This window comes from Meles meles, chromosome 12 (genome assembly GCF_922984935.1).
Source record: "Meles meles chromosome 12, mMelMel3.1 paternal haplotype, whole genome shotgun sequence".
NCBI lineage: Eukaryota > Metazoa > Chordata > Mammalia > Carnivora > Mustelidae > Meles > Meles meles.
This window is the reverse complement of record NC_060077.1, coordinates 4,180,715-4,302,318: the sequence shown is the minus strand read 5'-3', so window position 1 is coordinate 4,302,318 and position 121,604 is coordinate 4,180,715. Positions and strand designations below refer to the sequence as shown.

General features: G+C 52.5%; 3 protein-coding genes and 1 non-coding gene across 6 annotated transcripts; 1 reads left to right on the top strand and 3 right to left on the bottom strand.

Moving 5' to 3' along the window:
* Positions 1-874: 874 nt before the first annotated feature.
* On the bottom strand, positions 875-60,627 carry GCN1 (GCN1 activator of EIF2AK4). The gene is made up of 58 exons (XM_046024615.1): positions 60,598-60,627; positions 55,105-55,207; positions 51,755-51,818; positions 51,090-51,221; positions 50,453-50,561; positions 46,900-46,998; positions 46,670-46,804; positions 45,733-45,801; positions 45,514-45,622; positions 44,754-44,828; positions 44,372-44,500; positions 43,553-43,603; positions 43,132-43,230; positions 42,752-42,925; positions 40,231-40,383; positions 38,906-38,998; positions 37,297-37,372; positions 36,983-37,142; positions 35,992-36,181; positions 35,770-35,894; positions 34,854-35,032; positions 34,452-34,545; positions 33,748-33,861; positions 33,457-33,655; positions 32,430-32,585; positions 31,762-31,943; positions 30,631-30,711; positions 30,144-30,287; positions 28,835-28,962; positions 28,456-28,645; positions 28,175-28,245; positions 27,354-27,519; positions 26,815-27,009; positions 25,453-25,699; positions 24,665-24,786; positions 24,219-24,333; positions 23,256-23,435; positions 20,507-20,727; positions 18,993-19,061; positions 18,649-18,787; positions 18,363-18,559; positions 18,025-18,167; positions 16,639-16,756; positions 16,312-16,527; positions 13,884-14,048; positions 12,465-12,626; positions 12,087-12,179; positions 11,709-11,852; positions 11,344-11,613; positions 10,986-11,099; positions 10,335-10,565; positions 7,720-7,913; positions 7,465-7,579; positions 5,358-5,454; positions 4,845-4,993; positions 4,234-4,341; positions 2,180-2,398; positions 875-1,557 (listed from the first exon to the last, which is right to left on the bottom strand). Exons 1-58 carry the CDS (start codon positions 60,613-60,615, stop codon positions 1,432-1,434), a joined length of 8,016 nt encoding a protein of 2,671 aa, XP_045880571.1. The 5' UTR covers positions 60,616-60,627; the 3' UTR covers positions 875-1,431.
* Positions 21,302-21,441, top strand: LOC123954740. The gene has a single exon (XR_006821123.1). It is a non-coding gene; the product is annotated as a U4 spliceosomal RNA (small nuclear RNA).
* A 1,210-nt stretch (positions 60,628-61,837) lies between the features above and the next one.
* RPLP0 (ribosomal protein lateral stalk subunit P0) lies at positions 61,838-65,788 on the bottom strand. The gene is made up of 8 exons (XM_046026115.1): positions 65,769-65,788; positions 65,391-65,492; positions 64,262-64,437; positions 64,062-64,149; positions 63,792-63,938; positions 63,496-63,681; positions 62,431-62,571; positions 61,838-62,068 (listed from the first exon to the last, which is right to left on the bottom strand). Exons 2-8 carry the CDS (start codon positions 65,442-65,444, stop codon positions 61,907-61,909), a joined length of 954 nt encoding a protein of 317 aa, XP_045882071.1. The 5' UTR covers positions 65,445-65,492; positions 65,769-65,788; the 3' UTR covers positions 61,838-61,906.
* Positions 65,789-69,213: 3,425 nt separating this feature from the next.
* Positions 69,214-116,822, bottom strand: PXN (paxillin). 3 transcript variants are annotated; one of them, XM_046024432.1, is made up of 15 exons: positions 116,650-116,822; positions 81,448-81,674; positions 81,058-81,173; positions 80,555-80,691; positions 80,256-80,457; positions 79,368-79,503; positions 76,776-77,648; positions 75,308-75,583; positions 74,751-75,062; positions 74,034-74,132; positions 73,582-73,752; positions 73,279-73,452; positions 72,418-72,499; positions 72,105-72,253; positions 69,214-71,356 (listed from the first exon to the last, which is right to left on the bottom strand). In XM_046024432.1, exons 1-15 carry the CDS (start codon positions 116,660-116,662, stop codon positions 71,090-71,092), a joined length of 3,234 nt encoding a protein of 1,077 aa, XP_045880388.1. In that variant the 5' UTR covers positions 116,663-116,822; the 3' UTR covers positions 69,214-71,089. The 3 variants fall into 3 exon arrangements, with proteins under 3 accessions (XP_045880388.1, XP_045880386.1, XP_045880387.1); XM_046024430.1 differs by lacking the exons at positions 74,751-75,062; positions 75,308-75,583; positions 76,776-77,648 and having other exon boundaries at positions 116,650-116,819; XM_046024431.1 differs by lacking the exons at positions 74,034-74,132; positions 74,751-75,062; positions 75,308-75,583; positions 76,776-77,648 and having other exon boundaries at positions 116,650-116,818.
* Positions 116,823-121,604: the final 4,782 nt, after the last annotated feature.

Below are 121,604 nucleotides of genomic sequence, written 5' to 3'. Positions count from 1 at the left end.
CTCTGGGGACTGATCAGCCGACCTCTCCAGCTCCCCTGCAGCCCTGGGAGTCTACGGTTACACTGAGCAAGCTGAGCCCGTGGCTGCTGCAAGAAAATAGGAAGTCCTGTGACATAGAAGGTTCGGGCATAGAAAGCAAGGATTTCATCAGAAGTATCTCAGAGGTCACCTTGTCTTACTCATCAGAAGTGCTGAGTCACGGGGCTACTTTCTACCCCTGCTGCATTAATAAGCCATGCCCTGATTCTGTTTTGGTACATTTTAGACCCTCTACAAGATGAGTTCGCTACCACACTTAATTTTCCTTCCTTTTACAGCTCTGGCCAGTCATTTCGGTAGAGCTTTAGTCCGTATTGTGACCACGGACACAGCCCAGAAAAACTTGCGTCACTGGGCCCAGAGGGGTGTGCTCCCTCAGACAGGACATGTGGATCACGAGCCTTCTAAGAACCAGGAGGAAGGAAGTCATTCGTAAAGGAGGCAGATGCTGAGCTGCAGCTTTGCTTTCCTCCCGCAAGTCCTCTGACTCCAGGAATGTGGTTCGTCCTTCCGCCACAGAGGGGATGGGCTTCTCTTTAAAACCAGCCTGCCAGAAGCTGCCCACCTTTCTGAGTTAGGACAGAGCCGGCAAGTGGCTAATTTGACCCCTGCATTTTCCATACTCGGGGAGATCACGGGCCTGGCTGCACACAAGACCTGACCTCTGGACTGAGAAGTGTATAGACTTCTGCAGGACCTGCCAGAGTGGGAGAGACGCCGAGAAGCCAGAGCGCTGCCGATGCTCGTGAGAATGGCTGCAAGCCTTGCCTTACTCCTGATGCACGAAGCTTTCTGTTGAACAGCTGCTTGGAGATTTTTTAAAAATCTGCTTCTATCAAGATTAAATCAAAGCCTTTATTAAACATTCCTCCTTCAAACAACCCGCATTTGAGCCAGTACCCCTCCCCAACTTGTGAACCGCGAGGGCACTGTGTCCCGTTCCCCCGACAGGTTGCACAACACTGCAAAGCCACGCCAAGACACAGAACCCCGGGCCGACCTCCACAGGCAGGTGTCCCACTCAGGATCTAGGCAGAGGCTGGCAGCACGGGCTCCCAAAGCAGAGCTCAAGCGCAGGGTGGGAGGAACCGGAGGTCTGGCCCCACCTGTTCCAGACCCAGCCGTGCTCAGCTGGATGGTCCACTCGTGGCTGCCACCTGGTGAGGCTCACACGTGTGCTTTTTCGTCTCTTCTCCAAAGAAAAAGGTGAGAGATGGAGGAGGCAATTTTCAGTTGTGTGTGGGTTTGATTTAAGGCTTTGGCTGTGGTCTTTTGAAATATTAAAATACTTTCTGGGAACGCCATCTCCTAAGCTCCCCATTGGAACAAACGTATTTTCAAAAATGAAAACATTGAACAAAGAGGTGGAGCCCGGCCCAGGGCGTGGGCCGATCAGGTCAGGATGGTGTCGTCCACCTGCTCCGTGGAGTCGGCCTGGCTGGCCAGCTTCTTCAGGGACCGGCGGTTGCACTCATTCAGCACCTCCAAACTGGCCACGTCGAGGATCTTGGAGAGGGCCTGTGGGGAGGATGGAAGGAGGAAACGTTGTCAGAAAACTGGACTACAGTTTTCTCCAAGCCAACAAAAAAAGAGTGTTAACCTCAGAACCAGATGTGGCAGAATCTGACAAAATAAAGGGAGTCCGACGGATCCCCGGAAGTCATGTGCTGAGAAGGGGTCGGGCGGGGGCAGGAAGGGTTTCTGGTGTTGGGGGCCTTGTGACACTCTATGTCACAGGGAGCCGTGCTTGTTCAGTGGAGCATGCGACTCTTGATCTTGGGGTAAGTTCAAGCCCCATGTCAGGTGTAGAGATTACTTAAAAAATTAAAAACTTAAAAAAAAAAAGGTGCCTAGGGGTGGAGGAAGGTGTGAGGGGGGCTCTGGGCTTCACTAGGCAGCCCTCCTGGGATTGGCTTCATAGGTGTGGGTGCCATGTGACACTCTACTTGGAGAAAGAGCTCTGCTGCCAAAAGAAACCCGAACACCACAGGAACGGAGGATGCTCCGAGGCACCAGACCGATCATCTGACCACAACCTGCCCCTCACACTCGGCATACGGGGTGGCAGAGCAGAGCCTGATCCTCAGAGATGCCGCCCAGAAGCAGAGTCGCCCGCTGAGCAGCAGCCGCAGGTGCCCACCTGGAACAGCTCCTCGCCCTGCCGCATCTTCAGGAGGTTGACGATCGCCTGGTCGCTGTAGGCCCTCACGACGGTGTTTTTATCCTTGGTGTTGTCCAGAAGAGCCTTCAGGATGGGTTTGATGGCCTGGGGGTCCAGGGGAGGCAGCGGGTCCTTGTTTGCCCACCAGATCATCTTCTCGGCCACCAGCCTGATGTCACTGGATGGGTTCTGCAGACACTGTGAAGAGGACCAAGCACTTTTAGTCAGGCACATCCAGTCTGTTTCTTAAGGAAGCCCATACTTCTACCCCGACACTCCCTCTTCATCTGGAAACTGACCCCAGTCTCTCTTCCCCCTCGTGGGTGGGTGACAGACAGGCTGTGACATCTCTGCCCCTCACGTCGTCTCGTGCCACTCTCCCTTTTTGGTCACCACTCCTGGCCCACGTGGGCTTTCACTTCCTCAGACACACCCGCTCCTTCCTACCCTGGGGCCTCCACACTGGCTGGTCCCACTGCCTGGGGTCTGGCCCAGGAGCCGCATGGTTGGCTCCTTCTCCTCCTTCAGGCCTCAGCTCAGGTGTCCGCCCTCAAAGGTCTCTGCTGACAACCCTCCCTAAATTAGGGCCCTCCCCATCCCCACAGGCTTTCTGTGCATCTCAACTCCGCAGATCTTGTCTGCCCCATGCAATTCCACGCCTGGAGGGTCTGGCCCAGCTGGGCGCACAGATGATCCTAAGTCAACACCAAGGAACAGCCGTGTGCAAGGTGAGGCCATCACACAGGCTCAATCTAATGGGGGTCCTGAGAACTTTCAGTGGGGCTCCCGGCTCTGCAGGAACCTCATCACTCAATCAAGGGCCACACACCAGCAGCATCGACATCACCCGGGAGCTGGTTACAAAGGCAAGAGCCTCACACTTGGCCCCACCTCTTCGAATGTAAATTCTAGTTCTGACTTGGGTGTACATTCACGTTTGAGAAGCACGCTTTAGGACATGGGTGGCAAGGGCCCACTGTCCAGCTCTTGGGTTTTCCTAGTTGGAGCCCCACGGCCACCACGATAACCATGCTAAGAGCCATGCCAGAGAAAAGGAAGCAGGGAAGAAAAGATCTACTAACATTTGAACCCAGGTCCATCCCAAAGTTTACTAAATCCAGATGCCTAGAGGCGCCTGGGTGGCTCAGTCATTAAGTGTCCGCCTTTGGCTGGGGTCCTAGTCCCAGGGTCCTGGGATCGAGCCCTACATCTGGCTCTTTGCTCAGTGGGAAGCCTGCTTCTCCCTCTGTCTGCTGCTCCCCCTACTGTGTTCTCACTCTGTCAAATAAATAAATAAATAAGATCTTAAAAAAAAAATTAAAAAAACTAAATCCAGATGCCTAGGAAAAAACGCCTAAGGGAGTGGTTCTTAAAGGTCTTATGTGCAGAATACATACCTCTCAACACTTCAATATCAGAAAAAAATATATAATTTTAAGAACGGCAAAAGATATCAATAAACACTCCACCAAGTGAATGTGGGGCTGGCTAATAAGCACATAAAAATTTTCTATAGGAGCGCCTGGGTGGCTCAGTCGGTTAAGCCTCCCACTCTTATTTTCAGCTCAGGTGATGATCTCAGGGTCATGAGATCGAGCCCCACATCAGTCTCTGCACTCAGTGTGGAGTCGGCTTGAGATTCTCTCCTTCCCCCTCTGCCCCTCCCCTCACATGCACCCTCTCTCTAAAAATAAATCTGAAAAAAAAAAAACTTTGTTCTACATCATCACCCACAGACAAATGCAAATTAAATCACGATGTGACGCCACAGCACGTGTCTGAGAAAGGACAAAATTAAAACAAAGAAATGTTTTTAAAAATATATAAAAATAGTGGTTCTTCACTTGATTTGGGGTCACACGTCTACCTGAGAATCGGACAGGAAGTCAGGCACTCTTCCAGAGAGAAAAGCCTACAGAACCCCTCTGTGTTCCGTTCCCACGTGTTCAGAGATCTCGCAGACACAGCCAGCCTGACAGCATACTTCCAGGGTCCTCTGGCCATGGGTCGTTCTCACAGGCTGCCCCACTCACCTTAATGAATAGGCTGGACAGTTTGGCGGGCAACTGTCCTCCTCCTGTCTCGATGTGATGCTTCATCAGGAAGCCCATGCCCCGAACCCCACTCACCGCAATGGGGATCTGTGGGGAGAGGAGAGAGGCGGCTGGGGTGGCATCCTGCCCTGTCCTCAGAACAGCAGGGACAGGCTCTGTCCCATCCCCAGGAATCTCCAGGACCCCGGCCCCTCACACAAGCAACCGCCCCCCCCCCACAACTTCACATCCAAGACTCTTTGACAGCTCTCTTGCAGACAGGCCGCTCTGGCTAGGAGGCAGACAAAGCCTGTGTCACAGCTTTCCAGGAGTGGGGCTCAGAGACCTTCTGCCCTAGACGGAACCTCTAGATGCTCCCACCCAAACTCCTCACTGTTTACAGGTGATGAACTGAGGCCCAAGGAGATCAAGTGGTGGCCCAAGGGTCCAGAAAGTTACTGACAAGGCAAAATTCAAACCCAGGCCTCTCACCGTCCAGTCTGGGGTCGAGCCATCCCCGTAACCCCACGCCCCCTGCTACGTCAACAAGGCTACAGCAGTGGAATTTGGGCTAGAGGAGGACGGTGGGTCTGGTTGCCCCTAAGCCTTACCCTGTCCGCCATGGCATTGCTGAGGATCATGTCCTGAACTTCACCGCTGTACCTGCCTGCACAGAGTCTGCCGGGAGCCACATTCACAGCCACGGACAGCGCCAGGCTCCGCCCATGCCGAACCATCCAGTCAATGCCGGACACGTCCGCTGAGTGGAAGGACACAACTGGATCGACCTGCACTTTACAGTGTGCCCTGGCCACCCGTGAAGCCCCCAGGCCTCCCCGATCCCCGCAGAAATCCCAGTCCACACTGCACCAGGGCCTCCCTGCCCAACGTGGCAAGTTAAGGAGAGGTCTCTCTCAAGCTGCTTCAGACTCGCGGCTGTGTTCTCTGAGCAGAGACACAAGGCGCTACAGGACCACTGGAAACTCCATTTTGCTTCAAGAGCTCAATTCCCCAGGAGAGGCTAGCTGCCAGAAGGCCCTACAGGGCCGGGGGGGGGGGGGTGGAGGGGGGCAGGTGTGTGGAGACAGGCTCTGCAGGAGGTCCCCAGTGTAGAGGAGACCTACCCAGCAAGCACTGCTGAAGAACAGCGTTGAGCTCCTCTTCAGTCAGAAAGGCACACAGCTCACCCAGGCAGCCGGCCGAGGAGATGCGCGTATTGTCCTGACGGGGCACAGAAGACAGTGAAAGGCAGCGTCAGCCGCACCACCAGCTCCCAGGTCAGCGGGGCCAGCCACTCTGCCCAGGATGGAGGGCAGGGGCGGTGGCAGAACAAGGGCACTCAGGAGCTCTAAATCCCATCCTCACTCCAGGCACTCGTGCTCCTGCCGCCAGGGCGGGACTGCCATTCACGGCAGCCGCGACTGGGTGTGGAGTGAACCGCTGCACGCCCAGCACTCTGCTCAATTTTAGAAAACTTCAGTGTGTGTGCATATGGTAACCACCAGCATAACAGCAATAACAACCGTGTTTACGTAGCACCTTTCTTCTTAGAAAGTCGGAACGTTTTCCGTGTGTTCTCTCAAGTAGTCTCAACAGCCCTGGGAGGCACAGAGGGGGCGGCAGGCCCGGAGACCCTCTCTGAGCTCCTTTCCCCGCAGCGCTCCTCCCCTGCCAACGCTGTATGTCATCTTGTGTCCAGACGACACCCTGCGACCTCTCTACTATGCCAGTGCCCTTGAGCCACCTCTGTTATTTGGGTTTGTCCTAGGAAGTCAGAATGAAGCCACTAATCAACGCAAGGAAGATAAGTGAAAGCCGAGCACTTTCTGTCAAAATCAGAGCCAGCTTAAAAAAAAAAAAAAAAAAAAAAAAAAATCAGAGCCAGCTGCGGCCTGCTCCTTGCTGCTCGTCCCTAGCCAGCAACCTATGGGAGAGTGAGGGAGCAGATTTTAAGTCATGTGCTATGTTATTAATAAGCGCCAACCTGATGTGCCTCCCCCAAAACCAACCAACCAACCAGTCAATCAGGGCTAAGGGCCTGCTGAGAGGCTAATGCCAGGTTGGCACCCTGGGTGGCCCCCGCTGATCCAGGGGAAGCTCTGAGAAGGGGGAGAATGGTCTGACCACAGTTTGGGCCTCTGAGCTCCAAGCAGAAGCCCAGGTGCCAAGCAAGACTAACACTGGCTCTCTCTGACGCCCACTCTCTCCAACAGGATCTATTTTAAGCTCCACTGTGGTGAAATGCAAATTGGCCTAAATACTAACTTTTGCTTACACTGGGCATGGCCCTGTAAAAATCCCGACAGACTGTGACCAAAGGAAGGCACAGCCTCCCATCTGCACCCCGAGAGAAGGCGGGGGCTCTAATCAGAGAGCAGCAGCTGGGGATAGGGCCAGACTTCCAGAGCAGTGGTACGCCAGCGATGATAAGGGCTGGCCCCACGTGGGCACACAATGAAACCTGGGAACCGAAGGCCTCACTCCAGAGATTAGCCTCACAAATGTAAATGAGGCTGCACAGCAGAGGGCCTACCACTGCCCGGTCAAAGAAGAAGAAGAAAATTCTTACCCACAGACCCAACCCGATATTGGACCTGCCTCAGCACTGGGCAGCAAATGAGTACTTAACACACGCTTCCAGACTGGGGAAGGGAGGGCTGCGTGGATGGAACGAGACAGCACAGAAGTCAGAAGGCTTGGATTCTGGCTCTGGCCCCACCCCTCACTAGGGTGCAGCTCCAGGTGAGTCTCGCCCTCTCCAACAGGGCTAACACCTCCCAGCCTGTCCCAGACCCTACAAGCCAAATTCCTTAAGGGCCGTGACCATACCTGCTTCACCTCTGCATGAAGACCCTTTGTCTCAGCCAATATTTCCTGAACCAATAAATGAACCTCTTCATTTGACACATGGGGAAATGAGGGGCAAAGATGGAAAATAGCTTGTTGAAGATTAGAGAGCAAGTTAATGAGAGGTCCTGCATTTCCTTACCGTGAAAACCTTACCTTCCTTATCTGTGAATCAGAGCCAATACCAACACCACCGGCCCCATCTCCTTCACAACCGAATGCTTGGGAAACCATAGAGTGATGGGCACGTGGGGAATGATTATTACTACTGAGCAATTGGCAGCTATACCTAGTTCTTCTAACACAAACCAGAGATGCCAACCAAAGCAAAGAGAAGGGGAACCAGCTGAGCCCACCAGCCCCGCCGCCCACCCGCAGCCGTACCTCGTCGTGTCCCAGCATGCTCAGCAGGAGCGAGACAATGTTCTTCCGAATGGCCACATCCACTTTGGCCCCTGCTCCCTGGATCACAAACCTCAGAGCCTGCAGCATGGTGTCCCTACAGAACCAATGCACCCAACTTAAACCCTGGCTCTCCTTGACCACTGCTCCCGCCCACACACGCCCAGTCCAGCCCCAGGAGGCTTTGACAACTACCCGGCCTCCTCAGGGCCAAGCACTGCCCCAGCGGCCCCTCACCTGACACCCGGGTCTTCCATGACACGGATTCCATTCAACAGCTCGGTGAAGAGGGGGTCCACCTTGATGTGGATGGAGATGAGCTTCCCCAGCGCGTCGGCAGCCTTCAGGCGCACCCCCCGGTTGGAGTCCTGCAGGGCTTTGGTAAACGTGGTCTGCAGCTGGGGCAGGAAGGGCTTCAGGGCAATCCCAACCTGTTTGAGAGACCCACATAAGAAGCACAGCTGCTCTGGAGGCCAAGGCTACCACGTGCTACAGGCACAAAGCAATCATATACCACCATGGATGGAACCAGCTCCCGCACAAAGGCCGGGAATAGACGTTCCATAAGACAGGACAGCCAGCACGAACAGGTTCTGCTCAGTCCCATTTTCAGCATCTTTCACTGAACTGGGAGGAGCAGGAAGAGGACCACGAGCACTGCCACCACCTCCTCCGAGGGAGCCATTGGTTGGCTCAAGGGGAGACTAGTCCACATGGACAAGTGACCTGAAACCTTCATCTCCGAATGCATGAGAGAGTGGGGCCAGGGCGCCCGGGCAGCTCAGTCGGTTAAGTGACCGACTCTTGGTTTCAGCTCAGGTTCTGACCTCATGGGTCATGAGACTGAGCCCTGCATCAGGCTCTGCACCTGGCACGGAGTCTGCTTCGGACTCTCTCCCTCTGCCCCTCCCCACATCTCTCTTTAAAATAAATAAATCTTAAAAAATAAAAGAGGGGCACCCGAGTGGCTCAGTCCATTAAGTGTCTGCCTTTGGTTCAGGTCATGATCTCGGGGTCCTGGGATTGAGCCCTGTATCAGGCTCCCTGCTCAGGGAGGAATCTGCTTGTCCCTCTACCTTTGCCCCTCCCCCTGCTCATGCTCTCTCTCAAATAAATAAATAATCTTAAAAAAAAAAAAAAAGGAAAGAAAGAGCGAGCAGGACAGGATGATGGCTGTCAGCCCTACCGAAATCCTATTCCAGTGCTAAGACGGGGCAATGAACCAGGTATAGAAGGGCAGGTGCCGTCTTCTGAGCAGTCGATACACGGGCCAAGCACTGACATAGAACCCCCAGGACAATCTTATGAAACAAATGATCTCAGAAAGTCACTCCTCCCAAGACTGAAGATTTACTTATCGTTAAACGGGAAAATCAAAGCAGCTGTTTGGAGGTGTGGAAATAACTGGGGTTGGGGGCTGTGGGCTGCTGGGAGGCACACTACGGAGTGAAGCCAGTAAATCAGAGGTAGGAACCATCTGGCCATGGATGACACCGACTCATGGCCTGAGGGACAAAGTCTGTGAGGAAAGGGCTCCATTTGTACACAGAGTTATAAAATACCACAGAAGAGAACAGCACAGAGGCGCCTGGGTGGCTTAGTTGGTTAAGCATCCGATGGCGATTTCGGCTCAGGTCATGGGATCAAGCCCTGCATCAAGGCTCCGTGCTGACCATGGAGCCCGCTTGAGATTCCCTCTGCCCCTCCCCCTGCTTATGAGTGTGCTCTCTCTCTCAAATAAATAAAATCTTAAAAAAAAAAAAAAAAGGCACAGAACACAGATGAAAATGATACTTAATTTAAAAAAAAAGACCCATCTTCTATAGAGTAAGGCTGATGCTCACAATGTCATGTTTTATCTGGAAAGTTGCTCCCCACACCTTCCCCTCAAAAGGGGTGAGGGGAGAGAAAACCACAAATTTTAAGCTTGCTTTTGTTTCCAAACCTCAAGTAAGAATTAAAAAAAAAAAATCCGGGCCACCTGGGTGGCTCAGTGGGTTAAGTCTCTGCCTTCGGCTCAGGTCATGGTCTCAGGGTCCTGAGTTCGAGCCCTGCATCAGGCTCTCTGTTCAGAGGGGAGCCTGCTTCCTCCTCTCTCTGCCTGCCTCTCTGCCTACTCATGATCTCCCTCTCTGTCAAATAAATAAATAAAATCTTTAAAAATAAATAAATAAAAATTAAAATTAAAACAAATCCATTTTTATAACAACAAATCTTGGCTCTGTTTCTAATTTTTTTTTACATCTAAAGGGCTTAATAATTGCCCCATGAACTATCAGAAACGGTTAATATGCTGGATCTTTGCTTCTTATACTTTTGCCAGAGACAAGTTATTCCAGCTGTGCCAAACTTCCCTCTCGTTCCTCATCAGACCCTCTGCATCCCTCTTTATGAAGCAGCAACAGAGAACGGAAGTATATTTAAAGGATGTGTAATCGTATTTACGCAGCCCTGGGTTTTTTCCTTTGAACCAACAGTTCTTCAAAAAACAGCAAGGAGCACTAGTGCATAGCACTCAAAAGCTGTCAGGCAGCGAGCCCCATGGCTCGTCCTCTAGGCCTCACACTGCGTGGCGCTGCGCAGGCAGTGCAGCACTCCCAAGTCACAGGTAAGGAGACAGGTGAGGAGACTCCTGGATTCTCCCAGGGTCATTCCGGCCACACAACTGCTAAGTGGTGGACCTGGAATTGACCAGTGTGTAGAGTGAGTCTAGTGCCCAGCGTCTCAACGCCCTCTGCCACGCTGTTTGTCCGTCATGAGCTGTCACCTTGCTGCCACAAGACACCAAGTAGCAGACGGATCTGTTCTCTAAGACCCAAATGGACTGAGAGATAAACGAATCAGTGGCTCACCTTGGCCAGCAAGAGGCTGAGTGTCTCGAGCAGGGCTGCCTTCACGTTCCAGCTGAACCGGTCCCCCAGGATGCGGATCAGAGGCCCAGTGATGCTGACCACGGAGGGCCTCAGGGCATCAGCTGAGGTCAGGCGGATCACCAAACCTAAAGCTTTAGCTGCTTCCTCTTTCTGTTCCGGGCTGCCAGTCAGGACGCCCTCCCGCAACACTGGAAGGATGGAGGTTACCCCCTGACAAGAGAAGCGCATGTGAGAGTCAAATCTCAAAGTCACTGGGCTCAGGTGTCTCCTGTGCAAAGCACAGCCCTCCTGTCAGCCAACCTCTCTGCGACTCCATGAGAGAGACTGGTTCAGGTGCCACGGTCCCAGCATGAGAGGGGATGGGGAATGGCCCTGACCAGGCAGTGATGCGAAGAGCAGAGTTCTGGCACGCCCATCACACACAGGTACACGTGCGGTCACCTCTGTGACTCACGTCTCTGGCTGAGGTGGCCTCCCCAGTTTAAACTGAAAGCGGCATAGACCCCGTCCTCTTAGCCACCATGGGGAAGAAACACGCTTCTGTGAAGGGGTCGAACAGCACCCGGCATCGAGGGTGCAGGCAGAGGAAGGCCATGTGCCTGCAGGCCCCCACACAGGGCCCTGGCTCACCTTCTTCGGGAGGCAGAAGCCTGGCACATGCTCGCCTTTGCTCTCGTTCCCTATGAGGCGGATTTCTTTGTGCAGTTCTTCAATTAGTGCCAGCTGGTTGCCAGCATCGAGTTTCTGTGGGAAGCCAGGAAAGAGTAGAGAGGATGTCAGGGCTCTAAGTACAGCCCTCCCAAGACAGCTTCAGAATAATACCGCAGGGCGAGGGGCATGGGTGGGAGTTTAAGAAAGTCTGGCCATGCATGGCCAACACTGTGGCTGCCTAACAGGTACGTCGTGGGCTATTTTAAGGGTCTAGTGTTCCGATCGTCTGGACTGGGTTATGCTCAAAAGCCGGCTCGGCAATCTGCAGCCCCCTCACCTTGGTGATGGCATTCAGAGCATCCCAGCTCTCCTCCAGAACCACCGGACTGGAGTCGTTGAAGAGGCGGATCAGGCCAGAGACCAGGCTCCGCAGGTGGCTGGTGTAGTCAGCCTTCGAGCGCGAACAGTAAATGTTGAGGATGATGGCGGCGGCCTGCCTCATGCCCACCTCGGGGCTTCGGGTGGCTTCCAGCAGATCCTCAATGATGATCCGGTGCCCAGTGTCATCCTCTACAGAGAGGATCACGGCCTGACAGTTGGCCATCTCCTGAAACCACAGGGGACGCCCAGGCTGAGCACAGCTCCTCTGGGGCAGGCCAGGATGGCTGGAAGAAGGCTGCCAGGGGTCAACGTGCCGCTCACCAGCTGCTCGTCCGGAGTCCCGAGCTTCTCCTTCAGAGCCAGCATGACCGCCGGGAGGATCACTCCAAGGTGGCGGGTCAAGGCATCGCCGGCCACAGACGAAAGGAAAGCCAGCACGCGGGTGTTGACAGGTGGAGTCGTCAGCTGTGGAACGATGAACGTCAGTTCAGTGACCGCTGCCCCGTGCTCGCGGCTGCACCGGGCTCCGGGAGATCCTATCGCTGCTGTTCCAACACAGTGTCTGCTCTGGGGCCCCCCTGCACCCACACCAGCCTCCCCCAGCTTCCGAGCTCAGAAAAGGTCTCCAGAGCAGGCTGAGGAATGATCACATGGCTGAGGTTCCTGGGCCAGAGGGGGCCGGTCACAGGAGGGATTTACCTTGGGCACGAGGTAAGGGAGCACCACACGACTCTTGATGGCCATAACCTGCTTCAGACCATCCAGGGCAAATTCTGACACTTCCTCATCATCCTGCAGAAGGGCGTCGGGGGCAACGCTGAGCAGCCGGCTCCCGGCCCCACCTCAGCTGTCTAGACCAACCACCGCCAACTTGCTTCACCACTTTCCTCCCTCCCTTCCCACTGCGCCCACACTTACTGACTGTCGGAGGAGAAGCACAGAGCCAAATCTGAGCCTGCCGCACCCACTCCCTCGGGGGCCCATACTGCGGCTGCTTTGGCAGAATGAGCCCCCCGCGTTTTGCTTCCACAAAGACAGTAGAAGCCAAACTGGTCGGTGTGTGGCAGATCCACTCACCAGCTGCTTCAGTAAAAACGGGAGAATGTCTTCCAGAGCCTGGTGGCCGATGGTGGAGTGCAGCTGCTCGAAGGTCTTGGCCGCGGCCTCTCTGACCTCCTCCAGCGGGTCACACAGAGCCTTCCTCGCCGTGGGTACGAGGGACTCAGAGAAGTACAACACCTGCAACAGCACCCGCGCCGTGTATCTGAGGCAGCAGAAGCAGCGAAGGGGCGGAAGCCAGCAAAGTGGGGGGGTGGATGAGGACCCCCGGCCCAGCCAGGCCACCACCAACCCCCTCGGCCTGACTTCTAACTTAGCGATTCTGTGAAAATGAGCAAGTATCAAACAGCAGAGAGGATATGCAGCCTACAACTGAGGAGCCTGATTTTTTAGGTGAGCTCTCCGGATACTCTCCATCTCCCACAGGAGCTCCATCCCATGGCAAGGCTCTGCACGGCGTGACCTCTCTCCCCCAATTCCCTCCACTCATCCTCTTGGAAAACTCCAACTCCTTTGAGACTCAAAACACTCGTTCCTCGGTGACATCTTAGGGGTTACCTCGGGGCTAATGATAGCTCTGCTCCCTTTGGAACTATCGTCCTCCCCACCCCCCCACCCACCGGAGGCAAAGCCCACTACAAATCAGAGGACCCATTATGTATCAGCCTTACTGGCAGCAAGGTCTCAGCCTTTGAGGGGACTCAGTAACTATTCAGTGAATTACAGCTCTAGTTGGGGACTTTTGTATTTTTTGCCAAAAGCAAATGTAAACTCCCAAATGTAATACTTATACTGATACACGCTGATACGGGGGAAGGCGCCAGGAACTCAGAGGAGGATGCTCACTCAGGCTAAGCAACTGGCCACGTGCTTGCAATTCTGACCAGTCAGCTACTTCCCGGCTTTTATGCCAACTGAGAGCCCTACGCCTGCTCCATCATTTCCCAGGCGTGTTCCAAGGATCACCGGCCCCCTGAATGTGGCTGCTGTGGGACAGTATCACTGCTGGAAATGACACACTTCCACCCACCGGGTACTTACACTCATCTGCTCCACTCCTCGTAAGAGTGCAGGCAGCCCTCCCGCTCCTGCACCCCAGCACACGCATGCGTGCAAGCCTCCCTTCCCTGACAAGGACACTATACATTTTAACTGAACTTTAGCAGTGACACAAAAGGAGATTAGTCCGGAGCGGCAGCAGGAGCAGTGAGAAAAAGATCATCTCCAATTTCCACAGGCCACACAAGGCCTCCACATTGCTTTATTCTCAGCCTGGGAAACCAACAAGGAAACTCCAGTCTACCCTGCTGCCGACAACACCCTCCCGAGTGAGGCCCGCAGCATGTCCCTAAGGATGAAGTGTCCCTAGCTTCTCCCCTAACCTGCCCCCGAGCCCTGCCCGTCAGGTTACCTCTGGGGCCCTCAGAAAACACTCACAGCGTCCCGGCTGGTGGACTTCATGATCTCGCTCAGCCCAATGCACACGCCCTGCCTCTCGTCGCTCTTCTGAGACCTCAGGCCTTCCTCCAGGATGGGGATGATCTCAGGCAGGATTTTCTCCCCTAACTTCCGGACGAGATCGCCCAATGTCCTTGCTGCAATCTGTCAGCAGAGATCAAGCCGGGACATCAATGCCCTGCAAACCCCAGGGTACCCGGAAGGCAGCTCCAGAGTGAGGGTCCTGGAACCTCCTCCACTTGATCCGAGTCACTGACTGAACTTCCCCCAATGCTCTTAGCCCTTAAGAACCGCCCCCGGGGCTTATAAAACACACAAAAATACAGTTACTTCTTCGTGTCACATGCACCTAGGCAATCTAAAGCAAGAGCTAGCACCTTATACATGAACAGGAAACTCATCACAGGATCATGAACAGGAAACTCATCACAGGATCATGAACAGGAAACTCATCATAGGATGCCTAGACAGGAGCCAGTTTCCCTGAATTGATCACCAGAGCCTAGAAGTCACTTAACCCAGCACTGTTGCCCAAGGGGAGCTAAACTGGGCACAAATGCTTTTAAAGAAAAAAACCCCACCTTCCCTGAGGCCTCACGCAAACACTTCTTTAGAGCCAAATATGCAGTTTGCTTGCCAGGGATGGGGGCTGGGAGTGAGCCAAAGGGGGCTGGCAGAAGCAATCATGAGTCCATGCTGGGCCCGTCATCCCAACCATGGAACCGCCTGGCCTTCCAGACCCAGCAGCCCCCGCCCAGCCTCTACTGCTGGCTTCTGCACATCCTGCCCTTGCATCTAAAGCCCTCTTTCCCTAGTGTGGAGTAGGCTTTCATCACTACCTCGCCCAGTTAGTGCTGACCCATCTTCTGACCTCAAGCATCATTTCTTCTGAGCAGCTTCCCCCGCCCCTCCCAGCTGGTCAAAGGCCCGTTACCTGCATCTGCGGGGTCCATGCAGCATTTACTATAGCTGCATTTACATCTGCTTGTGTGATGATCTGATAAACACCCATCTCCTCTAACAGAGTGTAGCTCACGAGGATGAGGGTAAGGATGCCTTTCTTCCCCATTATATCCCCATATATAGGTTTTAGGCCCTACTTAGCACATAGTAGATGCTTAATAAATCTTTGTTGTGGGAAAATTAATAAAAGAAAACCTCCTTTAGGGGCGCCTGGGTGGCTCAGTGGATTAAGCCGCTGCCTTCGGCTCAGGTCATGATCTCAGGGTCCTGGGATCAAGCCCTGCATCGGGCTCTCTGCTCTGCAGGGAGCCTGCTTCCTCCTCTCTCTCTGCCTGCCTCTCTGCCTACTTGTGATCTCTCTCTCTGTCAAATAAAATAAATAAAATCTTTAAAAAAAAAGAAAATCTCCTTTAGAATGGAGTCAGGAGGGGTGCCAGGGTGGTGCAGTCTATTAGGCGTCTGATTCTTGGTTTCAGCTCAGGTGCTGATCTCAGGGTCTGTGAGATGGAGGCCCCAGCTGGCTCCATACTGAGTGCAAAGTCTGCTAAAGTTTCTCTCTCCCTCTCCCTCTGCTCCTCCCCCCATGCACTTGTGCGTGTGCACTCTCTCTCAAATAAATAAATAAAACTTAACCAAAAAGAAAAAAAAATATATATATATATATACATACATACATAAATAGGGAATCAGGAGGCCAGAACAGGGCACTCCCACACCCTACCACTCTTCATCAATTGCAGACTCAACAAGAAAAGATGGACCTTGCAGACGGAACAGGAAGAAACATATTTTACTGGCCCAGCAGGATGAAGGAAGATTTTCTCCTGCCCCAGCAACAGCCCAGCCAATGAGAAACCATCACAACTCAGTCACTGAACAGCCACTATACTTCAAACTCCCAGTTACCGGGACTCCTGGGTGGCTCAGTTGGCTAAGCAGCTGCCTTCGGCTCAGGTCATGATCCCAGCGTCCTGGGATCGAGTCCCACATTGGGCTCCTTGCTCGGCAGGGAGCCTGCTTCTCCCTCTGCCTCTGCCTGCCACTCTGTCTGCTTGTGCTCACTCTCGCTCCTCTCTCTGACAAATAAATAAAATCTTAAAAAAAAAAAACAAAAACAAAAAAAACAAACAAAAAAAAACCTCCCAGTTACCTCCAACAGACTTTGTTTACAACAGTCCTCCTGAAGGCCCCCTTTCCTCTATAAAAGAATGTTCCACTCCTTTGTTCCCCGCAGTTGCCTAGAGTTTTGTCATGGCTTACATGTCCCAGCTTGCAATTCTCTGCTTTTCCTGAATACATCCACCTTGCAGGCAAAATATCTGTTTTCTTTCTAAGGATAACCACTGAATGACTATGTAAATAAATAAATATTCTGCCCTTAGACAGGGGGCCCTACGCATCCTAGCCTCGGATGCCGGGTCAGAAGCAAGGTCCAGAAACTTACGGTTCTCTTATCTGCACACGTGCTGGCCAAGAAACCCAGCAGCAGCCCAAAGAGAGTAGGCAGGATCTCACGCAAGGTGCGGGGGGTATTAGAGACCACAATCTTCCAGACATGCAAAGATGCCTGCCGCACAACCAGCTGGGTGTCTGAGCGGCCCATGTACAGCCCTGCCAACACTCGGTTCCGCCGGTCTACGCCCAGGGCAGTAATGATAGCCTGCAGCAAGGGAAAGAAGGGAGAACATGGGGTGATGAAGCGTCCACAGCACGAGCACCGGGGCACATGCCTCCCAGCACCAAGGGCGGAAAACCAACTCAAGGCACGCACCTTATTGGACTGCGCAGTTCCAAAGTTATCATCTTCGGAGGCAGTTTCTGTGGTCATCTTCCCAGTGACCCCAGAGATGTGGAACAGGAGATCCCCAAGCAGCTGAACAGAGCTGAACCTAAGGAGGATGCCAAAACCAGAGTCGCACAGCCATTAGAGGCGGTCTCAGGGACCAAGCAAGCACTGGGCACGAAAGACGCTGGAAGGAAGTGTACCAGAGATACTGACGGTGGTTATCGTGGCATGAGTGAAGGTACAGGCGATCTTCATTTCCTCACACTGCCCCCCATGACCATGTTCTCCAGTTTCTTACTAATGAACACGTATTACTTCAGTAATGGGAAAAATTAACATTTTTAAAAAACCATATATGAACACTTCTGTAAGTAAGGAAGAAGAGGGAGAGTATGGAAAGAAGTATTAGCAGGGAACCAAGACTGCTGACCATCAGAACTGGACACATAAGGAGAGGCCTAGAAGGACAAAGTTTATTTCTCTTCAAATTACTTCAGGTTTCTTCTTCTTCTTATTATTTTTTAAAGATTTTATTTATTTATTTGACAGAGAGAGATCATAAGTAGGCAGAGAGGCAGGCAGAGAGAGAGAGAGGGAAGCAGGCTCGCCGCTGAGCAGAGAGCCCGATGCGGGACTCGATCCCAGGACCCTGAGATCATGACCTGAGCCGAAGGCAGTGGCTTAACCCACTGAGCCACCCAGGCACCCCAGGTTTCTTATTTTTAACGACCGCAAAAATCAAAGTTCTATTCAAAGCAAAGATTCAAAAAAACACAGAAAAACACAAAGAAAGTGAGTGTAAACGATCACTCCAACTCCCAAGACCAAGGCAGCCTCCCTGACACTCTGGTGACACTCCGCACACAGCCATCAACAGGCACACACGCACTCCCACCCGATGTGGGAAGCGGGCCTGCATCGTTCCATCAGCACCGGGTGAGGCACTTTCCATGTCAGCTAATGTAGTCCTCTCGTGCCCTTTTCTGTAATGGCTGAATAAAACCTCACGATGAGGACGGGCTGGCTTTTTAAAAAATCAACTTCCAATTTTTTTTTTTTCAACTTCCAATTTTTTGAATGATGACATACACTGCAACAAATATCCTCGACATGTCTTTTTAAGCGCTTGACCAAATTTGTCCTTGGAATCAATGCCCAGAATCGAATTTCCAGATTAAAAAGCATTCATGTTTAAAATCCTAATATAAACTGCAGGACTACATAGAGCGAACTTTTCAAGAGAAGCAGGACAGACACTGTTACGCAAAGGTTAAGAGCATGGAGAGACTTCTTGGCCGCATTCTACTTCTCGTTTCTCAATCAGAGTTCCCCAAACGCAAAGCCACTGGGTCTTTCCACCCGAGTCCTCACCTTATTCGCCAGAGATCATCAAAGAGGCCTTGCTCCAGCTGGGGCAGCAGCAGGGCGATGGCCGTCTCGGCGTACATGGAGATGACCCGCTGGCCCGCACGCAGGGCAGTGTCACGCACAAACTCGTTCTCATCAGCGAGAGCCTGCACACAGAAGCTCGGTCACCCAGGGCTGCTGGCCCCAAGGCACCAGACCCAAAGGAAATGGGACCCCCTGAACAGCAAGATGAGGATTCTTGCCACCCAGTCCCCGCTGGCAGAGAGCCCTGCCTCCAAGGACAGCATGTGCATCCTGCCCCACTCCCTAATGCTACCCTCAGCCTGGTCTCTGGTGCTTACTTTGAGGACACAGGGGATGATAGGCCCCACGTAAGGAGTGAACTTGTCCCCGAAGGTGATGGGCAGGTAGTTGAACATCATAATATAGCCGTCTCGGACGTGGGGTGCAATGTCCACTTTGCTGGCTGTAGCCACGATTTCTGGCATCAGCTTCTCCAACTTCTCCACCCCCAAGCCAGCCATGACCTCGGCCAACCCTGCAACAAAAGGACAGAATGAACCCCCTGGATCGGAGGGCCCCTAGACAGCATTCCTGGTCTGGCTCCTGGGCCTGCCGTGTCCTCACCTTGTGCAGCACCCGAGCGATCCACAGAGCTCTGCTCATAGGTCAGAGTCTCCATCAGCCATGGCAGCAAGTCCTCAAAGCACGACTCCCCCATGCCCTTCACCATGGCCCCCAGAGCCTTTGCAGACACTGTCCGCACCTGTCAGGGAACCGAGAGCCAGGATGGGAGGTGTGACGGCATCTCAAAACTAGGTGCTCATGCGGGAGCAGGAAGAGGACCCTAGGGTCTCCTTCCCTCTCCTGGACAGACGCAAAAGCACCTTATAAGGAATTCTCAGGAACCAATCTTCTGAGGCATGTACTAAAATAATGAGTTCCTGCCCCCTTTCTCCTCCCAGGCTCACCTCAGGTACAGGGTCCAGAAGAGAGGCTTTCAGGCCAGGCGTCACGCTTGGCAGGTAAGGAGCCAAGTCCTGCAACAACACAAAAGGTGACTTGGGTGGAGGCCCAGCGCTCCTGCTTCCTCCAGACCGGTTCTGCCATGGACCCTGACCTCACCATTCTGCTGACAAGGAGAGCTCAGCAGGGCTGCTCACAGAGCCATTAGGGAAGGGCACCTGGCCAGGAACCCCCATGACTGGCTCCCTGGAGACCCCAGGTGACTGCTGGGAAACCTACAAGGGCCTGGAGGCCCACCCTCAACAGGTCGAAAGAACCCCAAGCTAGAGTTCAATGCTTTTCCTCCTCTTGCCCTTGTCCCAGGACCAAGGCCTGTCCAGCCTCTGGAATCTAGGAAATTATTTCTGGTTATTTCCTTTCAGAACAATGTTATCATCTTCCCATTCTTCACTCTAAAAGGTTTATTATATCTCTTGGGATAGCATTCGGCTTTAAGACACAGTTTTAAATATAGAAAAAGCCTTATGTTCACTGCAGCATCATTTAAAATAGCAGAAAACCTTGGACAGTATAGGACCGATAACAGGATTATATAAGTTATGGTATATAAACTTGTTGGAATATGAAAGAACTATTAAACACCAGTTTTGTGAACAGCTCACTATAACTTAAAAATAAGCTGATATGGGGCGCCTGGGTGGCTCAGTGGTTTAAGCCGCTGCCTTCGGCTCAGGTCATGATCTCAGGGTCCTGGGATCGAGTCCCGCATCAGGCTCTCTGCTCCACGGAGAGCCTGCTTCCCTCTCATTCTCTGCCTGCCTCTCTGCCTACTTGTGATCTCTCTCTGTCAAATAAATAAATAAAATCTTAAAAAAAAAAAAAAAGCTGATATTCAGGAGCGTAATTTCATAAATACAATAAAAAACATTAGCAGTAATTAACTGTTTTAGTGTTGGAGGATGGTGGGTAAGACTAGCTGTTTCACCAATTGTCCCATTTCCTAAATTCTCGAGGATCGACATGATTTGCCTGCTCTATCTCTTATGCCCAGAGCTTCAGCAAGCAAAGCATGGCTGTGGGAGACCATGAGCTCACACATGCAAGCCCAAGCCCCGCGGAGTACATAAACAAACAAAGTAAATCTCCCAAACGAGGCTAATTTCCTCTAATTTGTAGGCTTGCAGAAGCAAATGCTTGTGACAAGGGAACTACAAGCAGTCAAAACAGTAGTCACATTGCCAAGACAGAGCAAGGCGGGGCCTTTCCTCCCCTCAGTCTGTGAGAGGGCGCAGGCAGGGCCTCATCAGGGGGCTGAGCTAATGGGAACTTGAACCACGGTGCTCTGCAAGATGCCCGGAGAGCCTAGATCTCTACGCTCCACCGCAAACCGGTCTTCTTCCCCTAAACATAAGCAGGGATCAAAGGCCCACAGCTATCCTGTGTCTACTGTGCGCAGGACTCTATGCCCTAAACCAGGATCTACTGGTCTGTCCTACACCAGCCCCAGTTGGGCTGCTACCTTCTGGTCTGTCAGGGAGTACATGTTGCCAATAATCTGGGCTGCCATCTTCCGCGTGTCCGTGGAACGGTCCTGGAAGGCTCTCTGAACAATGGGCATGATGAGGGCCAGGGATGGAGCATCAATGAAGTGGACAAACTTGGTATCCAGCAGGGTCTGCAAGCACTTCTGGGTCTTCCTGGAGGGGTCCGTCAGGGCATCCAGCAGGACTGGGGCAATGGCTGCATGTCCAAACAAGAAAAAGGCTAGTTCACACGAGTCTCAGGCGTGGCAAAGCCTCTGGGTCCCCTTAGAACTACAAAGGGACACAAGAAAAGGGGGTTCCAGGGAGACCTCTCCTTGGAGCCCACAAGTCACTTGGCTATGGAAACCAGCCTGCTTGTGAAGAGCAATTGTTGCTTCACGAGGAAGAAGGTGGCAGCCATCACCCCTCTGCACGGCACAGCCTGACCTGGCAGGACAACAGGGGGTGACCTTCCGTGGGCACTGAGGGGCAGCCGCAGGGCTGGGCCTCCATGGGAGCACTGCTTGGGCCCTGTCTGCCTCCTTATTGAAGCATTAGCCAGGGTGGTTTTGCAAAACAACTGCTTTAAGACACCAAAGGCCACTGAGCCGGTGGTGAAACACACCATGCTCAGAGCAGTTCAGCCCCGATAGAGCAAGCTCTCCGGGTCAGCTCCTTCGGCCCAGCAAAAGGACTGCCAAGAGAAACACCTGGCTTCTCTCTTCCACAAGCCCAGGGAGTTCAGTCACTCAAAAGATACATGCTGCTCAAGAATTTAAAATCGAAACAAAAGCTTTGCGCAGTGGCAGTATCGTAGCCAATGAGGTTTATCCGAGGCGTGATTATTGCTAATTAAAATCGAAACAAGGGGCGCCTGGGTGGCTCAGTGGGTTAAGCCGCTGCCTTCGGCTCAGGTCATGATCTCAGGGTCCTGGGATCGAGTCCCACATCGGGCTCTCTGCTCTCTGCTCGGCAGGGAGCCTGCTTCCCTCTCTCTTTCTCTCTGCCTGCCTCTCTGCTTACTTGTGATCTCGCTCTCTCACTGTCAAATAAATAAATAAAATCTTTAAAAAAAAAAAAAAAAAAATCGAAACAAAAAGCAAACCAAAAAAAAACCAAAAAAACAAAAAAACCTAATAACCCAAGTAAAAAAATGGACAGAAGATTCTGACAGTTCTCCAAAGAGGATGTGCAAATGGCCAATAAGCCCATGAAAAGACGTTCAACATCGTTAGTCATTAGGGAAATGCAAACCAAACGACAACGAGATGCCACTTCACACCCACGGGGTGGGGGCGGGGGTGCTGTAACCAGACAGACAGACAGTGACAGTGTCAGCAGCGGGACTCTCACACGCTGCTGCTGGGAATGCCAAATGATCCAGCCGCTTTGGCAAACAGTCTAGCAATGCCTCAGAAAGATGGTTCCCATAACATGACCCAGCAATTTCCTTTCCCAGGGATCTAACCAGGAAACCTGAACACGCCTACAAAGTAAACCACCTTGCCCGTAAGTGTTCATAGTAGCATTATTCTGAACAGCCAGTATGCAGAAACAGCCCAAACGTTCATCAACAGATGATCTGGCAAACAAAATGTGGTCTATCCATACGATGGATTACTGGGCCATAAAAAGAAACAGAGCACTGACCCATGCTACGGTATGATCCTTGAGAGCATGAAGCTAGCCATAAATGATCCCACCACATGAAGCACGCCCAACAGGCAAGCCCAGAGAAACAGAAGCAGAGTAGTGGCTGTCAGGGCCCAGAGGTAGGGAAAGGAATGAAGAGTGAATGCTAAAAGGTAGGGGGTGAGGAAAATGTCCTGGAACTAGACAGTGGTGATGTTTATGTAATTTTGTGAATATACAAAAAAAACCCCAAAAAAACAAAAAACACTGAATTCTATAAATTTTTAAGTGATTTTAACATTATGTAAATCATATCTCAATTAAAAAAAAAAAGACCAACCCACACTGGATTCCCCAAAACAAAAGCACTTCCCTTCATCTGATAAGAGACTGAGACTGCCCCCCGCCCTAGGAATCCCCAGGGCTGCTAGACACTGAAAAACAATAAAACCCAAGGATAACTGCTCTCCCCTTGAAAAACAAAAACAAAAACACACAAATAAGAAACATTGTTTTCTGAATGAAAAAAAAGTCTAGTAACACCCTGGCTGAACTACACTGAACAAGTACCTATGTTCCACAATGAAGCTTAACATTTAACAAGTGACATGTTGGGTGGCGTGGCTGCTGGGTTTTGTTTCTAGAAATCAACCTCTTGCCATCACTCCATCAAGAACCACACTAAAGAGCACAATCAAGGGGGATAACCCTTCCCTAAGCTCTCCCTCTATCACATGTCTTCTGGAATGAGACAGAATAGGAGGTTCCCAAAGAATGTATGACGCTGATGTGGGCCAGAGCGTGTCATTCAATTCTGTTGACCTTGGGGCTCAGCTTAGTGCACAGGGCTCTCTCAGAGTCAGGCTGCTTCTGACTCAGTTTCCCTCTCTGTGCAGTCAATGAAGACTGCTCTAGATCAGTGGCAAAACTGATTGCTTCCAAACTACTTCCCGCTAATTATCCTAGAAAAAGGGCTTTCCAAAATTTTGAGATTATTTCAACGTGAATATATCTGTCCTCGGAGGGCAAAAGTCTTTGCTCAATGCACGTTCCCCGCAGTGTCCAGGGATGGGAGGAGGAGCCAGGGCCAGGGCCCTCATGGGAGAAGTGTACCCAGGATCTCTGGATTCCTGATGACGGAGCCGATCTGCCTCAGCGCCTGCTGTCCAGCCTTCTGCACTTTGACGTGGGAGTCGGTGAGCACCTCTGTAAGCTTGGGCACGATGTTGGGCAGGCAGGATGACAGCTGCTTGGGAGCACAGTATGCCATTGCCCCGAGCAGCTCCACCGACCCTGCAGACAGCAAACACAGGCCCAGCATGGAGTCACTGAGCACAGGCCAGGGAGCCACTTGTGCCGGCTGCCCGGGCAAGGGACAACGAGCCTGCCCCTCTGCAGACTGTGCTAAAGCAGTCCCCAGGAAGAGGATGGGGTCGGGGGGCTCTAGCAGAGTGAGCACAGTGCTCCTGAGGCCTGCTGAGCCATGGCATTCTGGGGGTGATGCAAGGTGGTGTGGGGAAAACAGGCAAGATCAAGATGGGGGAAGACCTGGTTGAGCCCTGGCAGTGACCCAAGGCCAATTCACTGAATTTCTCTGCCCTAGTTTCTTTATCCATACATGAAGAAACTCGTATCTGTGATTTCTCAAACCGCAGGGTGGAACCTGAAGGACCGAGGGGGAGGGAGGCCCTTCGAGGGCCCCACGTCTTGACCCTGCTCAAACCAGAACAGCTCTGCTTGGATCTGTTTTGCATATTAGGATGCCAGAGAATATTTTATTTTTAAAAAAGGGCTTAATGGGGGCGGGGGCTATAGAAGTTGCCACAAACTAACTTTAAAGCTCTGGGGCTTCCTCACTTAGGGTTATGGCTCCCGCCAGAGGCCTGTTCTTTGCACGAAAACACACAAATGACTGAAGGACTGAGCTGCCTGATGGCTCCGAGGGGCTTGGCCTTGTCCGTGGGCTGGGGAACACACACACATGGGATAAGACCCCTGGATGGCTCCCTGGATCCCTGCAAGGGCCGTCTTCAGAAAAGGAGGCTGGGACAGAGACACCGAAGGAAGCAGTCTTACCAGCTTTGGTCCTCCAGGATTCCTCCTCCAGAGCAGCCAGCAAGGAGGGGAGCACCAACTTCACCCCGTGAGCACTCAGATTGCTCATCACAGCCTTGGCACAATCATCTGCAGCCTCAAGGGAGGAGAAAAGGCGTTCAGGGGCCTCCTTGTCCAGGCAAGGATCAAGGCCTGATGCTAGTCTGAACGTTCCTTCTGCCGACCAACACTTACTGGGGGTCTCCTGTGTCAGACCCTGTGCCAGGGCCTATAGACACAGCTGAGGACAGCTTCTCTCAGAGAGTTGCAAATACTTTACTGGGAATCAGAGGAGTCCGTCCCAGTAACCAGTGCCAAGGTACAGGCAGGGGGGTTCCAGCAGGGGGCCCTTCCACCCCCGGAGCCAAGATGCACGGCCAGCGACAGCCTCAGCTGGCAGTGAGCCCACATGCAGCCTCAGGACTTACCTCACGCACATACTGGTTCCCATCCCCGAAGCAGAGCAGCAGATGGGGCAGCACGTGAACCACATACGGCTCGAAGAGCTTCCCCAGCATGGTGCAGAGCATCTCGAAGGCAAAGAGGGCTCCTGCGGGAGAAGGCGGGACAGCTGGAAAGACTGTGCCCTGGAGGGGCACCTGGGTGGCTCAGTGGGTTAAAGCCTCTGCCTTCGGCTCAGGTCATGATCCCAGGGTCCTGGGATCGAACCCTGCATCGGGCTCTCTGCTCAGCAGGGAGGCTGCTTCCCTTCCTCTCTCTCTGGCTGCCTCTCTGCCTACCTGGGATCTCTGTCTGTCAAATAAATAAAATCTAAAAAAAAAAAAAAAAAAGACTGTGCCCTGGAGGCAGCCACAGGATCACCTCCCTGCCATCGCCTCACCCTCTGGAAACACTCAAGGCAGTTGTGGGACTACAGTGGCTGCCCCATGAGGGAGCAGCACCCTCTACCTCCCTGATAGCATAGATATGGTTGAGCAGAAAGGAGGAGAGAACAGGGCAGCGTCTGTCACTTCCAGACACTAACAGCTAGTGAGGCCAATTCTCTCTCAGCTGACTGTCTCTACGCTGAGTGAGAAATGAGAAGGTACAGGCCACACCAGCAAGGACAGGATGGAATGCGTTACCCAATCTGCTCCCTCCACAGCACACACACAAACACCGGGCCTCCAGTGGGGAAGGAAAGGCCCGATTCCTTCCTCTGGCAGCTGTGGGGACCAACTTCCCACCCCAGGCAACCCCAGGCTCAGACACTCACCCTCTCGCCGGCGGAAGTTCTTCTTGTCCTGGATGGCGTCGGTCAGAGCAGCCATCATCTCTTGCTGCTTTAGCGAGAGGATGCCCAGGCCCTTCACCAGGCCTGCCAGCCCGTAGGCAGCCCCTTTGCGCTCTGCGTACTTGTCTGACTCCAGAAGCTGCTGCATGAGCCTCTGGATCATCCCTCCCGCGTCCTCTTTGATGGCTGGTACAAGAGGCGGCAAGCAGCTGGCCACGGATTCCTGGACCTGCGGGAGAGGCCTGCCTTGTCAGTGCCGCGGCTCACCCACTGCCGGTTCCCAGGGGGTTGCCACAGCCGTACGCAGCGCCTCACCACCAGATGTCCCCCAGCCCCATCCCAGCCTGTCAGATCACACAGGGCATCAGACAAGCGAACAGTGATACATGGCTGTGGAGACAGGGGCTCTGTCAGGGTGCACACTACATCTGTGAGGACTGGTCAGGTGAGAGAAAACTCCAGGAAGACCCACTCATATGAAAAGAGCTAGAGAGAAGTACATTACTGCACCTTCTTAAAAATGGCCCAAGTAGCAGCGCCTGGGTGGCTCAGTGGGTTAAGCCTCTGCCTTCTGCCCAGGTCATGATCTCACGGTCCTGGGATTGAGCCCTGCATTGGGCGCTCCGCTCAGCGGGGAGCCTGCCTCCCCCTCTCTCTCTGCCTGCCTCTCTGCCTACTTATGATCTCTCTGTCAAATAAATAAATAAAATGTTTAAAAAGAAAAAAAAAATGGCCCAAGTATCTCAGTTTTCTAACTTGTCAGAGGCACAGGGAATTCAGCCTTGCCTTACAGGGCCAGGACGAAACCGAGAAGCTCTGCCTTCTGGCCACAGCTCATGAAGTCTAATGAGAAAGTACAGCAACAGAGCTTTCAAAATTTGATCAGTTTTGTAAACCTGCAAGTCACTTTGGGAGGAGAGAGGGGTGAAGTATATATATTTTTCCAAAAAGAAAACAACAATCCTTGCACCATGGCTTGGAGACTGCAGTAAAAGGCCCCTGGAGTGTGTAAGGAATGCAGAGGATCAGGGAAAGCTCAGCAGAGGGAGTCATCTTTTTTTTTTTTTTTTAAATCTTGATATCCCCAGTGCTGAGCTTATACTAAGTCAAAAAAAGACTATTAGTAAATGAGTAGAAAAAATGAAAATATCTAGAAAATCTATTGAAACAAAGTAACTCCCTCTCAGGGTACTCTTTACTACAAACCAGGCTGGCCCGAGAGCATGACTCCTTGCAGAGAAGTAGGGCCCTGATTCCCAGCTTGGCCCCAGCACCCCGCTGCACACCTGCAGTGGGTCCCAATCCCTCAGCTGGCTTGTGGGCCCTTGGTCAGGAGGCGGGTACCTGCTGGGAGGGGGTCGAGAGGGCGGCGATGAGCTTGGCAACAATGGGCTTCACTTTGGGGTCGCTCTTATCCAGGTGCTTGGCCAGAGAGCCCATGAGGACCACCACACTCTGCCGCACAGCATCATAGCTGGCATCGTTGGGCGCGTTCTTCAGGAACTCCTCGAACACTGGCAGCAGCGAGTTGACATTCTCCTGGAAAGCCAAGCCCACCCAGAGCTTCACATCAACCCTGCCGTCTGCATCTGGACATGACCATCTCTGCCCTGAGGACTGAGCCCGAGTCTGGCTTCGGGACCGCATCCTGACAAGGCAGCCAGCAATGCCAGCGGGTTTCCCAGTTTCCTGGCAGGAATGCAGCACACTCAAAAGAATTTAACAGCCTTTGGGGGTCCGTTTGGCTCAAAAGAAAGAGAAATGAAATTTTCCATGGGTGCCAGAACCCCACCAGATCTCATGGTGCTCAGCCTCCCTGGGTCACACTGCTCAGCTCTGGCCCAGCCCACTCCCTGCCCCCTCCATTGGCTGAGATGGCTCACCTTCCCGTGGGCATTGAGCGTCGCAAGGGCTGCATCTAACATACACTTCCGGACATCTGGGTTTCGGTCGTTGAGAGCATCAGGGACAAAAAACTGGAAGAGGGGCTTCACCTGAGAGCTGTCCAAACACTGGGAGAGCTTGTTCAGAGCCAAAGCCAAGCCACACCTGGGAAGAACGGGGAGCGTGTCAGGGGGCAAGGGCTGGTTAGGGGCCTCCTCTGCGGCTGGACTCTATCCCGGCATGCCACAAGGGAAGGGAGCTTGCAGCAGCTCCCTCTGGGGTGCAGAGCACAGCGTGGAGCCCACTGCCTGGTGCTTACCCAGCAGTCTACACGATAGGCTCAACAACCCATTTCTCAAACGGAGACCTGCCATCTGCCCAGAGTTTACCTCCTACGTAGTGACCCTGGCCAGGGACCAGCTCTGCCTCTGTTTCCCCACATGAGGGCAATGCCTACCCTTCTACCTCCAGAGCAGGCTACAGGAGGGGAGAGGTAAAAGAATCAAATGTGAAGGTGTTTGGAAGTAAATCTGCGCTACAAAGGTGCTTCTATCCTTTTCAGCTACAGAACAGTAAAAAGGTCCCCAGGGGCCTCTGAGGAAACAGAGGCTGGGAGAAAAGAAGACACGTGCCACAAAGTCACTCAGCTAGCCCAGGAGGAGCCAAGACTTGAACTCAGGTCTTTCCGACTCAGAGGGAGGTCTTTCCCTTTCCCTCCACTGTATCATGACTCCACGCTACCTCCTCTTGGCACCCGGCCCAGCCAACCTGCGGTATCTCGAAAGCTCTGAGTGGAACAACACCGGGATGGCTGTTATACCTGGCCTCCCACTGATCTGGAGGAGATTCGGAGATGACTCGTCCCAAGGCATCCAGCACTGGGGGTGGCCGCTGCAACAGAGAGGCTGATAAACGTGCTGCAGTGACAAAGGACCCCAAGCAGGGCGAGCCAGCCAGCCAGCTGGGAGGTGGGGTATCAGCCACAGCCACCCTGGGCCACAGTGAGCTCCAAGACTCCTGTCCGGAGCAAGTCTGAGGCCGAGCGGAGTCCAACCCAGCCTCCCCTGGCCCAGCCCACAGCAGGGTGCACAGGCCACTCACATAGAGCTTCTCCTGGTAGATCTCCATGAGTCTGCCCATAACCTCTGCCGCCTGCCGCTGGTACCGAGCTACAGCTTGGGAGAGGGCTTCAGCCCCAGCCTGCCTCACAGCTGCCTCGTGATAGATGACATCGTCGATTAGCAAGGAGCAGAGGTCTGGCTGCAGATCTAGCCCCATCATCGACCACAGCCTGTAGCAGACCAAAGGCAGGGACTAGTCGGACAAGGGTCTACAGCACCTGCCCCGCCAAACCCGAGGACCCAGCCCTTCTCTTGCTGTAGGCTGAGCACTCTGGGTCCAGCTTTTCATAAGGGGAGAGGCAACAGAGTAGGGAAAAAAAAAAAAAAGAAACAAAAAACAATCTTCTAGGGGTTCTCACCTTTCAGCCAGCTTCCGGATCTCCTCCTCCTTGTCAAACTTGACCACCCAGAGCCTCCGCAGGAGGTTCAGGCCATTCTTCTCGTCGGTGTCAGGCGCTGGCAATACCATGTGGAGTTCCATCAGCCCCTGAGAGGGGGTGGGATGGGACCGAGTGAGGCTTGACTTTTCGCAAGAGCTTCTGATCTGCCTCTGCACCTCCCTCTAAGGCTGTACCATCCAAGACCTAGCTAGCCAGCAGCTGCATGCGGGGCTTCAGAGTTAAAATCAATTAAAATGAACTCTAGGTTCCTCAGTCACACCAGTCACATTTTAAGCGCTGGACAGCCACACACGTTGGCTCGGGGCTCCCACACTGGACAGCACAGATATAAAATCAGCCCATCACTGCACAAAGCACCACTGGACAGCACCACCAGTGCTAGGGAGAGCCTCACGTCAGCTCAACTTGTTAGCTGCTCTGGCTCTTTGCACAGCTTTTCCTTTGGGAGATGATGGGCAAATGGGAGTGGAATCCTTTTTAACATAAAATCTAAAAACTTAACTCTCAATGTGCAGGACAAAACTTTAGAAAAGGGACATTCCCTTTGTCTGTCCTGGAGAATTTGCCACACTGCCATTGCTTCCCATATTTTGCCAAGAGCCACTGAAAACTGTCACAAATTGATAACAAGAGGCTATAGACCGGCATTCAGGAAGCCCCGTCTTAGACTCCAAGGGGATCCTTTAGTTTTTGGTCCAAAAGCACTAAGAAAAGCCAAGTACAAGGTGATGGGTTAAAAAAACAAACCAATCTTCTGAATTTTATCTATCTATACAGGTACCAAGAGATCCACCTGGGTGGCTCAGCCAGTTAGCAGCTGACTTAGTTTCAGCCCAGGTCATGATCTCAGGGTTGTGAGACTGAGCCCCGCATCTGGCTCTATGCTGAGCATGGAACCTGCTTACGATTCTCTCCCCCTCTCCCTCTGCCCCTCCCCACTCTCTCACTCTGTTTCTCTAAAATACATACATACATACATATAAGCACATATATATGTATATATATGTATATTTATGTATCTACAGATCAAGTAAAGACAAAAAGCCAGTGACACACTGTGACAACTGATTTGCTGTTCCCCTTCCTAGAATGATCCTGACCCGCCCCGTGACTTCTTCCCTTTGTCTCCAGGACGCACAGGGGCTGATGAGGCATCTCCCATCATCATTTGATGGGATCATTTAAAAGAATGTCCCTCATGCAGTTCAAACACTTGCACTGAGGGACAAGGAATACCACAGTGGCCCCGCAGGGAGTGAGCACCTACCCGGAGTGCAGTGTCCCGCACGCTGGCACAAGGGGACTGCAAGGCACAGAGCAGCACGTCCACCTCCTCCTGCTCCGCAAAGGCACAGCCATCCTCGCCACTGCTGCTGGCACACAGGGTGGTCAGGGTGTCTGACGCCAGAACCTAAGGAGGACGTTGATGCGCTGGGCTCAGTTCAGCAGACTATTTACTTCTGTGGGGTCAGACAGTGGGCCGGGCCATGGGCTGAGGGTCCCAGAGAGGGATTTGAACAATGCCCATCCTGAAGCCCTAGTGGGGCCAAGTCCCCCCCCCAGACCAGTGGCAGGCCCCAGGCAGAACCTCTCACTAGCTGAGGATGTTCAGGCTGGCTCTCTTAAAAGCAGACCTTTAGCCCAAATCCAAATGAAGGCTGAGAAAGAGACCTAGGACTTGACCGCAAGCGCTGGGACCTTAACTCAGGGTCACCAACGGAGGTCTAGCAATAGCCAGCTGAAAACCAGATCACCTGTAGACGGGGAGAGCCTGTCCCGATCACCCAAGTCAGAAGGCTCAGCATGGCCACTCGAGGCAGCAGCTCCGGGCCATTCTAAGAGAGAACAGCAGGTAAGTCAAGGTGAGGCTCTGGGCCTGGCAGCACGAGCAGTAGCACCCTCTCACCCTCAGGGAAACCCTGTCAGGTTTACCACTAACTCCATGGGAGCCAACCCCCGTCAGCCAACATCCTCTGAGACTCCAAACAGATCATTCTGAAACATACTTGAGATTCACAGAACGTGAAATGCAGACGACCCCCAAAACAGAGGGATACTTAACTTCACAAAAGTAGGAGAGAAACAGACAAAAAAAATAGGATACCAGTGTTTTACCCATCATTGGCAAAGTTAATGACAATCTGAGGCTGTGTTGGGTGTGGGGGGATGGGAACTCCTGGTGAGGCTATAGGTCAGGATGTGCTGCGTGACCTAGTAACTCCACGCCCGAGAACATGTCTCATGCAGGTGCACAGGGGGCCAGGGCACACCACAGTGCTGCTCACACAGGGAGAACTTGGAAACAACCTTAAAATATCTATCAACAGGTAAAGACTTAGGTGAAACATGGTGTCCCCACAGCAGAGAACCCTACGCAGCCCGTGAAGCCACTGGCATGAGAGACCAGAGTACGTGAGCATATGAAAGAAGCAGGGCGATCTGTTTTGGCCTTACTGTGTGGGGCGATTTTTGTTTGTTTGTTTGTCTCTGTGTTCTTAGAATTTTTAAACATATGCACGCATTAATCTGTCACACTTTCCGAACATAATCTGTTAAGAAGGAAACCCTTCAGTGAATAAGGTCCAATCTCATAATCACAAGCAAGTCAAAGGCAGAGTGATCAGCGTTATTTTCTGACTTAGGGAAAAAACTTCACACAATAAATTGCTACAAAATCCTTCAATTTCTCCAGGTCAGAAACTCTCAGAAGCCCTGTAAGCTTCTTTGAGGCCGTGAGTGCTGCACTACAGAGCACACTTGGCTGCTGCTACACATTCATGCCCACACTCTGTGACCCCACCGGCACTGCTGATGGGCCAGCACGGAGAGCCCCTGCCGCCCTGACCCCCCTCAAGCCGTGGGTAGAGCTGAGCAACCCTGCCAACCTCGTCCACACGTCCAGGGGGGTTGCTGGGTGAGGCCCTCAGCTGGGCATGGACGGTGAGGATCTGAAGAATCTGGGCCATGCGCTCCTCCTCCTCTTCACTGTGGTGGGGCATCTCAGTCAGCACCATCTTCAGAAACGGGAAGACTAAGGAGAAGGCTGGTGCAGACAGGGGTGCAGCATCTGTGAGAGCAAAAAGTGGACATAATCTTGCAGACATCTATAGAGCTGCTGCCTTGGTTTCCATCCTCAAAGTGTGTGGGGCAGGAGGTGAAGGACGATGGAGGCCCTTTCTGACGCCCAGAAGCACAGAATAGGAAGACAGGGAAGACAGCTGGTAGCGCAATTCTGAATCCTGCTCCAACCCCGAACACTGCCCAGTTCCAGGAAGAGAGCGTTAAAACACACAAGTAGCTTACAGTAACGAGAAGCAAACTCCCAGTGGAGGTCACAGAGACTCACAGAATATCAGGACTCAGAAATTCTCCATCTGGTCCAACCCCCCACTTTTCAGAGAAGGAAACAAAGGCCAGGAACAGAAATGACTTGCCCTAGGCCACAGCCTCGGGAAGCCCTGGGTGGGGGCCACTGAGGCTCATGCACTGCCACACCTGCTGCACCAGCACACACGGCCCGGTGCCCACTGCCCTTCCCTGCCCTGTTCCTTACCTGGCTCACCCTTGCCCACCCTGCTGGTGATGGTGTGGCTGTGCAGCAGGGTCACCGCCCTCTTCACTGCCACGGACAGCTCTTCCTGGCACCATGACTTATCCAGGGCACACTCTGGCTTCAGCAGGCGTAGAGTCACGTGGCTCACCAAAGTGCCTGTGTCCAAGAGAATGAACCCAAAGAGGATGACCAATACAGAGACACGGTCCCAGGCACAAACCAGGGACCCCAGGCACAGATGCCTCATGCTCTTACTTAAAAGTAATCAATACTGCTATGCCAAAAATGTCCTCAACCTAATTTCTCATTTCATCTTCGTGATAGCACTGGTGGGGGAAAGAACGCAGGTAGGCAGGCAGGAGCTGCCCTTCTGACACTAAGAAGTTACATGTGAGCCACCCAGGGTTGTTCAGCCAAGGGTACAGCTCTGAAGCTCCCACCTTCCAGGTAATAAGCCCAGCCAGCCAGCAAGTTTCAGCAGGCTCCAAAGGTGCCAATTTTCCACTCAGAACTGTTCCCAGATTCTAGCCTCACCCACAGGAACATCCCCTGTAAGCTAGGAAGTCTGCTTAACCCCCAACAGTGAAGTCACCATAATGTCCAGCCACCCTACCTGGTCTTCGTGCTCCACAGCTAACAAAAAGCTAAGGGGCACAGAGACCCCTCATCAGGGACATGCTGCTCAGGAGCTCTGGGCTGCACGTCCTGACCATGTGGCACCAAACCAACCCCATTACCACTGAATTTCTGACTTCTTAGTTTTAAAACTGTTACAGAAAGATCACATTGATCAGTGGCTAAAACTTCGTACTCAAGAGTGAAGACATAGCAGACATAACAGGAGAGAGGAGGCAGCTCTATGTTGACACTAAGGGTATACAGCTTGGGCTTCCAAGGCTGCTTCCGTATGGAAACAGAAGTCAGAGTCCCAGACCACCACACGCCTCCCCATAAGCGCCTGGGAGCACCCCCGCCCCCCTCCCAACCTGCTCTGGGCCATGCCCGCAGCCAGCAAACAAGAACTAACCCAACGCCTTGAGCCTCGGGGGCATGACGCAGGCAGCCAAGGACAGGAAAGGGTTCTTGATCCTGGGAGCGGCCAGGGGAGATTTCAGCAAGGGCAGGAAAGAGTCGACCAAAACAGGGATATACTGGGTCAGGCCAGAGGGGTTCTTGGCCAGGATGGTGTCCAGCAGGCCCAGCGCCGCCTCCAGTTCACCGTCCAGCTGCAAGCAGAGTTGGCCCAGGAGGCAGGTCAGCAGGGCCTGCTCCAGACAGCGAGAAGCGGGTTTGGCCTGTGGGGGCAGCGGCCACTCACCTCCTGCAGCCGTCTCCGGATCTGCGCCTCCTTGTCCAGCTGGGCCTGCAGCATCTCCTTCTGCTTACTGGTCAGCTGCACCTCCTCTTTTATGCCTTTCTTCTTCTTTATCTCCTAAAATCAATGGGCAAACCGATTCCATCTCCAGGAAATGCACCTCCCTCCCCGCCACAGAGCAGGGAGAGACCAGTCCCACAGTCAGCACCATGCCAGCTCTAGTCTGTGACCTGGGCCCCCAAACCCACCATGTGGCCTCCCCAGCCTCCCACAGAGTCCAGAGTCCACAGCCACCTGGTTTCCAGAGGATGGAGACAGCAGTGGAGAAGTAATTTCTTACTGGATTCTCTATTGACAAAGGCAAGAAGAGCCTTTTATATGTTAGAAAAACAAAAGTCCCTCAGTGTGCTGGAAAGGGTATTCTAATCATGCGGCTTCAGAATCTAAACTTTTGCCTCCCTCCTACAGATGCTCTCCCCCAGTATAAACTGCAGCCTGGAAAAGGCCAAGAAATCATTCATTCATTCAACAAGCATCTATTGAGCACCTCCATTGGTAGGGGAACCCGGGACTGGTGGAGGGGTCAGAGGAGTGTGCACAGGCCTCAGGATGACCCCAGGGAACAGTATACACAAAGTCGGGAAAGTCACCAGGCTGAGGCCACTAGGCTCAGCAGCCACCCCACACGTGATTCTTCTAGCACTCACCTCTTTGAGCTCCAGCTCGATGATCTGCTCTTTGAAGGAATAAGCTTTGTTCTCTCGCTTCATGTTAGCCTTCTTTATGCTGTCCTGCTGCGCACTGAAACATCAAAGCGGGTGTTCAGCCAGCTTCAAAACAGCCAATAGGTCCTCCAGCCTCCCGCCAGTCGTGAAACTCCAGCTAGCCTTGAAGCTGCATGCCCCAGCAGTGTGCGGCTACGTGACACACTCCCGTATCCCAGGCCTAAGCACGTGCCTGGAACAGAGCAGTACTTATCCGACGGATAGATAAGCCATTTCATTTATTCCTTGAAACATTCACTCCTAAACCCTATAAAAGAGGCCTCTCCCTCTTACAGGTAACAAAATCAAGGCTTGGAGCAACTAAGCCCACAAGAGGGGACTCACCTCTGGATAATAGATTTGTCATACAGCTCCCCAGCAGGGGTCTGCATGATGGCAAACTCCTCCCGAGTCACCTGGCGCAGCGCAGGGTTCTGCACGGAGGCAGTGATGGTGCTGATGAGCTGTGGGAGGACCCGGTCCGGGGACAGGATGGACAGGGAGCCCATGGCATTCATGGAAGACTGTCAGACAAATACAGGCACGGTCAAGGTGTGCCAAGGCTGGCACTAGAGAGGGGTCCTGCCATGCCTAAATGCCCCCGGCTCCTCCTCTTCTCTCTGAGCACTGCCCACTAGAGTAGACAGCCGCAGTGTGAGCCTGCCTTCTCAAGCATTTCCCACTTGGTCTGGTACCAGTACCCTGACTGGGTGTCACATTCCCCCTCTACTCTTAGTGTCCATGGCACAGGTCGAGCTACCCCTACCTCTTCCAGAGGTGGGCATGTGACCTAGCTCAAAAAGACAGGGCCAGGACACCCAGGGGCAGTGAGACCCCATGCCAGCTGAAATGACTGGAAAACGCAAACTTTTTCCACTGGAGCTGATGGGGGATGAGCCATACATCTGGAAGTGTATCAACCGCCCCTCTAAGAGAGAAGGGGAGACTGCTGGAGAGTGTACCTCACGGACAGCAGAGATGAGACTCAGACAGGAGAGACAGAGAGATGGAGAGCAAGAGAGCTGCCACCTAGTGTCCTCAAGGTAACAACTAAGTCCCCGTACCGAGCGTCACGGTGACCAGCCATACCGTGACTCAGGAGTCGGAAGCAGCAGGATCCCTCTCATGCTTAAACCACTTTGCATTTTCTGTCACTTGCAACCCGAGGGGTCCAAGGCCACACTTCACCACACCTGCATCTATTTCACTGAAGCATCTGACGCTCTGACCTGGGGCCAGAATTAGTCCACATGCCAATCACCTGGTTCAGGGGACTCTGCGTGGTGATCCTAGGGATGATCTGATCCAGGTGCCTGGTGATGAAGGCTTCCAGGTCAATCTTCATCCTGGCAAGAAGCGCTGGCCAGAGTCCAGCCTGCACTGCCACTGAAGGAAAGGGGAACAATTTGAGGCCTTCTGCCGGCCTGCCCTTATCCTGCCCAAAGGCGTCCCTGCCCCTCCTGTAACCGCCCCCGGTACAGACCTAAGGATGGGTGGTGCGAGATGATCAGCATCTCCTGGGCCAGCTGTTCGGTGTTGGTGATGTCGCCCTCCAGTCCTGGCACCCCAGAGATCACACAAAGAGCCTCCTGCAGGACCCTCGGGGGTACGTACGCCTTGCCAGCCTCAGTCACCTCACCAGAGTCCGTCACCAGAGCCTCCAAGGGTAGCACCTACAAAGAAACAACTCATGAGCCCCCACTGCTCTGAGCTCTGGGCCAGTCTGGCACACAAGAGACAAAAGCAGCAGGGACACAGCAGCCTTTCACACATGTCGCTCTCTGGAGCTCCTGCTAGAGTGAAGACTGATGACCAGTTCCCGCACAGGACCTGCAGGCTGGGAGATGCCTGGAAGGAGGAAGCACACATGACTTTGGAACTAAGATGCCCATGGGGGTAAAGGCAGCCACAGAAACTGGGCCAGGAGACCTAGGCAGAGACCACAAGTCTGTCACTGGCCCATATCCCTCAAGGGGGATTAGGGAGGAAGGGAGGGAAGGAAAGAGGGCACAAAGAGCACTGAGAAGGGACCAGGTCTTTGGGGTCGCTTCTGCCAACCACTGGCTGGGAGACCCATGGCAAGTCAGTTCAGCTCCAGAGCCCTGGACAACACATATAAAGTAAGGGTATTTAGCCTGTCTACCTTTTAATAGCAGTATGAAAAAAAGCAAAAGAGAGAATGCGTAGCAAATGCTCTAAAAATTATAAAGTGCTTTAAAAACAAAGTGTTTCTCCATTACTCAAGAATAAAAAGGCTGAACTACACATGAGAGGAAAGAAAAGCGTCTCTGAAAAGAATTAAGAATTATAAGAAACAAGGTGTTATCAGAGCTCAAGAACAGGGCAGAAGATTCTGGCCATACACGGTGTCTGAGTGAGAAAAGCCCAGGAAGAGACCAGCCAAACTCCCTCGGCATAACCAGGGTGGGCCGAGCGCGGCAGCAAGCCCCGGTTCTGACCCCAGATGCCCTCACCTTGTGGGAACTGAGGACAGCCTTCAGCTCCTCCAGGAGCCCGAACGCCAGCTTAAAGCCCCCAAGAGAGGACAGCAGCTTCCGGACCGTGTGCTGGGCCTGCCGGCGCACGCGCCAAGTGCGGCTCAGGAGCACTGCCACCAGCGCCCGGTAGTACTGCCTGCAAGCACAGGGACACGGCATCCTGGAGAGGGTGGGCAAGGGACTCTCCGCGGCCAGCCCCCCGGCAGTGCACGCACCACTGATTCTCAGGTTCCCGCCACGGTTTGCCCCTGCCTTGACCCAATGGGGAGAGGTAAACAAGCTTCACGTACTGAACTTTGTTGCCTGTGAGTCTGTGCGGGTGGTCAAGGAAAAGCCTCTCTGTCAGATGCAACACGGTACACAGGGCTGGGAGGGGAGACAAACAGAAGTGTTTTTAAAATACAGAACACATCCACAGTGTCTGGGTGGCTCAGTCCGTTAAGTATCTGGCTCTTGGTTTTGGCTCAAGTCATGATCTCAGGGTCGTGGGATCGAGCCCCGTGCTGGGCTCTGCACTTAGTAGTAAGTCTGCCTGAGATTCTCTCTCTCTCTCCCTTTGCTCCTCCCCACCATACACACGTGTGCGTGCTCTCTCAGATAATAAATAAAATCTTTAAAAATATACATAGAACACATCCAGAAAGAACTGGAAAGCCTGGAAAATGAACACGAAAACGTAAATGTGACTACCATTTATCAATATGAAATTATAGCTCATCTGAAGTTCTGTTTTTGCTGACAATGCACACATGTATTTTAGACTGATGAAAAATATATGCTTTATTCTATTTCATTAAAAATTACTGTGCAGTTCTAAAAAAAAAAAAAACACAGAGGAAGACATAGGCATACTGGAGTAGAATGACTGCCAAGTCTACACAGCACAATGCGTATAGCAGACATGCTACCCTTCGTGTAAAAAAGGTAAAGAACCAGGGCCCTAGGTGGCTCAGTGGGTTAAAGCCTCTGCCTTCGGCTCAGGTCATGATCCCAAGGTCCTAGGATCGAGGCCCGCATCAGGCTCTCTGCTCAGCGGGGAGCCTACTTCCTCCTCTTTCTCTCTTTGACTGCCTCTCTGCCTACTTGTGATCTATCTGTCAAATAAATAAATAAAATCTTTAAAAAAAAAAATCCTTTAAAAAAGGTAAAGAACCAATCCAGAAAGGTATCTCCTGGTATAAACATAAAATACCAAGGATACAGAGAAGCTAATACAACTGGTTGTATTTGATCTCTGGCCAGAGATCAAAGCAGGGGTGTGACTGTTAACACAGGCCCTCTTGGATCTTTTATTTTTGAATTATGTGATTGTATTTCCTATACAAGGACTTTTTTTTTTTTTTTTACATCAGGAAGTGACTAACAGTTTTAGCTCATTAATAGGATGTTGTGATTTGTGAGTCAAAAGACTTTTCAAATCACCGATTAGCAGCAGACACCCCTAAGGCAACCCAGAATTTTAAACATACACTTAAAGATCAACTGTTCCTTCTCTCCCGGGAGAGAAACCAGCAGTTTTGTGTCTCCTGGTGGGCGAGTACAGCCAGCCATACTCCACCAGAGCTTCTCAGCTGTCTTATAATACAAGAAAACCTCCAAGACAGCACCAATTACCCAATCAGCTATAATTACACCTAATATCACAGCCCCGCAACCATTAGTGCTCTGTCTCCACAAATCAACCCACTCCCCCATTCCCCAGCCTTCCATGGCCCACAGAGGTGCATTCATTCCCACAGCAGCCAACAGCACTGCGGCTGACCCCAGCGCTCTGACTGAGGTTTTTGCTGAGCTGACTGGTCAAGACAATAGGCTGTGAGGGAAGAGTCCTCTCTGAAGACCCACCAGAGACACTCAGGCCCAACCTCAAGTTCAAGTAAGTTCAACTAAGTAACTCACCATCTTCTGAAGCCATGAGCAGGAATTTCTCAGAAGTGAATATCTGCTTCTTTTCATCTATAATCAGCTGCCAGAAACCACTCAGTTTGGCCTCTGCAAGAAATCAAAGGTCACTCCACGACATAGCTCACTCTGTCTGCCATGGCTGGTCTCCTCCTGTCTGAAGCTGCTGGGGCTGTTCTGCACTGACCCTCTTCTACAGCAGGGCTCCCCCAGCATAGCTGGGTCACTCCTAGGCTCACTGTCTCTCCCTCCATGTTCTGAGAACCAACCAGTCCTTTTGGTATCACCGCCTCTGTGAAAACCTTCAGTGGTTCTCTGCTGCCTACAGGAGTGCAGGCAAGCATTTTCCACCTGGAATTCCCACGTACTCCAGGTGCCAGGCTGAAATACTTGACATTCACACATGGTGCCTTCCCTGACTCAGGCTGGTCTGAACTCACACTAGGATGTTGAAATCCTTCCAGTTGGTGAAATCCTTCCTAGCCTTTAGGGCCCTAGTCCAAATGCTCCCTCCTTCAAGGAGCCTTTCCTGATAGCCAACACCTCCACTAAATGCAATCCCTCCTTCAAAACTGCCCGAATGCCACATTTTGTCTTCAACTACAGATGTCTTTTTGCATCTCCTCTCTCCCACTATGGTGAAGCCGCTGAATACGTGTGGAAGCATGGTCATGTTTATCTCTGCCTCCCTGCCAAGGCACCCAATGAAATATGAGAAGAGCTGAACTCCACTTCCAACCACAAGAATAACTGCAGGCAGAGTGGGACTAAAGCAAGCATGGAAGACAGGCAGCCACAGAAAGAAAGAGAAAGCATTTTAGGCTGCCCCGATCCGGAATCTTTTCCAAGGGCTGTTCAGTATGTACTATGGCATTGACACAGTATGTTCCCTAGCAAGTTTGGTCAATTACACACTGACTATTTCTGGACGTGGTAAACTGTCCAGGGAAGGAAACTTAGTGGCTGGAAGACTGGCTAAGGGGAAGCTTTTCAAGTTATACTCTAGAAATGCATAACCAATTACAAAATTCCCCACTATTCTAAAACCCAGGTCAGTCTGGGCATTATATACAAACCCCCGTCCCAGAACACTAGAACAAGAGGGCAAAGGAGAGTGACAGGAGTCCCCTGGCTGTACTCCCACATGCCACTGTGACCCTAAGACTCATCCCTGCAGATGACAAGGAGCCCTGTGGCTGACCCACTGTGGTAGTGACCAAGCTGGTCCTGTGAAATCCTCAACATCAAGTCACTCCTCCCGGGGACCCGGGACAAGGATGAGGCCTCATCTGCTACCATGGGGAGTTAGTCTAGACCCTTACCAGCCTGCGAGTCAGCCACAGAAAGCTTCGAGAGCAGCAAGGCCGCAGCAACCCCTTCGGTGACTGTGGGGACCTGAGTGCTTTGGGAGGCCGCCTTCTCCACCGTCTGGATGAGCAAAGGCAGCAAGTCCAGGGCCTGCAATAGTGTATCACCTGTGGAGAGAGGACCAGCACCTTAGAAAACACTCCATCAAGCATGACAAGATTACTCAAGAAGGGCACTATCCACTTAGGTCCGAAATGGCTGACTAAAATGCTACAGTCACCTTGTCAGATGCTATGAGGAAGGGGAACTAGAACCAAACTCTACAATCATTATGTTACAGACAGCAGAATCCTTATAAATCCAATAGTCTAGCTATTCATTTGCTCGGTAAGGAAACAGACCAAGAGAGGTTAATTAAGATGCCCCCGGACACTGAGCTGATTCAGGGAGAGCCAGGGCCACTGCAAACCCACCAATTTCTTTCTGGGGCTCTTCCCCGATATCAGACAAGCTCCCAACCCAATTCCAAAACCAGAACCAATACGCTGACCTATGAACTAAATGCACTAAATAAATAAATAAATGAACAAAGTGGAAAGCTGTTAAAATTATAGCTAAATCAATGTTTTCTTAACGACTAAACATATTTCATTTGGAAGACATCATGAATTTGAATCAAAAAAATGTTTAAAGGCTTCTTTTTCTTTTTAATTTTTTTAAAAATTTATTTGAGAGAGAGAGAGATCATAAGTAGGCAGAGAGGCAGGCAGAGAAATAGGGGGAAGCAGGCTCCCTGCCCAGCAGAGAGCCCGATGCAGGGCTCGATCCCAAGACCCTGAGATCATGACCTGGGCCGAAGGCAGAGGCTTAACCCACTGAGACACCCAGGCACCCCTAAAGGCTTATTTTCTATTATGTATTTTAAAAGCACCAAGTAGGGGCGCCTGGGTGGCTCAGTGGGTTAAGCCTCTGTCTTCGGCTCGGGTCGTGATCCTGGAGTCCTGGGATCAAGTCCTGCATCGGGCTCTCTGCTCGGCAGGGAGCCTGCTTCCTCCTCTCTCTCTCTCTCTCTGCGCCTACTTGTGATCTCTCTCTGTCAAATAAATCAGTAAAATCTTTTTTAAAAATAAATAAATAAAATAAGAGCACCAAGTAGAAACAGCTCAAGCTGAAGAAACTAGTTTAAACCAAGTCTCTGCTAGAACTAGAGTCTCTATCTAGAACTCAATCTAAAATCAAGACTGAGGGATGCCTGTGTGGCTCAGTCAGTTAAGTGTCTGCCTTAAGCTCAGGTCATAATCCCAGGGTCCTGGGACTGAGTCCTGCATCAGGCTCCCTGGTCAGTGGGGAGGAGTCTGCTTCTCCCTCTGCCTGCCGCTCCCACTGCTTGTACTCTCTCTCTCTGACAAATAAAATCTTTAAAAAATAATAAATAAATAAATAAACAAATAAAATCAAGATTGATCAATGCAGCAGAACTACAAACTGACAGCGGAGTATGGGCACTACAGAGAAGGGACACCCTTCCATGCAATCAGCAGCTCTGGAATCTCCTAGATGTTTCTTTAAACACCCTTCATCAGGGGCACCTGGGTTGCTTAGTTGTTAAGTGTCTGCCTTCGGCTCAGGTCATGATCCCAGGGTCCTGGGATTGAGTCCCGCATCGGACTCCCTGCTCAGCAGGAAGCCTGCTTCTCCTTCTCCCACTTCCCCTGTTTGTGTTCCCCCTCTTGCTGTGTTTCTCTCTGTCAAATAAATAAATAAAATCTTTAAAAAAAATAAAAATAAGGGGCGCCTGGGTGGCTCAGTGAGTTAAGCCACTGCCTTCAGCTCAGGTCATGATCTCAGGGTCCTGGGATCGAGTCCCGCATCGGGCTCTCTGCTCAGCAGCGAGCCTGCTTCCGTCTCTCTCTCTGCCTGCCTCTCTGTCTACTTGTGATCTCTCTCTGTCAAATAAATAAATAAAATCTTAAAAAAAAAAAGGCAAAAAAAAATAAAATAAAAATAAGAAATTAACACAGTTCATCAGAACTGTACACTTTTTTTTAAAGGAAATACCAGCCTATCTCAGAAGTGTTGATTTTTACCGTGGAGATCTACTTCCTACGCAGACTAGAACATTTCCTCAAGCTTTTCTTAGGAAAAGAGATGGATACCCACGCCCAAGATTTGTTAGCACCACAGAAAAGGCAGTGGTTGGTTTTTAGTAAGTCCAACGAAATGTTTCTATGAAGCTGGAGTTTTTGAATCAGGCCTCTCACGATCACTTCCGCATGACTTCAGATAATACAGTGACAGGTTCTAGACCCAGACCCTTTCTGAATAAAGCTTCATAACTTGGAGGTCTGATAAAGGGGAGAAGGCAAAATCTGCTGTGAAGACTGGGCACTAATTCGAGGCTTTGTGGATGACTAAGACCGATGCTCCCAGAGGCTTAAAAAGAAGTGATGCTGAGGAAGCTGGACAGCAAGGGAAAGCCGGGGACGGTGAGGATGCCTAGAAGACTCGGTCACCCCTGCAGGAGAGTCACCTCACCTCGGAAACAGGCCAACATGCACTGCAGGTAGGCATGCCTCACTGCAGAGGTGGAAGTCTTAAGGCTGAAGGCTTTCTTGAACCATTCGGTGAGCTTCTTGGGCACTTCTGTGGTGAACCGGTTACACCAGAGAGCCAGGACAGAGACCGCGTGCACCAAGGTGCCCTCGTGAACTAGGGCAAGAAGCAGAAGTCCGGTCAATTCAGTGTCTTAGGCCCACGTCCAACTGCCAGCAGCAGCGCCCCAAAGCAGGAGCACAAGGGGGAAGAAGCAGTAATGCTTCAGGGGAGGTCTGCCTTGAGAAGGGGTTCATGGCAGCTGTGAAGGTGAAAAGCAGAATCAGCTCAAGTCCAGACTGCATCCTCCCCGCTGTAGTTACCTTCTTGCTGGAGGAACGGGATAAACAGCTCAGCCACGGTCCCATTCAGGACTTGACTAGAAGGCCCAGACACCACGTGATGGCTGACACTCCCGATCCCTAGAAGGCAGGGGATTTCCTGCTCAGCATAAAACCACAAACACGAGATTCTTCTTGCCGCTGCCCACTTCCCTAGCAGCCAAGTCTCTCCTCCCACCATCACTGCCCTTCCCTCAATACCCCCTATAGATGATCCCTCCTTCCACAGAAGCCAGGCCTCCCGCTAGACTCAAACAAGTCCCACCGGCCACACAGGCAGGCAGCAGAGTCCTGGAAGCCAGGCTGGGATGTCAAGATCCAATAACGGACCTGCCTTATCCACCAGTTACATTACACCTCATCTACTACTACACTTACCACTACCCCAGGAGAGATTCTGTACCTGAGAGGACACTAATCTTCTGGGCTACGATAGTCAGTTTTCCCTCAGAGCCTGAAAGGAGAGAAAGCAAAGATTCAAAATTCACATCTGCCACATTTCCCCAGAGGGTGAATGTGGTCATGTGTGTGACACCAAATACAGTTTCTGATTCCAGAAGCAGCCTTTGTTTGTGAAGCTGCCCTTAAAATAACATTCACTAGATTTTTTTTTTTCTGACTAAAACAGTAGTATGTTCTCACAGAAAACTTGAGAAACAAAAAATATGAAGGAAAACATTTAGGGATGCCTGGGTGGCTCAGTCGGTTAAGCGTCTATCTTTGGCTCAGGTCATGATCCCAGGGTCCTGGGATCGAGTCCTGCATCAGGCTCTTTACTCATCGGGGAGTTTACTTCTCCTTCTGCCTCTGCCTGCCACTCCCCCTGCTTGTGCTCTCTCTCTCTGACAAATAAATAAATAAAATCTTTAGAAATAAATAAAGTGAAACTCATGTTTATAAAGGAAAGAAAAGCATTTTAAAATCATCTACGTGTCCACTACCCAAAGACATTATGAACATTTTGATGTGTTTCCCTCTAGTTTTTCTCTTTATGCATACAATAATGTCTACACTTAAATAAAAAAAAAAAAAAAAAAAACTGAGATCACCCCCGTCTACACTGCCCTGCTCTTGCTTCTGTTCACGTCACACGTTCACATTCTACTGCGAGCATTCTCTTGGCCACACAGCCTTGACACAAGCAGACTCAGGAGACCCACTTCCCCTGCAGGTCCCAGCACCCACACCTCAGCCATCACCCCCGCCAGGAAGCCTTGCTCACCACCGAGGATCGCGAACAGGTGCCTGGTCAAGGCTTCTGTCGCTGCAGAGTCGCTGCACTGGCGGGCCAGGTTCCGCAGCGCCAGCACAGCTTCATCCATCAGACGGGGACTGTTGGACTTGAGCTGACCTGGACACAGACGGCCGCAGCTCAGAAGCCACCGAGAGCTGAGCATCTGGGACTTCAGCTCAGTCTTTTCCACATTCCCAACAATCCCACCCTAGCGAGGTACTCTCCTTTTAAAGGAACTCAAGAAACTATGCAAGTGTAGTTTCTTTTTAAACTGAGCTGTCCCCTGCCCTTTCTCCTAAAATAACTGGGAAAATGGCAACCAAAACCCAAGGCGCCATCCTGGGGGCCGGAGAGGGGTCATACTACTCACTGGCCAGTCCTTTCATGATGTCCAGGGCATACTGGCTGAGATCAAGAGTCACCGATGCCAGCAGACTGGAGATAGCTAAGGGGGACAGAAAATACACAACACATCTGTCTCAGGTATAAATGCCCATTTCTGCCGTACACCCCAGCCAAAGCCGTCAGACCTGCTGTCCAGCTGCAAAGAACCCTGACCACTCTTCATCTTCATATGGTCCCAAGAGCGGTCACACCTTTGTCACTACTTTCAAGTGCCACCAAGTTCATACTGTCTAGAGCAGAGGTTCTTTTTTTTTTCCTAAAGATCTTATTTATTTGACAGAGACACAGTAAAAGAGGGAACACAAGCAGGGGGAGCGGGACAGGGAGAAGCAGGCTTCCCACTAAGCAGGGAGCCTGACTTGGGGCTTGATCCCAGAACCCTGGGATCACGATCTGAGCCAAAGGTAGACGCTTAATGACTGAGCCACGCAGGTGCCCCTAGAGCAGAGGTTTCTAACCTGAATGGTTTTCCAAAAGGTTCTTAGATCTGTAAAATTGTTTGCGGTATTCTAAGCAGATATACCTTTGTGCATCCTGTTAGCAAAAAGGGCCCATGACTTTCAACATATTCTCAAAAGGGTCCCTGATCTCTCTCTCAAGGTCCCAACAAGGTAAACAGGGACTATATACTTCACTCCACCCCCACCACTTCTGCTGCCAAGGATCAGACGCAGCGCACCAGGAAACCCACCCCCTTCCCAACATCCTGTCTGGAGGTGACCTACTTTCAATAACATTCTCTGGACTCCTAAGTAAGGACTTCTGTATGGTGGGCAGTATCAGATCCTTAAATTCCGCATGGGACATGTACCGGAGCAGAGGGGCACAGTTATCCTAGAAAGAGAAAGGGGTCAGACACCCAGACCTTGAAGAATAAAGAACAGCGTGGAGCCAGAATTTAAACTGGATTTAGCTCGTCCAACTAAGGTCCACTTCTCACTCACCAACAGGTACTTCTGAGGCTTCACTTTGCTCATCAGGATATTCTTCATGTAAAAATCCAGCAGGGCACTCTAGAGAATACAAAGACTGTTTAGACCAACATTCTGAGTATGTCACCACTGACCTAAAAGATCCCTTTTGTGGGAGTGCCTCTAACAATTACAAATCAGTAAAAAATGAAATCTATACATACATCCATAAACAAATAAAATACAAATCAGAGCCCAAACTTCAGTGTCACGCACAGGGGGCCCACTGATCACGACACTCATTATTTTAAAAACCTTCAAAAGCTTTCCAGAGCTGCTGGGATTCAGTCCAAAGTCCTTGGCCGGGCTGCCAAGCTGCCTGCTAGCCTGTGCTGCCTCTCACACCTCTCCAGCCCCCCCTTGCCTCCCCACCTGGTTTCTCGTGGGCTGCTTTCTCTGCCCAAAATACCCCTCCACCTCCTGACCTTGCTAATACCTGCTCACCCTTGAAGTTCCTTCATCAGAGCTGTGCCCCTGATCCGTGGCTTCAGTCAGGTCCCCTGCTATAGGGTATTACCGCTTCCCGCCCTTCTCCTTTGCAGCTCTTATCACAGATAGAATTAGATGCCTCTCTGCCTGATGGCAGACTCTTCAAACTCAGTTCCCCGAGGGCAGGGATCCCTGGCTTACTGCTGCAACCCAAACAGCTGGCATGCTGCCTGGCACACGGCAGCCGCTCAGCTGTGGGAATAAATCACTGCACCCATAGGCAAATTACCATCCCAGCAACTGCCAGGATTCTCCCCAAGCCAGAGCTGGAGGGAAAACTTTCCAGCTCCTCCAACTTCATTAATAATGGAGAAAGGCCAGGCCCCCTTATGAGAAAATCGACAAGCATCAGATGCAGCCAGAGCCGGGGTGCCCAGGGCAGAAGCAGCGCCCCCCTCTCGCCTGCGGCGAGTCCACCTGCCTTGTGCTGGTTGACCACGTCCAGCTCCTTGTGGCTCGTGCAGAACTGCACCAGCAGCCCCAGCATGCCTGCGTAGTTCTGGTTGGGCTCGAGGCTGAGAATGGCTGACAAGTACTGTTCCACCAGTCCGGGGTTCTGAAGAGGAAGGCACGAAGCTGGCGGGTCACACAGCCATGGGGTGGGGGGAGCACAAAGGCGACGATGCCCACCACCCCCTCCGCCCCCGGCACCTCTTTCCACAGCTTGCTGAGCTTCTTCACGGCACCGTCCACGGCGTGCCTGTGGGAGCCGCCCAGCACCTCCAGCAGGAGCAGGCACTGCACCTCCACCTGCCAGGGCGTGAAACGTGAGTGCGGGCGCCACGGCCCCGCCAGCCGGCCCAAGACCTGCATCGGCCCGCTCAACGCCGGACAGATCCTCCTCCCTCCACCGCCAACACGGGGCCCCGTCCCAGCGTAACATCTGTTTGCTCAAGCATTTCATTAATAAATATATGCTGAGCACCCATGAGTCAGACGGAGAAAACACATGGAGAAGGGGATGTACATGGGCCCTGCTTTCATGCACCTCCCAGTTCAGAGGGAGAAAAAGATACTACAAACATACAGATGAATATGTAATTCCAGTGAGGTAAGGGCCGTGCAGGAAAAAGATAAGCATCCTATCTCATACCTGCCTTGACTTTCCCTTCATTCATTCCACAAACACCTGCTGAATACTGACTAAATGGCAGGCACTACACTGGGCACTTTAGTCATGGAAGTGAAGACTTATCGGATGATCCCAGCCTGTGTGGAGCTCCCCGTCCAACCCAGAGAGAAACACATCATAGGTGCTCAACTGAAAAATCTCAGAGACTTTATACGCCACAAACACCCACGGCTGCTGGGGAACAGTACAAATGGCCACCCTGAGAAAAAGGGGATGCTTATCCAGAAGTCTGCTGCACTCCATCCGCATGTGTACAAAATGACAGGTGCACATTTTTTTTTTTAACAGTAAAAGACTGCAAACAACATGGCCATCAACAGGGGCCTAGTTATATATACTACAGGACATTCACTCATGAGTAGTAAACAGTCATCAAGAATGAGGAACTCTTGGGTGCCTCGGTGGCTCAGTTCGTTGGGCAACTGCCATTGGCTAAGGTCATGATCCTGGAGTCTCAGGATCGAGTCCTGCATCAGGTTCCCTGCTCAGCAGGGAGTCTGTTTCTCCCGCTGACCTCTTTCCTCTCATGCGCTCTCTCTTAAATAAATAAATAAAATCTTTAAAAAAAAAAAAAAAAGAATGAGAAACGCTTTTTGCACTACTCTGGAACAAATTCTAAATCTGGTTAAAGAAAAAAAAGAGGGGGCAACCTGGGTGGCTCGGTCGGTTAAGCGGCCGACTCCTGACTGCGGATCAGGTTACCATCTCAGGGCTGAGATCAAGTCCTGCATCAGGCTCTGCGCTTAGTGTAGAGTCTGCTTGTCCCTCTCCCATCCCCTCTGCCCACTCCCAATAGCGCTATCTCTAAAATAAATAAATCTTCATTAAGAAAAGAAAAAGAAAGCAAGGTGAAAGAAAAAAGTACTTTCAATACACTAGTGTTTGTTCAGTCATATATACAGAGCGTGTAACTACACATATAAGGAATTAGTAACAGAGGAACCCAGATGGTTAGAGAGGGAAACAGGTATAGCATTCTGTGCTTGTTGAAACCACATACAAAACTACACTGCTGTTCTCTCTTCCTAGAATGTTCTAACCCCTGATCTGGACACAGTCTGTTCATATCCTTTAGGCCTCTGCTCAAACGATGCCTCCTCTGAGGCCTCCTCCCACAATCACCCTGTACTGCACTCTCTCCATCTTCCTACCTGCCTTTCTGCTGTGTGACTTTCATCTCACCACTTATTAGCAGACCTGTGTGTTGTCTACCTTCACCAACAGAGTGTAAGCTCCAGGGGCGCCTGGGTGCCATAGTCGGTTAAGGACCCAACTCTTGGTTTGACCTCAGTGATCATCTCAGGGTCTTGAGACCAAGCCCCACATTGGTCTCCACGCTCATCACAGAGTTGACTTGTCCCTCTCCCTCCCCCTCTACCCCTCCCTGTGTACATGCATTCTCTCTCTCTCTCAAATAAATACATCTTTAAAAATAAAATGTATTGGGCGCCTAGCTGGCTCAGTTTGTTAAGTGACTGCCTTCAGCTCAGGTTATGATCCTGGAGTCCCAGAATCAAGTACTGCATCAGGTTCCCTGCTCAGCAGGGATTCTGCTTCTCCTTCTGAACCTCCCCTTCTCGTGCTCTCTCTCTTTCTCTCTCTCTCAAATAAATAAATCTTTAAAAAATTTTTTTTCTAAAAAAAATTTTTTTTTCCTTAAAAAAAGAGGTGTAAGCTCCAAGAGGGCAATGTGCCCTTTCTTGTTCCCAGCTTTTGGCCCAATTCCTAGAATAGTGCCCAGTACGCAGAGACCCTCAACAGATACTTGAGCAACTGAATGCATTCTGACGCACATGTACAGTCGACATTGGCAACAAGTAAAGGAAGAACCCAGATTTAAGACACAGGAAAAACAAACACGGTCTCACGCTCTTGATTTGTTCTGTCCTACAAATACAATGATCCAGGGATGACCCCTGCCACTCACTAACCCAGATGCATACTTACTTACCTAGGGTCACTGGAGATAAGCCAACGAGGGAGCCATGATAAAGCATCTTATAACGAGGCCTAGGTAGCAATGAAACCCATAATCTGAAGGGAGTTCAATTCCGCTATCCGTTACCTGCCAGGTTTCAGTGTTCTTATCCTTAAGTTAATCACTGATGGCCACTCCATGGTCACCCCCAGCGATTGAGATGGGGAAGCTACCAGGGATGGGGCATCACTGTGTCTTACTAGCAGGCTGCTTCGTGAGAGGAGCTACAGTTTTCTAGCGCCACTCCTCACTTAGCTGCCCAGCCCTCTGTATGTTTCCACAGCCTTCTCATCTTCTTCCACAGTCTCTCACAGCCTCTGTATGGTTCCACAGGACCACAGAGAGGGTCCTGAGACCCTCTTCACAACAACTCTTGGAGGGGGGTGGGGTAGGTGGCACTTCTCATTTTGCAGAAACGGGCAACAGGCTCAGAAGTTACTACGCGGCCAAATATCATGGCCAAGAACCAGAGCCACACCTCCAGCTCCTTTTCAATGAATCAGAAGACCATTCCTCTTGTTCTCCACTAAGCATATCTAGATACTCAAATGAACCTCCCAATCTGGCCTTTTGGGCTATCTCCGGTGAGCAGACATGTTGAAAGTCAAGGCAGGGAATGTGGAAGAAGCAGGCACAGAATGGAAGGAGGGAATTAAAGGATCAAAACACAAAACGCAAGAATTCCACTCCATCAGCCAGTTCAACAATGAAATCCAAACACGGGAAGGAATGATTAGCCAGGAAAAAAAAAAAAAAAAGATTTACATTATTGCATTTCCTGATTTACTTTCTCTCTTGCTGTTTTCCCCACCCTGGCCTGGTAAGTCTTCCATGTACGCCACGAAGGCAGGAACTGCCATTCTCTGGTTCATCAGTGTACTCCCAGAGCCTAGCACCATGCCTGACAGAGAAGCGCCAACGTATGTGATATGCAGATGAATGGCATTAGGCTGCCCTCATCACATGCGTTGGGACAATTCAAAGTGCTTGGCTACCCAGCACCAAAAGAGCACTTGCCGGAGAAGGGGCTTAAACACGTTCCAACTCTGTGCAGAGAAGTGACCTTCACTGCTCCAAAGACCCAGGGAACCTACCAGTTTGTTCCAGATGTCTCCTTGCCGCTTGGCTCTCGAGGGAAACGCAATGCGCACCAGTAAGCAGGTCCAGGACAGGGCCAGCAAGGCAGCAGAGCCGCTACTCTTACTGCAGAGGGGAGGGGGGAGGAGGCAAAGGGTAAGTGCAGAGAAGTAGCCTCCATCTTGAGGACAAATGCTCAACGCAAGGCCCTGCCTGGTATATAGGACCCACCCTTGACCTACAACTGGCAGAACTAGAAACTGGTTCCTCATAGATCATCCGTAACCACTCAGGACAAGAAATGCAGGCCTTGTCAGCCAAATTCCCTCCTCTTAACACTCACAACTATAGAAGCAAAAAAAAAAAAAAAAAAAAAAAGTTTCCCAGCCAAAAAAAAAGGTTTCCCCTATTTAGTGTCCACCGGCCATTTGCTTCCACTAGTTTCCCAACCCTGTTCCTCAGGAAAGTGGTTTGTACACTGAGCCTGACATCCTGGCTCCTCCCTCCACTGCAGCAGGCAGACTGCTTGGCACCACTCAGAGTTTCAGAGAGGAAAGAGAGACATGCTCACACCTGCTCAGCGCAGTTCATCTACACCAGCTTCTGCGAACGGGACTCCACCAAACCCCGGGAGGCCATACGTTTCTCTCTTACCTGGGGACACCAGCTTTGGAGCCAATGCCTGAAGACTGCAGAGAATGGAGAAGGTTCTTAGCAGTGGCTTCTGGCTGGGCCTCAGCCAACTGCTGGATGGCTGCCTGCAGGGCCCTGCGGGAAGCTGCATCTCTAGGGAGAGGAATGAAGGGGAAAGGGGATCACTGGGGATAGGGGCAATGCAGCTGAGGCCAAGCACTGGTCTTTCTCTGGAAAACTGGATTGTACTAGATTCCAGTGGTTCACAGATGATGGGATTAGGAAATAACTAGAGAAATCTCCTTCCTCCTGGAGTTCTAAAAGCAGCTAGTAAGGGCAAACGAGCCATCAAGGCTGTGAGGGCAACACGGGCATTTATGGAACACTAACTCTGGGCCTCAAACTAGGCCAAGTCCTTCCACCCACATGACTGTTGACAGTGTATAGACTCACGACATGGCAGGCACTGTTCTGGGAGCTCTACACTTCCTAACCACCACCTACGTGGCAGGTAATAGCACCATCCCCATTCTGCAGATAGGGAAAACAGAGGCACAGGTTAAGTAACTTGGCCAGGATCCAACAGCTAGGATGGGACACAGCTCTGAAGCCTGGGCTCTAACCTCTCTCCTGTACCACCTCTCTTGCAAAGGGCTGCAGGCACAGGGCCCTCCGCTGGGACTCACCTGTACCGGTGCAGCGTCAAGCAGAATAATTTGCAGAGCCCTTTCACTGCTCCCTCTGGCAGATCTGAAACCAAACATCATGCAGAGATTAGTCAATAAAAACTACTTCGTGAGCACCTGCTTGAGCCAGGACTCTGCCAGACATGATCTCTACCATGGGACACTTCCTGCAGGTTAGAGGTAGAATTCCTTTGAGGAAAAACCCACAGGAAAATCGGACTCCAAGAAAACAGCTGGTACAGAAAGGCTCTCAGGTAGACCCATGTGTTAAATGAACAAAACTAAGATGATGCAGTGGCCTCAAAGTCTAACACAATGGCAAATGGTGCTTCTGGGGCGCTGGGGCAATTCTGCCTCTTAGGCCTGGGTGCTGGTTCCACCGGTGTGTCTAGTTTGTGGACATTCAGTGGGCTGTTTGCCTACAGTACGTGAACTCTTTATGTTTCTTCTAAAAAATGCTTTTTAAAAAGAGGACAAAAAGGGCACCTGGGTGGCTAAGTGGGGTAAAGCCTCTGCCTTCGGCTCAGGTCATGATCCCAGAGTTCTGGGATCGAGCCCCACATCGGGCTCTCTGCTCAGCGGGGAGCCTGCTTTCCCCCTCTCTCTGCCTGCCTCTCTGCCTACTTGTGATCTCTGTCAAATAAATAAATTTTTTAAAAATCTAAAAAATAATAATAATAATAAAAAAAGAGGACAAAATTGGGACACCTGGGTGGCTCAGTCAGTTAAGTGTCTGCCTTCAGCTGAGGTCATGATCTCAGGGTCCTGGGATCGAGTCCCGTGTTGGGCTCCCTGCTCAGCGAGGAGCTTACTTCTCCCTCCGCCTGCCGCTCCCACTGTCTGTTCTCTCTCATTCCCTGATAAATAAGTAAATAATATCTTTTTTTAGAAAAATAAATAATAAACACAGGACAAAATTAATGTACTCTGAGGGATCAGAGAAGGGCAGAACACCTCTAACTGGAGTGGCTTCCGAAGGTTCTAAGGACACACAGCCCGGCCTAACAGATCCGTAGGCTATGGAAAAGTGCAGAGAGAGATGTACAAAGTGCTGTTAACCACAGGAACAGGAGCACAAGTGCAGGTGTGGGAACGCATAATGCCCCACGGGACACATGAGGAGGAAGAAGAGGACTTAATTAGCACTCGCAAGGTGCCAGGCCCTGCTCTAAGCACTGACACACGGTTCCTCATTTAATCCCTGCAAGGTGGGTATGTGACTCGGGCCACTTTCAGATGAAGAAACATACGCCCAAGAAACCGAGCAGGCCAGCCGCATGAAAGAGAAACTCTGGCTGTAAAGACAGGGGTCAGTAATGGCAAACCAAGCTGTGGCCGGCTCTGCCTGCCGGACTGAAGCACACAGACAAAGGGAGAGGCTGGGAGTGGGGGAACGTAGCCGCAGTGCAGAGCAGACTCCCACCTCAGGTAGCACAGTGGTGGGGACAAATGAGCCAGGGGCAGGGACCTCATCCCTCCAGGGCCCTGAATACTATACTGGTCCCCTGGACTGGGGGCTATTTCAGTGACCAAGGAAAAGAGTGACTGGGGCCAGCAAACAGGTCGTGGCTGAGAGTTAACATACACTGGGTGCTCAACAGAGCCAGGCACAGTGTTAGGCACCGTCCAAACATATTCTCATTTACTCCTCACACTAACCCTCTGAAGGAGACACTATTGCCGTCTCCACGTTCAAAGCAAAGAGACAGGCTCAGACAAGTTAAGTAACTTGAACCAGGTCACACAGCCTGAACGTGGCAGGGCAATGGCTAGAACACAGAGCCTGTCTGACCCAAGTCAAGCCCTTCATTAGTGACGCCTACACTAGAGGCTGGTGACTAGAAAGAGAAGGCACAGTAAACACCCATCAGTGAGCCTCAGGGTTCAAGTACATGAAGGCAGGACTGAGGAGAGTCTCACAGGAAGTGAAAGCTGAGGGACAGGGAGACCCAACTCTACACAGGCATGATTCTCAGACTCCAGCAAAGGCAGCAGTCACCTAGGGGGCTTGCTGAAACACAGATGCTGGGCTGGGCCCCCATGGTTTCTGAATCTGAATTTCTGGGATGGAGCTGAGAATCTGTATCGCAAACACGTTCTGACATGATGCTGATGCTGCCGGCCCAGGGACCACACTTTGAGAACCAATGCTACACGGTAAAAACATACCAAAGGGTAACTCAAAAGCTAATTAGGACTTATTGGATGAAAGCAAACTCATCCAAGAGGCATCTGGGTGGCTCAATCAGTTAAGCATCTGCCCTCGGCTCAGGTCATGATCCCAGGATCCTGGGATCCAGCCCCGTGCTGGGTTCCCAGCTCAGCAGGGGACTCTGCTTCTCTCTCTCTCTCTCTCTGCCCCTGCTCGTGTGCTCTCTTCTTTCGCTCTCACTTTCTCTCTCTCAAATAAAAAAAATCTTAAAAAAAAAAAAAAAACAAAGCACACCAGTCCTCTTTTTTTTCCCCAGTTCCAATATAGTTAACATACAATGTTATATGAAGGCAAAGAAGTCTTACACACCCCAGTGGGTTGCAGGGACAGCCCTCAGTGTGGTACAGAATCAGGACAATAGATGTGCTCAGTATTTCTCAAAATGTGTTCCCCAGACCCTGAACAGGTTTTCAGCAAAAAAGAGGTTCAAGGAAAACACTGGATTTAAACCTTAATAAAGTGAGAACCTTAGAAAGTTGAAACTAAAGAAAGCTTCATAAAGTTATTCTATCCTGGAATATGCTGTGAATCTCCCAGAGGGAAGTAGAAAGTGTGACATCTTCCAAACTTAATTTGACCTTGGAATCTTCACTGGTCAAATCACCTATTACCATCCTGCTGACTTTCATCGAACAGACTGGGAAAAATGGGGTCCCAAGTCATAAAGAAAATGTTTTTGCATTTAATAAATTACTTAGGACTGTTGGTATCTTTTAGAAATATTTCCCATTGGGCGCCTAGGTAGCTCAGTTGGTTAAGCGACTGCCTTCAGCTCAGGTCATGATCCTAGAGTCCTAGGATCAAGTCCTGCATCGGGCTCTCTGCTCAGCAGGAAATCTGCTTCTGCCTCTGAGCCTCCCCGCTCTCGTGCTCGCTCTCTCTCTCAAATAAAATCTTTATTTAAAAAAAAGGGAATACTTCCAATCAAAATGGTTAAAACTGTAAAAAACCTCTGGTACCTAAATGGATCAGCTCTCTCTGCTAAGTCAACTGTTTCAATGCACAGTACAACAAGCAAATACAGCAAGGGAAGGCAGAACATGCTTTGAGGGAAAGAGGCAGCCATGGTTCTAAACAGAGAGCACAACTGACTCGGAAATGGAACTGTCTCTCAGCCACATGGATGGAAAATAAATACCTTTTCCAGCAACACATTTCCCCAGTTCATTGAGGATTTCTCTCCGTTCCTTCACACTGGCTGTTGTCACCTTCCCAGCAAAACGTTTTAGTGTCTCGGAAACCTGTGAAGACCAAACCCACAGTGGAAATTTCAGCAAACTACAAAACAATGAAAGTGTGTGTGTGCGCGCGCGCGCACGCACATCTGCGCTCATGCACTGGGAAAGAGGGTACAGAGTTCAGTGCGGTTCCCTCCAACCCAAAGTTTCTCAACCTCCACACTGCAGACATTTGGGGCTGGGTAATTCTTGCTGTGAAGCCATCTTCCTACATGGTAGGATTCTTTTTTTTTTTTTTTTTAAAGATTTCATTTATCCATTTGACAGACAGATATCACAAGTAGGCAGAGAGGCAGGCAGAGAGAGAGGAAGAAGACTCCCCGCTGAGCAGAAAGCCCAATGTGGGGCTTGATCCCAGGACCCTGGGAACATGACCTGAGCCGAAGGCAGAGGCTTTAACCCACTGAGCCACCCAGGCACCCCACGTTATAGGATTCTGAATGGCATTCCTGGCCTCTAACCCCTCAATGCCAGTAACAACACTCCACTCCTCCTGCCTCAGGTGACAATCTACACTGTCTCCAGACATTGTGAGAAGTCTCTTGGTGGGCCAGATCACCCTGGGATGACACGTACTTCTTTAACCCAGTCAAGCAGTCAGTATACCTTACCTCAAAGTTTAGACAAGAAGAGGCAAAGCAAAAGGCCAAAACCTTAGGACAGAAAATGCCCTTTCAGGATTATGTAAAATCCAGTGAGGGCACAGTGGCTGAAGGGTGGAAAGTCAAGAGATGTAACCCCAGCTCTGCCTCTTACCAGCTGTGGAAATCCAGTCAAATTATGTCATTTCCTTGGACCCCCTCGGTGGCTTAGTCAGTTAAGCGTCTGACTCAACTTCGGCTCAGGTCACGATCTCAGGGTCCTGGGATTGAGCCCTGCACTGGGCTCCATGCTCAGTGGGGAGCCTGCTTAAGATTCTCTCTCTCCCTCTGCCCCTCTCCCCTGTACACTCTCTCCCCCTCTCTTTCTCTAATAAATAAATAAAGCTTAAAAAAAAAAAAGATTAGGTCATCTCCTTGACCAGCAGTTCCCCATGTACACCATGCAGGTAACAGCACCCACCTCGCAGGATGGTTAGAGGCTAAGGGAGAGAGCCTGTGCAGAGCACTTACTCTTCTCTCAGCACGAGGTCAGCCACCACCACCAACAAGCCTTTGCGGTAGGCATCAGTCCCCCCACTTTACACGTGATGAAAAGAGCAGACTCCCAGAGGGAAGCCATTGCTCAGACTGGGCCTGAGAGCCATAGCAGCTGCATTTTTGAAACTAAGCCTGAAACTGAGGTTTATAAACCACTGCCAACCAACCCTTAGCTTTCAACCGCCATCCACGTTAGCACAACTGCATCCCCTGCACTGAGGGGAACTATTTCAGAGGCAGGTCTTATAAGCAAAGTAAGATTCAAGGGTGGATAGAGAAACAAAATTATGCTAAATTTTTCTTACATTTAAATCCCTGATATAAAAAATAAATAAATAAATATAATTCTACTGGCAATGAGTAAACTCATGCCAACACTGCCTTCCACGTAAGTGATTGTTTTAATACTGTCTTTTGTTTTTATAGTTATACATGCAGATAATTAAAGAGTCAATGTCATGTCAACTATACTTCAAAAAAAAAAAAAAGGGTGAAGAGTGCTGGGAAGTTTGCTAGAAAAACCAGTCTCTTGCCTTCACTCCCCAAGGGCACCCTCTCACCAATTCTGGCTCATGATTTTGGGAGTCACCCCCATAATCTCTAAATAACTTGTCTGTGCCACTACGACTTGATTTTTCAGTTTTGTTACTTTTTTTTTAAGATTTTATTTATTCATTTGACAGACAGAGATCACAAGTAGACAGAGAGGCAGGCAGAGAGAGGGGAAAGCAGGCTCCCCGCCAAGCAAAGGGCCCAATGTGGGGCTGGATCCCAGGACCCGGGGATCACGACCGGAGCTGAAGGCAGAGGCCCAGCCCACTGAGCCACCCAGGCGCCTTTTGTTTACCTTTTATAGTAGCTCTTTTGTTACCTTTTATAGTTTTGTTACCTTTTATAGTAGCTCTTTCTCCAACCTCACCTCATACCCTCCCGTTTTCCCCAACATAATTCCTCAGTTTCATAATATGGGCTAGCTCAGTAGTCAGTGTTTACACTGCAAATGGTAGGCATTCAACCTCTAATTAATTTTTTTAAGATTTTTATTTATTCACTTATTTTTTGAGAGAGAGCATGTGCACACGTACCCAAGCAACAGGAAGGAGCAGAGCGAAACAGAACCTAAAGCAGTCTCCCAGCTGAGTGTGGAGACCGACCCCATGACCCCAAGGTCATGACTGGAGCCAAAATCAAGAGCTGGATGCCCAACCGAGCCACCCAGGCGCCCCATTCAACCTCCATTTAAAGATTTTATGTATTTGTCAGAGAGACAGAGAGAGAGAAAGACAGGCAGGCAGAGAGAGATGCAGGCTCCCTGCTGAGCAAGGAGCCTGAGGCAGGACTCAATCCCAGGACCCTGGGATCTTGACCTGAGCCAAAGGCAGACACTTTAACTGACTGCACCACCCAGACATCCTTCAACCTCCATTTAATACACTATGTTTACTATCCTGCACAGCTTTATTTACCCTGGAGTTAATAAATGCCCTTTCCCACCTTGCCTCAGTTTGCCTTGTTTTATGTGGTCTAATTTGCATTTCGATCCCAAACTTTTTGCCACTTGTCTAAATCTCAGTACATTTGGGCAGATCAGGGATTCTACCAAATTCCACCTTCCTGAAGCAGTCTCTCCAGGAACTTGATGACCTGCCCCAATTTGGCAGGTGATCCACTACAGATGGAACACAGTGTATCACCTGAAAACGTACTCTCTCTTATGTTTAGAGGGAGCATATCCTCCATTTTGTAAAGTCCTTGCAAATCTGAAGATGTTCTGGCTTCACAGTTGACTTAAGTTTGTTTGGATACAGAATCCTAGGTTGAAATCATTTTCCCTCAGACTACCAAAGACATTTCTCACTGAACTCCAGCTTTCAGTGCTGTTACCAAGTCCGGTGTCATTCTGATTTTTGATCCTGTGTACGAGACCTGACTTTGCCCCCTGCAGACGTGTCCAAGGTTCTAAAGTTTCACACTCATGAGCTTTGTTGCGAGTCTATTTTCATCTATTGTGCTGAGCATTTTTGGTCTGGAGACACACCCTCCAGTTGGGGGCAAGTTTCTTGAATTACTCTGCAGATGACCTCCTTGGATACTGGGCCTCCTACACTAGTCCTCACAGCAATCCTGTTTTACACACTCTTGAGGAAAAAAGGTTCAGGCTTTTGCCAAGGTGGAGAAAGACAGCTGGGGATCTGACTGCATCTGAAAAGGGCTTTCACCCAATCCTCCTAACTGACCCCTCCTACTCACCCTCAATTCCAGAGGTTAGCTGATACCCCCAGCTCTCATCTGTCAGAGATTCTGCCATGTGAATCAGGTTGCTTCTCAGCTTTCCCAACTGTTGGCCTAGGAGTCATTTTCCTTGGGTCTGCTAAATCCTTGCCTTTCATCACTTTGTAGTTTCCAAAAGTTTGCTGCTGTTATCTGCTCCCCATTCTCCCAATCCTTGTGGGATTACTTTTTTTTAAAAAACAAAAACCTTTTACTAGTTTTAGTGAGGGCTGAGGAGCCATCAAAAATAGATGCATGAATGCAACCCACTCTCTACCTAGAATCCCCACATAGCTGTCTTTCTAGGATAATATTAGATTCTTGGCTATAGTTTCTCTCACAAAGTTGAAAGAACTTTTTAGGTTTAAGGCTCTTCTTTCTCTTAATCAGAAAATGAATTGAGGCCCCATCAGAAAACTGAAGAAATGCACACCGAGATCTTTTAGAGAAGTCTTTTGTTGGTGTGACCAGATGCAAACAGCTTTAGAGATCACAGGTTTCTCTCTAGAGTGGCACTGTCCAAAAGAACCTTGTGATGATGGAAATTTTTCTTCTGCACTGTCCAGTACACTGGCCAGCAGCCACATGTAGCTATCCACACACTGAAATGTGGCTAGAGCAACTGAAGAACTAAAATTTCATTTCATTTACTTCTGACTAACTTAACTAGTGATTAAATACCCACATGGCTAGTGGCTACCATAATGAACACCACAGCTCTTTTTTTTTTTTTTTTTTTTTTTTAAAGATTTATTTATTTGACAGATAGAGATTACAAGTAGGCAGAGAGGCAGGCAGAGAGAGAGAGGAGGAAGCAGGTTCTGCGCCAAGCAGAGAGCCTGATGCGGGGCTCGATCCCAGGACCCTGGGATCATGACCTGAGCTGAAAGCAGAGGCTTTAACCCGCTGAGCCACCCAGGCGCCCCACACCACAGCTCTTAAAGAGATGTTTCTCCACTTGAGTAGTAATGTTAAACATTCAGTGTGTGTCCCCTAACCCCTTCCAAAATACCCAAGAGAGTAAGCTTTTCTTTCCAGGATTCAGTATAACATACTTGAAACAAATTACCAGCCCTCTGCACAGGTAATTCTCAAAACACAACTCCCAAATGTTCCCTAAATGCTCACTCCCTGGTCTCAGGGCTTCCCTATCAAAATCAATTAGTCTCCTCTCCCCAGAGGTCCAAGTAAGCCAAGCTGTCCCTTAGACACGGGTTTCTTTTTCCCATATTATTGTCTTTTCACTCTAAAACACTCGTGACTACAATCGAGGCTAAGGTGGAGGAAAAAGTTTTTCCCAAGTCCTTCCCGAACTACGAGGTATTACACTCAAGTATGGTAAGGATCTTCCAAGGTAGTAACGGTTCTTTTACTTCCAACCCTGGCCCTAAGAACAACCACCAACATATAAAGTGCCCTACTTTATCTCACTGAATCCTCACAAGCCTCTAGGTACTACCTTATCCCCATTTTATAGACGAAAAGACTGACACTTGGCGGAGCTAAGTAAGTTGCCGGGGATCTCACGGAAATCAGCGAGCTGGGACTCAAACTGTATAAATGCAAAGCCTGTGCTCTTAAGTCCCTGAACACCGTGGGTGCTCGAGAAACGTTTGCTGAACGCAAAGTTTAAGGACGAGCCGGCGTTGGCCGGGGCTCACTGCCCGAGAGCTCGGAGAAATGCAGCAGAGACTCGTAAAGGAGAACTTCTGCAACTCCAGGGTCAGGAAGGGCCCTGCCGGGCGCCAGCAGCCGAAGCGCAGGCCGGAGCCCCTAATTCCTCCAGTCCGGGATCGGTGTGCGCCGCGCGGGCCAGGCAGGACCAAGAGCCGCGAGGGGTCGGTCGGAGACGGCCCCGGGGCCGCGCCCTCCGCAACCACTGCCCCCCAATACCCCTAGGCCAGCGGCAAGAGCGGTCTGGCTCGACGGCCGCCGTCCACACCCAGTCACTGGCCGCGTTGGCCCCGCAGCCGCCCGCCTCACCTGCGTGTCCGCCGCCATCCTGCCGGCGCTGACTCCGGAACCGCTTCCGGAGCGCTTCCGGGTCATAGCGCGGGCCCACGCGGCAGGGCGAGGCCAGGAGCCCGCCGGGCCGGAGCTCGGGCCTGGCGCCCCCGGGCGGGACGGCGGCCGCAGCAGCCCGGGCTGGGAGGCGGGCAGCGGGATGGAGTGCCTGAACCGGCGCCGGGGACAGTGGAGGCCAACCCCGGGGCCCTTCTCAGCCTGGCCTCGTGGGAGACGAAGGTCTTTGAGGATTTGTAATGGGGTGAGACCACCCCGTAGTCTTTGACCCGCTTGAGTTCGCAGGTCTGGCCCCACGTGGCCTGTGCCCAGGGAAGGCCACATAAATGGCAGAACTGGCCTAGGTAAAAGGGAGACAGCGAACTAGCATCTTCTCCTGAGCTTGTAACCAGTGGCAGACAACGTAGAGTTAGAAAACAAGGGGGAACTCTGGCTACCAGGGAAGGGCTGTGGAGCTGAGAGGGGGCTGCACAGGACAAAATGTTCCAGATTGGGACGTAGGCAAGGCCACAGGATGGGAGCGTGAGGGCAGTAAAGGACCTCTCCGTCCACGGGGCATTGTCTTTTCAGTATGCAGACAGGCCAGCTCTACAGACTACTGTGTAAAGAAAGGGGTCTGTGCAGCTTAGCTGTTGGCCCTCTTAGCAATGGCCTTCAAACTGTAGTCAACCTCGTTACAACAAATACTTTTCCATCAGGACCCAGTACAGATTTGTAACAACCACAAAGAAACACCTACCCTTGCAGCAATCACGTTTTATCTTGGTCACCACCTACTCAAAATATCTGAGGGACCCAGGCTAGTGGCCAGAGAGCCATGGAAATAAGAATTCTGGTGTAATAAAAGTTCAGTTAGGGGCACCAGCTGGCAGTCCATGGAGCATGCAATTCTCAATTTCTGAGTTGTGAGTTCAAGCCCAGAGTTGGATAGAGATTACTTAAAAAAAAAAAAAAAAGAAAAAAAAACAGCTAAAGCTGGGTGGGACATGGGTGACTCAGACAGTTAAGCGTCATCAGCCTTCAGCTCAGGTCATGATCACAGGTGCTGGGAAAGCAGCACCTCAGTTACAAGAACACTGGGAAGAAAAAGGACACTGAAATGCCGACTTCAAATAAAGCTCTACTGTTCCACCATGGCTCTAGTTTCTAGTACAAAGCACTATGAACCTCCAAATGCACAAAATGAAGAATCCAGAGACACTTAAGAGAAGTAAGCCTTTATTTCCTTGTTTCACAAATAAACTTGGCTGAATTCATTGCTTTTTGCTGATCAGTCGAAGAGACCAAATCCCATATCCTCATCTGACTCCTCCGACTCCTCCTTTGCTTCAACCTTGGCTGGGGCTGCGGCAGCAGCAGGTGCAGCAGTGGTAGCAGCCGCCACGGGGGCAGCAGCCACAAATGCAGATGGATCAGCCAAGAAGGCCTTGACCTGAGCAAGAGGAAAAGTTCATGATCAAAATGGCCATTCACAACCTCTACCCCTCAACCCACAACCCACAACCCCTCAGCTCTAGTTCAATGGCTAACAACTTCTCAGCCACTGAAGCCTTCCCTGGAGCCTTTCTTGGAGATGATCAGGCAAGACAGCTTGGGTATGACCCAGTAAGCTTAGACCCAGCTCTGACCCATCAACTAACCCCTCCTCTGGTTTCTTGTCATTTCTAAAGTCAACTTCTTAAGGAAACTCTTAAAAATGTATCTACTTTGTACAAGATGATCATTAAACGCAACTGAGCATGCTACCATCTATTTATCCCATCAGAGCCACTGTGGACCTAATGGGTTTCTTACCTTTTCGGCAAGTGGGAAGGTGTAATCAGTCTCCACAGACAAAGCCAGGACGCGCTTGTATCCGTTGATGATAGAATGGGGCACTGATGCAACAGTTGGGTAACCTATCTGCAGACATACGCTGGCTACATTGCGGACACCCTATGAGGGGAGGAAAAAATTCCATGTCAGCTGAGCTAGGGAACGTACAGTCAAGATTGCGAAGTCCAAGCGAAGTTCAACAGCAGGCAAGACTTTAAGACTGACTTGCTATGTATCACACAGGGCGCTTACATCACACCAAATGCTTCTGGCAGGGCAATTCAGACGCAGTAATTTATAAACGCCTTTTGCCCCTATTCCCAACATGATTATTTCCCAACACGATTATTTCCTATACCATAATGATGGCACTTACTTCAAAAGTCACTATTTTGTGAAAATGTAAACTAAGCTAACCATTCAGTTCTGTGACAACCAAAAAAAAGTTAAACTAATTCCAGATGTAAATTTCATCCACTACTGAGATTTCCAAATAATTAAAACTATACGTATTAAACGCAATTTTTCATTTGTCCAAGAAAACAAAAAAGGAATTACATCTTCTATCACCTTATTCATCAATTAGAAGATATTTTAATGGCAAAAACTAAGCCAGCTAGTCTCAGGACAAGTCAATCCTCCCCAAACAGGGTACCTGGCAACATTTACGGTCATTTTTCTCATTTCTCCTCTGACTCAGGACACACTACTCAAAATCTCATGTTTTACTGCAGGCCCTAGAGTAACAATGGCCCTATTTGCCCAGTGCTGTTAGAAGGCTTTATACTAAAAAAAAAAAAAAAAAAAAAAAAAAAAAAAAAAAAAAGAAGGCTTTATACTGATTAATTCATTAAATCCCTCAACAACCTTGTATTATTACTGTTGTTTTACAGACGAGGAAACCAAAGTAAACAGATTAAATCTGTTTTAATTATGTGTTAATTTCACATTATGTGGCTAATTTCAGGTGTGTAGCCAGGATGCAGTCTGAAACTGGCCAAGCTCTCAACCATTAACCAAAGGCCTGAAATGGACAGCTTTTACCTCCAGGAAGCGAGAATGCAGAGTTTCCTCTGTGATGTCAAGCACTTCAGGGTTGTAGATGCTGCCATTGTCAAACACCTGCTGGATGATCAGCCCAAAGGAGAAGGGGGAGATGTTCAGCATGTTCAGCAGTGTGGCTTCGCTGGCTCCCACTTTGTCTCCGGTCTTAATCAGCTGCACATCACTCTGAAGAACAAGGTAACGGTTGGCAGTCAACACCAGGACAGCCTGCAAGTCCACAGAAACCAAGTCCCTAACACCTGCCTGGCTAGCACTGGCAAGCCAAGTCCACTCACCAGGATTTCAATGGTGCCTCTGGAGATTTTAGTGGTGATGCCTAAAGCCTGGAAGAAGGAGGTCTTCTCGGGCCCCAGACCAGTGTTCTGGGCTGGCACAGTGACCTCACATGGGGCTATGGCACCAGCACGGGCAGCAGCCGGCACCTACACGGAAACAGCAGTGAGAAGTCTTCTCTCCACAAACACAAGTTGAAAATGATCAGTTTTGCTTTTAAGGAGCCAAAATTAGCGATAAGGTCTCGTTAGCCATCCTGCTTCTCTCCTTACCTTATTGGCCAGCAGCATGTCCCTGATCTCAGTGAGGTCCTCCTTGGTGAACACAAAGCCCACGTTCCCCCGGATATGAGGTAACAGTCTGCAAAGAGAAATTGGCAGGAGACAGTCACCTTTCAGCACCATTCTTCCCCAGGAAAGGGGAGAAAGGCTCTGAGAAGGGAGGACAAAGATGCCCAAGAGAATTAACTGACTTTTCCAGAGCTGGGTTGTTCTCCAGATGCCCTCGGATGGCCTTGCGCATCATGGTGTTCTTGCCCATCAGCACAACAGCCTTCCCGCGGAGGGACATGCGGATCTGCTGCATCTGCTTTGAACCCACATTGTCTGCTCCCACAATGAAGCATTTTGGATAATCATCCAAAAGTTGCTACAAAAACAAACCAGAAACAATGGTTAATAGGAGGAAAAAGAGAAAATATCAAAAGAAACCAAATCCCATAATCACTGGTTTCCATCTCACTCCCTTTCTTCTAGGCTTTTGAAGTGATTCAGAAACTGGGACAACTCCTCCCACTGGGAGCACCTGAGTTGCAAAACTGACAGACTGTATCAAAGATCTGTACCCTGAGTATGAATGGTGAAAATCAGGTATCTATGTTCAACCCTTCGGTTTTTTATTGTAACATTTTTAGTTTTTCCCAATTATAAGACACGTTTCTGATTCATTAAATGGCTGCACAACAGAAAAAATGACTATTCCAAACAAGGTTAGGTTTACAGCATTTTAAGCACGAGGTAAAACAAATACAACAATATGTTACTGGCACAATCTAAATTGTGGATATGACCGGACAGTCCTTTTAAGTTCTCTGTGTATCTGAAAACGTTCGAGATCAACAGGGGAGAACAGACGAAGCTCCACAAGGCAGCCTAATGCCTGAAGAAGGGCAGAGTCTCCGTTTCTGCGCAGGGAAGATCCCCCCGGCACCGAGACCATCCAAGAGAACACATTCACAGGGTATTTGGTATCTTGAGGGGACCTAAACATGCAACAAGTTGCCACTTCGTAGTGAGTCACTCACGGGCCTTCCCAAAATGGAGACAGAAGAGCAGAAGGATGATGAGTGCTCTCTGGAAACCAGACAGACCAGAGTTCGAATGGAGCCACTTACACTGCCTGAACCCATTTACCTGCAACGAGGATGGGGGCGAGGGAGGGGCGGATCTCCGCAGACTGTGAGAACTAAACGAGATTTGCCTGAAATGGTCGTTCAGCAGCTGGCACGCAAGACGTGCTCAACACACGACAGTTCATGATTCCTATTAGTGCCCAGGCCCCAAGCAGCATAATGGGCGATGGCGACCCATCCCCGCACTTACGATAATCTTAAGGAAGTAGTTGGACTTCCAGGTCGCCCTGTCTTCCCTGGGCATCACGGCGGTGCGTCAGGGATTGCCACGCAGGGTTTAAAGACGATGTCACTGCGCAGAGGAAAGGAACTCAGACACCCCCGACACCCGTCACCACGGCCCCATCGGGCTCCAAGGCCGAGGCCTATGCAGGGTAGGCCCCGCGTGGGCGCCCCCCAGCCCGACTTCGGGCTGCCGCCGTCGCTGCCACTCCGGGAACGCAAGCCACCGCCGAGGCCCCAGGCCGGACAGGCCCGGACCCGCCCCCTCCCAAGATCCCACAAAGAAACCCCCCAACCCATCTCTCCCGCTGCCGAGTCCCGGTGCGGCCGCAGCAGCCACACGAACCTCTCACGAGGACGCCTGGAGAGAAGAGGGCCGCGCGCCGGCGCACACCTTTTATATGTGAGCGAAGCGGCCAATCAGAAGACGAGGACAGTGTCCTCACCTATTGGCTGGCGCCGACGCCTATCTAGTGACGTTAAACTGGTCTAGACAGCCATTGGATAATATTGCTGCCACTCCAGCCAACGGGAAGCCGTCTTTAAATAAAGCTGTTAAAGAAGGCGCCGCGTCATGTTGGAGCAGCTGTCTCAAAGCTGCTTCCCTCTGCTGGCGTGGAGACGCTCGCGTTCGGGAGCTAGAGCTTGGGCGCCGGGCGTTCAAGTTTTCTCCTGCCACCTGGTCAAATCACAAACTGAAGAGTACGATGTGGAGCTGAGGCATAATTGCACACGCGTCAGAAACAGCATGGTCTCTTGTCCACTCTACAGTTTGTTCTTCCCCCTACCAAGACAGAGGGACCCTCTAACACCTAAGTCAGATCATTATCTCATCTGCTCAGAATTCCTCAAAGGTTTGGAATTTGCTCAGAGAAAAAGCTTAAAACTTAAACTGCCTACGAGACCCTACAGGATCTGCTCTAGACCTCCACTCCTATAATCTCATTATTTTCCTACTGACTCTCCCTTCCAGCCAGACAATGCTCTTTGGTGTTTTTCCAAAACGTGCTCCCGCTTGAGAGGTCCTGCAATAAATAGCTAGTCCCTCTCCCGGAAGACTCCTTGCTGATATCCACAGAATTAACTCTTGGTTCAAATATCATGTGATCAAGGAGACCTACCCGATAGCCTTATTTAAAATTACCCAAAAATCCGGGGCGCCTGGGTGGCTCAGTGGGTTAAAGCCTCTGCCTTCAGCCCAGGTCACAATCCCAGGACCCTGGGATCAGCCCCACCCCGCATGGGGCTCTCTGCTCAGCAGGGAGCCTGCTTCCTCCTCTCTCTCTGCCTGCTTGTGATCTCTGTCAAATAAATGAATAAATAAAATCTTTTTTAAAAAATTACCCAAAAATCCACTACCACTGCCCCCCTTACTCTGTTCTATTTTTTCGGTAGCACTTCCACCTTTTTCTTTCTTTTCTTTCTTTCCTTCCTTCTTTCTTTCTTTCTTTTAGCACTTCCACCTTCTAACACACTATATAACTTACTATGTTGTTGGTTGTCTCTCCCTGCAAGAAAGCAAGGTCCACAAAGCAGAGACCATTGTCTTGTGCCTGGCACATAGCAGGCACATAATAAGTATTTGTTAACTGAATGAATGCAAGTCATTTTGCAGTCAGAAGACCTGGATCCAAAGAAGAAGAAGAAGAAGACGACAACGACGACGTGGATCCATATCCTTCTTCTACCACTTGCTAACTGTCTCATCTTAGGAAGTGATTTCACCTTGCTGATCCTCTGTTTCCTTTTCCTTAACTGTAAAATAGGGATAATGAAGTATGCACATTCTGGAGTTGCTATGAGGATTAAATGAGATACGTGGTAAGTCTTTTTTTTTTAAGATTTTATTTGTTCATCTGACAGACAGAGATCACAAGTAGGCAGAGAGGCAGGCAGAGAGAGAGGAGGAAGCAGGCTCCCCGCTGAGCAGAGAGCCCAATGCGGGGCTAGATCCCAGGACCCTGACATAATGACCTGAGCCGAAGGCAGAGGCTTTAACCCATTGAGCCACCCAGGCACCCCAAGTCTTTTTTTTTTTTTTTAAGATTGTATTTATTTGTTTATTTATTTGACAGACAGAGATCACAAGTAGGCAGAGAGGCAGGCAGGGGGTGGGGGGAAACAGGCTCCCCACTGAGCAAACAGCTGATGCGGGGCTCGATCCCAGGACTCTGGGATCATAACCCAAGCCGATGGCGGAGGCCTTAACCCACTGAGCCATCCAGGCACCCCCACATGTTAAATCTTAACACAGTCCCTAAAGTGTAGAAGGAAGTCTCTAAATTTATTTTCTCTAGTTTTTTATTATGCATTCACTCAACACTTATTTGAACACTTGTGCTAGATCAATAATTTTTCCCTTCTGGTAATGACCGTGGTAGACCCTAGGGCAGAGGGGGTGTTTCTATCTTCACCCTTTCAAGTTATAAGTTTCTGTATTTTTGTTTCGAAGCCTCCTAGAGCCTCTAATGACCAGCTGTTTAGAGAACGGTTGGAGTCAGTTACTGCTAAGATCTTTTTAATGACAGTGTATTACTGCGTGCTCAGCATTGTGCTAAGTACTTTGTACACATTACTGCTGGGAATCTTTGCAACAATTCCCTGAGGAGGTACAGTATTAGCATTTCTGTTTATCAATGAGAAAATTCACAGGTTAAACAGCTTGCTCAAGCCCTAATAAACAATGGCTTTGGAACTGAAATCTAGAAGCAAGTACAAAGCCCCTGAGTCTCACAATGCTATATAGTCCCTTCTAAACCTTGAGGCTGTCTCTCCCCAAATGCACTTTTCCAAGTATATACACACTCAATGGTACCTTTCCGAGGACATCCTGGCTCTGATGATATAAATACCATCTCTAATTGTAGTACATCAATATAATGGAATATCATGAAGCCATTAGAAAATGATGCAGATGTATATTTACTGACATGGGAAAATACTCACAAAGTACAGCTGAGTGAAAAAGCAAACTACAGTGAAATGTGCCATATCCATTTCTATAAATAAAATAAATTTGACATGGTCAGGAAAGGTAAACCGTCATCACCTTTGGGTGAGGGTTGAAGGTAATTTCCATTGGAGCTCACTGTGAAATGGCCAAGATCCCAACTAGAATTCAACATGCTGCTTTTGGAAAACCATTCCAGAGAACAGGGAAATTGTGAAGCATCTCAAAGGGGAACATGCTTTCCAGGAGGGCCCAGGGCTGGAGTTCTGGCTCAGGCAAGAAGGAAGCGTGCAAATATAGACATGACCACTACGGGGCCAGTAGAGACCCATCCTCCACTCTAAGTTCTTCAACTTCCACTGGGCAGGTTCCACCCTCAAGGTGTGGTGCCAACACATTGAGGGGGTGGTGTCTGGTCAGAGCAGGAACACAGGCAGAGAGGCAAGCCCTGGGTTCACATCCCACCTTTGAGCTCACTAAGAGGACTGTGTTGTGCATGTCAGTTCTCTTCTCCAAACCTCCTTCCGGTTCTGTTAAGTGTGAGGCCACCCGCAGGCCCACATGAGGATGCCCTCCCTCAGAGAAGTGACAGTCAAGCACTAGGGCGGGGCGTGACCCACCACACGGGCCCAACACTGCTCCCCCTGCTTCTCCTCACCGACTGCTGAGGGAAGAGCAAAGCTCAGGCAGGGATCCCATCCCCGGGGGGCCTTCTGCCTCAAGTAAGGGAACATCACTGAGTTACCTTCAATATGGTCCCCATGTGTCTGGGGAGGGTTTGGTCTCTCTTCTGGTACTAAGTTGTTACCTCAGACCGCCAAGAAAAGGAACTAGGCATGGGTGAAAATAATGGCAAACTTTATTGGCATAAATCACAGGAACTGACATGGGGAAAAGCCAGGTTAGAAGTTTACAGAGAAAAAAATAAAATAAAATCATCAAATAACCATTGACCCAGAGTGTGGACCCCAGAAACCCCATCCCCCTAGGGGAGGGGCCTGGGGCAGGTCCCTGTAAACAGAGCAATATAAGGCCTATGGGTGGAAGTGGAGACATCAGACCTTTGGAGGGGCCTGGCTGACCTCCTCAGACCAGGGCTGCTCCCAGTCCTGCCTCAAAGGAGGGGACCCTCTTCTGAGACCCCCACACGCTCAGCCTCTGTTGTGAGGCTAGTGGAGTGGTCTGACCTTCCTCAATTTAGACCCCACGGGGGCCCCTTTCTGCTGACCCAGAACCCCAGGCTTGCCTGCTCCTGTTTCATCTGTGAGGGCCAGAGCTCCGGGGGTGTCCCACTACTTTAGCAGGATCCTATCCCACTGCCCCGAGTCCCATCAGGCCCCCCATGCAACCACCTGGGCCCTTTTCCCCAAACCTCCAGTCTCCAGGGAAGGCAGGAAATATGGGGAAATGATGGGGCCAGTGGAATCAGCAAGACCAGAGACCAGCTTTCCTGAGGAGGCAGAAGAGCCACAGAGAAGCGGTGAGGAGGCCAAGGTGTTTGCTGGGTTCTCTTTGTTGCCAAAAAGTTCACAGGGGAGCAAATGCTCCTGATGGCTTACTTAGACAGGAATCAGCACTTTCCCCAAAGTGTACTTTCCCCTTCTCTTCCCTCAGGAACAGGACGGATGAGGTTCAGAATTCTAGGTCCCAAAGGGCAAGACACCCTGAGGCCAGTTTCAGTTAAGAGCTTGCTGGCCCAGGTAGTATCCGGGAAGGGGTTTTAAAATACAGCAGTTTATAAAACAGTCCTGGTGAGCTGTGAAGTTAAGGAAGGGGAGTCACAGAGCTGCTCCCAGTTCACCTGCTTGTGCTAAGAAAAAATAAAATACAAATTGCTTTCCCACCCCAAGTCCTCAGTACAAGGCAAAGCCCATACCACAGCCATCCACGCCAGCAGGACCAGTGGCCATGGATGAGGAGAGTACAAAAGGGGACATCTTTAAAATCTCTTCAAAATCATGTATAGAGAAGTAAAAGCAACTCAGACGATATGAATTCAAACCTCAGTGTAGAAATCTATCAAAGTCGGTACAGTGTCCAGGCACAGGGGGAAACTCCCCACCTCACGCCGTCCCAGAGGCAGAAGAAGTGATTAGAAAACATTATTGCTGGAGAGGCCTTTCTCAGTAGAACCAGAGCAGTATGGCGGGGGGGGGGGGGGGGGGGGGGGGTTAGGCCTGGGACACTGGAAGGGCAGGAGGAGCGCAAGAAACCTTTCGCGGCCCCTCGAACATTTTCACCCTTGGACAGATGGATTTATGCTGGCATTGTCTGAAAGGAGCCGGAATCCCCCAATACTCTCAGGACAAGGATAATGAGGTCCGGATTGGGGGAGAAGGATAAAAAAAGACCCCATCTGACCCTGCCTGCCCTTCCCCCTTGCTCTACTGCCAAAGTATGAGTAAGAGACGGCTCCAGTGTGGGGCACTGGCCAGGCCAGGAAGGGTCATGGGGACACACATGGCGCAGGGCAGGGCCCTCCAGCCTCCACCTCTCGGGGAGCATGAAGAGCTGACGGCCTGGGGAGGGCTGCAGGAGAAGGAAGGCCGTGGCTCTGGCAGAGGGGGAGGAAGAGCAGGCCCTCTTGCCATCCTGCACTAGCCGAGGACGCGCGTTCCAGTTTCAGTCGGCTTTGCCCGGTGACCTCTGGGCAAGGCCTCTGCGTCACAGTAGCAGTTGGGAAGGCTGGGCTGGGGCAGAGGGGCCAGGAAAGGCGCCTAGCAGAAGAGCTTGAGGAAGCAGTTCTGACAGTAAGGCTTGTCGTTCTGCTCCTTGAAGGTGCCCTTGTTGAGCTGCTTGAGGCAGAAGGCACAGACGAAGTGCTCAGGGTGGAACTTCTTAGCCATGGCGGTGATGCAGCGGCCCGTGATGGGCTTCTGGCAGCCGGAGCAGAGTGAGCCTCGCCGCTCGTGGTAGTGCACCTCACAGTAGGGCTGCCCGTCGTGCTCAAAGAAGCTGCCGTTGACGAAGGGCGTGAAACACTCCTGCCAGGCAGAAGAGGGGGCAGGGCAGAGGGTGGGGGGCTCAGGCTGGGGCTTGGGGCTGGGACAGCCACCACTGGGATGGGCAGCACACAGTCACACCCATGATTCCCGCTGGCTGAGCACTTCCTATGTGCCAAGTGCTGCACTAAACACTTACTGCCTTCTCCCAACAGAGGCAACTGAGGCTTAGAAGTTCAGTGACTCGCCTCAGGTCATGCAGCTATTAAGCTGCACAGCCTGGATTCAAACAGAGGTCTGACTCCTGAGCAGGTGGCTAGAACATGTGCCCAGAAACCAACCTGCATACTTGGGTATAAAAGGCACTGAGAAGTCCTGCAGTGAGCAGTTTCCCAAACATACCTGGTCTGAGAGCCCTTGTTGGATCCCTAACATCTGTAGACTCCCATTACCACCAGAATACAGTTTGGAGACCACTGCCTGTTTCCACTGAAGCTGGTACGAGATTATTTCATTTCATTCTTACACGCCCTTCTGCTGAACATGACCAGTCCCAGGGCCATCGCACAGGACAAGGCTGGGAGACATTGCCTCCCTTCCTCTTGGTTTCTCCCAGCCTCACTGTGAGCACCGGCCCAAGACCCTCTGACCTTGAAGAATTGCACCCCTACCGGCTCACCCCTTTAATAACCCCTGTGTTAGATCCAGAGAGCACAAGGGGGTGGGGAGTGCGGACCTTCTCTCCCAGCTGCCCACTCCCAGCTCCCTCCAGTTGAGGGGGGCTCCTTACCCGGCATACAAAGCATTCAGGATGCCAGAGAGTGTTGAGGGCCGAGATGTAGTTCTCCAGGATGGCCCGGGCACAGCCGCCACACTTGGGCGCGAACATGTCAAAGTAATCCTTCCGGCAGTAGGCCTTGCCGTCTTTCTCATGGAACCCTGAGAAACGGGTTTGGGGGGCCGAGTGAGGGCCTCTAGAGATGGAATCATCCTGACTCTAATAGCAGCAAAGTCTCCTGCCCCTGCCTCCCAAGCGCTGGGGGATAAGGGGGAAGGGAGGGGGAGGAGACCATCCAGCAAGGGGATCTGCCTGCTGGTCGTACCTTCTGGACCAAAGAAGGCTCCACACTGGGCACAGAAGAAGTGCTCGGGGTGCCACGTCCGGTCAAGGGCTGTCACCACTTTCTGTGAGAGCAAAGTGTGGGATCAGAGCCCACGTGCCGACCCACTGGACAGATCCCACAGCAGAGACCCACAGGCAGGACTGTCCTTCCCACCCCCACCCCCACCCAGAGATCAAGTCTGTGCTCACTGTGCTCTGATTACCACTAGGAATTCCAGTTTATGGAGGGATCTGACATGCCAGACATACTCTCTCCTGAATCTTGCCATGTGGTTAAAGTCATATGTTTTTTTTTTTTTTTAAGATTTTACTTATTTATTTGACAGAGAGAGACACAGCGAGAGAGGGAACACAAGCAGGGAGAGTGGGAGAGGGAGAAGCAGGCTTCCCACTGAACAGGAAGCCTGATGTGGGGCTCGATCCCAGGACCCTGGCTGGGATCATGTCCTGAGCTGAGGCAGACGCTTAATGACTAAGCCACCCAGGCACCCCAAGGTCATGGGTTCTATTCAGACTCCCATCTTGTAAGTGGAGAAACAGGCTCCAAGGGGCTGTGCGTTTCTCTCCACATCACGCAGCAGGAGAGGGAGGGAACTGGCACTCTACCATATTTATCAGGCCAGGGCTCCTAAGCCCTGGAGTGTATGCAGCAGGGAATCTAAGCTGGGAGGTGGAAGGGAGGTAGAAGGGCCCCGAATCTAGCCTGGGTTTGAATCCCAACCCCACCATTTCCTAGCTGTGTGAGCTCAAGCATGAGTGACCTCTCTTAGCATCAGACGGCAGGAGCAACAGGGAAGAACTGGGCAGTACACCCGCCCTCCCGCCAGGTGCCCAGACTCACATCCAGGATGGGACCATTGCAGTAGTAGCAGCGCGGAGAGAAGAGGTTGTGATAGTCCTTTTCACAGTAGGGCTGTCCATCCCGCTCAAAGAAGTTCCGGGATCCGATCTCCTCTTGGCAATGGGTGCAGACGAAGTGCTCTGGGTGCCACGTCTTTCCCATGGCGGTCACGACCTGGGGAAAGAGGCAGAACGAGGCTCAGGGCCCTGGCCTGCCACGGAGAAACCCCCCCCGGGGGGCCCAGGAGAACCAAGTTCCAGCCACCGGCGGCTCCCTCCCCTGCTCCTCTTCCCCCTCTATCACCTGCCCCGCGATGGGCTTCTTGCAGGCCCCGCAGACCCCTTTGGCAACCGTGGCGACCCCCAGTTTGTTCAGGTCAGACTGCAGGCTCCCCAGCATACTATCCAGCTGGCTCCCAGGCTTCGGGGGCCCACCAGGGGGAGAGCTGCTCCCCGTCTTCCCCTGGGCCATGAACTGCAAAGACAGGGAGAGAGGGGGTCAGGACTTCCAGGCTTGGGGAGGAGGCCTCGCAGCACCGCGGCACCGGGGGCTTTTCTCCCTCCTGGACAGACGGGCTGTCGGAGGCAAGCGGTACAACCTCGTCCAGGGCCCCTAGAGCCCCGAGCCCCGAGGGTGGGAGCGGCATCCACGAGATATCCTGGGAATCAGAGGAGCTTGCGGCACCCCACTAGCCTACGAAGGCCCAGAAAACAGGCAAGCAGGACCCTAGGCCGCCCCCCCGCCTCGGCACTGACCCCTCCCTCGTCCTGCCCTTCGGGACTGCTCTGCCTGTCGCTCGGAGGCCAGCCGGCCGCCCACGCTTCTCCATCCGCCATTTGTTCCAGGCCCTGGATCTTGGATAGGGGAGGAAACGAGGACAAGAAAATTGTTTTTAATTAAGGAAAGAAAGAAAATGAGACCTTGTTAGGGAACATTTCACAAAAGGGAATCTGGGATGAAATAAGAGGATCCCACCCCACCCCCACCCCCGGCAGTACCAGAATTAGGAGGAAAAGTCTAGAGAAAAATGACCCTTCAGAGAGGCCCAGGGAGAGATGAAGAAGGGGCAGAAGGTGAGCCAACTAAAGGCATGGACACAGGAAAGGAAGGTAACGGGGGCTGAGAGCACAGCGGCCTTCCAGGTACTGGCCTGAGGGCTGGAGGGGGAGGAGCAGGTTTGGTTTCCCTTCAGGGAATGGCTTCCTCGAAGGAGCCTGAGGCAGGACCAAGGGACAGGCGGAAGGGGCAGGCAGAGAGAAGCCCCACTGGGAAGCGAGAGGACAGCTGACTTCAAGGGGCTGGGAGCGCGGACAGCAGGTTGAGAGGGCCCAGGGTCAAGGCAAGGTCTAAGGAAGGACTGTGGTACTGTCCTGACTCATGCACGGAGGGCCAGAGAGGGGGTGTGTGTGTGTCCTCAAGTGTGCAGTGTGGGAACACGGCCCAGGCAGCGGGACGGAGACAGGGAGGCCTGCCTGCATTGGGGGGAAGAGCGGGTCCTCGTCGGTCTGGCAGCCCACGGACCTCCAAGTGTGGGGTGCAGGAGGGGGCGGGGTGGGGCCCTGCACACCCTCTTCCCGAAGCCCTGCCGCAGCACTCGGGACCCCAGGGGAACCTCGGGCAAAAGCGGAGGGCCTCAGGGAAGAGGGGGCGGGCAGGCTGGGCGAGGGACAAGGGCTGCTGGCTGAGGCGTCTTTGTGCGGCTGGAGCAAAGAGACAGGAGGAGGAGAAGCCAGAAGAGGGAAGGTTCTTCTTAGGGGAACGGGGGAGCCAGGAGGGAAGACGACCTGGGAAGAAGGAAGGAAGGAGAGAGATGAAGCAGAGTGTAAGAGCAGGGAGCATGCCATTCCCGGGCTCCCCCTGGGCCTTCCCACCCTGGCACCAAGAGTGAGGCCAGCCTCACACAGCCACAGGCTGCAGGACCCTCCCCCCACGCTCCGTTCCACACACATCTCCCCTCCAGCCATCCTGGGCAAGAATCAGGATGCCTACTGGCCTGGCCCTGGCCCAGCCCCAGGCACCTCCTCGCTACCTTCTCTACAAGCTGCCCCCCAGCCCGCCTCCCACGAGGCTGCACAGTGATGACGACGCCCTCGGTCAGCCAGTCCTCGGCAGAGACCCCCGCTGCCCCCGCTGCCTCCTCTGCCTCCGGCTGGATGCCCAGCCGACCCTGCAGCTCTGCGATGAGCCGCTCCTGGGATGGGGTCCTGCTCAGGGTGGCGGGGTCCAGCCGGCGGCGAGGGGAGGGCTCCCGGGACATGGGATGTGCGTGGCCCGTCTCCCGGCTCCTCCTGATCACAGAGCGGATCTGAGGGGGGAGGGGGAAGCTGTCACTCTCCCACTCTGGGCTCAGCCAAGGCTGCTCAGTCCACACTCAGGCGCCACGGACAGGAGAGGGCAGAACACAAGGAGCTAAGCGGAGGTGAGGCGGAGGCAGGGGCAGAGGGTGAGGCGGAGGCAGGGCAGAGCGGACCCCCTCCACCTGGTGCTTCATCTCCAAGTCAGCAAGGACCTTGGGCAAGACTTCACTTCCAGGGGTCTCAGCGTCTCCACCCTTGAAATGGGGTTAGAGTATTTTCTCGGCTGCCTTGTAGTGTTACTCCAAGATTATTTGAAAGGATAAGGATGTAAGTGGTGAACATTCCTGAAAAGGAATAAGACTCTTTCTTTTTTGGATCTGTAATAGAAAAGTGTGATCTTTCCTGCCAGTACATCTTTTAATTAGTTTTTTTTCCTGGTGTTTATTATAACCTCACTTGTAGTTGTTTGGGGTTTTTTGCTGTTGCTCTCATCTGTTTTTGGAAAGGACATAAAATTTTCATTACGCAAGAAGCCAGTAAGAACAGTGACATCAGCCACGGCTTATAGAGGACCACGTGCTGTGTTCTCAGCACTTTACAGACATTGCCTCAATTAGTCCTTGGACGACGGTGGGGGAAATGGTCTGTTATAACCCCCATTTTCTTTTTCTTTTCTTTTTTTTTTTTTTTTTTAAACAGGCTCCACACCCAACATGGGGCCCGAACTCATGGCCCTGAGATCGAGTCGCATGCTCTCCTGACTGAGCCAGCGAGGCCCTCTTACTGTTACCCCCATTTTAAAGACAAGAAAGCTGAGGCTGGTGGGGGTTTGCCCAAGGTGACAACAGGGTAGCAAGTTCCGGAAGCGTGGTTTGTATTCAGGACTATCTGGTTCCAAAGCCCATGCTTTTAACCATTTCGCACACATCATGTCAGGAGGTGAGGGGTCGCCCATCTAGAGTAAAGAGCCTTCAAACGAGCAAGAAGAGGGTTGTCACTAAGAGAACTTCCGGGGCCTGGAGGCTGAACCAGCCCCATAGAACCCACTCCTGGTCATCAGGGTCTGCGGCCATGCGCTCTTGGGATGTGCTGCCCAAGCAGACATGCACGGAGTGGGAGGCCGCATGCGGTTAGCCAGGAGCGGCCCACAGTCGGGCCAGCCGAGGGCCATGCCTAGCAGCCGTGGGAGCTTGTGCCTGCCTGGCCGGAGGCGGAAATCCTCTCAGCGGTGTTGGGCGTGTCCGTGACCGCGGCAGGTGGAGGCTCCGGCTGTTCCCTCTGGGCCTGGGCAGCAGCTTCGGTGGTGCCTTCCAGCTGCCTGAGGGTCTCAGGTCCCTGGGTTGGCCTGACCAGGCTTCCCCTCATGGGTGTCTGTCCGCCTAACTGCTCCTCATCAACTGGGGCCGGGCGGTTGCTTTCCGGCTCCCCTGGCTCTGCCTTTGCCCTCTGCTTCGGCTGTCCACGTTCCTTTGTGAGACTCCAGGTATCTGGGAAGACAGCCTGACGGTCCACGGCCACGACAGCTGGCTCAGTTACTTCTGGGAAGCTGGGTGTGGCTCTGTGGGGGATCTCAGGCCTGTGTGCCTCCAAAGCCCACGGATGCTCCCAAGCGGCAGCCATGGCTTCCTCTGGGTACAAAGGGTTGGCCAACAGCCCATGGGGGTCTCCAGGCTCCTGGGGACCTGCGCGCCCAGCCTGGCAGGGTGGTGTGTGGCAGGGGGGTGCCCTGGAAACCTCACTTGTGAGGCTTGGTAGGTCTCTCCAAACCTGAGCCTGGTTCTCTGCACCAAACGGCCCCAGAGGGCCCTCCACAGAGGGAGACCTTGCGTTGGGAGTGTCAGGTGTCACCTGGAGGGCAGCCACAGGAGGTCGAAGGCCCTGCCCATTACTGGGGTCCTCCAAGCAGAGGACCTCCTGGGAGGCAGCGGGACCTCCAGAGGCAAGCTTAGGAGTGGATGGTAAGAACAGAGAGGGCCCAGGAGGGAGAGGAGAAGCGGAAGGTATGTGGCATGGGGATGGAGCCGGTTTGGGCAGCAGCCCCAGGGAGCTCAAGGCCACAGCAGAGGAGCTGGTCTGGAAGAGGAGAAAGACAAGAGGCAGAAAGGAGAGGAGAGAGAGATGGGAGACGTGAGAAGAGGTGCTCTCTGCAAGCGGTGGGCTTGGCCTGAGGGTACTGAGAGCCACCAACTACACTGACCAACACCGAACGAGGTGGCTGAGAAGCTGAAGCACGAGGATCGGCCTGAGAAAGCCTCAGACTCCAAAAAGGTCTTTCTAGGCTCCACGTCCCTCGCCCCCATCAAACCCAGGCAGCAGACAGCCACCACTGAGCCATGCCTGCGGGGCCACCCTAGTCAGAGTAGGAACAAGAGAGAAAAGGCTCCAGAGGGTGGACCATGGAGACTGATGACCAGGAAGGTCAGCCACGCCCAAACGAGGAAGAGTCAGCCACAGGCAGCGGCTCTGCTTCCTCCAAACCTGGCTCAACCTGGCTGTCTCCCCCAGACAATCCTAGCCTTCCTGCATCCCCCAAGACCTTCATCTCAGAGCACAGCTAGAACCAGTGCAGCTGCTTGTGGGCACCACGACACTGGCTGGCTGTTTCAGAAAGTAAAAACTGGGGCGCCTGGGTGGCTCAGTCGGTTAAGCGTCCGACTCCTGATTTCAGATCGAGTCATGATCTCAGGGTCCTGGGATCGAACCCCACATCAGGCTCCCGCTCAGCGAAAAGTCTACTTGAAAAATGTCTTTCTCTCTCACTCAGCCCCTCCCCCAGCTCACACTCACCCCCCCTCAAATAATCTTAAGGGGAAAAAAAAGTAAAAACAGTTTAAAGGGTGGTAGTGCAGGGATCCCCAAGACCAACACCACAGTCCAAGGGACTTGTTTCTGATGGCGGCCACTCACCACCCACAATCAATGGCACGTTAGGGTCACAAGCCCAGGCAGCTCCCATCCCCCACCATGAACCCCCCAGCTGGAGGGACTCTCTGTAGCCCCTCAGGGCCAAGAGCACTCAGGAGGCTTGCTCCCCTTCTCAGATTCCCTACTTCATGCCCCAAAGGTCCCAGACAGACCCACGTGGAAGGGTGAAGTCAGCAAGTGCGGGAGATCAGGCAGTATGAATCCCCACTGAGGCACTGCGCCTTTGAAATGACATATCCCAGGTCTGGCAGGTCTGAGAGGCCCAGGACAGGAGGGGAAAGGATGCCTCCTGCAGGACCAGCCCAGGAGCCTGAAGGGTTTAGGTCTCCCACAGATAGAACCTGTGGGGACTAGGGCCTGTGGAAGGTAGGGGGAAGGATGGAGAGAGGCTGGTAAAGGAGACCTGTGCATTTGGAGCCAGAGGCAGAAGGAAGAGGGACGTGTTGAGGACAGCCAGCCAGCGTGGGAGATGGGGCTCCGGGACAAATGACCTCTGAGGCACAGGATCCCAGTCCCACACGGCCCAGCAGAGAATGCCCTCCCCCACCAAGAGCAACCATCAACACAGAACCCTTTGTCCCAGCCTCCTGATCCCCTCGCCTGGGTGGCTGGGAGCTGGGAGCAACCCAGGAAGAAGGAATTTCCCTGCTAAGTGCTTCTCTGCCTTCATCGGCTGTGAGGCAGCCCCATCCCCGTGAAGCCTGCTATGACCCTCCTTCCCCAGCATCCTGGTGAGGTCAGAGCACCGCAGAGTCCCTGGCTCAGGGCGAGGCACCCAAACACTGAGGGCCCGCGCTCCAACTACTCACACCAAGGTAGAGGGGACGAAGAATGAGGGGGCAGGGAAGAAGAGGGGTCTCAGGGCACCTTGAAATCCGAAAGGGAGGCCATCAGCTCGTCCAGCTCCCTGGTGGCAGAGGAGGCTGAGATGCGTGTCTGCTGCTGGCTGGAGGTGACTCGCTGAGGGCTGCTCATTTCACCCTGGTTCACAGTGATGGCAGGGCTGCGGGGAGGGCACGGCGTCAGCGGGGACCCCAGAGGCCAGCTCCATGTCCCCCCAGAGTGGCCCTCTCCTTTCCAGGGTCTCAACATCTCAGCTCTCACACTGGGGTCCTCCCGCCCGACTCCAGAGAAACCCGCCAGCTCCCAGTCTCAGCCGCGGGGACATTGCTGAGGTGAGCTGCTGGCATGGGACAAGAGGGCAGCTCAACCGGCCCTTTCTCAGGAGGACATCTGTGGCCCTCCGTGCCTGAGTTCAAGCTCTCCTGTTAAACGAGCCCAAACACCGGGTGTATCCCCCGACAATACCGTATGGACCTGTGAGACTGCCCCAACTCAACGACACAGTGACACCGAGCAGGGCTGACATTGAGTAATGAGCCACGTGCCTGCCACATGCTCTGTGCCAGAAACCACTCGACACTTTTCGGGGATTATTGGGTCTCATCCCATCAAGGCAGGTGGTCTTACTCGCCATTATCCTATATCGCTTTATCCCATTTTGCAGACAGGGAAACAAGGCTTGAGAGACAACACTTAGTAAGGACAGAGCAGAGACCCGAGCCCCAACCCTGGCTCCGAGCCCGTGCGGACAGCCACTAAGCTGGTGGCTCCCCCAGGGCCTGGTCCAGGGCCCGGCAAACGACAGGCCCTCGCAGAGGGAATGGGGGACAACTGGGCCAAGCGGACGGACACCAGAGCACAGCGCTGGCTGGGCGAGACCACCCCTGCCCAGGAGAGCCCACCGATACTCACACGGGGCTGGGCACGGAGCTCTCGAGTTCATCCAAGAGACTCTCCACACTGGGCCGCACATCCTCCAGGCCGCGGCCCCCATTCCGCTTGGGCTTCTCTTTCGTCAGGGGTCCAGCTTTGCCCCCCAGCGGGCTGTTATTCTCTGGGATGCCATAGTGAGGGCTCAGAGCCCCAGGCAGCGGCGGGCTTGAGTTGGCCTCATCTTGGAAGAGCGAGAGGGAAAGGATGCTCAGCCCTGACCCCTCTGGGGATCCAAAGGCCAGCAGGTGGCCCCCGGGGGCCCAGGGAGCCAGTCCTACCTGCAGGGAAGCCCGGGGGGTTATGCTGCACCGCATTCAGTTCCAGCAGCAGGCGGTCAAGTTCAGAAAGGTTGCTGCCCAGGGAGGAGCTCATCACAGTGGGTGAAGGCTCAGCCGACTTCTGCTTGTTGGGGAAACTGAGAGGCAGAGGGGAGGCCACTATGAGAGGCGCCCCCAGCTCTGGCGGCCTCAAGCCCTCCGGGAGAAGGAGGTGGAGTGGGTATGAAGTCTCCCCCAGCAAGGGATGGGACAGTAGGGAAGGGATGTGGTGAGAAGAGGGGAGGAAGGAAGTCTTGCCTCAGTTCCTCAACGACACAGGTGACGTGACAACCCAACCCTGCTCCTGTGCGGCGGCAGCGGGGCGAAGGCCACGGGGCCAGCCCAGGGCAGTACGAGCTGGCCAGGAGCCTCGGGGCCTTGTGCGGGCTGTTGCCAGGCCTGATCCCTGGCCCCAGAACTCCCAGGCAGGAAGGGAAGGGGCGCACGGAGGGCCGCGTCAGTACCTGTAGACGTGCTCTTCCTCACCGGCTCGGGAGCACGGGGGGCGGGCGCCGTCCTGGGCCACGGAGGCGCTGGGCGTTTTGGCACGGGAGCCACACGCGGGCGACGGGGACTGAGGCTGCAGGGACAGAATGCTCAGAGCCTCCCCCGACGGGTGGAAAAGGAACAACCCGAGTCACACAGTCTCACCAGGGAATTTCCACACTCCGGCCGGGGGACAGGTGATTAACACTTGGTCACTTGCCCCCCTCACGTGGCCTCTGGGAGACTCAGCCGTTTCCCGGTCCCTCTCCTTATTGCCCGGATCCCATTCCTCCCCGGGCTCCCTGAGCTGCAAGCTCCTACTGCCCCAAAGCCTCGGGCTGTCTTCCCAGCCCCCGTCCCCACCTTACCTGCTGGTGGATGAATCGGGAGGCACTGGGCTCCCACTGGTCTAAGGGGTCAAGGATCGTGCCATTGAGGGCCTCACTGGACGGGGGTGGCGGGACAGGGGGCGGCACGGCAATCTCCTGGTATGTATGGTTTCCAGTCGGGTATGAGTAGGGGGTCTCCTCCGACAAGAACACGGGCCGTTTGGAGATGTGGGAGGTGGTGGACTCCAAGTCGGCCAGCAGGGCGTCTGCAGAGAGAACACGCCGAGAGCTGTTAGGAACCAGGGATCCTGGCAACACGCTGTCCAGTGGCAGCGCCCTCCCTGCCCGCTGCACCCAAGAGCTAATGACCTCTAAGGGCACCTGCCCCACCCCTGGGAGAAATAACCAGCCTCGGGGCAGGAAGCCAGTAGCCCAGACCAGCCTGGCAAAGAACCAGCTTCTGAAACTGACCTCTTCTCCCCAGCCCAAGGCTGAAGGTGCCTGGAGGCTCCTGGGCTGCCCCTGGGGCTCTCCTACCTCTGGCGCCCCGGCACCTGCATTCCCTGCCGACAGGGCTGTGCGGCTGGCTGGCTGGAAGTCAGAAATGCCTGCCTGGAACTCAGCACTCTGACTCCACAGGGCAAGGCGGGGAGAATGGGCGGGAGGGGCCCCACGTCACGGGGAGGGGCCCAGGCACTGCCAGGTCCCACTGAAATTCCAGGAGCTTGGGCTTTCTCAGCAATGCACCCCCTCCACCTGGAGTGCTCTCCGGGGTACGGTACCTGCCCCTCTGCCGAAGCAGAAGCAAAACCCCAGGCTCCCTACTCCTCTGAGACCCTGGGCTATAGGCGGAGGTTCGAGGTTGGTGGGGAGGTGGGGGCTGGGTGGAGGCTGGCGCAGGGTTCCCCACCCCCTCAGCCGAGCAGGGGTCAGGACTGCTCTGTAGGCTGTTTCTGCAGAAGCCTGGCAAGCCGCCTGGCCCCAGAGGCTCCAGGGCCCCGCTACTCTGCTTATAACAGCAGAAGGGAGCCGAATCAAGTGTAAGCTTCCATTACCCTGGCACCAGGCGGCCAACTAGGGGGCCGGGGTTCTCCCCTAGCAGGAGGGGCAGGTGTAGGAACTGCTGACAACCCCTCAACTTCCATCCCCCTCCTGAGACCCTCGACAGCCCCCCAGCCCAGAGAGCCTGGCCCCAACACCACACCCTCATTCCTACCATATTCAAGGACTTGCTCACCCTCACTCTCCCGCTGACCTGCGGGGGGCCAGGAAGGGTCAGTCCCCCTCCCGTAGGATATTATGCGTCACAAAGCAATGACTGCATCTACTGCCAATCACTAGCAACTGGCACCATGCTAGGCACTGCGTGGTATGGGGTCTCTCTGTGAACCCTAATACCGGATAAAGCTGGAATTCTGATCCTACAGTTACAGGCAGGGAAAGGGGCTTCAAGAGGTAGTGGAAGCTGCCCAGATAACAAAGCCAGTGAAAGAAAGGACTGTGTGGCTCTTCGGTAGCCCCAAGCCCCCAAAATCTGGCCTGGAAGAGTCTGCTGAGATCACGACATGATGCCATATTTCAATGGTACAACTTCTTGAGTGCTGGTGCCCAGGCTGATCCTTCCTTACGGCCCTGTCCCCAACCCTACCCCAGCTCACTAGAGGGAACCAAGGGGGTCCCACACCTCCCAGCTGCCTGCCCTGCCCTCCTACCCCCAAGGGTGGCCACACCTACTCCCAGCTCTTACCCAGCTGGTCAGAGGGGGAGCTTGTGACAAGGCCCAGGACCCTGGGCCAGCAGCTCGGCACAGGGGTCTCCTGACTGCCGAGGAAAGTCAGTTCCTGCAGCCCCCCCGCCCCTCGCGAGATCCCCTAGATAAGTCTGCTTCCTGTCTAGCAAAGCAGAACTAGAGGGAGTCAGTGCGTGCCTAGGTAATGACAGAAAAGGAACTGGGGTCCGGGGCCGAACTCAGTGGCCTCTGAACGGCCGCCACCTGCTGTCGTGGCTTCGCACAGCATCCCCACTTGCCCTGGGCCCAGTTCGCCAGGGGCAGGGTCTCCCTTTTCCATCGAAGGCAGAGCCAGCTAGAAAACCCCACAGGGCTCCCCAGAGGAGGTACCACGTGTAGCCCCAGTGGGAATAACAGGAGCTTCACGCCGTGCTCCTTCCCTTCCTCCTCACAGCAACACCAGCATGGAGGGTAAAAGTGAGGCGCAGGCAGGCAGAGTCACACGCCCATGCTGCCAACCCCTGGCTGAGAGGACACAGGTCTCTCAGGCAAAGGGATAACCTATCCCATCAGACCCCCCGAGTGAGGGCGTCCGCTGCCCTCTGCCTCGAATCCCCCACCGCTCCCCCTGACTCTGAGTCTGGCTTACAATTTCACAGGGGTCTTTTAAACACGGATACATCTGTGGGTCAGAAGGGGCAGTCTTAGGGGGACAGAAACAAAAGATCCCAGGAGCTCGAGTCCTAGCTCCTCCAACGACTCTCCACGGCCATCCCTGAGCCTCGGCTGCCCCGGCAAGCTGGGGTTCATCATTCCTGCCTCATGGTGTTGGTGGGAGCTCTACCTGGGGCAGTGGGGGCTACAGTCCCTGGGAAGCTACAAACATCAGATCTTCTTTGTTTTGTGACATTCTGAAAAAACACCTTCCTCCAAGGAGGTCAGGGTAGGATGCATGGTACTGACCACTCCCACATCTTCTACGGTCAGAATCTGGATGAGACGTGCCAAGGGCAAGCCTCAAGAGAAAAGAAATAATAAAGCGGGCGCCTGGGTGGCTCAGTGGTTTAAGCCGCTGCCTTCGGCTCAGGTCATGATCTCAGGGTCCTGGGATCGAGTCCCACATTGGGCTCTCTGCTTGGCAGGGAGCCTGCTTCCCTCTCACTCTCTCTGCCTGCCTCTCTGCCTACTTATGATCTCTCTCTGTCAAATAAATAAATAAAATCTTTAAAAAAAAAAAAAGAAAAAAGAAATAATAAAGCACCAGTCAGAGGGAGGCAGGTGTGGACGCCAGCGGGAAATATCAAATGTGTGGCTGCCCCAGTGGGAGAGAGCACATGCCCGAGCCAGGGGGCTTCTGGGTAGCTTCCTTCCCTCTCCGCACCCTTGGACATTGCTCAGTGACTGCACAGTGTCACTCTCTCCCCAAAGCCCCTCACAAACGCCTCAGGGAAGGGAGCCAGGAATACAGGAGACAGTCAAGGAGGCCTTTGGGCTCTGCCTTCGATTCCTATGGGTGTAGAAGGCTGCTATGGCCCGGAAGCCTGCAAAATGGTTCCGGGCCAAAGTCTCCTTAAACTCAGCGAACTCCTCCCCTGCTTGAGTCAACAGAGGCCGCGGATCAAGGAAGTTCACGTGCGAGCAGCACCCCATGGGCGGGTCCTCCAGTTCTCAGCTACACCTACTGCCTGGTACCTAGCTCTAAACACCGGGCGGCCGGGCTTAGAGTCCCTCCACCCAGACCCCAAAGAAGGTGTTTGTAGGATATGCTCCAGACACACAGAGGCAGGACCGGAGGCCGTGGAGGGCTCCTTCCTCCAGGCTAAGGAAGGCTCCAAATGTCCTGAGCATTTCTCCACTAAATTTCTGGATCCAAGCGTGAAACCTGGAGGACAAGTCGGAGCCACCGGAACCACCCAAGCCACCCTGTGGAAGAAAGCTCTCCCTGGGGCTTCCCATCCCTTTTCTGGAAGAAACCACCCTAAATGCTGCAGGCTTTTTGCCTCTCCCGGCCAGCTGATGCATGGCCTGGCACTTCCACCCACACAAGAGGGGAAGTGGAAGTCTCCGAGCGAGACCGTCCGATGTGCGAGACCGTCCGATGTGCGTGTGCCAGGGGGAGGGATTCTCCTCTCCAGGTAGGTGGGGGAGGGGATGGCTGGCTGGGTGCAAAATCTTCAGCTCACCAGGGGCAAAGGACACCGAGCTCCGCCCCAGCAAGGAAGGGGTGCGGCCCTTCCGCTGCTTCCCCCCAGAGGGCGCTATGGGCCCGTCGGTTCCCGGCGGCGGACGCAGTCACCCAAGGTAAACTCGCGCAACCACGGAATTTTCGAGCCGGGGAAGACCGGGGAGCCCCCGGCCACGGGCTCCCTGGGGAAGTTTCAATCCCGAGAAAGCTCGGTGAGCTGGAGGGACGGAGCAGCTACGGGAGGCGCACGAGGAGGGGAGGTGCCAAACCTGCCACCCGTGCTTGGGGCACACGAACATTTGAAGTCACGGCCGAAGAGTGACGCAGCCCCGCGGGGCTCCGGAGACCCACAGGGACGCGCGCCCCTCCGCAGACGCAGACGCAGCGCCGGCGGGCGCCCCGTCCCCACCCTGCGGCAGGGCCTGAGCCCAAGCACCCGCTCAGATCAGGGGCGCCTTCGGACCCGCAGGCCGCTCGGGGGGGTCGGCTGCCTGGGCGGGCACGGCGCACGCGGCCAGGCAGAGGTGAAGACGCCCTTTCCCCGGCCCCAGCGACCCGCCAAACGTAATCCCGAGGACCCGACGGGCGATGGGGGGAGGGGCGGGAGCCTGGGGTCTGTAGCCCCAAGGGTTTGAGGGGGTTAAGTCGCTGGCTGCCCAGGGAGGGAGGGGAGAGAGGGGCCGGTCGGCCTGCATTCCAGGATGCAAGCCGCAGCTGCGCCCCTCACATTCCCAAACCAGCCAGAGGATGCAGGACGGGGCAGCCCCGGCCCTCCTCACGTGCCCCAGACGACGGCTCTGGGGACCTAGGCTGATCCACTGACACATGACACCCTATAAGTTAAAGACACGCAACGAACCCTTTCCACCTTCACCCCCAATGAAGTGTAAAAACAAGTTAGACTCTTTCACAAACCTGGCTTCCTCCTATCCAAGCCCTGGCCTCTCCTGAGTGTGTGATAAAGACTGTCACACCCAGAGCTGGGCAGATGCCAGGAGATAAAGGTCTATCCACCAGGATCCCTCAAGTGAGGGGGGCGGGGTGTGGGTGAGGGAGGACCCAGGACTATTCCATTCTCTCCTCCCAGGCTCTAAAGACACCAGATGTGAGAACTTACACAGGGGGATTCTGAGTCACACAGACTCTGGGCAGTGTCCAAGCCGCTTGTGCCTCAGTTTCCTTGTCTGTCTGACGGGAATTCTACCACGTTACTCACAGGAGCGAGGAATATCATGAAAAAGTGGATACACGGAGCTGGCGTAGCACTGTCCTGGAACAGAGCACACTCCGAGTGAATGCTAACCTGCGGGGAGCTGGCTCCCGGAGAGACAGTAGCCCTGGAGGGGCATGAGAAAGCACTTCCCCTTCCTATCCCAGTCCGGAGGCAGAGGATGCTACAGTCCCGGAGGAGCAGTTAGGGGTACCGTTCTGGGGAACAGAAAACCACCTGGAGAAGCCTCCCCACCAGGTCTCCACGACGGAGCAGGTACACTCCCAATCCTCCTCCACCCCAGCACTGGGCTCCACTAGAAGAGGTGGGCTCCTTTAGCCTCCAGGAAGACCCCACCTCAAAATGCCATGCATTCTTGAGGCCCAGGAGAGCCCACAGTTAGAACTCAAATCTTTTCAAGACTCCACTCACGCACCTTCTTTCCCGCGGGCCTTAACTCGGCTTTCGTCACCCCGGGCAGGGGCTGGCACCGTTTCCTTAGGAGCTGACAAGCAGAAGGAAGGAGCTGCGAGCACCACCCTGAGAGCTCCAGCACGGGAGGCAAGGGGCTGCCATAGCACAAGGGCCTTCCCGGCACTCCGCGGCCAGCTGTCTGTCCATCCCTGCCATTTAACACGAGGATTGGACTCTCAGACAGCAGAGGCTCCGCAAGTCCCTTTCCCACAACCCTAGAGAAGCCGGGTCTTAGGCCCATCTACCCTGCAAGGTTCAGAACTCAGGGCAAGGGAAGGTTCAACCCCCCTGCTGACCACCTGCAGGGGCGGGGCGTGGCCTCAAGTGTTAGAGGAGAAGCTGCCCAAGCTCAGGGATCCCAGCAGTGAGCAGGCTCAGGCCTTCCTAAGGAAGGAGTTATGTAAACAGCAGGACCAGCTCCTCCAGGATGGTCTCATCTCAGCCCCTTTGCTGAGACTCTTCCAGATTAGGAAGGAAGCAGGACAAGAAGGCGGGTCCCTCCCCCCTTCCCCCAGCCCTGAGCATCTGAACAGTCAGAGCAGAGGTAATCTAATCCACAGTGGGGTACTTTTACTCGGTGAGTAACTCCCCAGGAATGGGGAGCTGGGTATATTTATCCTAACTGTCCTGGGAGGAAAGGCAGATCTGTGACCAGTAAGGGCCAATTAGGTCAGCTCCACTCTGCCCCCCACCGGGCCCAGGGACCCAGGGCCTGGACACTGACGAGAAGGTCCATCTCCTGGAGGGGCCTTCCCTGCCAGTTTGGGTCCTTGTCCACCAACTGTTTCCACTCCAAGAATTAAGCCCTGGAGAGCACTGGTCCATCTTGCTTGATGCCTCTCTCCCCAGAAGCTGGAATGCCAGGGGCTGTGAGGAGGAGGAAGACCGGGAGGGAGCAGAGAAAAGCTAGTGTGGAGAAGCCAGGACACAAGGCTTTGAGGCCCAGGCTGCTGAGTGAGGTTTGACCCTGCAGCAGGTCAGACCACCCACATGGGTCATCCTCTCTTCCCTGTCTATAAAATGGGCAGGACCCAATTCCTGGGAGCAAGCTCCTGGGAGGAGAGAACACCCTGGAGCTCAGGTAAGACTTATACAGCATCTCTGGGCTTCCTGGAGTTTACCTAAATCCAAGGCATTGCTATTATCTGAATCCCAGACAGGAACTGCTCTCCCTAAGGGAATGACAAGAAACAATCAATACTTTAGTGTCGTTTAAATATTTCATAGCCATGCCTGGAGGTTATGAAGATTTAGCCACCATTCTCCCTCGCTGACTCATCCCTCGCTCAACAGGAACTGCCATTTTACTGTCTCAGCCCCAGAGGAAGTGTGGGCTGGGGGGGACACACGGGAAACCAGGGGGGGCAGGCCGGAGTCCTCCAATCTGCTGCCGGGAAAGCTGGGAGGTGCCCTCTGGGTGAGGCACTTCTACCCTGGGCTTCCTACACGCCAGAGGAGGGTGGTTTCCTGTCTGCTGAAGAGTCCTTCCTCACAGGGGCTGATACAACATGACTATGCTGGCTGGGTCACCTTTACTGGGTGCCTGGCTGGTGCCCAAGATCACAGAGCACAGGTAACCGGAGACTCGAGAGAATGAAGGCAGAAAGGCAATTCCAGAAGTCACCCTGAGCTCCAGGAAGAAGCCCAACGGCACCAGGCACCCACAGAGCCCCGACCCCACCCCCCATCAGGCCCCTGGCTGCTACTGAGGCTTCCCCAGGCAGCGGCAGACGGGAGGAGTTGCCCAGATCTCTCTCCCCTGCACACCTCCCTGCCGGCCCAGGAGCAGGACCGGGCTGGCTAGACGCCAGGCTCTTTTCTGCTGTCGGTAACTCATCCCTCGGTCGGGGATCAGTAGGCCCCGCCCTCCCCCAGAGGGCCCAGAACCACCGTGGACGCATCCCATTGGTCAGATTTCATTCACCTCTCTGGGTCATCCAGCAACTGCTCTTTTTAAGGTCAAGCTAGGACCCAACTCCAGGCCCATCCCACATTTCCTTCAACACGGATTTACATACAAAAACAGGAGGCTCAGGTGCTGGACGTTTTCTCAGCTCTTCCGCACCAGCTCCCAACCACTCCCACAATCAGGCTCCTGGAGGCCAGTCGGCCAGTTTCTTTCGCAGGGCAGGGCGGCTCCTTGGGCCTCTCGGTCCTGCTAATCACCACCAGAGGTTAGGAGGGGCTCGGAAGTGAGTCATCTGCCCTGCAGAGACCCGAACAGAAAGTTCAAAAGTTTGCCTGTTGCAGGGATAAGCCACGGTCTTCTCTTCGCAATGTTTGTGGATTGGACAGCCCTAGTTACCCACTCTTTGCCAGTCAACTTCTGATGAATGAACACAGCCCGAGGTGGCCACAGAACAGGCCAGAGCTTCCTGATCTCGGGCAACTGGACCATTTCCCGAATTCAGCTCTCTCCCTCCTGCCCTTCAGGTTATCTGACAGCAGCCCTACCAACTGCGGCCTACCGCCCTACCAACCCAGCTCCCACACTTCACTGGCAAATTAATTCTTCCTTCCTGGGTGCATCTCCATTACTGGCTTCCTCTCTTTTCATCAACAGGTTAGACCAGCATCCAGGTCCAGGCTCAGCCCCCTACTCAGCCTTGCCTGCAGCCCTCTGCCCAGATTCCCCCACTCTGACCCTTTCAGCAAACACCAGCAATATGAACTTCTTGGAACCCCCTTTTTGGTGTGTGTTGCCTTGCCCACTAGACCATACACCCTGTGTTCCTGGGGCAGGAACTCCCTTTCCTCCCGCTAGATCCACAGCACAAATACCCTCATGAGCCTTTCCTACAGGGAAGGGGTGTTTGCAGGGCAAGGCAGAGTCACAGTGCGCAGCCAAGGATGGCCCCCTCTGCCTGCAGGGTAAGATCAGAGGCCCAGGGGGCTGGCATTCAGGGCTTGAGCTTCTCAGAATACAGCCCCAAACATGCGTTTACCTCCTCTGGGAGCATACTCACTGCAACCTGCCTCTCTAGACAGACTGGGCCCTCTCTTCCCTTTCCCCGGCTGTGTGCCAATATTCACAATACTAAACAAGCCCCCCCCCCCATCTTCTACCGGGACAGCCACACACCCCAGGGGACACATGGAGACCAGGAGCACAGGAACCTCAGGATAAATATATTCTGAGGATCAAACTGACTCAAGAGAAAGAAATTTAAACCACTGCCCTAAAACAAGCAAGGCTACCTTATGAACCCAAAGGCAAAAATGCAAATAAATTGTAAGATAAAAAGTGAGGCTTCAAGGACACTCTCTTTGCACGTGCACTTGGGGACTTTGGAGAACAATTTTAAGCGGGACCACAAAGCCACCACTGTCCACACATAAAGCCACCCCTGTCCATACCACAAATTTGGCTGCTCTCGTGGCACCGGGAGTGGGGACAGTCACACAGCTCTTTATACACCCTCTGGCATCCCAACGCCCGGCAGTGTGGCAGAGGTTAAAGAAGGGGCCCCCGCCGAATCTCCACCACTCACCAGCCTGGGTGGCAGTTTAACTAGATCATTCTGGGCTTCAGCGACTCAGAGAACACATGGTGAGGAATCCATGACAAAGCATGCAAAAGCCACTGTGGTGGCTGGGGAGGCTCTCCTCTGCCCTCCCACTGTGACACAGAGGGGACGCTCAGTAGATAAACCCACATCACTGGTTTTCATCTCCCTTAAGGATGGGAGGGTTAGAGGTGGAGCCAGGGACAGTGGCCAAGAATCCTGGGAGCTATGACAGGCCCGTCCCTAACTCAGGCCTCCTTGCTGAGCAAACCACTGACCTCACCCCTCCGTGCCTGGGGTTCATTCCAAGTCCTCCTCAGAGTACATCAGCTGAGCCCAGAAGCCTCCGACTCACTCCCGAGCAAGGACAGAGGCAAGAGAAGCTGCAGGGCTCCAGCAGCCCCCACACCCACACACACACATACAACGCCAGCTCTCCTGCCTGCCGGGAAGTCACAGCTGTCTGAGAGCCCTGTGGCTTTGAACCTGGAATGGCGACAATAGAAGGAGCTGCCCGAACTCCGCAGAAGCTCTCAGCCTCAACTCCCAGAGGAGCAACCCCAGGACAGAGCAGCCTCCGCTCCTACCACCGAGGCTCCAAACCCAGCAGAGTGCCACAAAGGAACCCAAAGACAGGGCCCCAGGGACAGGAAGAAGCTCAGACAGGGGGAGGGGGAGAGAAGTAATTCTTACTGGCCTCACAACCCCATCTTACAGATAAGGACAAAGAGGCTCAGAGATGTCTAGTGAGTGTGCTCCACAGGCAAGCGGAGTCCGTGGTGAGGCAGCTCTCCCCGGCTCCAGGAACTCATTCCCGTTCATTCCATGACACCCCAGCAGGAGAGGCGTGATCGCTTCCCGTAGCCATCCCTTGTTCCTGTCACCACTGTCCTGTTTCCAGAGCAGTCTCCAGAGCCCCTCCTGCAATCCAAAAAGGCTGGCCATGGGGTGCTGCTCGACCGCTGCCTCCTCAGGGGTCCCTTGCTCTTGGTCTCCCTGTTCTCTCCCCCCCCTTCCCCACCCCCTCCTCAGTCGCAGGCAGGGTCCTGAGCCACTGCTGAGCCCCACGTGGAGGCCCTCAGAGCTTGAGAACTCAGAGAAGGCGGCAGGGCCATGGTCTAGGCTAACCTGCTGCTGGGCTGACCTGCCTGAGTGTTTTCTAAGTGACATGATACAAGATGGGGCTGGCCCAAGCACTGACCTCTGGCCTCACTGCCAGGCAGCCTTCCTACCTGGATGAGAGGGAGATGCCTGGACCATTTGGGGGACACACACAGATTAGTGGCTCCTCAGCCCCCACCAGAAACAGGCAAAGGCAGCACAAGGATCATCAGGAAACAGCAGCTCAGGGCTCCACTGAACTCGCTAACAGTCAACTGAGGGACGGACAGACATCCGGGCTAAACTCTGAAACCCAAAGTCAACCTAGGTCTTCCTTTAAGATTTTATTTATTTGAGGGGCGCCTGGGTGGCTCACTCAGTGAAGCATCTGCCTTCGGCTCAGGTCATGATCTCAGGGTCCTGGGATCGAGTCCTGCCATCAGGCTCCCCCCCCACCCGCCCCGCCCACTCAGCAGGAGTCTGCTTCTGCCCCTCCCCCTCCCGCGCTCACTCACACGCACACTCTCTTTCAAATAAATAAAATCTTTAAAATAAATAATAAATAAATAAATGACAATTTTATTTATTTGAAAGGAAGAGAAAGAGAGAGAGTACATGCCAGTGGGGGGAGGGGCAAAGGGAGAGGGAGAGAACCTCAAGCAGAGGTTCTCTGCGTGTGATGCACGCAGAGCCTCATGCAGGGCCGGATCCCACCACCCAGACATCACAACCTGAGCTGAAACCAAGACTTGTACACCTATTGACTGAGCCACCCAGGCGCCCCTTGATCTTCCTTTTACAGACAGGCTCACGTCTTACCGGAGCCTAGCTCCTCCCAGCAAAAAAGTGGCAGGCCCCAGCTTCCTCCCTCTGTAAATGCTGTTCCCACCTCCCACTGGGGGAAGAGAGTGCGGAGTGCACTAACACGCCAGCGAAATACAAGCCCCAGTTGGGTGCCGGCTTCGTGCTGGTTCTCACGCTGGCTCTTAGCTGTGAAGGGTTGCCACTGGCCGGCTAACCCTCACAAACTACTGATATTCACAAATGATTTGCTTTTAATTTTAGAAAATAAACTGAAGTGGGTTCAAGACTACTCCATAACTGTCAGTCCACCCACATGTGCTCAATCTGCTTTCTTTTTTTTAAGATTTTATTTTTTTATTTGACAAAAAGAAAGTGAGCACAAGCAGGGGGAGGGGCAGGCAGAGAGGGAGAAGCAGACTCCCCGCTGGGCAGGGACCCAGATGCTGGGCTCCATCCCAGGACCCCGAGATCATCAGAGCCAAAGGCAGACGCTTCACCAACTGAGCCAACCCAGGGTCCCTCAAACTGCTTTCTTAAGAGAAAAAGCTGGGCAGTACAGAGTCCCAGGCATGCCCTCAGGAAGAGGAGAGGCAGCAGGTGATCCTCATCTGCCCTACGGTCACCTGTAGTGTGTGTCCTGGTGGAACAAAAGTTGGGACCACTCTCTGAGACGGTCAAGAGCTCTGAGAAGAAGAGGAAGATGGGAGAAAGACGGGACCAGCTGCCCCTGCGCTCCCCAGCTGACCCCCAATGGCAATTTCACTTCTCTAGAGGGCTCATGCTATCCAGCTGTATTCTTCGTGGTCTCACAAATTTTGGAAGCCACCTCTTCATTCTGGGCAAGACAAAACTCTCCAGACACCACTTGGCAGCTGGTGTCACAACTGATGGCTGGCACGTCCCAAGTAAGAGGACAGGTGGTCTAGGGAGGCCCCATCACACCTACAGAAGCCCTAAGCCCCTCCAGAGCTCCTCACACTCGCAGGTGGCTTGCTTTGGTGGGATGGTGTCACTTATCTTCAGAGGAAGGACCCCTCCAGCCATTGCCCTGAGGAGGGCAGGACAAACTTCTCTGGAAGCCCGGATCCTTGCCAACTCTCCACATCAGGAAATCAGCCTCATCCTGGACAGGGAGGGAGCAGATGCAGGCCACAGTCCTCCCAGCTTTGGCTAACCAGAGTCACACTGGGAAACCACAATAGAAAAGAAGGCAGGAAAGACAGACTTCCCAGAAACAAAATGCGTCCAGGGAGACCTCCGGGCTGTTGGCCTCACTGGCAGAGCTCGCATGCAGGGCCAGAAGGTGCGGAGGAGTAGGACAGGGCGGGAAAGAACCAAAGTAAGACCATGTAGTCTGCGGGCAAGAAGCCCACCAACCCCAGAGCTGAGACGATAACCAGCAGACACCAAGATTCTGTGGCCCGGGGCTCAGGCGGCAGAGGGTCCCAGAGCTCCAGCTTGACTCGGGTGTGGCTGGCCTCCCTCCACCAGGCCCAGCTGGTTACACCAGAAGATTGATGGGAAGGAGGGGGAAGTATCCACCTCACTGCTCATTTGGATTTTATTGCAGGAGACACTCTGAGGCCCTGGGCATCCAACCCAGCAGAGCCAGGACAGATGGCCACAGCAGTGCCGGGCCATAATGCCCAGTTTGCTTGGAAGTTGGATTTGAACCACAGGGAATGTCTTCTAACAGAAACAACGCTCTGACGAGCAGATCTGTGTGACCGTGCAAGGAGATATTTATATCCTTCACTCCCCTGGACGCCAGGCTCTCCAGTGTTGGCAGGGAATGCCTGCTCACTCTGTGGGGTCATGGAAGGCCCGCCCGGGGCGGGGGGGCAGGCCCGCATGACCCAGGAGCATGACCCAGGAGCATCGAACCCCACCGCTCCTCACTCGCCGTGCCCGCTCTGCGCCTGGCAGTGGGCTGTGCCCCGGACGCCTCTCGTCTAAACTTCCCAAGGATAAGCCTGGTGAGAAATCCCGTGCTTCTGCACATGAGTCTGGAAAATTCACGGATGACCTGGCAACCTCTGATCGGAACAAGCCTGCCAGTGAAGGCTGCTGCCTCTCCTGTCTCCGTCTACAACAGAAAGGAAGTGGTCACCAAGCAAGTTAGCAGGCAATCCAACACCACCCTCTCAGTGCCCTTTCTCACCCCACTGTTCTTCCTTTTCAAAAGTGGAAGCCTCGGTCTCCACCTACCCTGCCCTGTTGTTCCCCAGACTGTCTTCCTCCATGGGCACTGTCCCTTGGTTGGGGAGGTTACCTGGAACCTAAGGGGATGTCTGGCTCTCTCACATTCTTACTGCAAACTGAGTTGAAACAGGAAGAGAGAGGAGAGGGGTCAGATCTCACAGACTGAATAATAACTCCAGCTTCCATGTGACAGGGACAAATCTTAAAACCCAGGCACAAAGAGCAGCCACAGTACTCTCCCCTGGTGTCTAGGTCCTCTGAGGGAAGGTCTGGGGGGGGGGGGCATGACACCCTTAGAGCCATGCAGCTTAGCGTGGAAGGGCAGACAAGTGCCAGTGGCCTCTAGAGGCAGGAACAGGCACCGGAACTGCTCTGGCCCATGAGTATGGGCTCTCGAGGGCAGATTTCACAGTTCCTTCCTTTCCACACCTCCCTGTCTTTCTGGTAAAACAGGCATCATAAACGGCTAAGGACTGGCCCAGATAAATCTTCCAGGATCTCTTTCAGCAATGAACTCTGATTCTTCTCCTTCCGAGATGAGGGGGTGGGGAGCTCAAGGAGACAACACAGAATACAGCAAAGGCCACCAGCCCGGGGCCGGCAGGCTGTACCCCGCTCCCCGATGAATGCGGTTATGCTTCTTATAAAATCGAGTTTGTCTTAAGAAATCAAAAGACTTCACTTGGGAGCCAGGATTTCTGGCTTTCTGGGACCAGTGAGAAGAGCCAGCAACACTGGTCTGCTCCTACGGGGCCCCCACTGGCTACAGCAAGAAATCCCGCTTTCTCCTCTGGCCCACTTCCTCCACGCACAGCACCTGCCTGGCCTCAGCAGGCAGGTGAGTCTGCAACACAGTGCAGTGTGGGGCCTACTGCTGAACAACTTCGGTTCAAGTCCCCGCTCTGCCCTTGCTAGCACGGCACCTCTCTGAGCCCAGTTCCCTTTTCTACAGAACAGGCGGAACAACAGCCCCCTCCATCATGTGGACTGTGGAATCCCCAAGCCTCACCCGAGCCATTAGGAGGAACAACTCAGAGAATGAACAGAAAGCACAGTGGCGCATCATGAGCACACAGTCTGTGCATATCCTTTGCGTCTACCTCACAGGTGACAGCAGATGACAGATGGGGGCCGAGTTGCTGTTCCGCCCACAAAGCTGACACCCCTGACTGCCCCACCTGAGCAGGTGCGAGACAGCACCCAGCGCTACAAGCCACAAGTGATCACAGGAAGGTGCTCTGAAAGGTGTCAGGCGGGCAGCCCAACTCCCCCACACAGCCCCCCACCCACCCCAGATCCAGCTGTTAATATACCAGGACCGATCACTGGTCTCTGCCAACAAGGAGATCTTGGCTACAAAGCTGACGGGCTTATGCAGGCCCCAACCAGAACTGTGATCTCTCTCCTTGGCTTCAGAACCATCCCCGAGTTCAAGGACTTGCCAAGAGGGAGCAATCGGAGTGCCCTGTGCTCAGGGCATGGGGAGCTCAGTGCACAAAGCCAACAGGAGGAAGGCTTCTCACTGCTGGTCTACCAGGGAGTCTGGTCCAAAGTCCGAGCTTCCACCCCACGGTGCCATCTGCTCCCAACAATCCAAGCTCTGAGGAAGGAGGCCCGGTATGGGCCAAGGTAGTCCCTGCTGCACATGGCCATCTAAGGGCTCTAACCTCTAACTCGGCCAGAGAGCTCAGCCCTTGGAGCAGCACTGACATAAGCCTGCCCTGGACTTACTCCAGGGGCTCTGAGTGTCAGGCAGGACAAGTGCTTACCTGCTCTGTGTGGCCTGCACCTGACCCCACACCCCTCCTCCTGCTGACTCAGTTCAGCGCCCCACCTATGGGGCAAAAGGAGTCCTAGGTCCCCTTGAAGGGCGAGAGAGGTGGAGAACCCGCACAGCAGAGGAGCTTAACCTTACCCTGGAGGTCTGAACCTGATGCCTAGAGGAGAACCCTCTAGGGGATGCGCAGACCCCCTGAAATTACACATGGGACGTCTTGTGCATGTCCCCATGGCATTCCTCCTGGGAGACGGTTCATAATATTCATGGTCCAAAGAGGTGGGGTGAAGGTGAAGCCACTGCGGGAAACAAGGGCCAACAGTGGCCTCTCTGCCCCGTGACTCACGGTCAGATCCCTGGAAGACACGTCTGGTTGCCCAGGCCTCATCTCTCCTTCAGTCCTAGGGGACCGGAATTTCTTCCAAAAGGGGGCTGGGCCCTGACAAAGGCAGCACACACACTCCTCTCCAGCAAAGATGCCACCAGTCAGAAGGCACAAAATGGGCAGGGGAGGCCCCTTTTGGATATCCAAGACTAACCTTGAAAATGGGTGAGTTCTGCATACCTGTCCCACCTCTCTCCTCCAGTCCCTCCATCCTCTCCCCAGGGGCCACCTCATCTTTACCAGCGGTGGCCCCTACGATGTCCATGAACAGGTACTATTCACAGGTGCACACTGGGGAGACAAAGGCCCAGTGTCTGTCCCCAGGCAGCGCTAACTAGTGGGAAACTCAGCGTTGGGGCAGGAGAAGGAAGGAGGGGCGTCTTTCAGGCAGATGGAGGAGCAGAGGCAGAGGTGAGAAATGGCCTGGCAAACAGAGGGGGCCGGAGCTCAGAGTACAAGTCTCGGCTTGGTGGAAGAGGAGTCAAGGACCCAGGGCCTGTTGCAGAGTCTGGACTTAGAAGGGCAAGTCACGCAAGGCTGTGGGCAGGCAACAGGGAAGGCAGGACCAGGCTTGTGTTTTGGATCACTCCGACAGTGAGTGCAGGAGAGAAGGGAGGGAGGGGGGCTCGTCTGGAGGAATGTTCTAGATAAAACTAGGTAAAATCAACGAGACTGGCAATTGAGCAGCTATGGAGAAAGAGGGAGGAAAAGAGGCGGCCCACATTTGTTTCCTGTGGGAGGACGGAACATGCAACAGATGAGATTGTAGGACGGGAGGGGGGGCAGGAGCAGGGTGAGGGCAAGGAGGAGCACGGAAGGGTCAGCAGCTGAGGACAGGCAGGACACAGGGCCACAGAGCCAGGCCGAGGGACTTTCTTTTCCCTTGGCCACATCACCTGTGAATCTTGTAGGGGCCCAGAAGGTAGCTATTTAGGAAATGACACAGTATTGCCTCTCCAGCTTGTTCTTCCTTTGAAAACAAGGAGTTCTCCCTGCCGGGCCTTATGGGAGCTGTAAACTACAGGCAGTCTGCTCGGGGTCTTCAGAGTGCCCAGGAATATTGTGGGCTCCCACTCTTCTGGTGAAGTCTGTCCTGGTATCCAAATACAAAGGTAGCTCCATCCCCCGACAGCCTCCCTCCGGAAGAGGGACCAGGCCAAGCGCGTTATCACAGGAACCAGGTCCTTCCTGCCATGTGAGCACATGGGCCAGTGGGCCCAGGATGAAATCTCAGGACCTAAACTCTTAGGGAAATGCCCTTCCGAACTGGACCGGGGCCCCAGCACAGACAGAGCGCAACATCTGCCAGAGGACAGAAGAAGCCCCAGAGACGGCCCGGCCTCGGCTGTCATTCCAAGGCCACCCCAAAAGATCATCCCACTGTGGAAGCAAAGGCTAGTGACTGTCCTGCGCCTTGTAGCTCAGGCTATTCGATTAGTTTGTAAGATCAGCTGGGAGTGCACAGGGCACCAAATCATAGCCCCCCCGCCAACCGCCACACACACACCCACAAGCCTCCTCCCTCCAGACCTCTGCACGAGCTGTTCCCTGAGCCTAGACCACCGTCCTGCCTTCTTCACCACGCTACATCCTTTTGTATCCCTTGAGACTCATCACATGTCAGTCTCCTCTTCTACGACATGAGGATAAAAAAGATGTGCTTTGCCTACCTGAAAAAAAAAAAGGAATGTGTGGTTTTTTTATGATGGGGCCCTCTTCTGTAAGACATTCCCAAATCTTATTATGGAATGGTATCTACTTAAAGGATGAAGGTTTGGGCCCTTTATAAATGTCAACATCCCAGTTAAAACAAAAAACAACAAAGAGTGAGCTTAGGGTACCATTTCCTCCAGGAAGCCCTCCTCGACCACATTCTCTGCACAGTGTTCAAGGCCCTTCTCCTTTGAGCTCCCAAAGCACCACGCAGTTCCCCTATGAAAGCAACTGGTAAGAAATGGTAAGAACCATCTGCCCGGGTGTCTGTGTCCCACCAGCCTGTGAGAGCTCCGTGAGGACAAGAAGTGTGTCTTTATTACCCATCTTCACTGCCTCCCATTCAGCAGAGCCTAGAACATAAGAGGAGCTCCGTGGACAGGTGCTAAATCAATGAATGCCCCGGCCAAGCCCATGTGCAGCAGAGATCTGCCCCACCACTCTAGTCTGTGCAGCTTCCGGGCCCTTCGGGAGCACTCACTACACACAAAGCATGGGAAGGGTGGGCGACGCATGCGCACGGGGCCCAAGCTGCTCTATTCTTCTAACCGAAGAAATGTCCCTCTACAGGGATCTAGCTGCCACCACCTCCCCAACACAGCACCATGCTCACCCTTAAAAGAAAGAAAGAATGATGAAAAAGGAACACTCCACAAGATTTTGTGGCCAGAGCACAGCAGCCCTTCGTGGGTACTTAAGGTTTAAACTCACTGTGTGGCCTGTCTAGCTGCCTCTGGGGGGTGGGGGGTGGGGCGAGTCGGTGAGGTGGGCTGGCTCCCAGGAGGGAGGCACCTCTGCGTAACCCAGGCAGTCAGGTCCTGGGACTAGGTGGCCCTTTCACTTGGTGCTGGAGGAACAGGAGGAGGGGCGAGCAAGCGACAGGTCAAGAAAGAAAAGGGAGATGCCATCTTGTCACACCTCTCCCGGTGGGGCAGGCGAGGCAGGAGACAGGAGCTGGAATGTGAGGATTTTCTGAAACGGGGGCCACCAGAACATGTTAGCAACACCAGCCGTGGGCTCTGGAGCCCAGAGTGGCTGACAGCATCATGAATTCTCATGACCGAGCCGCAGAGAAGCCGAACCACAAAGCAGAGCCCGGAAATAGTGACCCTAAGGGAAGCTCCACGGGCAGGGAAACTAGCCAGAGAAAGACAAGTTTTTGAAAAGGGAGAGGAAGGGAAGAAAAGAAATGTTCTGCAAACATTTTTTTATTAATTTCCTTCTATTTTAAAAGGCCCTTTCTACAAAGGAACAGAGAGTACCAGGAAGTAAATTTGCCTAACAACATAGTGTGAGCTTTATACATACAGAATACAGATAGAGATGTATGAGTAGAATACAGAATACATGTAAAAGTAAAACAGGGCAACTGTAACACAAAGGACAAGAAAGGGAGGAAATAGAAATAATACCGTTGTCAGGTCTTATGTTGTATGTGAAAGGGCTACGTGACCTCACGGCAGACTGTGATGAGTTCTACCTGTAAGCCAGAGAGCAGCCACTAGAAAGCGTAACCAATGAAGTATGGCTAAAGAGGCCAATGGTGAAGAGCCAATGGAATCCTAAAAAATACTCAGCGAGGGGCACCTGGGTGGCTCAGTCTGTTAAGCATCTGCCTTCAGCTCAGGTCATGATCCCAGGGCCCTGAGACTGAGTCCCATATCAGGCTCCCTGCTCAGTGGAGCCTGCTTCTCTCTCTGCCTGCCGCTCCCCCTGCTTACGCTCTCTCTCTCTCTCTGACAAATAAATAAATAAATAAAATCTTTAAAAAAAAAAAAAAAAATACTCAAGGCAGGAAAAGAAGAATAAAGAACAGATGGTACAGAGGCACCTGGCTGGCTCAGTAGGTAGAGTATATGACTGCTGATCCTGGGGTTGTGCGTTCAAGCCCCACACTGGGCACACAGCTTACACAAAATAAATTAACAAACAGATATATAAATAGAAAACATGGCAAAATGGTAGAATTAAACCTAATCATATGGGGCAACCCCCTCGGGAGCTTTGTACTATCACTTTGCTATTGCTCAATAAACTTGCTTTGCTGCCCACCAGAAAAAACAAAAACAAAAACAAAAACAAAAAAAAAACAATAAACCCAATCATATTGATAATTATTGCAAATGTCAGAAAAATCTATATAATTACTTCAATGAAAAGGCAGAGATTGTATGACTGGATAAAAATGCCAGATCCCACATATGCTTTCTATCTGAAACACGTTAGGTACAAAGACACAGACAAACAGTTCTTACCAGTTTGTGAAGCATGAAACGATGGAGAAAAATATAACACACTAATACCAAGAAAGCTGGATTGGTTCTGTTACTGTCAGATAAGGTAGACTTCTAAGCAATAATATCACCAGAGATAAAAAAGGGACATTTCATAGTGATGAAACATTAATGCATCATGAACATTTAACAGTCCTAAGTGCAAACACATCAGATAACAGAGCTTCAAAGTAGGTGAAAGAAAAATGGACAGAACGGAAAGGAAAAGGGGGATGTCTGGGTGGCTCAGTGGTCAGGCATCTCCTTTCATATCAGGTCATGATGCCAGAGTCCTGGGATCCAGTACCACATGGAGGCAGGGGTCCTGGCTCAGCAGTTCCCTCTGCCTGCCTGCCAGCCACGCCCCCGCTTGTGTGTGGTCAGTCTCTTTCTCTAAAAATACATACATACATACATATATACATACATACATAAAATCTTAAAAAAAAAAAAAGAAGAAGAAGAAGAACTGAAAGGAAAAAGAGACAAATCCACAATCGTGCGTGGAGATTTTAACTCTCTAATTGAGAAAGACCAGTCATTGAGAAACAGCCCTTCAAAAGGAAGACATAAGAGGACATAAGCCGGAGGAAGACATCAGACAATAATCCAAGAACTGAAAAGCAACAAGACATAGAGCCAACAGAGCGCTGGTCTGAGGAGCACAAGAGACCCCAGGCCTTTGCTCTCCGCAGCAAAGGAGCAGAGAAGTGGCCATAGAGCAGGAAAGGCTCCTGTCCTTTTGCTGGGTCCATAAGCCTACCCAGAGGGAGGGAGGCACTTCAGCTCACACCACACTCCCCAGTCAGTGGCTTTCAACAAATGTGACGGGGGTCCGTGTTAACAACCCCCCCTCCATGCAACTGGTTGATCACTTTCTCAAGTCACCACACTCCCAACCACACTGCGATCCACATCATAGGATACACACACATGCACACCAGCCTGACTCCCTTCCTCCTTCCTCTCTAGCGGCCCTCGGTGGCATCACTGAGTGGGAATCAAATGGAGTCTGGGGGTGCAGGGTGGCTCAGTCAGTTAAGCCTCCAACTGTCGGTTTAGGCTCTGGTTGTGATCTCATGGTTGGGAGATTCAGCCCCAGGTCAGGCTCAGTCCCGGGTCTGGCTCAGTGCCCAGCCTGGAGTCTGCTTGAGATTCTCTCTCCCTCCCCCTGTGCCCCTCCTGCTCATGCTCTCTCTCTCAAATAAATAAATCTTGGTGGGGGGGGGGAGGAAGGAAGGAAGGTCGGTCTAATCAAAGGGGCTGGATGGGGACACAGTGGGCTAAAGCCACCTCCAGATTCCAACCCTGACTCCTCTACCAGGTACCAAGGAAAATCCCTTACCCTCACTATGCTTTAGCATTGGCATCTACAAGATTATCTACTTCAGGGGCGCCTGGGTGGCTCAGTGGGTTAAGCCTCTGCCTTTGGCTCAGGTCATGATCTCTGGGTCCTGGGATCGAGCCCCGCGTCAGACTCTCTGCTCAGTGCGGAGCCTGCTTCCCCCTCTCTCTCTGCCTACTTGTGATCTCTCTCTTCAAATAAATAAATAAAATCTTAAAAAAAAAAAAAAGAATATCTACTTCATAGGGTTGTTATGAAGGGAAAAAATAATGTAAGGAAGGCACTTAGAACAATGTCTAGCACAGGGTAGATGTTATAGTAATGGTGGAAATTATTCAATTATGTAAATATACACGCACTGAGATTTTACAGAAATGCACTAAAATATTAACTGTGGTTCTCTTATTATATCTGTGAGTTTTCACCATTTCCTTCTTTGTGCATCTCTGTAGCTCTTTTTTTTTTTTTTAAGTAGGCTCCACACCCAACGTGGGGCTCAAACTCATAACCCTGAGATCAAGGGTCACACGCTTTATTGACTGAGCCATCCAGGCAACCCTGTAGTTTTCAAATTTTCTACAATGAACATGTATAACATTGATAATCAGGAAAAAGAGAGCTCAATATTAAAAGTAAAAATGGGGCACCTTGGAGGGGCTCCGTTGGTTAAGAAGCTAACTCTTGATTTCCTCTCAGGTCATGATCTCAGGGTTGTAACACTGAGCCTGTGTGGAGCTCTGCCCTGGGCGTGGACCCTGTTAAAATTCTCTCTCCCTCTGCCCTTCTCCCACCCCCCTTACAGACTCTTGCTCAAAAAAACAAGTTCTCTCCCTCTTTCTCCTCCCAAAAAAAAAAAAAAAAAAAAAAGTAACAGGAATATGATTATAGTCCTTTTATTAGGCTTTTACAACAATACAAAAAAATAAACTTTAAAAGCAGTGAACAAACATAAGCCAAAAAGAACTGAAAACAGGTATGCAAATAAAAATCTAAACACACACGGTCAAAGCAGGACTAGTCACAACAGCCAAAATATGGAAACCATCCAAACATCCATCCATTGACAAATGAGTAAACAAAATTTGGTATATCCATACAATGTACTATTCAGTCATAAAAAGCAATGAAGTGGGGCATCTAGGTGGCTCAGTGGGTTAAAGCCTCTGCCTTCGGCTCAGGTGGTGATCCCAGGGTCCTGGGATGGAGCCCTGCATCAGGCTCTCTGCTCAGCGGGGAGCCTGCTTCCTCCTCTCTCTCTCTGCCTGCCTCTCTGCCTGCTTGTGATCTCTGTCTGTCAAATAAATAAATAAAATCTTAAAAAAAAAAAAAACTTTTTACAGAAGTAACAGTATCAGATACAAAACGACAGGAGAAAGGTCCCCAGAGAAAAGCAAGCTTGAGGCTACACTGTGGCAGGTGTGTAGTTCTAGAAATGAAGAAAACCAGGACCCTAACATATTCCTCAAAAATCGTAAGAAAGGGGCGCCTGGGTGGCTCAGTGGGTTAAAGCCTCTGCCTTGGGCTCAGGTCATGATCCCAGGGTCCTGGTATCGAGCCCCGCATCGGGCTCTCTGCTCCGGGGGAGCCTGCTTCCTCCTCTCTGTCTGCCTGCCTCTCTGCCTAGTTGTGATTTCTGTCAAATAAATAAAATATTTTTTTAAAAAAATCATAAGAAAGAGGAAAAAGCACAGTTCTGCTCTGCTAATAAGTGTTCTGGGCAAGTGCTTTCTCCTCAAAGGGCCTTGGTTTGTCCTATAACATGCGTGGATCGAAACCTGTGATTTTCAAATGTTTTTACACTGTTTTTTCAATATTTTAAAAAGCCTCAAAACTGGGGCACCTGGGTGGCTCAGTCGTTAAGCATCTGCCTTCGGCTCAGGTCATGATCCCAGGGTCCTGGGATTGAGCTCCACATCGGGTTTCCTGCTCAGCGGAAAGTCTGCTTCTCCCTTCCCCACTGCCCCCTGCTTGTGTTCCCTCTCTCTGTGTGTCTATCAACTAAACAAATAAAATCTTTAAAAAAAGAAAAGAAAAAGTCTCAAAACTTGTGCAACTGCAGTCCTTGATAAAAGTCCAATATATAAACTGAAAAAAAGCGCATTCCTCTGAGTGAGGAAGGTGCTGGGCTAGAGAGCCCCCACCCACCCCCTCAGGGGATATCCCAAGACTTCTTCCAACTCAGTCAGTGCAGGGAGCCATCCAAGGAAGACTGGATGGGTCCAGAACCACAGAGGGGGAGTGCTGGCTCATCACACCCAAGAGAACACTCTGAGGACAAATCGCACAGGCAGGAGAAGCAGGGGAGAGGAAAGGCAGAGCAGAGACGACGTCCAAGCCAGAGATGGCAAAAGCAGCTGCTACCAGCAACACCATCAAGAGTGACCCGCAAACCCAGGGTCCTGGGGGACAGACAGACTGTGACAGCCCTGGCCCCCACGCCTCGGAACGAGGTCAGGCAGACAACAGCTGCCTCCAGGTCAGTGTTCCTGCTGCTCTAGAGGCGCAAACAGGATGTTTGGAAGCAGATGACCACAAGTGACCACAGGAAGCTGTGACAACCGCCTCCAGGTGACACTTCTATTCCTTCCCCAGCTTGTTTCCGGTGTGGCTGCCTCAGGCGGGCAAAATGACTGCAAGTACTGACTTCCAAAGACAGAAAAGGGGCAGAAGTTCTTGGAAAGTTCAGGACACGAGAGAAGAGGCCATCTGAGCTGCTGAGGCGGGGTGGAAATACGGCCACCCCGCTACCCAGCAGCTCACCCGAAGGGTGCACCTAGGCTGACTCTACTGAGGAAGGAGAAGAAGCCACAGTCCACTCACGGGACCAAGACAGCCAACGTGTGACCAAGCAAGCCCAGCTGGGTAGCCACATGGGGTCTCTGAGGCACGGCCTCTCCTTCAAGCCCACCCCAGAAGAGCCAGCCTGACCTGGCTGTCCTGGAGTTCAGCAGTCATGAGAAACCACCCTAGTGGAGTAGCCAGGCCAGGAGTCTAGGGGCGGGGAATGGCAAATCCAGAGGAAACCAAGTGCAGACTAGGGGCCGCTCCCATTCCACCTAAGGAAGAGGAATGTTCCCGGAAACAGAGAACAAGGAAAAGCCTGGCCAGGACTCTCTAAGCCACTTCTACCTCCCCAAGGGGTTCAGGGCTGACTTAACACTTGATCTTAGCCAAAAGGCCGAGAAGCGAGAAGCGATCAGGGCTGACCTAACAGAGCCACTGCCCTGAAAAACGCCCAGAGGCAAGCAGGGCGGCCCAGCCACTGGGCCAGCTTCTTGCTATTAGCTGGGCTCACTCAATGGACAAAAACCTCAGTTTATGGTCCATAAAACCAAAGCCTCCCTCTCTTTACTGCTACTCAGAGCCTCGGCAGCCTAGACCCATCCCATGAGGCTTTAGAGATGTCCCAGGGCATCCTTCATGGCCTTCCTTGGCCTGTCGGTTCTGGGAGAAGCCCAGTGCTAGACCAGAAATGTATCCCAGGACCACTCTCTGTGGCAGCTCTCAAATAATAGTGTTAAATGAGCAATTAGTATAAACCAAGCCACGGAATGACCTCCTTAACCAACCACTTCCTCAACAAAGCCACCAAAGAAACTCTGGGGAAATATAAGGTCTTATAACCAAACCCAACTTCACACCACCAGCACTAGGGGACAACCATTTCACCTGCAGAGCTGTGCCCCCAAGCCCTCTTTACCCACTGTCCTCTTTACCCACTACTATTCAATTCTTTTTTTTTTTAATATTTTATTTATTTATTTGACAGAGAGAGAGATCACAAGTAGGCAGAGAGGCAGGCAGAGAGAGAGGGAAGCAGGCTCCCTGCTGAGCAGAGAGCCCCATGCGGAGCTCGATCCCAGGACCCTGAGATCATGACCTGAGCCGAAGGCAGCGGCTTAACCCACTGAGCCACCCAGGCGCCCCTACCCACTACTATTCAATTCTTTACCCAATACTATTCAATGCTGGGAAAAAGTTTAAAAATGAACAATTAAAATTAAAAATAAACAAATGTTTGCCACCACGGCCGCAGCAAACACAGGCAGCAGACCGGTGCAGTGGAGAGGTGATAGAGAAGGCCAAGGCCATTGCTTCTCGGCCTTTTGGCCAAGATCAACTGTAGAGAAGGCCAAGGCCCCAAGCAAAAGTCTAAATTATTCCAAGGAGGAATGATAATAACAACCGTCACCACTTATTGAGTACTTTATTTTTTTTAAGATGCACTTATTTATGTGAGAGTGAGAGAGAGTCTGGGAGAATCTCAAACAGATTCCCCGCTGAGCATGGAGCCTGACACAGGGCTCAATCCCATGACCCCCGAGATCACAACCTGAACCAAAAGCAAAAGCCAGACACTTGACGGAGCCACCCGGGTGCCCTGGCCCCCTTACTGAGTACTTTTAAGCACTTCAAGAAGTGTGCCTCTTTCACTGAGGCTGAGGGTGTAAAATGACCTGCCGAGGTCACACGTTAAAGCAAGTGGCAGCTGTAAAGACCTATTTAGAAACTGTCCCTGCTCCCCTTCCCCCAGGGGATTTACTTGGAAACAAGTCCCGGAAACCAGCTCCAGGTAACAGCCCAGATACAAGGGTGGGTCAGGCCAGGTGGAGACATCCGATCAGTGGGGGGATGCATACTGTCTCCTTAGCTACCAAGGAGTAGGGACTCTCGCCCTTTGGGAGCCTTTTTGGCGCCAATCCTAATCAAGGTGTAATAGGCTGGTTCTAATGTCTACTAGGGTAAATTGTAATTCAGTTGGTCACCTAGCATCACCGTGGAGTTTCCTGTGTGTGTTACAATTTCATTGGTCACCTGTGTGTGGCCAGGCCCGACCGCATGGCCCTTTGCCCTTAAAAGCTAGTCTGTGAAACAGAGAAGGGTCGCCCTCTCTTGTAACAGGTGCGGCCCCGAACGTTCGGTTAGATTCTTGATGCTTGGCGCGAAATAAAGCTTTGCTTGACCTTCACTTTATATCAGTCTCGCTCCTTTAATCACAGACCCATTACAGGGGCATAACAGCAGCGACGATACAGACCCGGGAAGGTTGATGTCAGAGCCTGTGTTCTGTCCGGGAAGGTTGATGTCAGAGCCTGTGTTCTGTCCGAGGGACCATGCGGCCTCCCCACCTAGAACGCGGTGGTCCCTTGCTCAGATTCTCCAGCGGACAAAGAGCTTTGCTGGAGGTCTGGCATCACAGTGGGTGCCTGCAGTTCATATTCATTTAATCATCAACCACCATCAAATATTTATTAAGCAACTGCAGAGAACTGAGGTGAACTTGGCACTGAGAGATGCTTGAAAGGCAGATAAGATCCCTGTCTTCAAGGGGCCTACAAGGCAGAGGGGAGACAAAAGGAAAGAAGCCCAATTTACCTGAGATCTGCGAAGTTATACTGAAGTGAGAGGGTGAAGAGGTTGGCTGGTTTGAACCAGAAAAAGGTAGAAGCTGCACAGATCTTAAAGGAGGAGGGGGAGGGGAGACAGGTACGGAGGCCATTTTCTGCAACTTGGACCAAGATCCAGACTCTAGGCGAAACTAAGTGCTTAGAGTGGTCAGAAATCATATCTAACGCAGAGAAGAAACTTGGGAAAGCCCCTAGATGGGATGCCAGGCTGGCTCAGTCAGTGGAATATGTGATGCCTGGCTCTCAGGGCTGTGAGTTCGAGCCCCACACTGGGTGTAAAGATTACTTTTTTTTTTTTTTTAAGATTTTATTTATTTATTTGACACAGAGAGAGAGAGAGATCACAAGTAGGCAGAGAGGCAGGCAGAGAGAGGGGGGAAGCAGGCTCCCTGCTGAGCACAGAGCCCAATGCGGGGCTTGATCCCAGGACCCCAAGATCATGATCTGAGCCGAAGGCAGAGGCTTAACCCACTGAGCCACCGAGGCGTCCCTACTTTTTAATAAAAAAATAAAATCTTTAAAATCTTAAAAGAAAAGAAACCCCCTAGATTTACCAAGTGTGTATTTGCCATAAACATGGGGCAGAAAGAGAGCATTCTAAGAACCTTCCAAGCAAGCCCACTGCAGGCAAAGGAGAAGATCAGTGAGAGGGCGGGAGCTGCTGAGGCCAAGCCCGTGGTGCCTTGGAGGACAGGCATCTGGTGCAGCCAACCGAGATTCCTCCAAAGAGACAACACACGGATTTTTATGTGTAACTCTTAATGTTTTCAATGTTGGCAACCATAGTCGGTTAAGGGCACCGACACCCTGAGAAGTAGAAAATCTACATATAACTTCTTTTTTTTAATAATGTCAACATTTTAATAAGTGGCTTGTGTCAGTTATGAAAATCCACATACAACTTGAGTCCCCCAAAATGTAGCGGCTAATAGCTTGTTGCTGACCAGAAGCCTTACAGATAATAGAAGTCGATGAAAACATTTTGCATATATTTATAATTCATACACTTATTTTGTATACTACATACTATACTCTTACAACAGAGTAAACTAGAGAAAATAAAGTGATAGGGAAATCATAAGGAAGAGAAAGTGCATTGATAGAACTATTCTATATTTATTAAAAAAAAAATGAAAAACACACATATAAGTGGACCTGCACAGTTCAAACCATGTTGTTTGAGGATCCAATGGTAATCTGGGATATTTTTAAATACTATGAAGGCCAAGCAACACGGGTCTTCAGGCCAAATCCTACCTGTGGTTCCAGTATGAAGAACCATAAAAAGAATGGGTTTGGTGCCAGGGGACCTAAGGTGACGCTCTCCAGTCAAGCTCTTGCATCAGGGTCTGGGTGACACTGGGTATGTCCCTAAGCCCCTGGAGCTGCAGTTTAGCTTCCTCGTCTGCAAAATGGGGAAAACTAGCACCCACCCCCCAAAGGACTGTGGTCAGAATCCTATCAACAATGATGAAGCACACGAAAATGTTGCCTAAATCTCAAAGTGTTGAGCAAAGGCCCATGATGTCACACACGGCAAGAGAAGACAGACAATCACAGAGAAAGCAGACAATGCCTGGGGCCGCGAAGAGAGAGTGAAGAGGAAATGAGCTGGGTCCTTGCTGGCGTGCAGGCCGGAAGATTCTGGACAATAGAATCCACGTCAGGGGTGGAAATATAAATTTAGGAGTTGCCAGCACACAAGTGAAAAAAGAGGTCACGCAAGTAGAAAAACTGACCTAGGCACCTAGGAGCCAAACAGGGAGCCAGCAGAAATCTTTAGAGTAACACAGGGGTGGGCCCCCACAAAGGGATTCAAGAAGGAAGTGGGAAAGGAAGTGGGGAGGGGGGTGTCTGTAGAAGCAGATCTCAAGGGAGGGAGGGGGAAATATGTCCGCTAAAGAGCGCCTTTTTAGCAAAGCAGATAACGTGGAAGAAGGACCCAGGCTGTGTTAACAACGGAAAAGACGAAGAAGTTAGAAGGGGCAGATGGGTAAAGAGAGGGAGCCAGAAGAAAAAGGGACAGATGGCCACGTCAGGTGTGCGCTGATGGGTATGTGGGGAGGAAGGGTACGGGGGCTCACAGAAGGTGAGGAGGGGAAGAGACACGTGGGGTGAGCGGACAGCTGCAGAGGGTCTCTCTGCTGGGTGCCAGGCGCTCCCACAGCCCGCGTTTCCTGCGGGTCCTGAGGACACCAGAGGCAGGCTGCAGGTCCATGCTTTCAACAGGATTCTTCTCTTGTAAGCCCATGCTTACACCCTGCTTTCAACAGGATTGTTCTCTTGTCGAGAGGAAGGCCCGGGTCTCCGTGGCTTATTCAAAGCGATACACGGACTGCTGTCCAGAGGCGTCTCAGCAGCCTGAGAGGATCCATGAGCAAAGCAGAGAAGAGCTCCCCAGAGCCTTCCGCCCACCTCCACGCTCACCCAGGCCTCTACTATTCAAAACAGCTGCAAATGTGCGCCCTGCTCTCCCCAACAAGAAAACAGAACAGAACATGGCTGTCTCTGCCAAGTGAGTTCTGAATAAGCTGCATTCCATTTCATTAAAACAATTACCTGAGTCCCAGCCAAGAATTACATACAGCTTCCTCACAGCACCGCCCCTCCCCCCCTTAAAACACACATCATGCTGCATTTCCAACAGGCAGAGAAAGGCCATGACACGCCACTCTGAGCCCCCACGAGGAAGATCCCCTGAGCCCGAGCGAGTGGCCAGCCTCTGCGTCCATGCATGCCGACAGACACGCATGGGTCTCAAAGGAGACCCTCGAGTGAAGGGCTCCCCTTCCAAGAGCGTGATGGCTGCCCCAAATGTTCCTGGTAGGCACTGGGACCTCAAAGCCAAGGGGGCCACTGGTGCCAGAATCCAGCCATTTCTCCCAAACAGATGGGAGGCCCAAGTGGCCCAAGCTTTGAGTCAGCACAAAACAAGACAAGAGGGACCCATGAGTGGGGATTCCAGGAGAGGGTCCTGAAGGCTGGAGAACTGAACGGCCAGACCCTGGGCCGCCAGCAAGAGCCCAGGGGCCACTCTGGCCCACGCTGCCCACAGGCCAGTGGTGTTCTTTTGGCCACAGATAAGAGGTTCGTGATGTGAGGCAAATGGCATTTCATCCCCTCCCCCAGGCTCCAGCTGCCCAGAGGCTATTCTTTTGTAAAGCCTTGCTCCGCATCCCACCCAGGCAACCCTCTCCAAACTCTGACTGGACCCCAGCGTCTCCCTTGGCTCCCTTGGCCTGACCCCGGGTCTGATTAATGTCACCACACCCAAAATAACCCCGGGGGGCTGCCTTCATGCTGTGGAAACTCGCTGTCTCTGGCTGGCCCTGTCCTTTTTACTGCATGGGTCATTGTGGTTGTGTGTGCGCCCCCCCCCCCCCCCACCAACTGACAGTTACCAGTTCCGATCATCCCAGGCCTGCTTGGTTCCTGTCGGCTGCACCCCCCCACCCCCAGTCTTTCCTCCAGGGCTGCAGTGTCCCAGCAGGCCGAGGGTCACAGATAGACACTTAGGTTCACTCCCGGCTGAATAAGCCTGAGCCCACTATGGAATAAACCACGCTCTACTTTTTTTCCAACTTTTGATCATGAAAGTGTCTAAACATACAGAGGAGTTGAAAGACCATTTCAGTGAGCACACACATACCCTCTGCCTAGACTCAGTCATTAACAGTTTGCCATTTTGTATAAACAGGCACATGTGCTTGAAGGCTTCCCCTCTCTATATATACATATGTAATGTGTGTGTGTGTGTGTGTGTGTGTGTGTGCGCGCGCGCATATATACATATATACATCCTTTTTTTACTGTATCATTTCAAACTGAGTTGCAGACATCACGACATTTTACTCTGAAATACTTTTAACATGCACCTAACAATGACAACGTTCACCCATAAAACCACAATACCACAATCACACAAGAAATAAGCACTAAAAGGCCATCTTTAAGGGAAATCTTGGCCACTGGGGGCTCTGCTGGCCCTGGCCAACCACACGTTCTGCCTGCCACTGGCCCAGCGTCCAAGGCCTCCCTGGAGAGGCCAGCCCTGAGTCTCGCGGGTTAGGCAATCAATTCGTTAGCTGGAAGACTTTATCAGGACATGAATGCACGCTTCAGGCCAGATGTGAGACGCCCAACAGGCCCCCAAATGAAGAGGCAAAGTAGACCTGGGGGCTGGGGCGGCTCTGGGCCTATCCCGGGTGAGGAGACAATTTCTGGAACACCCTTTTTATCAGGAGCTTTATCAAACCTTTATCAAGGTTTCTGGGAATACTCAGCCCCCCTAATTATCTCTCTCCCTCACTCTCTCACAGAGGACACTCTCAATTCTCCACCTCAAAGTTTTCATCTATTTCCTCCTCTGAAAATGGGCCGGCTCCAACTGGCGGCAAGTCCAAACACCTGAATGAAGAGAGGAGCACGTCTGGACGGGCCAGGGGCACATAGGGCGTGATTCCAACCAGGCCTAGAAGAGGGACCTCAGAGGGCTACCCTCTGTCCCAAGGGGAACAGGTGACTGGAGAGCAGGCGACAGGGGATGGGAGGGCACTGAGGAGGAGGCCCTGTCACAAGTGTCCAACAGCCCATCCCAAGGAAGACTGAAAGAAAGGGAAGAAGCCCAGAGAACAGGAAGAGGATGGATGGGGAGATCAAATAGAGATTGGAGGCCATGGAGAGGGGACAGAAAAGATTTTTATCAGCCTAGAAACGAAAAACAATCAAACCAACAGGCAAGCAAGACCCAATCCAGTATCATGAACAGAGGTTTAAGGACGGTCACAAGCCTGACTCTGCATTTAAACCGCAGCCCTACCACTCACTGGTTAACAGAATTTGGGTCAGGGGGCTAACTAACCCTCTCTGTGCCTCAGTTTCACCACCTGTAAAATGGACAGCAGTAATAACAACAGAACCTGTGCCTCCTATGGCCGATACAGGTCGGTGAAACAAGGCATGTAAAGTGCCCGCACAGTGCCCGCACACAGTAAGTGCTCAGTAAACACTCTGGTGAAGAGTTCTACAGATGTCTGTTACTAGTACCGAAAGCACCGACACTAGGACTACCCAGGGAAGAGCTGCAGTGAGGTGAAGGTGGGAGGAGTTTTTCAACTCTCGAGTTTTTCTCGCCCTGGAACAAGGCAAAGGACCAAGGAAGCCTTGGAGGGTAAGCACACTCCATGCAAGACGAGTTATATGGGGGAGGGGCACTGCTTGGTACCCCGGCGGTAACTCTGGCCTTCTGAGGGCCCCTCCAGTCAACGACCCACCCAGCCTCCCAGTGCACGGCCATGGCTGGGGAAGCTGGAGGGAATACCATGAGGCTCCCTTGGAAGACCTCCAATCCACAGCCACAGGGATATGGCCCCAGCAACCCGAACCTCTCCACCCTGGCTGGGGCTGCCCAGGCAGCAGACTGCTTGGCACAACGGCAAGCGCACCTGCTTAAGGATCAAACACCCCAGGGTTCCGAGCCCAGCTCTAGACCTCACTAGTGCGCAGCCCAGGAGGAGACCCGGCCCTGCTGCGGAACACAGCATCGCTCCCTGGGGCTGCCTCTGCTGCGGCCCCGCAGCTGGGTGCCCTGACCCCAGCCCAACACACAGAGGCACCACAGACAGGCAAGCCCAAAGTCCAGACTTTCCATGGAAACAGGGAGGCTCCGTAGCCCGGAATGCCCCAGGCAACTCCCCTGCCCCCCTAGTACTCCCCCTAAGGACAATGAGGCACTGTATTTCAGAGGGTCAAGAGTGCTGAGAAGCTGAAAGAAGACATGTCCAGATTCTAGCAGCAACTGGGCATTGCCAACAGCTGGCTGTTCCCCCTGCAAGAGAAGGGAAGGCAAAGCCATCAAGGTCTGAACTGCACCCGCCCTTTGCCATAGAGGCCATTTATTCAGGATGGCCCCCAGGGCTCAAATTTTGAAGGTGACTAGCAATCAGTCAGCAGGCCCCGGGCTCACCACCCCTCCCAGTTAGTCACCTCACCCAGCACTTAACCTTGTTCTGGTTTAGATGGCCAGATCTGGAATGGGATCAGTCTGGGTTCCAACCCCAGCTTGCCTCAGTGAACCTCCCAGAGGCTCGTTTCCCCATCCGTAAAGCGGAGATAAAAACCACCCTCTCCAAAGCGTCAGCGATCATACGCCTAAAGTGCTGAGTCCGATGCCTGTCTCCCACCAAGCACACGTGACCATTACTGGGCCGCAGCTGTGGTCACAGCCCCCCAGAAGCACTAGGAACGCGAACAAGAGGAGAGCGAGGAGTTGGGTCCGAAACCGTAATCAGACGGCATCTCAGTGTTGTGGGAACTCTGTCCAGGAAACTCCAGCCAGAACTCAACAGAGCGAACTCCGGGCCAAACCAGCATCTAAACAGTAATGGGAAAAGCCACCAGCAGCCACCCCGCAGCACAAAGAGGAGAGAACACACAGGGAAGGGCAGTGTGTATGTTTTTCTGCCCAAAGAGCTATAAATTTGTAACTTATTAAACAGCACATGGTGTCTGTCACTCGCCGCTATGGGGAGGGACGAGCTCCCCAGCGTTCAAGACCAAAAAAAACAAAGTCACAGCAGAGACTCTGCCCCCTCTAGCCTTGCCACAGGACACACCATAAACTCTCCCCTGTTGCAGGGACCAGGAGGCTCACAGCTGAGAGCACTCTCAGGAGAAAAATAAAAACAAGAGGCCGGGCCTTTGTGTCCACCCTAACTAAGGCAAACAGCTGACGGGCAGTGTGTGGAGCAGCCATCCAGACAGCTGATGCGGCCCGAGCACAGAGGCAAATTCCTCTCCCCTTCCTGCTCACCCCACTGCTCCCACCCCAGGGGCTCCGGGCCAGCCAGGCGTGGCTGCCCTCCTGGGAGCTTAGGCAGAGGAAGTCAGGCAGCCTGGAACAACTGGGGAGTGTGTGCTGAAAGGCGACAGAAGTTACAGGTGGCAGCCACCACCCCCTGGGACCCCTCCTTCATGTGCTGCTCACCCCCTCCTCAGGAAGAAAGGCCTCTTGGTACCCAGGAGCTGCAAATCTAAGAGCCAAGGACTGCGATTCGAGTCAGGATTTGGTCATTCCGATTCGAGTCATGATTTGGTCATTCCGTGGCGGTGCAGCCTGGGGCAAGTTAATCAACCTGTCTCAGTCTGTTTTCTCTATTTGTAAAAAGCAGACAGGAATGACGGCAGGGGCCCTTATAAAGGGCTGCTGTGAGGGAGGATGTGGGGACAAGCTGAGGTACGGGCAAGCACTCCATAAACAGCAGATTTCAGTTCCTGCAGGCCCCTCTGCCAGTATACACTTTCCCCAAGACTCACCAGGTTTCCTGGCCCTAAATGGAAGACTGTCAGAGGACAGGAATTCTGGACTCCAAGAGTACACTCTACAAACTCTCAGACCTTCAAACAGTCCTGTGTGGAAGGGACTGTAGAAGAGCAACAGAAACACATCGGCGTTTTAGATACTCTAACTCTGCTCCCTGGTTCCTGCTGGGAAAGCATCGAGACTTTCAGATACTGATTCAAAAAATACCCCCCAGTTTCCTTTCAGCTTATTTTTTACGTGAACAAAATACCTGCCTGGAGGCCATGCCAACCTCGAATGTGTTGGAAAAATGGGTGCCAAGCCCGACCCAAAGGCAGAACTATGCTTGGCAGCCATCACACCCTGCGCAACAGGCAGGACTAAGCACCATTCCCAGCATCAGGATCTCTCCGCAGCGCCCTGATCTTTTTCAAAAGGAAGCTGGCAGTCCTCTTCCCTGTCTCTTTGGAAGTCCAGCGCCTACAAATAGCCAGTATTAACTTAGTGCCCTGTGCGGTCGGGGGAGGCCACTCAGGGCCGTCTGATGAATCTACCCCTCAGAGCCTGGGACAGAGAAAGCATCAGTGGTCACACAAGCCACCCACAGTCCAGAGAGGGAAGACAAGGCTCCTACAGAGAAGAAACTGCCCCCCCCCCACCATTACCTCCCCAACTCAGAGGCCCTGTGGCTACAGGCATGAAGGGGAGGGAGGGAGAGCGAAGAGTGAATCCTCTCACTCCCGGGTTCAGGCCACTCAAGGCATTCCTAGAACCCTGGCATCAGCCCCCTTGGGTTTAGTGTCAGGTTCCAGGAGATTCTTTTCTCCGACCTAACGCCAGATCAAGGCTGGACTGAAAAGAGTAGTTTGGGAGCTCTGATAACATGAAAACAGTAAAACTCTGTTCTGGGCATCCTGTCCTCCTTACCTGTGTGGCCTCCAGCAAGGTTGGATGCTGCGGGGTGGGAGGAACCCTGCCAGCCCGGACAAGCCCAGAGATGGCCATACCCTGGGGCCCACTTCCCACCTCATTCCCCTGGCACGGCACCAGACCCTGGCAGTGGGGGAGAAGAATCATGTCTCCCCCGCTTACTCTTCTAGGATTAGGCTGATCTGTAATAGGAAAGGGGAGGGGCTGGTCCACAGCGTGGACAGAGCAGTCGGGAAATGGAGTGACCAGTCCATAAAACAGGGTGCCCAGACCTGGATTGCGGGGGGTAGCGGGGACAGATGAGAAACTTGTCTTTGTGGGGGTGTGGTCACTGGAGGCTCATCTCTAACTTGGGAGATGAAAGGGGTAGTCTTGGAGGGGCTATCCTGGAAAGGGGGTCCTTAAAGGGGTGGGAACAGTCCTGGAAATGAGGGACCAACAGAGTTTCGAGTTTCGGCAGCTGTTGTTCCCCGAGTTGGGCCGCCGATCAGTGAGATGGGGGGTGGGGGCGCCGTGTGTGAAGGGAGGGTCCCACAGCGGAGGAGGCAATGTGGTGCAGGCAGGGGGGGTCCGTCCCTGGGGCGGACGGGGCGGGTCCCTGAGCGGCAAGCCGGCCCCTACGGCTGGTCTGGGAGATGGTCCGACGTCCGGGGTCCGGAGGTGGGGCCGTCTCCGAGGCGGGGGCTGGTAGCTGTGAGGACGGCGGCAAGGCCGGCCTGCCCCGGACTCAGGCCCAGCCGGGGATCCCGACCCGGCGGAACCCTGGCATTCAGCGAGCAGAGCCGGGCCCCTGGCCGCGGGGGGGCGGGATCCCGCGGCCCCCGCCGCTCGCTCGCGCCCGCCCGGCCCGGGGCCGCGCGCCCCTCGCAGCCTCCTCCCTCGGCCTCCCGCTCACTCACCGAGGTCGTCCATGGCGGGACCGCGGGCGCCGGGAGCCGGCTCGGCGTCCCGCTCTCTGCCCGTCCCGGGGCCGCTCCTCTCCGCCCCACAACTTTTCCGCCGCGAGCCTCGGCCCGGAACGGAACGCGCCGCCGCCGCGCGCGCCCGCGCCCGCCGCGCGCCCCGCCCCCCCGCGAGCACGCGCGCCCCGCCCCCGCCCGCGGTAGCCCCCCAGAGCAAGCTGGCCCCGCCCGGTGCGCACGCTAACCCCGCCCCGCCGCCGGCCGTGAGCGCGCGCCCGGCCGGCAGAGGGCTACGCCGGGCGAGCGGGAGCGCCCCCTCGCGGCCGAACCGGCAGGTGGGAGACTGGCCTTCAGGCTCTGCGGTCAGTCTCTTCAAACTCTGTGGTCAGTCTGTCCGTCTAAAAGTCACATGCCAGCCCTCCTGTGTTGACATCTCAGTCTGACCTGCGTCTGTCCAACCATCAGTCACTCACTCATCACATGTCCATCCGCTGGAGAGTTTGATTTGTCCACCATTCTATCTGCCTGTCTCCCAGTAGGTCACCTCCCAGGAGGACCCTAAGTCAGTACAGGCAAAGCGGGGAACCTTTGGAGGACCTTTCTTGGGGTCGCCCTCTGGACCGATGGCAGTGCAGCTTGCAGTCCGGACTTTGGGGCCAGATTCAATACTTTCGAAGTTATGTATCCCTTAATCTTCCACATGTCCACCCTCCCTAGAGGGAAACTTTCCCAAAACGTGGAGCAGAGGGGACGCCACCCTAGACATTAAAGGAAAAAGTTCAAGGGCTTTACACCCAGTGCCAGGCACAGTTTCCTGAAACACCCTCTGCCACCCCAAAGCCTAGTGGAGATGTGTAGAAATCAGATAATATAGCAGCTGCCATTCACGGAGTGCCAGATACCAGGTACCTACGATGGAAGTTAATTCTCATAGAGGCTTCTATGACTATCAGCCCTTCCCGCCCTCTTTGCAAAGTGCAAGAGCAGTTTGTTGATTCTATATATATGTGCTGCCGAAGCGAGCACTGTTGATTCTATATAAAAATGCCCTGTAGGCACAACTTTGAGTTCCCCTGCCCACCAGAACCCAGCCCCCAAGACCCTCTGGGTCAGGTCAGGTCCTCCAGGAAGCAGATGTTGAGATGGAGTTGGGGGGGGGGGGCAGGTAATGCTTGTGAAAGAGAAAGGGTAAGGACTCAGATCTGACAAAGATAAATTAGCTAAAACTCCTTGGAGGAGCCTCACTGGGCAGAAGTGTTCAGGCCCCAGTCCCGTCCCTCCTCATCCTTCCCATCCCCCCACCCCCCTCCACCCCACCACCACCCCGACATGTTCAGCCACTGGCTGGGGATGCCCTGGAGGAAGAGTTCAGCCTTGCCCCAAAAACCCTGCCTGTGGAAGCTGTCATTCCTCGATCTTGGTGCCAAGCTCTTTTTTGCTTTTTTTGAAAAATTTTATTTATTTGAGGGAGAGAGAGAGCATGAGAGGGGAGAGGGTCAGAGGGAGAAGCAGACTCCCCGCTGAGCAGGGAGCCGATGCGGGACTCCATCCGGAGACTCCAGGATCATGAGCTGAGCTGAAGGTAGTCACTTAACCAACTGAGCCACCCAGGTGCCCATCAAGCTTTTTTTTTTTTTTAACTTTTTTTTTTTTTAAGATTTTATTTATTTATTCAACAGAGAGATCACAAGTAGGCAGAGAGGCAGGCAGAAAGAGAGGGGGAAGCAGGCTCCCAGGACCCTGAGATCATGACCTGAGCTGAAGGCAGAGGCCTAAACCCACTGAGCTACCCAGGCGCCCCATCATCAAGCTCTTTTTTGAAGGCAGAACCAGGAGCCTCACCTTTGGCTACCACAACCTCCTCTATTAAAACTCAAGAGCCAAGACTGCTCCACAACCAGGCAAGTCATGCTGTCTCCTGCCCTCCCAACACCTTTAATGTACCTCTGTTTTGTAGACACTTCTCACTCCTGCAATTTACATGCAGTGGTTAGATTATTTAATAAATGTCCCTCGTCCTCTTAGAGGAAAAGCACGTGAGGGCAGGAACCATGTCCATTACTACGTGTGCAGCATCTAGGAGGGGCTGCTCAATATATATTTGCTGAATGACTGGTGGGTATTATGCTTGGCCTTTGGAACGAAGCAAACCACGGTCCCTTTCCTCAGAAAGTTCCTGGTTTAATTGAAGACTCAGAAGATAATGAGTGAAGTCACTCATCAATTCACTCAGAGGTGAGATATTTAACAGTGTCTGCACCGGACCAAGAGCTGTGCTCAGGCTGGAGATACAGTGATAAATAAAACTGATATGGTGTCTGCCTTCTTCGGGGTTACAGTCCAAAAGGGTAGGCAGAAAAGCAAATAAGCCTGTATGAAGAAGGATAGCCTCACAGCATTCCCAGCTGCCTGGAACAGCATATGCAAAGGCTTATGGTTAAGACAAAGGCCATGGTGCATTGGAAGGACTGGAAGGAATTTGCAGCATGAAATATGAGATGGGGAGTGAAAATGGGGAGACAAAAGGGTCAGCAAAGCACACTTTTTTATATTGATTACAGGTTGATACAATAACATTTAGGATATATTGAGGTAGATAAAACAATTTTACATGTTTCTTTTTACCTTTTTTTATTTTTTTATTTAAAAAAATAAATAGAGGCACCTGGGTGGCTCAGTGTGTTGGGCCTCTGCCTTCAGCTCAGGTCATGATCTCAGGGTCCTGGTGTTGAGCCTCCCATGGGGCTCTCTGCTCAGCGGAGGGCCTGCTTCTACCCCTCTCTGCCTGCCTCTCTGCCTACTTATGATCTCTGTCTGTCAAGTAAATAAAATCTTTTTTTTTAAGATTTTATTTATTTATTTGACAGATAGAGATCACAAGTAGGCAGAGAAGCAGGGATCATAAGTAGGCAGAGAGGCAGGCAGAGAGTGAGGAGGAAGCAGGCTCCCTGATGAGCAGAGGGCCTGATGCGGGACTCCATCCCAGGACCCTGGGATCATGACCTGAGTTGAAGGTAGAGGCTTTAACCCACTGAGCCATCCATGTGCCCCAAGTAAATAAAATCTTTAAAAAAAAATTTTTTTAAGGATTTTATTTACTTGATGGAGAGAGAGAGAGAGATATCACAAATAGGCCGGCAGAGAGAGAGAAGCAGGTTCCCTGCTGAACAGAGAACCTGATGTGGGGCTCGATCCCAGGACCCTGAGATCATGACCTGAGCTGAAGGCAGAGGCTTAACCCACTGAGTGATCCAGGTTCCCAAAAATAATTTTTTTTAAAGATTTTATTTATTTATTTGACAGAGATCACAAGTAGTCAGAGTCAGGCAGAGAGAGAGGAGGAAGCAGGCTCCCCGAGGAGCAGAGAACCTGATGGGGGGCTCAATCCTAGGCCCCTGAGATCATGACCTGAGCTGAAGGCAGAGGCTTTAACCCACTGAGCCACCCAGGCACTCCCCCGCAAAAAATAAATAAATTAAAAAAAAATTTTATTTATTTATTTGACGAGAGAGAGAGAACACAAGCAGGAGGAGCTTGTAGCAGAAGTAGAGGGAAAAGTGGGTCTCAACCCCAGGATCCTGGGATCATGACCTGAGCTTGAAGGCAGACTCCCAACCGACTGAACCACCCAGGCACCCCTCTTTTTACTTTTTAAAAAATTACTAGAAAATTGTAAATTACATACATGGCTTGCCTTTTGTTTCTAGTGCATAGGCTGGGTTAGAGAGTGCTTAGTGGACCGTTATGAATTTGCTTTCTAAAGATTAACTTGCATCGACAGGGCAGACAGACAGCCCTGGTAAAACTGAATACGGAGTCCCCAGGGTCAGGAAGCAGCCACCGAGAAAGCAGATCCTGTGGTGGGGTCACTCCATGGCCAAAGGCACAGAAGCCATCTAGTCCATGAAATATCTCTGTGCTGTTCCTTCCGCTCTGATGGCTATGGCTGTCCCAGCACAGCGGTGCCTGTACTCAGTGGTGTGGGGTAGAGGTTAGGTGCATATTGGTTAGGCAGAGGGACTCCACCGGGGGTTCAAACCCCCACTATGCTCCCTGCTGGTGGCGAGTCTCTGGCCGTTTACTCTCTGCACCTCAGATTTCCACCTCTGCAGAAAGATGAATACTAGCCACCTCTGAGAGTCACTGTTGGATTCAATGAGATGCCACACATTGAGTACTCAAAACGATCCTTGCTACCAGTAAGCACTCTCTGGATCAGCCATACCCACTGAAACAAAATGCAAGCCACAGACGTGATTTAAGACTTTTTTTTTTTTAATATTTTATTTATTTGACAGAGAAATCACAACGAGGCAGAGAGGCAGGCAGAGAGAGAGGAGGAAGTAGAGTCCGATGCGGGGCTCGATCCCAGTACCCTGGGATCATGACCTGAGCCGAAGGCAGAGGCTTTAACCCACTGAGCCACCCAGGTGCCCCTGATTTAAGACTTTTAAATTTTTTATTTTATTTTATTTATTTGTCAGAGAGAAGGAGAGAGAGAGAGAGCACACAGGCAGGCAGAGGTGGAGAGAGAAGCAGGCTCCCTGCCGAGCAAGGAGACCATGCAGGACTCGATCCCAGGACCCTGGGATCATGACCCGAGCCGAAGGCAGCGGCTTAACCCACTGAGCCACCCAGGCGTCCCTGATTTAAGACTTTTAATAGAGGGACGCCAGAGTGGCTTAATCGGTTAAGCCTCGGACTCTTGATTTCAGTCAGGTCATGATCTCAGGGTCCTGGGATCGAGCCCCGCATCCGGCTCTCTGCTCAGCAGGGAGCCTGCTTCCTCCTCTCTCTCTGTCTGCCTCTCTGCCTGCCTCTCTGCCTAGTTGTGATCTCTATCAAATAAATAAATAAAATCTTTTTAAAAAATTAAATTGGGGGGCGCCTGGGTGGCTCAGCGGGTTAATCCCCTGCCTTTGGCTCAGGTCATGATCCCAGGGTCCTCATTT

Bases quoted from the DNA above. Each gene is read 5' to 3' on its own strand.
- GCN1 (XM_046024615.1), bottom strand. The intron at 51,819-55,104 runs GTATTTATTTTC...GTTTGGTTTCAG, and splicing joins GAAATGTGTTGCTGGAAAAG to ATCTGCCAGAGGGAGCAGTG. The intron at 37,143-37,296 runs GTACGTGAAGCT...CTGTGCTTGCAG, and splicing joins CTCACAGGCAACAAAGTTCA to GCAGTACTACCGGGCGCTGG.
- RPLP0 (XM_046026115.1), bottom strand. From the start codon at position 65,444: ATGCCCAGGGAAGACAGGGCGACCTGGAAGTCCAACTACTTCCTTAAG. The intron at 64,150-64,261 runs GTCAGTTAATTC...TTCTCTTTGCAG, and splicing joins AACAACCCAGCTCTGGAAAA to ACTGTTACCTCATATCCGGG. The intron at 62,572-63,495 runs GTAAAAGCTGTC...CTCCCCTCATAG, and splicing joins TGCATTCTCGCTTCCTGGAG to GGTGTCCGCAATGTAGCCAG.
- PXN (XM_046024432.1), bottom strand. The intron at 79,504-80,255 runs GTGAGTATCGGT...CCCTCCCCGCAG, and splicing joins AGCTCCGTGCCCAGCCCCGT to CCCTGCCATCACTGTGAACC. The intron at 72,500-73,278 runs GTGAGTCTGGGC...TTGCTCTCACAG, and splicing joins GCAATGGTCCCATCCTGGAT to AAAGTGGTGACAGCCCTTGA.